The following is a 120,648-nucleotide window of genomic DNA, read 5'->3' as shown; positions in this document are numbered from 1 at the left end:
AGTCCATCAAGTCTTTCTATACAGGATGTAGATTTAAATTGGTTGTATGTGTGTAAAGGGCAGGACTCGCCGCAATCAGTGGGGTTTTTATAAACACAGAATGATTTGACACTCAGTTTAATCCAGTTTAATAGATGAGGACCGCTATTTGTGATTGCTATTCTAGTTTTGGACCTTAAAAGAATTAAAAAATTTAATACACTAAATAATAATAATAATAATAATAATACTCATACTCACAATACATGGGGGGGGGCAGGGCGTTTCAGAGGCAACACAGGCATAGCGACCTTGAAAAATAGATAAAGTAGATTTTTATGAAGATGAATATGTCATGAGCTCCTAAATGATAAAAGCTTTCTTACTCCTCATCTAAAATCTAATATATAACAATACTTTCCTTCTCTTCGTCTCTTTTGTACTCATGTCTCTTGTTCGCAAAGTGCTTGCACTTCTCCGGAGTGTAGCGTTATATAGTATTATTTAATAAATGCTCAAGTGCATCGTGGTTCCCAAATGCAGCAAAAGCAGAGCAAGTGAGAGTTCAAAGCTTTTAAAAGGCTATGTAGGAATTCGTAAGACAAAAAAAAACATTTGTTATAGACGACCTTGTGTGTCTAAATAAATAGGCGTTTATCCTGTTTTGCTGTAAAACTGTTCACATATAGGCTACATCTTCATTTAATTTATATTTAAAGTTTATTTTTCATCAAAATGTTAACAGCTATATATGAAAAATAAATGTATTCAGACTAGACCATCTAAACTTTTGAGATTAGCTGCGATACACGTTATAGTATCATTTAGCTAACAAATTCTCAGCTCAACAGGACTTCTGCATTAACAGCGAAAAAAAATTTTTAAATCTGAAATCTGATGCTGATTATCATTTTATTAAATTTCACCAAAATTAAAATTATAGTATGGAAACGGAAAAATATTAAGTAAACTATATATTTTTTTATCAAATAAAACTCATCTGCTTCCATTTAGCTTCATTTTATTTGTAGTAATTATTGCGCTGTAAAAGTGTATTGTAACATCATTTATCCTTATATTAACATTGTATGGCTGAGTGATGTTTGTATGTCGCTAGGGGGGAAAAACAATCAAATTTTAAGTAAAAAATTAATACTTACACTGAATTAATGGTTAAAATCAACTTTTACACTATAAAAAAATTAAGATACACACAGACACAGACTTATTTCATTTCTGTATTTTTATTTATTAATTTGTCTAAAAAATTCAATCATTTTATTAAAAAAAAAAAACTAATTCTTTTTTAAACTGGTGTGTGCAAACATTTGACAATTTTAATAGATAAAAGTAAAAACTCTGCAACCCTAAAAATGTGACCTAAATGTAATTTGACATTTGCACCTTTTTAAAATTTTAATTTAATAATTTCCAAACTGCACCATGGAAAGTGCCCTTGCTCAGCTTGACTCAGCTTTTGACCAGACAATGTTTATTTGTTTGTTCGTTTTTTTCTTTCTATCGTAATACTTTAGCAAGTCTAGCAACATTAGCATAATAGCTTCACTGCTAAACTAACTCAAATGTGTCTTGGCTAATCAGCCAAACCGAACTGTCCTTTAACAACTGACCCCTCCCCCTACTTCTCACCCATATAACCTGTTTTAGATTGTCTCAAACACCCAGAGATTTGCATAATAAACTCCTCCTACTTCCTGAAAAGTGTTTGCTGCAGTCAGGAAAAGCTAGCGTAGCAACAACGCTACAAAAATTCAACACTGTGTGTTGTGTCGTATCCACAGTCCACCTAATGGACGCTTGATGTTCTTCTGTGTGACAGCGGCTTATGTGTGTGTGTGTGTGTGTGTGTGTGTGTGTGTTTACAAGTGAGTGGTTTTCATAGTAGTGCTGATAAAGTATCACATTTTACATTCCAATGAAGAAACTAATGTGTGTGTGTGTGTTTGGGGGGGGTGAGGGTGGTCTCTATAGCTCCTCCTTGCGTTTGATGATGAGTTTGCGAACCATCTCTGAGATCTTTGGCCGGATTTCCTTCACAGAGACTTTAGGACCCCATGCCTCGACAACTTTACCATCAACATCTACCAGGTACTTCCAGAAATTCCAGTCAGGCTCCTTCCTGGTCACCTCTGAGAGAGAGAGCGAGCAAGAAAGAGAAAACAGCTTTCACTCTTCAGTTTAAACCCCCACCTATAACCTTAACTCACTGAATTTTTTTTTTTTATGTAGGTGTGTGTTACCTGCAAGGTATTTAAAGGCGTTGTTAGCGCCGGTCCCCACCACAGCGATTTTACTAAACAGCGGGAACGAGACTCCGTAAACGCGTCTCACGAAGCTGTCGATCTCTTTGTCGCTGCCGGGTTCCTGCTGTCCAAACTGGTTACACGGAAACGCCAGCACGTTGAAGTGGTACGGTCCAAAATCCCGCTGCAGCTGCTGCAGGTCCGTGTAGTGCTCCTCAGTGAAGCCACACTCACTCGCTACGTTCACTACCAAGGAGACCTGAAACACACACACACACAGTTGTAGATGAATAAAAACATCTAATAAAGCAGTACAGCATGAGGGAGAGAAAGAGAGAGAGAGAGAGAGAGAGAGAGAGAGAGAGAGAAGAATACAGTAAGGCAGACAGACAAGTTAGAGGTTTGTGCTGATATGCACACAGACAGGGACAGAAAAGATTTTTTGATTGATCTTCTCTATTAACAGGTTGTTATACAGGCAGACGGTGTGTGTGTGTGTGTGTTTGTGTGTGTGATTAATTAGCTGAGTAAATGATTAAAGAGCTCATTAAACACCACTGTGCTGGCTGTATGAAATCCTTTGCATTTACATTAAACAGCATTCACATACCCTTGATTACTTGCTGCAGGAATAACACATACCAGACATGTCCCAAAAACATCTTAGAGACATCCCAGACATGTCCCAAACACATACCAGACATATCCCATATACATTACAGATTTATCCCAAAAAAATCCTAGAGATATCTCTAACATATCCCGGACATATTCCACACACACCCCAGACATATCTTATCCATATCTCTCACACAATCCATAATCAACCTTCTCATATCACAAATATAAAGTTGTTGTTGCTCCCGTCGAGTGGTCGCCACAGTGGCACAGGTGTTGATGATCTTCCTGGTGCAACCCTCACATTTTATCCAGGCTTGGGACCAGCTTATACTTATTACATGTTATTATTTGAGATAGAAAATGTCTAAGGTAACCTGTTTTGCCTGAGGATTACCAGAGATTTGATAATTACCTTAGATTATTTTTTTTCTGCTTGTTTTTGCCTGATTACATTTGCTTATTAGAGATTACATGAAAATACCCTTTTCTTATCTTTTGCCTGTGATTACCAGATACCCTAATTACCCTAGAGTGCCTAGTTTACTGTGATAGTATCTAAGATTACATGGTTGCTGCCTGTGATAACCTGGCCCTAATGACTAGGTGTTGTTGTTGTTGGATTTTCAGCTGCTCCTTCATCGAGGGGTCGCTCCGGGGATCATCTGATCTGCACAACTTGACACAGGTTTTCACTGGGAATATCTGTGATTAATTGTTTTTGCCTGTGATTACATGTGATTACCTAAACATATCTGTGATTACAAGAGATTAAATGTTTTTTGCTGCAATTATCTGTGAATAATGATTACCAGATCCCTGAAATTACCAGAGAATACCAGTATTACCAGAATACCTGCTTTTACCTGTGATTACCAGATATGACATGTTATTTTGCCTGTGATTATTTGAGAATACCCATGATTACCAGATTATCCCTGAGATCACGGACCCCAAAGATTATCTCTGATTAAGTGTGATCACATGTGATTACCTAAGATATCTTTTATCACCTGTAGTTATCTATAATAACATGTGTTTAATTGTTTTTGTCCATGATTACCACAGATGTTACCTTAAATGATTGCCTTAGGTTATTGCCTGAGATTACATGCGTTTATCTAAGGCCTCATGCTGCTAATTAGTACAACAGCATTTCTATTCATGTAACATTGCATATTTACGCAGGTACCAAAGTATGTAAACATCACTGAGATTTATTTTTTAAATGTAGTTATTGATGTATGTTAACAATCGGGATTAGGAAGTAAAACAAGGCGGCACGGTGGTGTAGTGGTTAGTACTGTCGCCTTGCACCTCTAGGGTCCGGGTTCAATTCCCATCTCTGTGTGCATGGAGTTTGCATGTTCTCCCTGTGCTTGGTGGGTTTCCTCCCCACGCTAATTTTTTTTTTTTCTACAAATTGCTGCCTGTAGTGTGAAAATGAGTATGTGGATGGATTGGCACCCTGTCCAGGGTGTACTCCGCCTCGTTCCCTAAGTCTCATGGGATAGGTTCCGCCACCCGCAACCCTGAATACAGGATAAAGTGGTATAAATGATGACTGAGTGATTGTAAAATAAAACATTTTAGTTGAAACTTTATTTATATAAAGTTGGTTTAAGTAAGGTGTGGACTTCATCCATGAAAAGGAGAGAAGGGAATGCTGAGAGAGAGAGAGAGAGAGAGAGAGGGAGAGAGGGAGAGAGCTTTAAGTGTAAACTGTAGAGTGTTTTTATTTTTAAGGAATTAGAAGGATGTAGAAAGGTGGAAAGTGCACACATGGTGTAAATAAACAAACAGTCATGCTGGTTAAACTCTTCACCTCTGAACTCCGGTGGTGTGAGTTATTCAGACTTCAGGTCAAGGCTTCAGGACCTGAACACTGCAGCAGGTAAAAACATGCAAATAAAGAAAGAAACAAACTGAACTTAAGTAAGTAATTCAGTTTTAATCAGGGATAGGTTGCTTAAGAGCGCCACCTGGTGTTTCATCTGATTCGATATTTAAACATTCTTCTACAGTCAGTTTAAATCAGTTTTTAATAAAAAATATCAATATAATTCTTTATTTCTTTTTTTAACGTAATTAATTAATGTACAAATTATTTTACTCCATATCCTAATACATCATTAAAATTAATGTTTTTTAAACATTACTTTTGTTTAAAATATCTGAAATATCTAAAATATTAAATATTAAGCAAAATTACAGAAAATATATTTTTTTCTATTTAATATATACAATATATAATTAAAATTATAAAATAATTAGAATTATTAAATAATTATATATTATATCATGTATTATATACTACAGTTTCAAATTCCAAGTTTTATTGTCATGTGCACAATATGACATGCTCCCCCCCCCCCAATAATTAGTATTATTTGAATATAATTGTATACTTTAATTATATGAAATGTACAAAAATATACAGTTGCAATTATTGCATGATAATGCAATAATTCTAAATGTTAACAAATCTTCAATTAAAAAATGTCCTTTAAAGAACTAATACAAATATGACATAAATACAGAGTATATAATAAAATGTTATAAACATACATACAGATTGTATTTGTGATTTTGTGCTGATTTACATTTTGCATTCTCCTTAAAAATAAAATAATACTAAATAATAATACAAAATGACGATGTCCATGAGTGTCCAGGACAGGGTTAGATCCATCTCAGTCATTCTAATAAACATCTGAAAATGTTCAGGGAGAACTATAATGGGGTTAAACTACATGAGGGCGTTTCTTTTGGACAAATTAAATGCTGAATTAATTCATAAGGATGTGTTTTTTTTATCATTTAATTCATATTTTTAAATTAAAACTAATTCAATTTCCTAAATTAAAACTTAATTAAAGGTGCAAACAAACCTCTGAACTAGTATTAAAGCTTTAATAAGGCTGTACTGTTCTGATGGTGCAGAGTGATTAGAGCAGTTACAGATGGTTCATTTATTCATTCATTAATCACGTACACTGTATATACGTGTGCGTTGTGCGCGTGCAGCTCGTAGGAAGGCGTTTGCCACGTAGGCACGCGCGCGCGCTTCGGACCAGAGTACCGCACCAGGAGACAAGCATGAGTGTCCATGTTAGTTATTTTATTAATGCACAGGAAAATGTGAGGAGAAAAAGAAAGTGATGTTGAGTTAAATAAACGAACAGAATATGATATAATCTTGAAGTTTTTTTTTTATTTCCGTTAGTGAGTCCTGGTTCCTGCAGAGCGCGAGACTCACCGAGCCGCGGTACTTCTCCAGAGAAACTAATCTCCCCCTGCTGTTCACCACCTTAAACGTGTAAAAGTCTTTCTGCTTCGCCTCCATTCCGCAGGACAGCAGGAGGAAAGCCAGCGCTCGGAGGATCAGCTTCATCTTCGGTGTTAAACTTCCTCAGCTCCTTCTCACTGACTGCAGCACTGCCGGAGTGTCGCTACGCAACCGCGCGCTGTCTTACTGCGAATCAGCACTGCGCTAGATTTACGCAGAAAGCAAAACATCCCGCAACGCGCTCCTGAGTATGCGCAAATATTGCGTGGTATTGATTAAAATGAGTACAATAAGAGGTTTCGTACCAAAACAGGAAGTAAACTAGATAGACAGACAGATAGATCAGTCCAGTGTCATGCATATGTACAGTAAAGCATCCTGAGACCATTCATGTGTGTTGTTGCTTCGGATAGATAGATAGATAGATAGATAGATAGATAGATAGATAGATCAGTCCTGTGTCATGCATATATACAGTAAAGCTCACATTGATCACAAAACTCTGGAATTCTTGTAATTCCCAGAATTTCAAAATCTACAAAAGGGGGTAGGGCTTTTTATATTTAGCTCCAAAACTTTGGAATAGCCTTCCAGACAGTGTTCGGGGCTCAGACACAGTTTCCCAGTTTAAAAGTAGACTCAAGACGCATCTCTTTAATCTGGCATACGCGTAACTCATCCCATAACTTCATACTTCAGTACATCTATCCTGAATGGCAACTACGCTTATTCTCTCCATCTGTTCTGTACTTTTCTACCCATCCCGAGGCATCTGGAGATTGTACCAGCTTCAGTAGACAAAGGCCAACCCTGCGAGGATCCTGAGGCATCCAGAGAAGGACCAGCTCCAGCTAGATTCTGCCTTATTATGGTTGGAGCTACACATCCTGCTCCTGTGCTCCCAGTGATCCAGATCCCGTCTGCCCTCTGCATATCACCCAGATGAGGATGGGTTCCCTGTTGAGTCTGGTTCCTCTCAAGGGTTCTTCCTATTACCATCTCAGGGAGTTTTTCCTTGCCACTGTCGCCGTCACCCTTGGCTTGCTCATCAGAGACATTTCATTTATTCATCTCATTATTATCTAGACACATTTTTCCTACACATACACAATTTATTATTATTATTATTATTATTATTTTATTATTTATTTTTTTTATTTAATTATTTTTTTATGAATTTCTTTCATTTTTGTGAAGCTGCTTTGAGACAATGACCATTATTAAAAGCGCTATATAAATTAAATTGAATTGAATTAAAGCATCCTGAGACCATTCATGTGTGTTGTTGCTTCTTAGATAGATAACAAAGTAGATAGATAGATAGATCATTCCTGTGTTGAGCATATGTACAGCATCAGTTAACCATCCTAAGCCAATTTATGTTTGTTGTTGCTTCTCATCCAAGGCAGTGGGCTCACTCACAATTTTGCCTGAGAACACAACCATGAATAAAGAACAGTACAAAAACATCCTCCGAGAGGAACTTCTCCACACCATCCAGGAACAGTTTGGTGATGAACAATGCCCTTTTCCAGCATGATGGAGCTCCTCACCATAAGGCAAAAGTCATAACTGAGTGTCTCAGGGAACAAAATTTGGAAATTTTGGTTCCATGTCCAAGAAACTCCCCAGACCTTAATCTCATAGAGAACGTGTAGTCATCCCTCAAAAGGCGGGTGGAGAAACACTCACAAAGTCTCCAAGCATCGATTATGTAAGAATGGACTGCGCCATGAGTCAGGGTGTGGCCCAGAAATTTATTGACATCATGCCAGGGTGAACAGCATAGGTCTTGAAAAAGAATGATCAACACTGCAAATACTGACTCTTTAAACTTAATAAACTGGATGTGATTGTCAATAAAAAGCCTTTAACTCTCGCACAAGATTCGGGACTCGGTTACAAACCGAATTACTCACTTCACAGTGCGCGAGACGTGTGTGATTTGGGACACGGCCCGCTCGCTCGCGCATCAGCCTTGACAGCGTTACCCACAATGCACCTCGGGGAGAAGTTAATATGGCGTCCTGGGCCTTGAATGAGCAAAACAAAAACACGAGCGGAGAAATGGGTCGCGTTTAAACAGCGCGTGAAGGGACGTTTTTACTTAAAAAAAAGAAAAAAAAGGAAAAAAAGCGTAAAATATCCTCATCATGTTTGCATGGAGTGTGTGCTGCTAATTTATTTTGGATCGCTGAATTTAAGTGAGTGTGAAAGTTTAAAGGAAGCGTACAGTATTCATGAGCTAGCAGTGTTAGCAGAGGCGCTTAGCTCCGGGTTTGTGTTACAGAAATAAACACACCGCGGTCAGGCCTTGGAGTGTGTGTGTGTACTGACTAGTGTTCGGGTTTAGATCCGGTTTCAGGGCCACACGGTGTGTTTGTGTGTGATAATTGAGTAATATCTCTAAACCGCAGCGGCGTTAAACTTCACCTTGTGTTTTTAGCTAGTTAGCTTAGCGTTCCGCATTGACGTGATCAACTACTTAATGATTTAAATATAAACACAAGTGTGTGTGTGTGTGTGTGTGTGTAAGAGAGAGATAAAGTGTTAATCACGTGACCCGTATTAAGCAGCTCGGGTGTATTTAGACAAAGTGTGTGTGTGTGTGTGTGTTGTTTTGATGTGTTTGTTGTGATTCAGGCCCGGGGTGAAATGACCTTTTATGTAATTTATAATCACGACAAACTTTTTATAATCTTATTCCTGTTGTTATATTACACTCCGATTCATTTCCAGTACATGTTTAAAGGGATTGTTTGGTGAAAACAGAGTGAGTGAGTGTGTGTGTGTTTTGTGTGTATGCTGCCAGTATTTCCGTATGTAAATGAGACGCAAACGAACGGCGTGTTCTTATTGGCTGCCCGCGATGACGTGAACAAGTGTTATGCAAATGACGCCCGCATTAACGACGTTCACGCGCTTGACTGGATTCATTCATTACCGTATATTACGGTATATAATCACCTCCCGATACTATATAATCACGATACCTCGGTGCCAGTTTAATTAAAATTGCGATCGCGATATTTTTTTTTCTTTTGTTGTAAAAATCCCAATTTGATATTACATCAACACCCACCCCCGCATTTTGTTGTAATTTTACCAACATTTTAACGATGACTTCATTTACAGCGGTACAGCTGAATCTCACTAAATGCCAAATTTCGGTTCTTACGGCGCAAATTTGTAAGGTGAGGCGTTCCGTATGCAGAGGTAACGCTAGACAAGAGTTTAACATTTAACTTCGAATTAAACTGAACACAAAAGATAGATTGTTAGCGAGCAGCGCGTATCTCTGGTAGGTTATTCACAATGATTATTGTTTATAAACAAACTTCAAAGCAAATAAATCACTCCTACCACACGGGATGAAAATCTGTAAATAGTTCAGAGAGCGCCACCTGTAGGATTAATATAGAATAAAAGTGACGTTTTACCAAATGCTTCCAAAGTCTCAAAACGTGACTTTAATGGTGAGCGCGCGGTTTGAGTGGCTACTGCTTAGCCTAATTAGTGGCGGCGGTGTATTGAGACCGGTGTGTGTGTGTGTGTGTAATGAGTGGGTTTGAGACTAATCGGATCAGAGTATAGAGAAAAAGCGTTTTTAACATTTAACATAACACAATTTTTTTATAATGTAAAGCTATAAATACACTTCTGTAAAAATAGATACGTGAATCAGCATCATCAGAAATTTTAGAAACTAAATAAGTTTTACCCCATCGCTACACACACAGAATCAACAGAGCAGTTTGAAAGTGCACTCTGTAGTGTGCTTAATGACAAAGGGTTCAAGTCTAGATCACGTAACTTGCTTTTCAGTTCTGAGTAGCTGACCTGATTGACAGCAGCGCAATACATATTTATGTAAAATCAGTAAAGACTTATGATTTTATAATATAAAGTTCTTTCTTAATCCTGAAGCAAATTGAACACGAATAAAACCTCCCTCTTTCTCTGTCTCTCTCTGTCTCTCTCTCCAGGTTTGGACTCGATCGTCCTGCAGAGCCTCCGAGCTTTTTATTTTTCTTGACTTTTTAATTTTTTTAGTCTCACACACACTTACACACAAATAGACACACACTCACAGTAATGAGCACTATGGATGAAACGAAAAGCCCGCTGAAATCAGGCAAGCCGTCTCGCTCGGGCGGGTCCAAGTCCTCGTCCAGATCGCAGAAAGAACGCGAGAACGGCAAGACGCCGAATCGCGGCAAGAACACCGCAGCATCCAGGGTGAAGGAGGAGGGGCAGGGTGGGCACGCGGGGGGCAAAGGGCCAGCGGGAAGCCCTCTGGAGGCGGGGAGAGGTAAAGCTCGCAGGCTGACGGGAAGAACGGGCTCGGGGGACAGGGGCAAGGCGAGGGCCCAGACTCAGCAAGGGGGCAGGAACGGAAACATCGCTCTGCTCAGCACCAAGGAGGACAACGCCGCGCAGAGTAACAAAACCCAGAGACCTGCGCTCAAGGACAAACACACAGGTGAGAGGGACAGAGAGTGCGGACATCTTGTTCAGAGCTACGTGCGTCTAATGACGCTGTGAATAAGAAGTGTTGACTCAATCATGACGAGCAGAGAGATCTCTCATAACTTCATTATTCATAGGAAACGAGTTGTGACCGGCTGATTAGTAGAGCTGTACGATTGAATCGGTCTTCTGTTAGTCGATTCGATTCACTGATTCCACGAGTCAGTCTTTGATTCCGACTTTTAAAATGATTTAGCTAAACCTGTAAAAGTACTCGCAAAATATTCTCGTTGTCACGACTTCAGGTGGGTTTAAGAGCATTACCTGCAGTACTGCCACCTACTGGACTGGAGTGTGGAGAAGTCAAGACCATTGGCAGGAAATAAAGGTTATAAATTTTGTTGGTTTCATAGTTTTGATAACTTTGAATCCTGTGAAAAACACAGCCGCTAGAGACACTGAACCTCAGAGGTCGTGAATCAAATTGAATCGAAAAGGTAAAGATCGCTGTATTTCTCCAAATCTCGGTACTTCCCAGGACTATTGGTACTAGGACGAACTCATCACACTCGTAATTGTCCTTTTATTTATTCTCTCGACGACGTGGTTAAATCCGAATCGATCCGAACATCTCTGTGTGTCAGGAGACGCGCCGGCGAGACGGCCAGCAGAGGGCGCTCCAGACACAGCAGACGAGACGAACCTGACCTCGGATCAGCAGCTGGGACTGAGACAGGCCGAGGAGAGACTGCAGAGAGACTACATCCACAGACTGACCAAGGTTAGAGTTCCACGCTCTCAACACACACACACACACACACACACAAGGTTCAGCTGCACTGTGATTAGTCAGACTCACGGGAACAGCAGATCAGCTCAACTACACGTGGAAGGAAAAACACTTCATACATTTTATAATATTTTATATCATTAGCGCCCCTGATCTCACACACTGTTCACTGAGTAAAGCTCACGCTGTTTCCAGGCAGTGCATTATGGGTATTCTGTGTGCAGACGAGACAAAGTAGTGCTGAAGGAGCTGGGAATTAATGAGCAGATTAGCGTTTAACAGCCTTACATTTGCATGTCTGGACTGTCTGTTAAGTGTGTGTGTGTGTGTGTGTGTGTGTGTGTGATATCTACAGCAGTCCCCAGATTACCCAAATTACCAGTATCTATGCAAACTCTGCTCGGTTCATGTGGACAACATCCAGGGTGCTCACAAACACATCAAAGAGAAACGGCACAAGAAGAACATCATGGTAAAAACGCACACACACACACACACACACACACACACACACACGGTGAAGTGTTGTTTGTATAAAATAAATAAATAAATGAGTAATAAAATAAATAATAAATGAATCCGAATCTGTTTGCGGTTTCAAATAAACCTTTTTCATCAAATTATTATAAAAAAAAAAAAAAATGAATGTGAATAATTTTCCGTCAAATAAATATTTTGTTTTTCAAATGAATCTGAATATTTTGTGAGCTGACAGTAAATCAAATCTGAACTTTTATCATTTAAATCAATAGACAAATAGTCGCACAACCTTTTAAACATTTACAGGTTTTCATGTTGTTTTTTTTCTGTTAAGCCTAACAGTTTGTAGCCTGCCAATCAAAAAGGGGGCGGGGCTAGATAACAGGCAGAGCTTGATTACACTATATTTAGCATTATACTAGAACTTAATGTTTATTTTAACACCATTCTCATGTTAAATCTCTTGTGTGTGTGTGTAGGAGAAGCAGGAGGAGAATGAGCTGCGTTCGTTACCCCCTCCGTCTCCGGCTCACCTGCGAGCCCTGAACACGGCCGTGATGGATGCGGTGCAGGAGCACGGCATCTCGGAGGAGGAGTTCCAGCAGAGACACGCTGTGGTGCGGAGCATGGAGCTCATCATACAGAGACACCTACCCGGTGTGTATACACGCACGCGCACACTATCGCACACACACACACACACACACACACCCCTGGACTGTTCTTTAGTCATTGTGTTGTGTCTGTGTCTCAGCGTGCTCTCTGCGTCTCTACGGTTCCTGTCTCACTCGATTCGCCTTCAAGTGCAGTGACGTCAACATCGACGTGCTCTACCCCTCCGGTGTAAGTGCTCAGAGCGTCTCGTTTCCTCGCGTGCCCGGTGTTTTGCGGCTGGTTTTTATTTCTGTTCACGCTTCCTGTGTTTCAGATGACGCAGCCTGACGTTCTTATCCAAGTGCTGGACATCCTGAAGAAGAGCGGTTAGCATCTGCCATGAAATAGCCTGAGAAGCTGATATGGCAATAAATACTAATACAAGCAAATAAACCAATTTTTTTGTTGTTATTTCAGATGAATTTTTAGACGTGGAGTCGGACTTCCACGCTAAGGTCCCCGTCATCTTCTGCCGTGACGTGTCCAGGTCAGTGCTTACTCAGAGCTCTTCACATATTAATTCCATTGGGCTCTACTGAGGAGGGTTGTGTTGTGCCTCTGTCTCTGCAGGGGTTTACTGTGTAAAGTGAGCGCAGGAAATGATGTCGCATGTCTCACCACCAATCACCTGGCGGCGTTGGCCAAGCAGGAGCCTCGTCTGGTTCCTCTGGTCTTGGCGTTCCGCTACTGGGCCAAGGTTCACACACATACACACACACACACACACACACACACATTATACAAATAAATGTCGATAAATATTACTAACGTTCTGTGTATGTACGTGCAGCTGTGTCACGTGGACTGCCAGGCCGAGGGCGGGATTCCTTCCTACTCCTTCTCTCTGATGGTCATCTTTTTCCTGCAGCAGAGGAAGCCACCCATTTTACCTGTGTATCTCGGCTACTGGGTGTGTAACTAACACACACACACACACTCGTTAATGTTAGTTTACATTCTATTGTGAAGCTTAACAGCTAATGTACAGGATTTAAATTAAGGTTTACAGCTACCCTAAAAGGTTTACACGCAACTTTACAGCTACCCTAAAAGGTTTACGCACAATTTTACAGCTACCCTAAAAGGTTTACTCGCAACTTTACAGCTACCCTAAAAGGTGTATGCCTAACTTTACAGCTACCCTAAAACTTTTAAGCGCAACTTTACAGCTACCCTAAAAGGTTTCTCTGCAACTTTACAGCAACCCTAAAAGGTTTACGTGCAATTTTACAGCTACCCTAAAAGGTTTACGTGCAATTTTACAGCTACCCTAAAAGGTTTATGCGCAACTTTACAGCTACCCTAAAAGGTTTACGCGCAACTTTACAGCTACCCTAAAAGGTTTATGCGCAATTTTACAGCTATCCTAAAAGGTTTCAGTCCAACTTTACAGCTACACTTTATATAAGGTTTATACCCAACTTTACAGCTACCCTAAAAGGTTTATGCGCAATTTTAGAGCTACCCTAAAAGGTTTACATGCAACTTTACAGCCACCCTAAAAGGTTTACGCGCAACTTTACAGCTACCCTAAAAGGTTTACGCGCAACTTTACAACTACCCTAAAAGCTTTTTAGGACAACTAACTCACAGGTTTACAAACAGCTTCACTGATGGTTTTACAGCTAAGTTTTGTGGGTAGTCTTGTTAGCACCTGAAATCTCTCTCTCTCTCTCTTTTTCTCTCTCTCTCTCCCTCCTCGGGGGTGTGTACAGATCGAAGGGTTCGACGTGAAGCGAGTGGATGAGTATCACCTGACCGGCGTTCAGTCGGGTCACTTCGTGGGGTGGGAGCACCGACCAGGCAGCGCTAACGAGGGCCGTGGAGACAACAAAAACAGAAACGAACCCCAAAAATCGGCTGAGAAGAAGCACGAGAACCAGAAGGGCAAGGTAAGGGAACCTGGCGCCGGGTTCTGTCTTCAGCTGCTGGATATTTCAGAGCCGTGCGCTTACTTTATTGGCTAAAATTTAGTCCTCAAGGATGGAGAGCCTGTTGATATGTGTGTTTTTATATACAAAAGTGTGTGTGTGTGTGCATGTGTGTTGGCATTCATAGACTCGTCTGGTGCTGGAGAACACGGAGAACATCTCTCTCGGCCAGTTGTGGTTGGAGCTGATGCGGTTCTACACGCTGGAGTTCGCTCTGGAGGATTACATCATCAGCATCCGGCTGAAGGAGCTGCTGCCCCGGGACGTAAAGAACTGGCCACGCCGCCGCCTCGCCATCGAGGGTGAGATGCGCACACACAAACACGCGTAAACACATGTTGCCAAGCAACAGGCTTAGGACCCTATGTTCACTCTCGCAGGTGTTGGTGTCACTCGTAATGATTTATTTTCCCCAAAAGGAGCCACGATTTAAGTTATTAACTGCATTCATATGCAAAATATAGTCAATTATATTCAAATTAGCTGATACGCAGTGTGGAGGAAATAGCAATTAATAATAGGAGTGTCTTTGTCGAGGGTACATAACTAGCATTGCTAACTCGCTTTGCTAACCTGACAACGCAGCTAGTACAAAGCCTAGCAGGTGGCATGCAAATCAAACAACTACCTTTTTTCTTTTTTTTTTAATTCACTCAGATTAGCAGTGTATTTAGGTTGTTTATATCTAATTAGCGTTACATTTCAGCCATTAGTGTCACTCACATCCACAGCTCGTTTTCCCTGTCGTCTCGTCCCTCAGACCCATTCGCACTTAAGAGGAACGTTGCGCGAAGTCTGAACAGTCAGATGGTGTTCGAGTACATCCAGGAGCGCTTTCGCACCGCGTACCGGTACTTCGCCTGTCCTCAGAGCCGGAACGGACACGCCCCCCAACGGAACGCGCCCCGCCCGGCTGGAACCCGCAGCGTGCAAAGTAAGGGAGGCGAGGAGGACGATGGCGCGAACAGCACCGACGAGGATGAAGAAGAAGAGGAGGACGACGATGAGGACGAGGCCGGAGACGAAGATCGGCGCGTGACCCGAGGTTTAGCCAGACTGCTCGTGGAGGTCGAGGACGAAGACGGGGCGCATCAGTCCTCTTCGCCGACCCCGTCCCCTCACAACGGGCTGTTCCCCGACAGCGACGAAGAGGAGCGGGACGAAGGGCGGCGGAGAGGCGTGGAACAGCAGAACATCGCCCCGGAGGATCTGCACTACACCTTCGACAGGATGATCTTCACCGGAGGAAAGGTACCGCAGATACGCCTCGAAATCCACACTGTGTTATTAACGTGTGTTATTACGTTATAGCTACGCCATATTTTAAAGAGATTATGGGATGTTGTAACTAATATATACAGTGGGGCAAAAAAGTATTTAGTCAGCCACCAATTGTGCAAGTTCTCCCACTTAAAAAGATGAGAGAGGCCTGTAATTTTCATCATAGGTATACCTCCACATGAGAGACAAAATAAGAAAATAAATCCAGAAAATCACATTGTAGGATTTTTAAAGAATTGATTTGCAAATTATGTTGGAAAATAAGTATTTGGTCAATAACAAAATTTCATCTTAATACTTTGTTATATTCCCTTTGTTGGCAATGACAGAAGTCAAACGTTTTCTGTAAGTCTTCACAAGGTTTTCACACACTGTTGGTGGTATTTTGGCCCGTTCCTCCATGCAGATCTCCTCTAGAGCTGATATTTTGGGGCTGTCGCTGGGCAACACGGACTTTAAACTCCCTCCAAAGATTTTCTATAGGGTTGAGATCTGGAGAATGGCTCGGCCACTCCAGGACCTTAAAATGCTTCTTATGAAGCCACTCCTTCATTGGGCGGGCGGTGTGTTTGGGATCATTGTCATGCTGAAAGACCCAGCCAGAAGTTTGATTGTGAAGATGATTGTTTCATCTTGAATGTCCTTGCTGATGGACATTTCACTCAAAATCTCATGATACATGGCCCCATTCATCCTTTCCATTACACAGATCAGTCGTTCTGGTCCCAAAACATTGATGTTTCCACCCCCATGCTTCAAAGTAGGTTTAGTGTTCTTCGGATGCAACTCAACATTCTTTCTCCTCCTAACACGAAGTTCTATTTTGGTTTCATCTGACCATTTGACATTCTTCCAATCCTTTTTCTGGATCATCCAAATGCTCTCTAGCAAACTTTAGACGGGCCTGGACATGTACTGGCCTTAAGCAGGGGGACACGTCTGGCACTGCAGGATTTGAGTCCCTGGCGGCGCAGTGTGGTACTGATGGTAGCCTTTGTTACTTTGGTCCCAGCTCTCTGCAGGTCATTCACTAGGTCCCTCCGTGTGGTTCTGGGATTTTTGCTCACAGTTCTTGTGATCTTTTTGACCCCCCACGGGGTGAGATCCTGCGTGGAGCCCCAGATTGAGGGAGATTATCAGTGGTCTTGTATGTCTTCCATTTTCTAATAGTTGCTCCACCAGTTCTTCACACCAAGCTGCTTACCTATTGCAGATTCAGTCTCCCCAGGCTGGTGCAGGTCTACAGTTTTGTTTTTGGTGTCCTTTGACGGCTGTGAGGTTGTGGACAGGTGTCTTTTATACTGATAACGAGTTCAAACAGATGCCATTAATACAGGTAACGAGTGGAGGACAGAGGAGCCTCTTAAAGAAGTTGTTACAGGTCTGTGAGGGCCAGAAATCTTGCTTGTTTGTAGGTGACCAAATATTGATTTTACCGAGAAATTTACCAACTAATTCATTAAAAATCCTACAATGTGATTTTCTCCTACATTTTTTTTTCAGCAACAGCAGACTTCTTTCTTTTTTTATGCGTTAATCCTGTGTATATGAAGTCTGGAATTTAATAACGTAACGTGTGTGTCCAGCCCCCGACGGTGGTGTGCAGCATCTGTAAGCGAGACGGCCATCTGAAAGACGACTGTCCTGAAGACTTTAAGAAGATGGAGCTGACGCCGCTGCCTCCCATGACAGAGCACTTCAGAGAGATCCTCGACAACCTGTGCAGACGCTGCTACGGTGAGCGCGAGAACCAGCATGCTAATCATGATAGAGATCTGGAGCTGGACTTCAACCCTACACCCTACACCCTCATCCAGTCTAAAAACACAAAGAGCCAAAGGGCAAAAACTAGCGAGTCATGTGTTCTCTGTTCTGTGTGTGTGTATGTGTGTGTGTGTGTGTATGTGTGTGTGTGTAGATGAACTGTCGCCATCTATGGGAGAGCAGCAGAGGAGGGAACTTATTCTAGGCAGTCTGGAGCGCTTCATTAGAAAGGAGTATAACGGTACACACACACACACACACACACACACACACACACTTTCATGTGGAATTGTCTTCATCATTCTTCTCATTAATGTGTGATCAGTTAAAGGTGTAAAGTGTGTGTGTGTGTGTGTGTGTGTGTTTACAGATAAAGCCCAGCTGTGTTTGTTCGGTTCCTCCAAGAATGGTTTCGGGTTCCGTGACAGTGACTTGGACATCTGTATGACACTGGAGGGTCACGACACAGCCGAGGTACGGAGTCACAGCCTCCCTCGTCCTTCACGGACACGCCCTTTTTACACGCCGTCCCTCATGAACACGTCCCCGTCTCCCTGTCCTCACGGCAAAAAACACAATCACTAATTATCCAGTGTCTCATCAACTGAACTTTAAGTGCGCCCTCTTGTGGTGGATGAGTTAATACTCAATTTCTGAATTTCTGATTGGCGATTAATTAGTTAACGATTGCGTGTTAGAACCTCTAGATCCTGCACTGAGCCGCCGTGTGTCACGTCACGTCACGTCTCACGGGAAGCAGATCAAACCGTCTCTCTCTCTCTCTCTCCTCAGAAACTGAACTGTAAGGAGATCATCGAGGGTCTGGCCAAGGTGCTGAAGAAACATACGGGTAAGAGAAGAACCTGGAGGTTCCACCAGGTTATGGCTTTTATAGCACTCTGACCTTTTCACCTTCACAGCAGTGACTCAGAAATGAACATTTAATCAGTGCTTAAAATCCTTATTATTTATGTAATTTTTAGTATTATTTTTATTTTATTAAAACAGGGACGTTACTTATTAATACATTTTTCGTAGTGCGTTTTTTAAAAATTATTATTATTATTTTTATTACGTATTTTATTCCTTGGTTTATTGGAAATGTTTACGTAGATGTCGAGTATAAATGCCCAATAATGTGTGTATGTGTGTGTGTGTGTGTGTGTTCACTCAGGTCTGAGGAATATCCTGCCTATAACGACCGCCAAAGTGCCTATAGTCAAGTTTGAACACAAGCAGAGCAGCCTGGAGGGAGACATCAGCCTTTACAACACACTGGTGAGCTCTCACACACACACACACACACACACACTCTCTCCCACCCTCGGGCGCTGTACCCGACCCCTGGACTGGAAGGGCGGAGCATCCGGTACAGAATAGTGAGAGGGCTGTGACCCTGACCGGTCCACAGTGGGCGTGTCCCAAACCACACACCCTGCTCAGTACACAGATGTTTTAAACACCATCTGGTGTGTGTGTGTGATGATTTTTTCCCCAGGCTCAGCACAACACACGTATGCTGGCCACGTACGCAGCCCTGGACCCACGTGTGCAGTATTTGGGCTACACCATGAAAGTGTTTGCAAAGGTAACAGGATAAAACTGTGTGTGTGTGTGTATGTGTGGTGGTGTTTATCAAAGTGGACAGCTTTAATGTGTGTGTGTGTGTGTGTGTTTCAGAGGTGCGACATCGGCGACGCGTCGAGGGGAAGTCTCTCATCTTACGCCTACATCCTTATGGTGCTGTACTTCCTGCAGCAGAGACAGCCTCCGGTCATCCCCGTCCTGCAGGAGGTACACACACACACACACACACACACACACACACACACAGAGTTTAATACATTGAGATAGAGTGAAAGTGCTGTAAATGTGAGGTGTGTGTGTTTCAGATCTACGACGGGAGCGCGGTTCCTCAGAGGATGGTGGACGGCTGGAACGCTTTCTTCTTCGACGATTTGGACGAGCTGGTGAGTGTGTGTGTGTGTGTGTGTGTGTGTGTGGTTTTAAAAACAAACAAACAAACAAACAGTTAGTTTTTTCTGTCTCGTAAAAATAAGAAAATTGGAGTTTTTAGAAATGTTTGTGTACATATGGGTGTAAAAGACGCCGTACAGATAACATTGTGTGTGTGTGTGTGTGTTAGCGGCGGCGTTGGCCCGAGTTCCAGCAGAACCGCGAGACGGTGGGGGAGCTGTGGCTCGGCCTGCTGCGCTTCTACACCGAGGAGTTCGACTTTAAGGAGCACGTGATCTCCATCCGGCAGCGTAAACGCCTCACCACCTTCGAGAAGCAGTGGACCTCCAAGTGCATCGCCATCGAAGGTACCGCCCACCTCCTGCACCCGTACACCCCTCCCTCCGTCCATCCGCCCATCTTATATTCGAGCAGAGACACCCAGACCTCCCTCACACACACACACACAGTGATACACAGACAAACCCATGCCAGAAAAGACGAGACGGTGACGAGACGTCTGCGTCTGACAATGCCCTCATCAGTGAACAGTAACAGTGATGAACTCAGCATGTGATCGTGTTGACGGAAAAAATGCGAGACTAAAATGTGAGACTAAACCTTTTGGTCTTTATTTTTGTGTTTTTATATATTTGTCTTTATTTTTGCCAACATTTAATTTCCGTCACAATCCGCTGCGTTATGGACGTGCAGCAGTTGTTGTGATGTTAAAAATGAATATAATTAGCTGAAAACATCAAATGAAATATACATTTTAAATGTTAAAAACCTTAAAAAAATGGTTTTGGCTAGACTAGATTGACCGTAGGGTTAATTACTAATAATCTTATCGCTAAAATGTCCAGTTTTCACTGATTAAAAAATTTAAAGCGTCCTCTGAATAAAACTAGACGAAACATAAATGGGATAAGGCTGAGTAAATATGCAGTAGTGTACGCGAGTACGGAGAACAAAAACACTGAACGCTGGCCAGCAGAGAGAGTGAGGAAGGTGAGCAGTCTGTCCTGAACGTGAAACCGTCTGTAATCCGTCCATCTGGTCCCGGCGTCGTCCCTCCGTATTAGACGTGACTGGGATATATACATACATATATATACACACCTCCCTAGTTTGGCCTGCAGGAGGCGTCGCTATCAGCTGCATGAACAAGTTTTGACTCCCTAGAAAAGTAGAAAAGCTTTTTCTAGAACGTTCTCCAAGGACCCGAGAGCTGCCTGAGAATAAAAAACCTCATTTTAAACAGAAGTTCTGATCATGGTGAAGTCGTTTGAGTGACGGTGGAGTGAGAGGTTCACGCCCATGTGTTCATTTTTTTTTAAAACAGATCCCTTTGACTTGAATCACAATCTCGGTGCTGGAGTCTCACGGAAAAGTAAGAACACACACACACACACACACACACACACACAATCACACCACAAGTCTTACAATACAATCTTACAAAAAACATACAATATTTTTTTTTCTCTCGATCAGTGACGAATTTCATCATGAAGGCGTTTATTAACGGCAGGAAGTTGTTCGGAACGCCGTTTTATCCAAAGCTGGGGATGGAAGCGGTAAGACGCGGCACACACACACACACACACACACACACCTCTTTCTGTATTATCAGATTGAATTATAAGTTCATTTGTGTGTGTGTGTGTCAGGAGTACTTCTTCGACTCGAAGGTGCTGACAGACGGCGAGCTCGCTCCGAACGACCGCTGCTGTCGGATCTGCGGCAAAATCGGACACTACATGAAGGACTGCCCGAAGAGACGCAGGTCAGACACTCGCACTCTGTCTCTGTCTCTCTCTGTCTGTCTGTTTGTCTGCCTGCCTGTGTATACATGCAGCTAAGTGTGTGTGTGTGTGTGTGTGTGTGTGTGTGTGTGTGTGTGTGTGTAGGATGAAAAAGAAGGAGAGCGATAAGGACGAGGATGTGCGTGAGGAGGACAGAGAGCCAAGAGAGAGACGCTGTTTCCAGTGCGGATTCATCGGACACGTGCGGAGAGAATGTCCTGATTACAGACACCTCCGACAGAGAGGAGCTCCCACGCAGGGTACACACACACACACACACACACACACACACGTATCTCAGCAGTGTTTAGATGAGCTCACCGTCTCCTCCCCCGCTCCAGTTCCTCAGGTGGTCCGTGCCATGGTGAGCTCTCAGGCCATCCCCATTCCTCAGAGCGGGACGTCCCAGGATCGAGGCGGCCGGACCAGGCAGCCGTCCGAATGTGTAAGAACCGATGTCTCTGTCCGTCCGTCCTTGTGTCTCCTTCACTTCTCTCGCAGTGTGTGACGTTCGTTAACACTTCTATGTCTGTGTCTCCAGTCGGACACGCGCCAGACTCCTCCCTACTCGCCCCAGCCGTCTACGTTCATCCAGCCCTCCGTCTCGCCCCAGTCGTCTCAGAGCGGCAAGCCGTCACCGGGCTCCTCGTCCTCATCGGCTCCGTCCAAATCCCCCCATCATCCCTCCCTCCCTCCGTCCGCCACGCCTCCTCAGCAGCAGCAGCAGGTTCATCTGTCTCTCTTTGGTTTTAACCCGTCTCAGTACATGGGAGTGGTCACGCTGGGCGCCTGGCCCTCCCATCCGCCCTCCCCGGGGGTGAAGTACCCTATAAGGAAGGGGCAGGGCAACGGGCCGGCGGGGGACGCGCCTTACCCCGCCCCTGTTAACCTGAACGACCCCAGCATCATCTTCGCCCAGCCGGCCGGGCGGGACGGAGGGCCACACTGGCCCAATCACCGTCTGAACAACCCCGGGGGGATGGTGGCCAACGGCACGGTGGGGAAGTCAGGTACACTCTCACACACACTGGGGGGTGAGCACTGAGTGTGAGTGAGCGCGAGAGTGCGTGAGTGAGCGCGAGAGTGCGTGTGTGAGCGCGAGAGTGCGTGTGTGCGCGCGAGAGTTCGTGTGTGCGCGCGAGAGTTCGTGTGTGCGCGCGAGAGTTCGTGTGTGCGCGCGAGAGTGCGTGTGTGCGCGCGAGAGTGCGTGTGTGCGCGCGAGAGTGCGTGTGTGCGCGCGAGAGTGCGTGTGTGCGCGCGAGAGTGCGTGTGTGCGCGCGCGAGTGAGTGAGAGCGCGCGAGTGAGTGAGAGCGCGCGATTGAGAGCGCGCGTAAGTGTGCGAGCGTGTGAGAGTGCATAAGTAAGTGTGAGCTCAGGTAAGTCTCACAGATATGATGTGGTTACTCGGGTGAACACACCATCACGCTCAGGGTTTGTGTCGTGCTGTTAGAGGAAAATTATCAATGATGTCATGGTGTGATGGGGCGGAGTTACTGTTAGCACCCTGAGGATGATGATTTTCTCATAACAGCACATCACTGGGTGTTTTATTCCTCTAACACCACAGCTGTCTAACAAAAAGGACATGCTGTACGTTTTGTCCATTTGTAGTTACGTTTATAATTTGAGATCTGTCCAAACCTTCATCTGCTTTTTCATGTCTGTCTCTCTCTCTCTGTCTCTTTCTTTATCTCTCTCTCTGTCTTTCTGTCTCTCTCTCTATCTCTTGGTCTCTCTCTCTCTCTCTCTCTCCTTCTCTCTCCTTGTCTGTCTCTCTTTCTTTGTCTCTCTTAGTCTTTCTTTGCTTCTCTCTGTCTTTCTCTCTGTCTTTCTGTTTCTGTCTCTCTCTGTCTCTTATATTTTCAGCTGTTGTTCAGCAGTTTTTTCCCTCCCACACTGATGAGATCGACAGATCAGACGGTCTCAGTAAACACATGCGTTCTGTTCTCCTCTCATTCTGTGTCTCAGAAGCAGGTTTCCAGGCTCCGTTTGGTTCTGTAGGTCCGGTCTCTCGCTCGCTGGCCCACAGCGGCCCCGGTTCCATATCCGTCTCGTCCTCCTGGGGTTTCCGCATGCCGCAGACGTTCGTGCAGCCGACCAACAAGCCCTTCATCTCCCAGGGTACGTGAGCAACACTAGCATGGTCACACACAGCTCTACAAGGCAGGAGAAACGCGCGCGCGTGTGTGTGTGTTTGGGGGGGGGAGTGTCAGCGCCATCCCAAATATCCAATGAGGTGTAAGAACAGATCCACATGTTGTCTCTATATGATAGAGGTTAAAGTTCAATGAGGACAATGTGTGACTGCAGAATACTTGCACTTTTATTCCTGTTCCTGTTTTTATCTAAAAACAAGCATGTATGAAGCAAAGTGCAAATAATTATTTTTAAAACTGTGACCATTTCTAATAGTAAGTTCTGATATAATTTATACAGAATAATAAAAGTATTTGTCCTTCTAATAATAAATTAAAGTCATTTAAAAAGAAATCAGATGTTACAGGAAAACAGAAACACTTATTACTATTATTATCCATAAATCCATCTCTAACTCATTTAAAGTACACACCGATATCATCATTGTTCAAGAAATAATGGTTTACCACAAATTCAGGTATAAACTGCCTGATTTAAAAATAAATAAATAAAACGCACGCCATTTCAGAACAACAAATTATTGTCTTGCGTGAAGCAAAGATAATAACTAAGGAGATACAGCTGAAATAACTGGAACTGGGAAAAGAACCGCTGAACACATTATCAGAACCTGACAGGACTGTGAAGTGAAGTGTCTGAAAATAATTATACATCGAGATCACCTAAACACTTGTACCTGAATATACTGAATCATCAGGTCATCACATCTATGAATTTGTGTGTGTGTGTGTGTAATATAGGAAATGTGTGTGTGAAGTGCAGTTTTTTTTATCTTTAATTGTCTATAATTTTAGTCTTCTATCTCTCTGTACTGAACGGTCTGTAACTGTGTGATGTTCTGATGATGTTCTCAGGTCCGGTGGTGAATCAGCGCTTCCCCCTGCTGCAGTCTGGTCGCCCCGTCAACCTCCAGCAGAAGAAATAACGAGCGCGAACTGTCTTCAGTTCAAACCAACGCCCGGGGTCCTTATCCAACGACAGTGAAGAGGAAAAACAAACAATTAACAAAGTCTGACTTGGCATTTGGTCACTTTTGGACTTTTTAAAATGAATTTTATCATTTTTTTGTACAGTTTTTACTTTTTTTTTTTCTTTTTTTGTCTCATCACATTGATTTGTGATAAGAAATGTCAAATATTTTAATACCCCTATTTTTAAAGGGGTCCCAAAAAAAAAAGAAGAAAAAGAAGCGTTTTTATTTGTTGTGTAAAGTATGGATTTAAAGTTAATCCTGTTTATTTTTATTGGTGTAATTCATATTTTTGCTTGCGTAAGGACTAAGGCTTTGGATAGGAATTTGTTTTATGAAAAAAAAAAAAAATCAGCGTACCGCTCCATAAGATAACGATGTAGTGCCAAAAACAAACAAAAAAAGGATCTCTTTCCTCAGTCTCCATTTCAGTAAGTGAAGAAAATATAGAAAAGAAAAAAAGAGAAAAAAAAAAACAAGAAAAACAACAAGGATAAAAAAAAATAAAAGAAAAAATAAAGAAAAAGCAAACCAAAATTCTGGTGTTGTAGTTTTTTTATTGTTTTTTTTTTTTTTTTTTTAAAGGATTTTAAAATGAAATACAGCTTTCTAAGAAAGGTAAAAAAATCTTTGTGTTCAGATGCACAGACTTCAAGTTTAAAATTTCTACTTAGTGAATGAGTCCATGCACATGGTTTAGTGTTCAGTGTGCATGGTTTGTTGATTTTTATTTATTTATTTATTTTTACCACATGACCCCTAAAGGGGCTCCGTAATCATGAAATAATGCAGAAAATCTTCTTGTAGCTGCATCAGACAGACACACAAATGCAATTAATAGTTTTTTTTTTTTTTAACAAGTTTGATAATTTCCGAATGTCACAGAATTTTTACCACGGGGAAACCCACTGAGTATGTAGAGAACACACACACACACACAGACCCTGGAGATGCGAAATGTCAGTGCTAACCACTAAGCCTCCTAACTGCCAAGGCCATAATTATTCATTAATTATTGTCAAAAAAGGACAAGTGATGTTTTCAAGGAATGTATATTTAATCCAGTTTGTAAACAGGATCACATGGTGATTAGTCCATAACTTTTAATATCCACACACACAAATTTTTTTTCGATTATTCTGAGAAATCTGATTAACTCTCAGTTTTTGAAGACTGCAGTAATTCTTTGCCATATTAAACAGTATTTACAACTGATCACAACGCAGAAGGCGGAATTAGCCAGAAAAATGTGTCCAAAGTACCTAACAAACGTCATGTCAGCTACAATAATAGAAAAATCACCTTAAAAAAATCATTTCAAATGTTACGTAACCGTGTGTAAGACTGACTCTTATACTGAGATTTAATCATTAGTTTGTATTGAGTTTAACTGCACTGTTAAAAATACAAAGACATAAACAAAACGCTTCTTATACCGCCCTGGACATTCTTCAACACCTCACAAATAACAACAAAAAAAATCTTTTTCTTTCTCCGGTGGATTTTGTCATCCTGTCTTTTAAGCGGCTTAGTAACTTTTACACAGGACCAGTTAGTAATTTTAAATAAATAATTATTTAGAAGTGCGTTGTTTGTTAAACACACAACATTCAATGTCCATATTTCTCTTCTGCGGTGTCTTCATTAGGATTAACAATCGGCTGTTTCACATTTTCTTTTCACACTCACTGAAGTTACGAGCCTGTCCGGTTTTAGCCCAAGTGTAATTGTACACAGCGCCCCCTAGTGGATTTAAGTTAATTAATAGCGGTACGGACTGGAGATTTGAAGTGACATAATTTTTATTTTGAAAAAGGTGATGGATTTATATATAATAGTTCCTGCATTTGTTGTTGGGGAAGAGGGTCCGTCCACATGGCGCCGGCACATCGGCCGATGGATACTCGCCTTGCCTGGAGATCTCTGTACCTGTCATCTCTGTGGGAGTTACTTACAGGGTTGGCTTGCCAGCTCGACACCCGGGTGGATCTGAGCACTTGAGGCTGAAGGTCCCTGCTCTAGTGTCCAACCGGGGCAACCAGGGACCTTCTGATCAGGAGTCCAACACCTTAACCACTGAGCCATTACTGTCCCACGGGTCTAGCTTAGAGGCTTCATATAAAATCATATTGTAGCAGATTTAAAAGTAATGACAAATATTGGGTTAGGAATCATAATTATTGAAACTGTAAATTGCAGGAAGCCAGAGACTTTAACCTTCATTAGTGTTAATGCTGGTTTATAAATCATAGTGTGTGGTGCAGGAGCCTGAGCTTTACATCCCTATAAGATACGACGGTGACTATTTCAACTTGAAATACAGTAACTAATAAACAAAAATAATTATTTATGCTTTATATTTATTTGCCTAGACTTTTGTACAATGATGTTTTTCATGCTTTAACATAGTTTTGTGAGAGTGCATCATCATTCATAAATAGAATATCGTACTCGTTGGTAATCACACCTCCGGGTGTGTTCTATTGATCAGATCATCGAGACACCTTTATTTACACCTGCACACACACACACACACACACACACCGTCCGCTCACGCTCGGACGCATCCAGGCCACATGTTAACACCAGGCACGAACCGTTGTCTTACTTTCAAGATTCAAAATTCAAAGAACTTTATTAATCCCAGAGGGAAATTGCTTTGTCTTGGTGATACAGTTGCTTTGATTAATTTAGCAGGAAGAAAGAATTTTTTTTAAAGAAAAATAACAATTAATATACGTAAAAATAGAATTAAATAAAGCACACAATAAGTTAGATATTGCACTAAAAATAATTAATATACTGATATTGCACTTGAAATGGAGCGTAAATGAAAAGATTCTTCCTCCTCCCCCCTGCGTCTCTCTAACACATAGAGGAATGCAGGTGGCCACGCCCTGCCCATTTCAGCTGTGTTCTTTAGATTGTGTACAGAGGTTGAGCTTTGAAAAGTGTGAGCGTTTCGTTATATAATCCCTGTGCTGTTTTATCTCTCTCTCTCTCTCTCTCTCTCTCTCTCTGTCCCTCCCTTTCCTGTTTTTCCTGTATGAACAGACGTCTGTGCGGTCACTCCACACTCTCCCAGCATGCAGTCTGTACTGAGGTGTTTGGACCTGGGTTCTGCAGGGCTGGTCCTGTTGCTCAGCCTCGTCTCTCTGGTTCTGCTTGAGATCTTCAGGTTAAGGTTCTCCAGGAGCCGCGGTCCCCCTGGTCCCACTCCACTGCCCTTCATCGGGAACCTGCTCCAGATCATCAAGGACCCGCTGAACACTATTAGATCGGTCAGTTGGCATTTGCATTCTTTTGAAAGAACTACAGTAAATCATCTGTGTGTGTGTGTGTGTGTGTGTGTGTGTGTGTGTGTGTATTTGATATCCAGTTCATTGCAAGATTTTAGGAACTCTAATAAAATAATGGAATAAATATGTGCATATCTGAAACATGCATTAACACACAGTGTAACACAGGGACAACAGTGGACTACTGACCTACAAACATTTACACACTGAACGTGTGACTCTACTGCCCCCGGTGGACACCCCCGTATAATACATAAAACAACCTAAACAAGATCAAGAAATGTTTATGTTCACTTTTGAAATTTTACAAGATTTATGTCACAAAGTGAGCACTGAAGACTAATATCATCTCTATGCTTATCTGAAGTGTGTGTGAAACAGAGACAGTAGTTTACGTGTGGAATTCTTTATGTTTACATCGTGTTTACATCGGTGTGTACAGTGTGTTCTTTGGCTTTATGATGCTGTTTGTTCACTAATGTCCCCGAACAAACCTCTAAAGGCGTCACTGTATTTATACTAAAATAAAGTAAAGGGAGTGAATACAAATGCACGCCACACTTTTCAGATTCTTATTTGTAAACAATTATTTTGATGATTTGTCATTTTCCTTTTACTTAAAATCCCAATAAAATACATTTACATTTGTGGTTGTAACGTGACAAAATGTGCAAAAGTTCAAGAACTCATTCACGCTGATGATCATTACCAATCCTTCAGCCGAGGCGAACAGTCGAATGTTTTCATTCCCCCTCCCCCCTGCGTCTCTCTAACACACGGAGGAATGCAGGTGGCCACGCCCTGCTCATTTCAGCTGTGTTCTTTAAATTGTGTACAGAGGTTGAGCTTTGAAAAGTGTGAGCGTGTCGTTATATAATCCCTGTGCTGCGTTCTCTCTCTCTCTCTCTCTCTCTCTCTCTCTCTGTCCCTCCCTTTCCTGTTTTTCCTGTATGAACAGAAGTCTGTGCGGTCACTCCACACTCTCCCAGCATGCAGTCTGTACTGAGGTGTTTATGTTCACTTTTGAAATTTTACAAGATTTATGTCACAAAGTGAGCACTGAAGACTAATATCATCTCTATGCTTATCTGAAGTGTGTGTGAAACAGAGACAGTAGTTTACGTGTGGAATTCTTTATGTTTACATCGTGTTTACATCGGTGTGTACAGTGTGTTCCATAAGTGTTACTCTTTTTAACTTTTTTTCATATTGTATAGTGGGACTGAAATGGACATGTGTAGAATGTTGTTTTTTATGAATTAATACAAACAAACCCAAAGGGTGGTTTTATAAAGATTGGAAAATTATCTTATCTACTCTATATAAGATATATGTGGACCTGATCTACTGTATGTAAGAAATTAATGCATCTGATCCACTCTGTGTAAGAAATCAGTTGGTCTGATCTACTCTATGTAAGATAAATGTGGGCCTGATCTACTCTATACAGGAAATAAGTGGTCTCATCCACTGGTCTGATTCACTCTATATAAGATATATGTGGTCTGATCTGTATATAAGAAATCAGTGGGTCTGATCTACTCTATATAAGATATATGTGGGTCTGATCTCTATATTTACGTTTAGGCATTTGGCAGATGCTCTTATCCAGAGTGACTTACATTTTTTTTTTTTATCTCATTACACATCTGAGCAGTTGAGGGTTAAGGGCCGCGCTCAAGGGCCCAACAGTGGCAACTTGGTGGTTGTGGGGTTTTAACCTGGGATCTTCCGAACTGTAGTCCAATGCCTTAACCACTGAGCTACCCCTGGCCCCTATCTGATCTACAAGAAATCAGTGGGTCTGATCTACTCTATGTAAGATATATGTGGTCCAATCTCTATGTAAGAAATCAGTGGGTCTGATCTACTGTATACAAGCAATCTGTGGAGTTGATCTACTTTATACAAGAAAGCAGGGGGTCTGATCTACTCTATACAATAAATTCATGCAGATCCTACAGAACAACATTCACTCTGATGTGAGATCATCTTTACAGTTGAGTTGATGTGCTTGTTTGTCCACTCAGATGGTGCAGTACGGTGACTTGTGCACTGTGTACATGGGCAGGAAGCCAATGGTCGTGTTAAACAGCTACGAGCTGGTGAAGGAGGCGCTGGTTCAGAACGGTACCGTGTTCTCCGGGAGGCCATACATGCCTTTAATAGAATGGGTGACTAAAGGCTACGGTCAGTTGAACTTATTTGTTTATTTCCAGTTCTTTATGTAAGATTATAAAGTTATGGTAGCAATGCAAAGAATTGTATTTGGTGACCAGGTTTATCCCAAGTTTTAAATTACAATAAAGTAACATACTGTAAGGACTTTATATTCATAATGTGTGGTTTTTCCAAATGTGATTTTCTTTTATTCCAATAATTCTGAACTCAGACATACTGTATAATACATACCTGTGTAATAATAATGGACCCAATAATCTCCTCCGTCCGTTTGTCTCAGGTATCACATTTGTTACGTACAACCATATGTGGAAGCAGCAGCGGCGCTTTGCCCTCCACACACTACGCAACTTTGGTCTGGGGAAGAAAACGGTGGAGGAGCGAGTGGTCGAGGAAGCACACTGTCTGATATCAGAGATGCTCAAACATGAAGGTCAGCCATGAAGACAAGGTCTATTAAAACCTAATCAGCTCTAATTCTAATTGATTGTAAACATTGTACGGATTCAGTATTTGATGTATTTCTTCTACATCAAATCAACTCTCTTGCATTTTTTAACTTTTTTACTTCCAGGGAACTTACTAAACCCCACACACCTGATAATGAACGCTGTCTCCAACATCATCTGCTCTATTGTCTTCGGAGATCGCTTCGACTACGACGACAAGCGTTTCACTCGGCTCCTGGAAATCCTGAATGAAAACATTCGACTGTTTGCCTCAGCTGAAGGATTGGTAATGATCATCAGCGTGAATGAGTTCTTGAACTTTTGCACATTTTGTCACGTTACAACCACAAATGTAAATGTATTTTATTGGGATTTTAAGTAAAAGGAAAATGACAAATCATCAAAATAATTGTTTACAAATAAGAATCTGAAAAGTGTGGCGTGCATTTGTATTCACTCCCTTTACTTTATTTTAGTATAAATACAGTGACGCCTTTAGAGGTTTGTTCGGGGACATTAGTGAACAAACAGCATCATAAAGCCAAAGAACACACCAGGCAGGGATAACGTTGTGGAGATGTTTAAAGCAGGTTTAAGATATAGAAAAATATCCCAATCTTTAAACATCCCACAGAGAGCTGTTCAATCCATCATCTGAAAATGGAAAGAGTATGGCACAACTGCAAACATACCAAGACATGGACGTCCAACTAAACCGACAGACCGGGTGAAGAGAGCATTAATCGGAGAAGCAGCCAAGAGGTCCATGGGAGCTCTGGAGAAGCTAAAGAGATCCACATCTCAGGTCAAATCTGGCCTTTATGGAAGAGCGGCAAGAAGAAAGCCATTGTTAAAAGAAAGCCATGAGAAGTTCTAATTGGCGTTTGCGAGAAGCCATGTAGAAGAAGTTGCTCTGGTCAGATGGGACCAAAATTTAGATTTCTGGCCTGAATGCAAAATGCTATGTGTGGCAGAATACTAACTATGTGCATGGTGGTGGTGGCATCATGTTGTTGAGATGCTTTTCAGAGTTGATGGAAAGATGGATGGAGTCAAATACAGGCCAAAAAAGAAAACCTGTTAGAGTCTGCAAAAGATGTGAGACAATTAAGCACCACTTTGTGTTGGTCGTCATATAAAATCCCAATAAAATACAACTGTATTGTGATTGTAATGTGACAAAATGTGGAAAAGTTCAAGGGATATGAATAATTTTGCAAGGGACTATAAATTATGCTTGTGTACTGTAGAATTGATTACAGTATTTTTCCCCCTTTTTTCTGCAGACTGTCAATCTGCTACCTTTTATAAAACACCTCCCTGGTCCACAACAGAAGATCCATCAGAATGCCAATGCTTTATTAGAGTTTATCCGTGACATGGTGGAGGAGCACAGGACAACAGTGGACACGGAGAACCTACGTGACTTCATCGACGCCTACCTAGTGGAGATGAGCAAGGTAAGAAGAGCAGACTTCAGGCACTAACAAACAGCCAGTGCTATTTACACCAAAGTTAATCAACTTTAAGTTCTCTGTCTTAATATATAACAAATATTAAACCCATACATGTAACAATATTTATTTTTATAATCCATGAAACTCTGAGGAGACACATCATAATCAGAGACATTGATTATCATCAGACGAGATGGTGGCTTAGTGGTTATCTCTGCCGCCTTGAATCTCCGAGGTTGGGTTTGATTCCCGCCACGGCCCTGTGTGCACGGAGTTTGCAGGTTTTTTTGGTGCTTGTTGGGTGATGACAATCGATGTGGAACTGGTAACCTGACCCCTCAAGTAACTGCCACAGAAACAACAGATTTATATAATCTAAATGTATTCATTGATCGATGTACTGGATTTGCACATGAAGGGATCAAAACAAAGAATTAGATCAGTGATCAGTTTGAAGTTATCCTTCAAACAGTTACCATGTTTACTGTACAGCAGAGCAAATCAAACATCAACACGACTATTAATTCAACAGTCGGGAAATTGAAGTTTGATTAAAGGTCATCTACATCATGCACAAACATTACCAATCCATGACCTCCATTTAGTATCTCTTGGATTCATTAAGGTGCATGCATCATATGCTGCATGTTGAAGTTTACTTTTAAACATCACATTCTGTTTTGAGCAGCAAGAGTCACATGAAGATTCAACGTTTCATGAGGAGAACCTGCTGATGTGCACTGCTGATCTTTTCCTTGCGGGAACTTTGACCACAGCTACCACTCTCAGATGGGGTCTGATCTTCATGATGAACCATCCAGAAATACAAGGTAGTGTAAAGAACTCACGCCATGCTATCATGCTATCATTTCTGTAATCAACACGATGATATTACAACTCTGAATACGGATCTGTGCTTAAAAATTGCCGCAATCCAAAACAAGTCGAATGTTGTTGTTGACGTTTTTGCATTTTGTGCAAGATTTAGTAAAGACATACTGTTTTTGATTTTTAGAGGCCAAGAGGAATCCTACATTAACGTTACATTAGGGCAGGGGCAGCTCAGTGGTTAAGGCATTGGACTATGGTCCTGAAGGTCACAGGTTTAGACCCCACTGTTTTGGGCCCTTGAGCAAGGTCCTTAATGCTCAGTTGTATAATATTAAAAAAGTAAATCTCTCTGGATACATATTATGTGAGGTTTAACGTCTATTCATGACCAAATGGATTCATTAAACCATTAAGACTTCATTTACATGTCTTTTCTAAATGTTTTGATTGTTTTTATAAGCAAACAATATGATTATAGTGTTTAATATAGACATTAGTAATATTTTTGGGAGGCTGGAGCAGATTATCTACATTTACATTATTTCCTATGGTAAAATGCGCTTCACATTATGAAATTTCACCTTTAGAACTCGTCTTCTGAACGGATTCAATTCGTATGCCGAGGTTCCGCTATAAAGAGAGAATTTTGTAAATAAAATACAAAAATGTTGTGTATGATGTATTTAGATCGTTGTCATGAGGAGATTGTTCGCGTACTTGGTTACGATCGCACTCCCAGCATGGACGACCGAGCAAGGCTGCCGTACACACACGCCACGGTGCATGAGATCCTGCGCTTTGGGAACATCGCTCCGCTTGGCGTAGTTCACGAAGCTACAGAGACAACTCAGTTACAAGGATACACCATCCCCAAGGTATGAGCTGTACAGGATTGTCCTCATAGTACTTAAGCTTGAGCTGCACTTCTATCAAAGCTGATGTTTTATCTGTTTCTGTTGCAGGGAACGCAGATTTCACCCAACTTAATGGCCATAATGCAGGATAAGGAGCACTGGACATACCCGGACACGTTTAACCCAGAGAACTTCCTGGACGAGAAGGGACAGTTCTGCAAAAACGAGTCCTTTCTGCCTTTTTCTCTGGGTGAGACACGATCATCATCATAAATCAGATTCTTTTATTTCAAAATGCTGACATTTGGTTTAGTCGCAGCCAGAGGTGGAAAGAGTAATACAATTTAGTAGTTAAGTAAAAGTACTGTTACTTTAGCGAACTTTTACTGAAGTACAAGTAAAGTTATAAAAATCTACTCAAGTAAAAGTAAAAAGTAGCTCATTAAAAATTGACTCAGAGTAAAAGTTACTAAGGGTGTAACACCCTTGCATAATAAATCTGTTCCCTTTGTTGTGCTTGAAATCAAAGTGGTCCAGGGGTTTGCTTCATAAGAATTTGTTGCCATTTTACTTTCAGCTGTGTCTGCATCACTGGCATCTGTTTTGTCCGTCTCCATCATTCTTGTGAATTTAGCGCGTTTGTTCTCCATCAGTCTATCAGTGCAGTGGACTCCGGATTCAATTTTTTCCCTTCCCCGTTGTATTATTTGTATTATTTTTTATTTTCATTCATTTATTTTTTACTCAGTAGCGAATATGATTTAAAATGTAGTGAAGTACAATACTTTAAAGAAAAAACATACTTAAGTAAAAGTAAAATTACAGATTTTAAAAACTACTTTAGAAAGTAGAAGTACACAAAAGATCTACTCAATTACAGTAATGCGAGTAAATGTAATTCATTACTTTCCACCTCTGGTCACAACTGCTACACAAATGTATGACGAATGACTATACTTATGTTATACTTACTGTATGCTGCAGGTCCGAGGGCGTGTCTCGGTGAAACACTCGCCAGGACAGAGCTCTTCATCTTCTTCACGACTCTTCTGCAGAGGTTGCGGTTCTCCTGGCCACGTGATGCCGCGCCCTTTGATATGGATGGGATTATGGGCGTAGTCAGGATGCCCCACCCCTTTCATATCACTTTACATAGTAGGGAACATGGTCGCCACTAGAACCCTTTAACCTGAGCGTGTGCTACAGGATCGATCTGCTGTACTTCACTGTCATCCCACGTTTAACCCAAAATACAACCGGAGGTGCATTTTGCGGCTGGGAACCTAAACCATGGTGGATGTGTCCAGGAGATGTCAGAAGATTTTTTGGATGAGACAGAGACATGGACGCAGTACGCTGGGAGAGATGATAGTAACAGAAGCGACAAGAAGTTCACTTGTATTTTCTGCATGACATCTCAATAAGATATGAAACACTACAACAGATTCTGTATCTTATCTTATCTTTAATTTTTACAGACGTACATAATGGACAAATGTGTAATTAAAAAAAATTTCCCCTGGACACAGTTTTTTTGTACCCAGTCTGCTGCAGGTTTGTCTTTGCATCCTCCATGTTTCAAGGTTCTTCTCGAGGTTCGTGTTGTCCCAGGGAGGCTTTTCACACATCCGTCGTCTCTGGATTGTTCATTATGGATTAAAATCAACTTTGAATTTCTGTGAAGCTGTTCATGTGTTGTAGGTCACACACACAGACTGTTTTTGGAGATTTTTTTTTTTTTTACCCTTAAGTGCATTTCAGTACAACATTTAAGCCGAGAGAAAATGACAAGAAAATCAGTTTCAGTATAAAAGAAGCTACATTGATTTGCATTAGAAGTTTAATTTTGATTTCTAATAAATATACATTCCCAATACAACGTGTTGAATATTGATTGTGATGTGTGGAGGCGTGATTCACACGGCCAAAACATGGTATTGGTTCTAAAAAAGTGTCACCGTTTTTCACAATTCTTAATGTTTCTGCCGATTCATGCTTATAAATACACTGTACATATACATACAGTATACATTTATATTTTTATCAGACAAAAAAAAACATTTTGCTACAATTTTGCATTTTGTGTTTTAGTGTCTGTAAACTTTTTCAGTGATGTTAACTGTCATTCAGATTTCTGAAGCCAATTTAGATTTGACATGAAAAGACATAAACCTGAAAAAGTGTATTATTTTAAAATGCTAAATTGTTAAGATATTGCTACATGAATTCGACATGGTTACAGACACTACAGATCTTTCACCAAAACCAATTTAAAGAACTTTTACAGGTCATATGCTTCTAGGAACTTACATCAATTTAAGTATCAATATTCTTAAAGAAATATGAATAATTTGCATTTTAAATGATTATAAAGTAGTTTGAAGTGCGACGGTATAACACTAAATAATGGCCATTTTGGGGGCATATATAAAAGCATCTCTCCGAAAGGGCTGAAGTGTTTTAGACAAGCAAGATCAGTCATTTCCATGTTCCAACTCTTGTTTTATGGGGTGGCAGATTAGAGGGACTTTTCACTTATACAATTAAAAATGTCCTGTGCTGTAAAATCTTGACCCCCCTTTCTGAGCTTCTTGTCTCTCATGTTCACTCCAGTCCCTGTACCTGAGCAGTTACAGAGGAATGGTTTTGTTTGTTAAGCCACACAGTGATCTAGGAATCATTCAAGCATCTAACTTAAGACATGAACCAGTGCAGGTGCAGATGATCGGGCCGGTGATTAGTAACTGCTGATGCTGATTGCTGAGTGTTTGGAACAGACAGGAGGGGAAATAAGGTCGCTGCTGAGGCTGGTACATGAATATTAAATTGTATATTCAGCCACTTTACAGCCTGAAACTGAAAAATATTTGTTCCCATTTTATTTTTAATTTCAATAAATTTCACATTAAGAAATTAGTGCTTTTAAACAGGAATAGTAATAAAGTTGAATTTACTTTTTTGATTGAAATTGATTTGCTGTACATCAAAAAGATCAGAAGCAGCAGGTTTTTACATTTTCAAAAGTTCAGTAAAAAAAAAAATATATATATATCTTGGTACTTTTAAAAAGTTTAAGTCTTGCAACACAATTTTTTCACAGTCCTTCCTTAACATTAATGAACTGTAAATGGATTAAAAATGATATGTTGTTTGTTAATAAATAAATGATGGTCATTAGCTTTAATTTCTAGTATAAAAGGAATAAAACATTAGAAAATTCTAACTAACTAATGACTACACTTCATCACATCACATCCCACCACCCTGTCGTTGATTCTTTTCCTGTAACAGCACACCCGAAACTCTTTTATTCCTCACGCAGTAATACGAGTTCTGCATGACACATAGTGAGGATTTGACTTTTAAAAATCATCGCCGTGAAAGGATTTCATGTTTCCATCAGCGGTGTGTTGAGCAGGAAAGAGTCGTGTTTGAACACCGAACCCTTCCAGACGTACAACCGCGGGCATGGAGAGGAGCAGGTGGCGGACAGACGGGTGATCTTTCAGCAGGTTGAAGTCGGAGAGATGAGGACATGACCTGCGAGCTTCGTTCAGACTAATACCATCTGGCTGCCGAGCCAAAAGTTCTCTCAGGGACGCAGTTAGCCTCTGCAGTTCTGGATTTGGAGGTGGAGCTATGGGGTTAAAGGTCAGAGAGGTCAGATTTAGATTTATTAGGAGTGATTCCTTCATTCGATTAAAATGATTCTTCACTTATTCTGTGATTCGTTCATTCGTTTTAACTCATTAAGATTCGTTCTTTCACTCATTCTGATTCATTCAGTACTTTATTTTGTACTGATTCACTCATTCTGACTCATTAGGACTGAATCGTTCAGTATGACTGGATGGACTTTTTCAGTCTCAGTTGTTAGTTATTCTTACAGATATTTTGACTCTTTAATATTTTTATAGTTTCTGTAAAGCTGTGTTTCGACAATGTTTACTGTTAAAAGTGCTCTACAACTTTATGCTAAAAGCTGAACAATAAACTACCTGTTTAAAACCTGAACCTTAACCTTAACCTAAACCTTAACCTTGCTAAAAGTTTAATCTAAAACACTAATTCAAAAGTTAACGCTAGAGTAAAAATTAAATGCTAAGCTAAAAGTGAAACATTAAACTAAGATTTGAAAAGTAGAGTAAAAGTTAAAATCCAGCCAAAAACTTAAATACAGATTTAAAAACTGAACATAAAGTTAAGACCTAACTTAAGATTAAAACAGTAAAGTTAACTTTAGTAAATGTAAATCAAGAGTTTAAACATTTAACTCAACAAGAATGAAAAAAATTGAGACATGGGATGAAAACTAAACTTTACCCATGGACTAAAGGTTAAACCCTAAAGTAAACAAATATCTGTTTTATTTAATAAAAGTTATGAGAGCTTGTTTTTCTATCAAATTCCATCTTGACTTACTCGTAATAAAGTCTTTGGGTAAATTAGTGACGGCAGCATCTTTATAAGTCTTTTCCTGGAGATGTTTTCCAGTTTTCCTCTTTTCTACAGTCATAACTGCTCACACACACACACACACACGAACAACACGGAAGACATCAGATATTTTTGCTTATATAAAAATCTACCCCAGAGCACTGAGACACATTCACGTCCTCACCTGAAGGCGATGAATCGATGTCCTCTGTTTAAACCCCCCAGACTCGGTTTAAACCCCTTTAGACTTTACTTTCACTTCCGTTTCAGAGGAAAGTCTTTGTTTTTATTGTCTGGGCTCCGCCCCAGACGTCAGCAGACGTCAGCAGAGATCACGTGCTCGCAAGTAAACGTGGCTCTGTTCCACAATCACACACCTACATGCTGGTTATGCCTTGTATCATCCTATGTTGTTTTGAGTGTTGCTACGACTTTCAGCGCGCTCCAGATTCGCGGAGTTGAAGAGGTTCACATTACCTCACAAGTTTCAGGTTAATGAATCTGAGCCTAAAACAATTTTAAATCCAAAACTGACCACCAAAAAAGTGCTTTATGTCAGTCTAAATCATAAAGTGTGATAACATGGAACATGCATGTCTGGCGGTACATATGGTCTCTCTCTACTGTATCTCACTGCAGGATCATGGGAGGACTGCCGCGTATCCCAGGGCACTGGGTGGGGTACACCCTAGACAGGGTGCCAATGCACTGCCATGCACAAGCACACACACTTACACATGATACACCGATCACCCATAACATCAACAGCACAAAAAATGAATACAAAACCATAGTACGAGTTTTGTCACCGCCCCGTCGTACAACATTGGATTCTGATTTTTTCAGTAATAAGAAGAATAGATAGAGCATTTTAACTGTCGGTGTTAAACCATGTGTTCTGTGTTAGCTCAGCGACAGTATCCTAACATCAAGTTGAAGTCTGATGCCCCTCTCACCGTCAGACCGTCTCATGGGATGTGATTAATCTGCCCGTTCTGGTGTTCAGATCACACGTGCTAAAGATGGTCTTTCTGTCTCTAATGATTCCGACAGCCTTTCCTTCCTGCAGGTGTCATCCTGCTGTTCCAGTTCTGTAATCCCTGATCACTTCAACCGCTCAAATAGTGTTAGGACAAATTGACACAAACAGGTTTGTATCCAAGTCAGCCCACTAGATGGTGAACTGACCTTATTTACCCAGGACGGACTAGCGGTCTAGATCTTTTATGAAATGATTAAACTATTTATTTGATTCGTCTTGTAGAGCATCAAGTAAAAGTACACTCTAAAAAATGCTGTGTTGTTTCTGTAAACACATTGTGGGATTGTTTATTCTGGTCAAAATTCTGGGTTATTTCGGGCTTTAAACACGTTGTGTTGCTCAGGTTGGATCAAATGAGACGTAGTGAGTCATTAACAAATGAACACCTGGATGGGTTATTTTAATCCAACAACTGGTTTATTCTTTATTCTCTGGTTTCTCAAACAGCAGCCTGGATAATGTTTAAAATATTACTGGTATTATGTCACAAAGTGTAGTTTTAAGAGTTGTTTAAGTGAGAATGTATGTGTGTACAGCTCAAAACCTTCATCGGTTATTAAAGATCGTTCATGTTCTACTGGGAGCGCACATGCAAATCATCGCAACCCCTCTGTAGGAAACAGAATTAAGCGATTCGATTTATAGGAAACAGAATTAAGCAGTTCTTTCTTAATGACTCTTCTACTCTGAGTCATTCGTTCTTTCGTCACGTGACTCCCATAGACGCTATGCAGTGAAGATAGTGATAGATCTAAAATAACGAACAATACTCATTCTGTTTATTATAATATGTCCTTAACTTCTTCTTCTTCTTTGTTTTTTGGCTGTTTCCTTTCAGGGGTCGCCACAGCGAATCATCTGCCTCCATCTAACCCTATCCTCTGCATCCTCTTCTCTCACACCAACTAACTTCATGTCCTCTCTCACTGCATCCATAAATCTCCTCCTTTGGTCTTTCTCTAGACCTCCTGCCTGGCAGCTCCAACCTCAGCATTCTTCTACCAATATATTCACAATCTCTCCTCTGAACATGTCCAAACCAACTTAATCTGGCCTCTCTGACTTTATCTCCAAAACATCTAACATGGGTTGTCCCTCTGATGAACTCATTCTTGATCCCATCCATCCTTGTCACTCCCAAGGAGAACCTCAACATCTTCAGCTCTGCTACCTCCAACTCTGCCTTTTCTTCAGCGCCACTGTCTCTAAGCCATAGAGCATGACTGGTCTCACCACTGTCCTGTACACCTTTTCTTTCACTCTCGCTAATACTCTTTTATCACACAACACACCTGACACTTTACTCCACCCATTCCAACCTGCCTGTACCCGCCTCTTTACCTCCTTTTCACACTCTCCATTGGTCTGGACCGTTGACCCTAAGTACTTAAAGTCCTGCACCTTCTTTACCTCTGCTCCCTGTATCCTCACCGTTCCTCTTGGGTTCCTCTCATTTACACACATGTATTCTGTCTTGCTGCGGCTAACCTTCATTCCTCTGCTTTCCAGAGCATATCTCCACCTCTCCAAATTTTCCTCCACGTGTTCCCTGCTCTCGCTACAAAGTACAATGTCATCTGCAAACATCATAGTCCATGGAGACTCCTGTCTTACCTCATCTGTCATCCTTTCCATCACCAGAGCAAACAAAAAGGGGCTTAGAGCCGATCCTTGATGCAGACCCACCTCCACCTTGAACTCTTCTGTCACACCTACAGCACATCTCACCACCGTCTTACAGCTCTCATACATGTCCTGCACCACTCTAACATACTTCTCTGCCACTCCAGACTTCCTCATACTGTACAACACCACAGCTCCTCTCTTGGCACCCTGTCATACTCTTTCTCTAAATCTACAAAGACACAATGCAACTCTTTATTACCTTCTCTGTACTTCTCCGCCAGCATCCTCAAAGCAAATACTGCATCTGATGTACTCTTTTTAGGCATAAAACCATATTGCTGCTCACAAATGCTCACTTCTGCCCTTAACCTAGCTTCCACAACTCTTTTCCACAGCTTCTTTGTATTTTCTTAGCTGCGTTGTAATATTTTGATTACCTGAACTATAGCCAAAATTTGTGTATGTAGACGTATTGGGGTTTTTTTTATTCAAAATGCAACATTTTAGTTTATTTCTGACCAAAAGAACGAAATACATTTTACACGAACGAGATTCAAAGAACCGAGTCACTAAAATGTGCACAATTGCACAATTGGTGGCTGAATAAATACTTTTTTGCCCCACTGTATTTGCAATTCCTGCCCGCACGGCAACCTGGACCACAACTGCCTCCCACACTCAAATTCTCCCATGAGTCTTTTCAAGCTGTTTTTTTCAAAAAGCACTGTTTCGACTCTGTGCCGCAACACCAATGCTCAGGCTGCCAAATCAACTGCGAAAGGACGCAAATATAAATAGACAGATGTCAGCATCACTAAGATGTACCACTACATTGGGATCATATTTTACATGGCCATAGTGAAGTTGTCCTCCATCACAGACTACTGGAGACAGAACAGTATTTTGACAGTACCTTTTCCAGCTACTGCTATGTCAAGGGACCGATACCGGATGATATCTTGGAACGTGCACATGAGTCACCCAGATGCAGACAAGGAGAACGACAGGAAGTTGTTTGTTCTTGCTGATTCTTCAAATGGGTACACTATGGACTTTTCTGTGTACACAGGAAAGAACAACTTTTCCACAAGCCCATGGCTTATCATATGATTCGGTGATAAAGTTTGGTGCATGTGGGACCTACTGTACAGAGACAACAGTAAGGACTACCCTCGGAATGGCTGCTCATATATTATTGTAGCCCAGTTTGTGCTGAATACAATGTTATTAGGCTCCAAAACACCTTTAGACTCCTAAGGTTGAGATTTTTTGGTCAGATCAGACGATGCATATCAAGTGATTTTTATCTGACGCTACCCTGGACACGTCTGTCCTGTGAAACAGCAGCCCTGAAAAAATCAGACCTGTATTCGGCCTGGTAATGTGAACGGAGTCAATGTCGGCCTACGCTCACTGAGCTCAGACTGTGAATGAGTAAACACTTCTGGCCTGTTTTTGTCCAGCTGTTTCCCCAGTATAAAACGAGCGACTATGTCAAACACATTCTAAGATCAACAAACAGTGCTGCACAAAATGGTTTATTATCAAGAGATGCAAAGTGTACTCACTAGCAAATTATCTCCACGAATCAGACCTGCAGGCGTAAAAGGAATTAAAGAAATTAACTTTTTTTAACTAAAAGTTTTCAGTTAAGGCCTTGTTCACACGGGCGTTAAGTTTTTGGATAAACGAACGCGCTCTGAACGTCCTAAACGTTTATGTTGCGTTTTGTAGCTGCGCTCGATTGACTTCTACACCGGCGTTCGTTTGTCTCTGTCTAACGTCAGCCTGCAGCTCAAATTGTAGTTTGTGTGTTAACCTGTGGGGGCAGTGTGTCAGGAACTGGATATGAAAGCCCTTGTCGTTTTATTTAAGGTGCCTCCTTTTAAAATGGACCATTTTGCTATATTAGACATCAATCTTCTTCTTTTAAAAATTCTCGTAATAGGGCGACGTAGCGAGGGGAAAAAATTGCCGCCGTTACTGGGTTCACCCTCTTTATTTTGCTTCCACGAACGCCAGAAAAAGGATCGATTTTAACGCCCGTTTGAACAAGTCCTAAATGTAATGTGACCCCAGTCAAGAGGCAGCATGAATTTGTGGTTCATTAGAATTCCTTGTTTAAATTCAGCAAAAGTTGGTTTTCAAGAGACCACTCTGACTCTCTTTGTGAAAAACAAAAGGTCCTGCTGTAACCCAGACTGCTGAGGCAGTTTAGAATGTACATGAACACTGCAGGGACGGACATTTCTGGTATGAGCCGTGCTGTTCAAGTTACCTGGTGCTCTGTTGGTCCTAATACAAATGAGTTGTGATGTAGTCCAGGCCTAAGAACAAAAATCAACATTAATACTAAACATGATTCATCCACCTGCCTAAAACTTCTGTGGCTTCTCTCAGACAATGTACCTGGGGATGACCTCAGGCGTAGTACCGCTAATCCTCACCTCTCAGTTTCATGAGAAAGCTCACTGGTGATTATGAAAACAGAAGCTCAGCAGAAACAAACCAGTTACACAAACATTGATCAATCACTCATTACGAGCCAGACCTTCCCGTCCTACATCACACTGAACTCCAGTGTTCCCAAAGAAAAACTTCAACACCTGTTAGCTGTTTAAGCTGCAAAAAAGGGGAGCGAGTCCATATTTAGTTATATGTTTTTGGATGCAGTGTCACTGCAGGTTTGGATAAATACTTTTGTCCATATAGTGTATAAATGAACAGTTTTACAGCAAAATGAGATAAATAAAACAAGGAATATTGCAAACAGATAGAAAATATCATAAGAGTGTTTAAAATAAAATAAAAAAACAAGCGTTTTGGCTATATCAGTGTGAATCTGTTGCAAAACGCTATAAATCCACCTGAAACAGTTTTGTGTCAATAGATAAATCCGCCTGTACATATGCAGTCTAATATCAAATAATATATTGGTTGGGTTTTAATAATCAATATTGTATAATATACCTGTGCATTGACTGTGATCTTTAAGGGAGTGACTGGCTAATTAGATCAAGTTTTGGGTTTTGTTGAAGGTTGAACCTTTTTAATTACACATTTTTAGCAGTTTTAGTTTGACCTCGCTGTTTGACTGTCCCTTATCAGTGGTACAGGATGCACCAGATAATGTCTGTTCCTGCACTGTCGGAGTAGATATGCATCTCTGCTCCCCTGTGTGTGAGTTTATGCCTATCTGAACTTTGTGCTAAATAAAGACAGGGTTACATAACAATGGTATAATATATTTGAGCTTTAAAAGTAAAAAACGGTGTGTTTTTAGACCACTGAAATTCATCACTTTTAGTAGCAGACCCGAAAATACTTAAAACAACCCATAATATTCAAGTTAGGGAAAAATTATTATTTTATATATTATATACTTTGTATTTTTTGGTCAAGTATGTTTGCTCGCACAGATTACAATGTTTTTTGTTTTTTTTCCAGCTCTTGGCTCTTTTTTCTGCAGTTCCTAGCATTTCTTGCTGTCTGTTCTTATCACTAGACCATGACAGAGAACTGTTCGGATGACTGGATCATCTGCTCCTGTGGAAGACCTGTGTTTCTTCAGCTGATGCAAGAACTTCATCCTGTGCTTAGCTTGAAGTTCCATTTGGTGTTCTACTTCAGGTTTTGGTAAGTGGTACAGTAGTCTAAAACAGAAACTTGAAGGTCTCCAAGGAGGACGCAGGGCTGATGGATACTGTCAGAGCACTGGTGAAGGGTTTCTTTACTGTTACTCTACTGTTATCTCCAAAATTTGGACATCTTCTGACTGCACCAGCCACCGCTTCACCGCTTGCTGAACTGCAGACTCTTGGCCATGATTTGTAGACCATACATTACTTCCAAATGTATTTTTTAATGGATCCATCTACCTGTATTTCAGCTGTTACTTAAAGCCATGAGTGAAATCACAGCAGTGTTATGGTCTTCCAACATATGATGTTATCTATCTAGATGTTATAGCACCCCTAGAGGCTGAGACTGCAGCTTGTAATTGCACGGTGTTAGGATTTTTCTGGTGAGACACTCATGAGCATCTGTATACTTTGTGGACCATGTTTCAGGTCTAACATGTTCAATTAAATGTAAACAAATGCAGATAGGATTGGGGTGTTTATACAGCACATGGGTGTAAATAGCACCTGCAGTACGAAGGGGTGTTCCTGTCCAAATACTTATGAACCTGACTGTACAGACATAACCACGTTCTGAATGCAAAAAAAAAAATCTTAAGTAATTGTAGACATATACTTGTAAACAGAAGTTTTCGGTCTTGTTTTTGTGGTAGAAAAGACTCCTGCTTCACACCTGTCAACCTACAATTAGAGGGAAACATGAGAGCAATCATGACATTCCTGTACTGCTTAACCTCTCTCTCCTCCCCTTTTCTGTTTTCCGGTATAAACGGATTACTCTAAGGTTATTATGTACTCTCTCAGCATGGAGTCAGTTCTGCGATATTTGGACTTGGGTTCTGCAGGTTTGACCCTGTTGCTTAGTCTCATCTTTCTGGTTCTACTCGAGATCTTCAGGTTGAGTTTCTTGAGGAGCCGCACTCCTCCTGGACCTACTCCACTGCCCTTCTTGGGGAACCTGCACCAGTTCACTAAGGACCCGATGAATGTTATTCAATCGGTCAGTTTCTGCTTGCTTTTTTAAAATCCTAAACTGTGCTTCGTGATTGCATATACAATAAATTATCCATGCAACATAGAAGCACACCACTTTCACCTATCTTTAAAAAACTAAAAAAATTTAGCTTTTATATAATCACATTTCTACTACTTCTTTTAATATTTATTGTTGTAAATTTTCCTTTGAGATTTTATTCACATGTTTATTGTAAGTTTTATTCTAGTGCATTTCATTCCCAGTGTAAAAACATCTATGTACTGTGTATAGTTTGTGTGTATAGTGACAGTATAGGGACAGAGGTGCTGACCAGTTGCCCAGGAATTCCTTTTTAGAAATTCACGCTTGCTGTAAAGACTGTATGAACAATGGCCACTCGCTTAAACTTTTCTACCTTTGGATGGCTTTAAGCAGTGATCTGGTTTCTCTTTTGCAGTCAGGGAGGCAAACCAGGGCAACACCTAGGATTAGAGCAAAGACTTGTTAGCACAAAACCCACAGTCTGTATGTTTCTGCTAATATACTGTACCTGTGTTAGCACACCACTGCACATAGTACTGTATTTTGTTGTAGGTAGGACCAATAAAGGTTAAAGCGAATGAAACATGCGGCATAACACGAAATAATATGTACAACTAGAGACTTGTTGGGGAAGAATCAATATATTTTGCACAATTATTCAAATGCATAGAACTTTAGGTAACATGTAATTGCATACTGTAATTACATTATGCTTCACTGCTTTAGTGTCACGTCTCTAAATTCATTACCACCAGAAGTGGCATAATAGGCACTGTCCCCTTGCACCTCCAGGGTCTGGGTTCAGATTCTCGTCTCTGTGTGTACGGAGTGTGCATGTTCTCCCTGTGCTTGGTCGGTGTTATCCGGGTACTCCGGTTTCATCCCACAGTCCCAAGGCATGCATGAATACAGGATTTACCGGTAATGACAATAAGTAAGTAAAAGTTGGCCTGTGTGCAATTACAGTGTCACATGATCTCAGGGTAAATATGCCTGGTCCTGAAGGAAACACCAGGTTTTTATTTTTTTTAAAGCAATTCAAAGACCAACAAGCATGAAAGATGAACATTTCGGGCCAAAGTTCTGAAATAGAATGAGGTGTTGCTAAAATGTTTTGAGAATAGTTTTGTAACACGCACCATCAAAGGGAATACCGAGTCAAGTCGGAGGGATGTGCCAGTGCCAAAATACATCGTTACCACATCTGATATTTCATTATGGACAGCACGGTAGAACAAAGAGCAATCGTAAAATTCAGCATAAAACTGGGCAAATCTGCCACAGAGACGTTTGACATGATTCGCAAGTTCACGGCAATGCTGCAACGAGTCGTTCAAGGAGTTTTAAGTGAAAGCACATCACTAGTAGATGACAAGAGATTGGAAAGACCTTCAATGAGCACAACTGCCAAAAATGTTGAAACTATTCGACAAGATGTACATGATGATCATCAAAGAACAATCCAAAACATTGCTGTCATTGTCAGTGCTTCATACAGAACAGTCCAGACGATCCTCACATGTGATTTGAACATGGGGCATGTTGCCGTCAAAATCGTCCCCAGGCTGCTGGACCCAGAAGCAGAAGAAACATTGTATTTAAGGCTGCCAAGAGCCTATCATCTACATGACCGAAAAAAGTTAAGACAGTTACGCGCAGCTCATCCAAGTCCATACTCGTTGTCTTTTTTGCCATTTGCAGCATTGTGCATCAAGAATAAATCCTCAGGGGCCAGACCCTCATTAGCAAATTCTACTGCCAAGTTTTAGGACGTATGAGGAAGGATGTATGGTGAAAAAATAGTGGTTTTTATACCACCTCACATCAATCAGAGTTCAGTTAAAACTAAAACACTTAAGAACCTTTTAATCCCTACAGAAAGTGTGTCAGAAACCCATCACTGCTCATCACCCTGAGAACTATATCCATATATCCATATGCTGTAAAGCATGGTGGTGGTAGCATGACCTTTAGCCATATACAGAATCCAAGAAAATTAAATCTCCTGGTTTGAACCCCCTACAGTGTGACATTTAATCTGTTTTAATTAAATTCATTTACCATTCAATTACTTTAATGTTATCCTTTGCCAATGCAGATGGTGCAGTACGGTGACTTGTGCTCCTTGTACATCGGGAGGGAGCCAATAATCGTGCTGAATAATCTTAAAGTGGTAAAGGAGGCGCTGGTGGAAAATGGTACCGTGTTCTCCGGGAGGCCTTACTTACCTTCATTAAACTGGATGGCAGAGGGCTATGGTCAGTACACCTTTTCAGTTTCATCTGAACTTCTCACCAGGCATTGCTGTCCTCATGAGCTGCTGTAGATTTCATGCACAGTATGCTTTTCCAGCTAACTTTTAGGAGATGCTCGCCTGGGTTTAAGAACATGTGTGTGTACACTATGTGTGTAACTCATTGATGTATGATGGCCATGTGTGTTTAATAATCCTGGACCCATGCATATATTACACAAATAAAATAATAATGGACCCAATAATGCTTTGCATGTGTCTGTTTCAGGTATTGTAGCTGTCACATACAACCATGCATGGAAGCAGCAGCGGCGTTTTGCTCTCCACACATTACGCAACTTCGGTCTGGGGAAGAAAACGGTGGAGGAACGAGTGGTGGAGGAAGCACACTGTCTGATATCAGAGATGCTTAAATATGAAGGTCAGCCAAGTAGACAAAAGTCCTAATCAGATTTTAACAGATTCTTTAACAGAATTTGAAAGGACTGTTTAGTTGACAATACATGTTTCATGTTTTGTTTTGTTTTTTGCTTCCTTATCAAATCCATTCCTCTTCCCCTTTTTGTTTTTTACCTTTTGCCCTCAGGGAAAGCTTTTGACCCGGTGCATCCACTTTTAAATGCTGTCTCCAACATCATCTGCTCCATCGTCTTTGGAGATCGCTTTGACTACGACAATAAGCGCTTCGCTATGTTCCTGAAAATTATGAATGAACACATGTGGTTGTCTGGCTCAGCTGTAGCACAGGTGTGAGCATTAACAAGTTAATTAGCACTCGTTATACCACAGCAGGTGCTGTTTACTAATAAATATAAGGTTCTAAGCTTTGACAAATTGCCCTGGAAATAAAACTGTGTTAAAATGAAATCAGCAACCCATAAAGAATCATAAATCATAATTTTTTTTTTGTAGATCTTTAACTTAATCCCGTTTATAAAACACTTACCTGGTCCGCACCAGAAGATCCATCAGAACGGCAGTGCTTTAAAAGGGTTTATCCGTGAGATGATGGAGGAGCACAAGAAGACACTGGACACAGAGAACCTACGCGACTTCATTGACGCATACCTGGTGGAGATAAGCAAGGTAAGGAGCTCAGACTTTAAAAGATAACATACAGCCTTTATATAATTAAATCAGAGTAAAGTTCTTAGTGATGGGTTAATACACAAACTGGATTCAGTGGCTTGAGTTAACTTTGGGATTACAAAATAACATGACTTCCTATTTTGAGCAGCAGGGGTCAAATGAAGATTCCACGTTTCATGAGAAGAACCTGCTGATGTCAACCTCAGATCTTTTTCTGGCGGGGACTGAGACCACAGCCACCACTCTCGGATGGGGTCTGATCTTTATGATGAACCATCCAGAAATACAAGGTAGTGTAACAAACAGCACATAAACTCACCCAGCACTGTAATATTTGGTGTTACAACTTCAAATTTGCAATTCTCAGTGTAAACTTCACAACTCTGAAGATCTGTATAAAACCACCTGAAGGAAATGAAAAAGACAATAATGACATCACCAAAAGTCTAACTCTGGTGCAAACTTAAGTGAACAAACCACTTCCAAAATCCCATTCCACCCATACCCATTGCCCTGTGCACAATTCCAGTCCCTGGCACCTTTCTCTGTGGCTTTTGCAGACACGACTTACAGGGAAAATCTGACTCTCTTCCAGATTCCTCGGCAAAGGCCACAGGGCCTCAGGTTCCTGTTCTGGGACTATAGCGGGAAAGTAGCCAATCTGTCATGAACCACCCAGATTCGATGTTTTAACCATGAGGAGGGATTAGATGACAGCAAGTATTTAAGAATGTTTTCAAGGCCTTGGATAGCCTTTCAAAAAGGGCTTGGTAACTCCTTTGTCCACATGCTGTAGAATTACTGTAACTTTGCAGTCTTCTTGGCTGCAGACAGTTTGAGTGAGGTAATGAATCTGCAGGACTTGAAGAAGTGATCTACAATAACCAGAATTCCAGTATTGGCCTACAATGCTGGGTGCCCCATCATGAAGTCCAAGAATAGATGGGATTATGGCTGAGTATGGACAGAGAAAGTAGAAGGCCATGACACTGGATGTGAGCCTGTTTTTTTGGGGCACATACAGTAGTACCAAGCATGCTGACACATACAATAGATACAGACATCCATATTGGGCCACTAAAGTAATGAGAGTCTCTGGGATAGACTCCTAGGAGAATGGGTCTCACTGCCTTTAACTGTCTAAACAGGGTTCAAGGTTTTTGCAACCCTTTATCTAAGCCAGGTTTGTCCACCTCTACTGTATATTGGACCTTAGGGTTTGGTATTTGCAGCATTGGATCTGTTGTTAATCAGTTCTTTAGTTGTCATCCATCCAAAGAAATCATCCTGGCATCTTCCTAGCAAGGGCAGTAAGGGGTGCTGGCAAGGTGATAAGCCAGCACCGCCTAAAAGCCCAAGAATCACTGAAGAGACCAAAGCAATGCATGTTGTCACAACTCGAACCTGTCTTGGCTGAATCCATCCTTAGTTGTCCTTGTGCTGCAATAAACCCCAAAAATAAGGTTGTGGTTACATGGAACCTAGACTTCTTCGACTCGACATATACGTTGTTCCACAGAAATAGTCACGAAAGACCTAAATGTAGGTAGACAAAGAGGTAGACTGAACATACATAATGAGATGATACCAAATGATCCACAACACAGCAGAACATGTTGATAAGCCCAACTTTATAAAACTTTAAATATGAATCTCTCAGTTCTCTCTTGCCTTAATTTCAAAACAGGACCATAAAGTTCTTCGCTTTTATCCTCTCTTTTTATTTTGCCAAGAGATTTTAACTTTGTTAAATTTGTTAATTTCCTTCCTTTTTAAGACACTATTATCCTTTATCTCTACACTTTTTTTTGGCTTTATGTTACGACTGGCCTTATCTTTACTGCGACATAGATTTGTTTAAATGCCTGCTGTGGAACCAATGTCCGTATACCGAATTAGGCGTTTTAGAAGCTTATCTATACGCAGGTGATGATGAGTGTTTCACCTGATTGCATCTACGGTGGTATTGCCCAGCAACCAGAGGTGTAGGTACCCTTTGAATTTGCCTGATTGTTTGCGCATGGTGTTATAACCACAAGATGAAAATAAATAAAGCAAAGTTTTAAAAAGTTGAAACAACGTTTAAAGAGTTGACTTTTGTTAATACAATTAAATGAGTCTAACTGTAGTAACTGTAATCAATTTTGTCTATTGTATATTCAGATCGTTGTCATGAGGAGATTGTTCGTGTACTTGGTTACGATCGCGCTCCCAGCATGGCTGACCGCGCAAGCCTGCCGTACACACACGCCACTGTACATGAGATCCAGCGTGTTGGGAACATCGCTCCGATTGGTGTAGTTCATGCAACTACAGAGACGACTCAGTTACGCGGATACACCATCCCCAAGGTATAAGCTCTGAAAGCTGCCCTCGGAAAACGTTAATTATTCTAATTTCTTTTATAGTTATATCACGAAATGTAATGGTAGATATTTAATAATGTTACATTCAGAATACATGCTTGAGCTACAGTATGTATAATTACTATTTCTGATTTTTATATAATTAATATAAAATATTCCTTTTATTAATTTCGAGTTCAGGCTAGCTTTTCTTCTTATCTATGTCGTGAAAACAGTAGTTCTGCCTAAAAAATTAAAACACACCTTCGTCATATTACTGAGAAACGAGAAGGAGTAACCTGAACCGTCCTGAAGGTTACCTACTGTATAACGCTTATCACGTATGTAGGGTTGCAGGGGGCCTGGAAAAAACATGTTTATTACTAGTGAAGTGTTTTTTGTACACATTCAAATGAAGTAACTGAATTAACGATCCTGATTTAGAACAAGCAGATTAATAATAATGTTTTTTTTTGGAGCTGCACATCTTAAAGCTGCTGTTCTTAAAAATCATCCACCACTACTGACCAATCACAATCCACCATTGAACAGCATGATATTTTTATTGCAGGGAACTAAGATTTTACCCAATTTAATGGCCATAATGCAGGATAAGGAGCACTGGAAATACCCGGACACGTTTAACCCCGAGAACTTCCTGGACAAGGACGGAGAGTTCTGTAAAAACGACTCATTTGTGCCTTTTTCTCTGGGTGAGACACGATCATGAATCAGATTGCTGGGAGTGTGTGTGTGTGTGTGTGTGTGTATATTTTATTAATCGGGAATGATTTTTTTAACAATGGGAAAAAAACACATGATGACAAAATGATGACATTTATTTGACTTTTAATTTATTTCGATGGTTGTGTATACTCATATAATAATATATATATATATATGTGTGTGTGTGTATGTTTGTGTATGTGTGTATGTGTGTGTGTGTGTGTGCTGTAGGTCCACGGGTGTGTCCTGGTGAAACCCTCGCCAGGACAGAGCTCTTCATCTTCTTCACGTCTCTCCTGCAGAGGTTGAGGTTCTCCTGGCCACGAGATGCCCCGCCCATTGATATGGAAGGAATTTTTGGTGTGGTCAGGCAGCCCCGCCCATTCCACATGATTTGTCATAGTAGGGGGCACTCGGTGTTGATTTCAACCTGATTTGTCCGTTGCACCACAATTGAAAGTGAAGCGCTAAACAAGAAAAAATCTTTATCACCATTCGTATATATATATTAATGATTTTTCTGACATAAATGATAAGACATATAAAATATTTTGCCTGTATATTAGGAGTTTTTTGGACCTGAGCTACTGCAGCTTTGTCTTTACTACATGTTCCACTATCCATGCAGACCTTACACTCCACACTGCTGCCTGCTTGCCACTAAATAATCAGGCGATTGGACTTCGTAGGAAGGTTGATATAAATGCAGATGAAGGCTTTAATAATTAACACAAACAAAATGGTCAACTAGACAAAACAGAAACAATAAACCAGACAGAAATGAAAGTGATGTAACAGATGCGAGAAGAGACGCAGTGAAAACAAGGAGCTTCGATATGCAATAAGAACGCTGATTAGTAACCAACCCGAAACATCTGCGAACACGAGACTGTGATATCTGAGACAGTGGGCAAAAAAACTTTAATATCAAAGCCCAAAAAGGTTCAAAGTGACTGCAGCTATTAGCCACTAGGGGGCAACACCTGACATTCCTGGGGACATTTTTCTAAGAGAACATGATGAGTGAATGAATATATGTATTCTATACTGTACAAACCTACACATTTAATAAACAAAAGTTTCTGACCACATCTTTGTTTAAAAGTCTTGACTATTGATTGACGTCGACTCGGCCTCCACAGTCCTCTGATCTCAGTCTGATGCAGTGTCCCTGATACGTTCTCCACAAACAAATAGGCCTGATACACCGAGCCTCAACCTCATAACTTACAGGATCTGCTGCTGACATCTCAGTCAACAGCCACTAGATGGCGCAATGACCCCAGACACCTAGGATTGGCAGGCACGAGTAAATTTCATGTGACATTCAGAAATATCAACATTTACAGTAAAATATTTATACTCTTTATTTAAAAATCTTATTTGAATAATAATAATAATAATAATAATAATACACCTGTGATGAGTCATGGGACAAGAGAAGTAAATACACTCTCACTTTCACACATCCTCTATAACTATCTCAGGCCTCGTCATCACTGTTGAGTCCTTGGGTGAGACCCTTAACCCTTGACCTTCAACCCCACACAACCCTTCCACTGCATGCAGTGTCGGTCCCAGGCCTGATTAGAAAAGAGGAGCGTTGTGACAGGAAGGGCACCTGGTGTAACACCTGTCTCAGACCTCACAGAGCAAATCATCTCATTTAGCAACCTTAAAATAATAGAGACGAGCCCCAAGGGGACAAAAACCTGAAGGAAATTCCTGGTTTATTAAATATTTTAATGAAAAGTTTTGTGTTTTAAACTGCAGTCGGCCGTCCATCTGAATAAACCAGCGAATGAGCGATGGCCCGCGCGGCGCCAACGCTGGAGATCCTAATAGTCAGGTTAATGAAAATTAGCATTTCAGATGAAGGTCACTGCTCCGTAAGTAAGATTGACGATAAGCTGATGGAGGAGAGATACGGAGCGTGGACGAGGACGTCGCCTCATCACCGTGTCCTGCTGATTTACAGGAAATCTTTGCAGTAGACATTTCTGCAGCACACGTTTCTATAAACCACATCACAGCTGGAGGGAAGGAAGACTGAAGCTTCACAACATCGTTACTTTTATATTTGATGTTATGTTTCGACATGTTATTGATCATATGTGTTTTGTAAACTCTGACGTTTAACGCTAATCAGTAATGTTAGGGAAATTGCATGTTGTATAAGAGAAGGACGAAGTCCGTGTCATTGACTGTTAAAGAGTCTGTAGAAACAGTTAAAATGCGAAAGCTAATAATAATCTGCTGAAATGCAACCACGGGGGGACAATCCAATTCAATTCAATTTTCTGTACAATCCAGTGTCTTCTGGTGCCAGTTTCAAGTCTGGATAAATGCAGAGGGTTGTGTCAGGAAGGGCATCCGACGTAAAAACATTTGCCAAATCAATGATACGAATCAGAAATATCATTTCCATACCGGATTGGTCGTGGCCCTGGTTAACAACGACCACCACTGGTGCTGTTGACCTACAGGGTGCTGGTGGAAATTGGGCTACTGTTGGTCGAAAAAGGAGAGGAGACGAGACGTGTTCGAAAGAAGAGAGAGAAGAGGAAAGGCAAGAGTTTAGGAGTGATAGTAGGGACTTTGAATGACAGGAAAGGGAAGAGAGTTAGTTGATATGATGCAGAGAAGGAAGGTGGATATACTGTGTGTACAGGAGACCAGGTGGAACGGTAGCAAGGCTAGAAGCTTAGGATCAGGGTTCAAATTGTTTTACCATGGTGTGGATAGGAAAAGAAATGGAGTAGGGGTGAGTTAGATGAAGTGATGCAGAGCATCCTCAGAGGTGAAAGAGTGGTGATTGGTGCAGACTTCAATGGACATGTTGGGGAAGGGAACAGGGGTGATGAAAATGTGATGGGCAGGTTTGGTTTTCAGGACAGGAATGTAGAAGGACAGATGGTGGTGGACTTTGCAAAGAGGATGGAAATGGCAGTAGTAAATACTTTCTTCCAGAAGAGGCAGGAACATAGGGTGACATATAAGAGTGGAGGCAGAAGCACTCAGGTCGACTACATCTTGTGTCGACGTTGTAACCTGAAAGAGATCAGTGACTGCAAAGTGTTGGTAGGGGAGAGTGTAGCCAGACAACACAGAATGGTCGTGTGTAAAATAACCCTGGTGGTGAGGAAGGCGAAGAGGACAAAGGCAGAGCAGAGGACAAAGTGGTGGAAGCTGAGAAAGGAAGAATGTTGTGTAGTCTTCAGGGAGGAGTTGAGACAGGCTATGGGTGGTCAGGAGATGCTTTCAGTTGACTGGACAACTACAGCCAATGTGATCAGGGAGACAGGTAGGAGGGTACTTGGTGTATCATCAGGTAAGGGGAAAGTGGACAAGGAGACTTGGTGGTGGAATGAGGAAGTCCAGGAGTGTATACAGGGAAAGAGGCTAGCTAAGAAGAAGTGGGACATTGAGAGGACTGAAGAGAGTAGACAGGAGTACAGGGAGATGCAGAGTAAGGTGAAGGTAGAGGTGGCAAAGGCCAAACAAAGAGCATATGAGGACTTGTATGCTAGGCTAGACAGTAAGGAGGGAGAGGTGGATCTGTACAGGTTGGCAAGGCAGAGAGATAGAGATGGGAAGGATGTGCAGCAGGTTAGAGTGATTAAAGATAGAGATGGAAATGTACTGACAGATGCCAGGAGGGTGATGGGAAGATGGAAGGAGTACTTTAAGGAGTTGATGAATGAGGAAAACGAAAGAGAACAAAGGGTAGAAGAGGTGACTCTTGTGGAGCAGGAAGTAGCAAATATTGGTAGAAGTGAGGTGAGAAGGGCGTTGAAGAGGATGAAGAGTGGAAAGGCTGTTGGTCCTGATGACATACCTGTGGAGGTATGGAAGTGCTTAGGAGAGGTGGCAGTAGAGTTTCTGATTAGTTTGTTTAACAAGATCTTGGAGAGTGAGAGGATTCCAGAGGAATGAAGGAGAAGTGTATTGGTGCCAATTTTTAAAAACAAGGGAGATGTGCAAAGCTGTGGCAATTATAGAGGTATAAAGCGAATGAGCCAGACAATGAAGCTGTGGGAAAGAGTAGTGGAAGCTAGGTTAAGGGCAGAGGTGAGCATTTGTGAGCAGCAATATGGTTTTATGCCTAGAAAGAGTACATCAGATGCAGTATTCGTTTTGAGGATGCTGGCGGAGAAGTACAGAGAAGGTAACAGGGAGTTGCATTGTGTCTTTGTAGATTTAGAGAGTGGTTAGACCAGCGATGCTCTACGGCTTAGAGACAGTGGCGCTGAAGAAAAGACAGGAGGCAGAGTTGGAGGTAGCAGAGCTGAAGATGTTTGAGGTTCTCCTTGGGAGTGACAAGGATGGATAGGATCAAGAATGAGTTCATCAGAGGGACAACCCATGTTAGATGTTTTGGAGATAAAGTCAGAGAGGCCAGATTGAGGTGGTTTGGACATGTTCAGAGGAGAGATGGTAAATATATCGGTAGAAGGATGCTGAGGTTGGAACTGCCAGGCAGGAGGTCTAGAGGAAGACCAAAGAGGAGATTTATGGATGCAGTGAGAGAGGACATAAAATATATATAAACAGTGAAAATATGAACTAATCCCAGTAAAAATATTCACTTTATCTTTTCTAATTAATATCTATTGGTGCAGGTGTTTGTTTACATTGAGACAGTAGCGCATTAGTAGATTATTTTACAGTAGATTATTAAATCCCACACATAACTGTTCATAACATCACTTTTACTCCACATTTAGATTCACTGATGGTGCAGATTAAACTTCAGGCAGAGATCTAAGGACTGCTAAAGTTCTATTAAATTATGTTCTATTTAATTCCAGACAGTTTGACTTGATGCTGGACAGACATACAGACAGACATTTTTCTGGTTGTCCAAAGTATGAGTACAGATAACTTAAAAATAGTTAAGAGTTCTGACCCAATGTACAGACAAAACCTTTATTTTATTTATAGAGATAAAGCATTATTCTAATGAGCTGATTATGTACGCTACATGCTAATTAGCTATTAACCAGCCACCCTGTGATGATCGAGTAAAAAATATAAATCTACTGTGATAAAAAAATCTATTTGGAAAAAAAGTAATTATTAACACATATAAAGATAAATATAAAGGAAAATGTATTTTCTTTTTCTAATAAAAATATCTATATAAAAAATCCGATGTTTGTAAGAGAGAGAGAGAGAGAGAGAAATAAAGAGAGAGAGAAGGTGTGAGGACACAGGAGGGCGATGGAAAAAATGAAAAATGTTCAAGTATAAAAGAAGAGTGACAGCTAAAAGTGTGAAAGGAAAAGGTTTTGTGTGTGTGTGTGTGTGTGTGTGTGTGTGTGTGTGCCTGTAGAGCTGCCAAAGAGCACAAGAGCCAGATAAATGTCATGGAGACTGACAAGGTGATGAATCACCACTTTAATTCTTTTTTTCTTTTTTTGATTAAATGACTGATCATCTCTTTCTTTCTCTTTAGCACACACACACACACACACACACACACACCTATATATGCCTTTCTTTATTTAACCGTCCATTGTGTTTCTGCATTCATAAACCCTACGGATTTAACGTTAGCCTTCAGCTTTGTGTGTGTGTGTGTGTGTGTGTGTAGTCTTTTTAAACATAAATGCCTCATTACTCATGCACACCGCTCACTGGTCGTTTTCTATGCATGTGAGCGATGCTGAGCCGCGATTTTTGTGACGTCTGGACTGAGATTTTTAGTTTAAAGGCAAATTAAGATTATCTGAAATGATCGTCTCGTTCGGTTCCACGCCGCATGTGTACTTTATTTTTATTGTTTGATGTGAACATGAATGAAAAGCTGAGTTTAATACATTTCTTTAAAAAAAAACAGGCTCGTAAGGAAGTACTGTGGGTACGAGTGCACATGGTTAGCACCGTTAGCTCACTTTGTTAATTGCCGCTAGTCTGAGGCCGTCTGAGACCAATCAACAGCTGAGACACGCACTAGCTAAGAGAATTGAAACTTACATTCCAAACCTAATCATGAATGACCAAAATGGGTTTGTGCTTGGAAGGCAAGCCTTTCATAATATACGAAGAGTCTTAAATATAGTATATAAAAAACAAAATGCCAAGGACCATGCAATTCTGTCGTTGGACGCGGAAAAAGCCTTCGACAGAATTGAATGGAGGTATCTTTTCGAGGTGCTTAAGAGATTTGGGTTGGGTGAGGGGTATATTATATGGATCAAATTACTTTACAATGGTCCAGAAGCAGAAATAATAACAAATAATCAAATCTCAAAGCCCTTTAATTTAAGTAGAGGCACCCGTCAAGGGTGCCCACTGTCCCCTTTGTTGTTTTATATTCGCAGTAGAACCTCTTGCAATGGCAATTCGGAGCAGTCCTGAAATTAAAGGCATAATAATAGGTGAGAGAGAACACCGTTTATCTTTGTTTGCAGACGATATTGTTGTTTTTCTTAGTAATCTAGAACTTTTAATTCAATCACTTAACACTTTATTAACAGTATTTGGAGAGTTCTCTGGGTATAAAGTTAACAATAATAAAAGTGCCTTGTTATTATTAAATGTGGATGAAAGGAGAAACAATAAAACCAATAGGCAACATTTTTTCAGTTCTCGAGAAGGGTTTACATACTTATGAATTAAGATAGTAACAAATATAAAAGAGATTATTTCAATTAATTATGACCCATTAATTAAAAAAGTCATGGACTCGCTCGAGAGATGGAATGCAATGCCAATCTCAATGCTTGGACGTATAAATATTATAAAGATGTCAATTCTACCTAAATTCTTGTATCTCTTTCAGTCAATTCCTCTTCCTCTTCCAGCTACATTCTTTGTAACACTGAAGAAAATGTTCATAAGGTTTATATGGAATAACAAGCGTCCTCGGTTACGTCTGTCCCTACTTTATTTACCATATGACCGCGGAGGGCTTAAAGTACCAAATATAAAACTTTATTATTGGGCAGCTCAGTTATGTTCTGCTATGTATTACTTCATAGAAACAGACCCTCCTGCATGGATAGATATAGAAAAAAATGGAATAACAATTCCATTAGAGATGTATCTTTATTCTTCCTCAGTTAAAATGCTAAAAAAATCTACACATAATCCTTTTCTTAGAAATTCTATTGGTGTATGGTATGAAGCTCATAATTTTTTAGATGAAACAATTAAACTTTCGAGTCTGTCACCAATCTGGGGTAATACAATGTTTGTGCCTGGGAGAAACGATGGGGGATTCAAAAACTGGATGTACAAGGGAGCAAAACAAGTAAAGGATTTATATAAGGATGGTATAATGATGTCATTCCAACAACTGATGAGAGAATACGATATTCCTCAGAAACACTACTTCAAATATGTACAGATAAGAAGTTTTATACACTCTGAAATGGAAACTTATTCAGTACCTTCTTTGTCAACTATAGAAGAACATACTTTGAAACATTTAAGGGATAAAGGCAATCTATCTTTTTTTTTAATGCACTTTTAGAGGGTTCAAAAGAAAGTTCTATGTCCTATTTAACTGCATGGAAAAATGACCTTCAGGAAGATATTTCTAAAGATAAATGGATGGATTCTTGTTTGCTTGCACAAACATGTAGTGTCAATACTAGATGCAGATTACTGCAATATAAATGGCTCATGCGGACATATATCACCCCGGTCAAATTACATAAATTTAATCCAAATATTCCTGACAGTTGTTTAAAATGTAAACAAGAGATTGGAACCCTTTACCATTGTATGTGGGAGTGTATTAAGATTCAAACATTTTGGAAGAATATTCTGGTTATGATTGGTAAATTAACTGAAGAAAACATTCCTCGTGATCCCAAACTCTGTTTATTTCATATATATCCAGCTAATTTTGTGGTGAACACTAATAAACATAAACTAATTGACTTTAGTTTGCTGCAGGCTAAACGGGCTATTGCTTTAAAATGGAAGGAGATACAAGGTCCTTCCCCTATCCTCTGGTTTAAAGAAATGACTAACAACCTCGCCATGGAAAAGCTGACTTATGCAGTTAAAGGGAAACTTAAAGACTTTTACAATATTACTGTTATCAAGAGGACTTGACAGCAGGAGACGACTGATATTCAACATTCATCTCTTTGTACTTGGTATCTCCATTACATAATGTGATTTCTTTTAAAAATAACAAAATACTCCGAAAAGGTAAAAGTTGAATTGTTAAATGGATATTTGAATGTATGCTTTTGTATTTAAAACAAATGCAAATAAATATATTGTGGAAAAAAAAAACAGCTGAGACACGTCTCTCGTCAGTGTGAATCAGGATCAAAAGGAGAAACTTTTGACCTTTTGATTGTTGTGACTCAAACACCACTTTTAGTAAAGTTTTAGTTTAGTTTATACCCCGTCTGTCTGTCCGTCGGTCTGACTCGAGCGGGGTCGCAATCTCGGTGTCACAGTAACCAACTACTTACACGTCTCCGATCCTATATCTGTCTCTGTCAGAAAGAATGAAAGAGACAGAGACATAAAGGGAGAAAGTGAGACGAGGAGACTGACAAGGACAGACAGAGAGACACAGCTGAGAAATATTGGGGGACAGAAAGAAAGACAGATAGGGTATAGACATAAAAAGACAGACAGAGAGACAGATAAGAAGAAAGACAGTTGAAAGAATGTTGACAGGGAGACAGACAAATAGTTAGACAGACAGAAAGGCAGACAGAAAAACAGATAGGGAGGGAGGGAGATGAGGAGTGGGACAAGAGGATGGACAGAAAAGGCAGCTGAGAGATACAGACAGAAAGCTTAGGAGACAGACAGGAAGACAGACAGCAGATAGACATACAAGGAGACAGATTGACAGAAAGAGACAGGCAGGGATAACAGCAGTGAGACATACAAGGAGATAGAGAGAGAGACAGACAAAAGACAGACAGGGAGAGAGACAGAGAAACAAGGCATAAAGAGACAGACAAAAATATATAGATGGACAGACAGACAGAAAGAGATATATAGAGAGAAACAGACTGGGAACAGCAGAATGAGAGAGACAGATGGGGAGACAGTCAGACAAAGAAACAGGAAGAAACAGAAAAGGACAGAGAGACAGACTGATAGGAAGTCCAAGAGAGAGAAAAACAGGAGACAGACAGTTAGAGAGAGACAGACAGGGATACCAGATAGAGGGACAGACAGAGAAATACAGACAGAGACAAAAGGAAATCAGAGAGAGACAGACAGGGAGGCAGACAGACAGAGACGGGGAGACAGGAAGGTCTAAATCAGCCTTGAACCTGACAGATAAAGGATTTAGTGACTCTTGAAAAACACGCTTGTCCCAAAACGAGACCAGTCCCCCTGAGCTGATAACACAGAGGACTTACACCGTTAACAAAACCACACAGAAGTGTGTGTGTGTGTGTGAGAGAGAGATGATTATAGGAAGTGACTTTATTGTAGCAGTTAATGAAGCTAAGCTAACTCTTACGTGAAAGCTAATGTTAGCATGTTAGCATGTCAGTAATCCATAGCAGGCCATAGTCAGGTCACATGACTCACATGTAAACGTTTATTAACACATTTTTATGTCACACGTTGCGTTTATTTTCACCTGCTTTTAACGTTTTATTGTTATTTATTTATTTATTTATTTATTTATCTTATGAAAGGATTCATTAACTCCTGATTATTTCCACACACTCGGCGTAATAACACACGTGTTCTGGTATTATTCACGTCCGGTGTTTATTCATCTCATAAATGTACACTGTCGTGTTTCTCGGGTTCACACGTGGAATGTGAGAGAAGTAGAGGAGCGCGCAGGCTGCAGGACACACCACGGCTACACCATGACATCACGTCTGTCCTGCAGACGCTCAAGCACAAACAAGCGTCTCGCCTTCTTCTGGATCATTTTACTCTTGTTTTATTTTGAATATCAGCACGCAGGACGAGATTATTCCACCATACACACACGAGTGAGTTGATGTTGGACAAGATTCCCCCGAGCAACTCGCTCTCTCGTGATCCGTGTCCTTTTTTTTTATTTTCCACCAGGAGTAATCTCAACCGTCTGGAGATGTGTCTGACCTTCAAGAAGAAAGAGCACATGAAAAAAAAAAAGGATTTTTGTTGTGTCTCTGAGAATCTGAGATTAAGAAATAGAGAGAGAGAATGTGTGTGTGTGTGTGTGTGTGTGTGTGTGTCTCAGCGCTCAGTCACACTCTTGACCACTGACTGTCTTGTTTCATCTCTGCACTTTCATTTTTTATCCTGTGATTGAAGAGCTCTCGGGGTGATTTTACACTTTGGAGAAGAAAATAAAAGACATGAAGATGTGACAGACGTCACACGTCCTCACGTTTGGTCACGTTTACAGGAACAGAGAGGACGGTCTCTAGAGATTAGCTCTCAATGTCGGTTCTTTATTTTAATATGGATTATTTTCTCAATAAAAAAATAAGTTTGTTTCGTTGGGTTACATTAATACACTATTTTATTTACAATCATTTATTAAAAAAGATTCCCTGTTTATAATTAGATTTGATATTTGTGAAAAAAATAAATTCTCGCTTACGGTATAGCATCTACGTATTAGCGTGCGCTCGCTCCCTGGCCTCTCTTTATTCTCTGTCCTAAAGTCATCAGAAAGCTTAAAGTTCCAGCTTTCCCTCTGACACTGGAGACTCCTTCCACACTCCTTCCATTAGAGAAATACTTAAATAAAGAACACACCATGATTTCACCGATTTCATCTGCGCTAATGACTGAGCTGCCGTTCAAGAGAATTAATCAATCAATCATCAATCAATCATGCAGACTCTGGTGTTTTTCATGAATCAATAAATAACGCTACATGAACACTGACGGCTTCAGACTCAGTCATTAAGTGCAGGGGAGATGTTTATTCATGAGGAGGAAGTGTGGAGAGCCGATCTGGTCAAAAGCTTTCGAAATCCACACGCTAGGGACGAAAACAAGTGCACAAAGAACATCTGATTGTCTGAGGCTGAGACTGATGGAGACATTTAAAAGAAACTCGAAACAAAAGTTGGAGAACCCAAACTGCACTCTAAGTGAAAGCCCCAGAGATGAGTTGGAGTGAAAGTCAGGAGGTTGGAGACGGTCGTGGATTCGGTTCGTTCCTGACTGCAGGTTCGACTCGTACGGTCTGGGTTCCAACCTGACACACGTCACACACGGCTTAGACTGATACATGGGTGTGTGTAACGATGCTGGGGCTGAGGTGGTGCTGCAGGTACAGAGGGACAGAAGGACAGAGGGACAGAGGGACAGGGGGACAGAAGGCCAGAGGGACAGGGGGAGGAAGCAGTGAAAGGGGAGTGAAAGACATGGCACAGCACAGAGTGTTTAATCATTTACATATACCGTTATTTATTTAGTTTTGAACTGTGAACAGGGTGTGTGTGTGTGTGTGTGTGTGTGTGTGTGTGTGTGGTAGTGATAAGGGTGTTTAGTCAAGAGAAGTTTGATTGACTGTCACCCTGTAACAAAAGATGAGGAAAATCTTTGTATATATGTGTGTGTGTGTGTGTGTGTGTGTGTGAGAGAGAGACAGAGAGAGACAGAGAGAGACAGAGAGAGAGAGGTCACCACATTTACCCACAATCCTTCTGCAGGCCTTTAAATGTTAACTGATGCAAATCATCTTGTCTCTGCTGTCCCACTGAAATCTCTCATTTATTCCAGCTCCATTTACACGCCTTATTATTATTAACCTATCGCTCTCTGTCCTTCTCTCTCTCTCTGTCCCCCTCTTGCTCTCTCTGTCCCTCTCTCTCTCTCTCTCTCTCTCTGTCTCTCTCTCTCTCTCTCTGTCCCCCTCTCTCTCTCTGTCCCTCTCTCTGTCTGTCTCTTTGTCTCTCTCTCTGTCCCTCTCTCTGTCTCTGTCTGTCTTTCTCTCTCTCTCTCTCTGTCCCTCTCTCTCTCTCTCTGTCTCTCTTTCTCTCTCTCTTTCTGTCTCTCTTCCTCTGTGTCTCTCTCTCGCTCTCTTTCTCTCTCTCTCTCTGTCTCTCTCTCTGTCTCTCTCTCTCAGTTTTCAGTTCAGATGAGCTTTATTGGCATAAATGTTAACAAAAGTATTACATTGTTGCCAAAGCCGTTAGAAAACATTAACTACATTAATCTGAATGTATAAACCTATACGGTATAAATATTATAAACATATTAGATATGAAAGAATTTTATATTAGGTAAACATAAACAAAGACATAAACAAAACAACCACTCCCCCCCCCCCCCAATTTTAATATATAAATAGATAAATATTAATAATAAAAAAATACAACAATAATAATAAATTAATAAAATAACATATATCCATATATACAGTGGTGTGAAAAACTATTTGCCCCCTTCCTGATTTCTTATTCTTTTGCATGTTTGTCACACAAAATGTTTCTGATCATCAAACACATTTAACTATTAGTCAAAGATAACACAATTGAACACAAAATGCAGTTTTTAAATGATGGTTTTTATTATTTAGGGAGAAAAAGAATGCAAACCTACATGGCCCTGTGTAAAAAAGTAATTGCCCCCTGAACCTAATAACTGGTTGGGCCACCCTTAGCAGCAATAACTGCAATCAAGCGTTTGCGATAACTTGCAACGAGTCTTTTACAGCGCTTTGGAGGAATTTTGGCCCACTCATCTTTGCAGAATTGTTGTAATTCAGCTTTATTTGAGGGTTTTCTAGCATGAACCGCCTTTTTAAGGTCATGCCACAACATCTCAATAGGATTCAGGTCAGGACTTTGACTAGGCCACTCCAAAGTCTTCATTTTGTTTCTCTTCAGCCATTCAGAGGTGGATTTGCTGGTGTGTTTTGGGTCATTGTCCTGCTGCAGCACCCAAGATCGCTTCAGCTTGAGTTGACGAACAGATGGCCGGACATTCTCCTTCAGGATTTTTTGGTAGACAGTAGAATTCATGGTTCCATCTATCACAGCAAGCCTTCCAGGTCCTGAAGTAGCAAAACAACCCCAGACCATCACACTACCACCACCATATTTTACTGTTGGTATGATGATCTTTTTCTGAAATGCTGTGTTACTTTTACGCCAGATGTAATGGGACACGCACCTTCCAAAAAGTTTAACTTTTGTCTCGTTGGTCCACAAGGTATTTTCCCAAAAGTCTTGGCAATCATTGAGATGTTTTTTAGCAAAATTGAGACGAGCCTTAATGTTCTTTTTGCTTAAAAGTGGTTTGCGCCTTGGAAATCTGCCATGCAGGCCGTTTTTGCCCAGTCTCTTTCTTATGGTGGAGTCGTGAACACTGACCTTAATTGAGGCAAGTGAGGCCTGCAGTTCTTTAGATGTTGTCCTGGGGTCTTTTGTGGCCTCTCGGATGAGTTGTCTCTACGCTCTTGGGGTAATTTTGGTCAGCCGGCCACTCCTGGAAAGGTTCACCACTCTTCCATGTTTTTGCAATTTGTGGATAATGGCTCTCACTGTGGTTCGCTGGAGTCCCAAAACTTTAGAAATGGCTTTATAACCTTTACCAGACTGATAGATCTCAATTACTTTTGTTCTCATTTGTTTCTGAATTTCTTTGGATCTTGGCATGATGTCTAGCTTTTGAGGTGCTTTTGGTCTACTTCTCTGTGTCAGGTAGCTCCTATTTAAGTGATTTCTTGACTGAAACAGGTGTGGCAGTAATCAGGCCTGGGGGTGACTACAGAAATTGAACTCAGGTGTGATAAACCACAGTTAAGTTATTTTTTAACAAGGGGGGCAATTACTTTTTCACACAGGGCCATGTAGATTTGAAGTTTTTTTCTCCCTTAATAACGTAAACCTTCATTTAAAAACTGCATTTTGTGTTCAATTATGTTATCTTTGACTAATAGTTAACGGTTTTTGATGAGCAGAAACATTTAAGTGTGACAAACATGCAAAAGAATAAGAAATCAGGAAGGGGGCAAATAGTTTTTCACACCACTGTATATATAATGATAAATAAAAAATATATATAACATCAATATTAACAACAATAATCTCTCTCTCTCTCTCTCTCTCTTGTCCCAGAAGATCACAGTGGATAATGGATGTTCAGAAGGTCTACCCTCAGGGATGCTGTACACCTGCTCTCTCCCCCGCAAACACACACACACACACACACACACACACGCACACACACACACACACACACTAACACAGTGAGAATCAGAGAAATAGTTTAAAAAAGAAGTTTAGGAAAGTAAAAAAGTTACTGTCCTGCATCAGACAAAGACAACAACTAGGGAGAATGATGCGAGGTGACAGGAATTGTGTTAAGAACTCTCCAATAGATTATTTAACCCAGGAAGAACAGTGAGGAACTCTTAACTTTACAGATGGAATGAGGGACAGAAAAACATCCTGAATGAGTGTGATGGGAGATCATTTAAACACTTAAAGAAGAAAAAGACTTCAGTTTGTTAGAGAGCATTAAGACTGGACTTAGTGTTACGGAAAAAGGGTCATGTGACCTGATGAGTCCAGACTGAGCCTATCCCAGAGTAATGGGCGTGTCAGGGTGAGAAGGGAAGGACATGAAGCGATGCTCCCATCATGCATAGTGTCCACTGTACAAGCCTCTGGAGACAGTGTTATGATCTGGGGTTGATCAGTTACTCAGGTCTAGACTCAGTAACGTTATGGGGCAATAAAATGAAGTCAGCTGACCACCTGAATGTACTGAATCACCAGAGAATCACATCTATGGAGGGTTTCATTCCCTGAGGCACGGACACAGATGTTGGTATGGGTGTCTATATGTTTAGGCAGATGTGCAGGTAGAACAGAACACCTGGAGCAAACCCAGTTAATTAACCAACCAAGAAGTGTGTGTATATAGGGTGTGTGTGTTTGTGTGTGAGAGAGGTTAAAAAGGGTGTCTGTTCTTAACAGAAACACACACACACACAAGCGCACACACATATACATACACACACACACACACACTGCGTGATGGGATGTTTTATGAATATTAATGCCTCTCTTAGTATGCACATGTCACACACACACACACACACACACACACACACACACACACACACACACACACACACACACACACACAGCTTTTATTATCAGGCCAATAAGGTGTACCTGTCTCTTCCCTCCTGGTGTGGGTGGAGCTAAGATATAGGACAAGCCCCGCCCCTTTTCTCTACATGATTATTGACAATTATAAACAATTTATTTCATTACTTCACCATAGCAAAGCAGCTCTGACAGAAGTGGAGCTGTGTGTGTGTGTGTGTGTGTGTGTGTGTGTGTGTGTGTGTGTGTGTGTTTTCTCAGACAGAAGAGGTCAATCCTTTTGACCTCATGGAATTCATTCTCCAAGTTATACACACACACACACACACACACACACACACACTCTCTCTCTCTCTCTTAATGTTATCAGTAACAGAAAGTGCAGGATGAAATGATCTCCTAAAGGCATAAAGTTACAGATTCCTCTTCTTCCTTTAAACAAAATAATGTCTTTTCTTTTCCTTTTTTTTTACATTATCAAAATAACAAAAAAGGAAAAGGACCGGCAGTAAAAGTTAGTACCCACAGTAGTAGCGCCACCTTTAGCAAGCATCACTGCTTATAACCGCTTTCTGTAGCCTGGAGTCGTTCTGTTCTTGTTTTCCTCCGTTCTTCCTTACGGCCGTCTCGCATGCGCTGCTCTTTTAAGGTCTTTTCACAGATTTCTTTATGATGTTTAGGTCAGGAGACTGTGAGGGCCATGGCAAGACCTTCAGCCTTCTTCAACCTTCACCTCTTGATATAGTCCAGATTCTGAGGTGTGTTTATGATCGTTATCTGTTTGTAGAAGCCATCCTGTTTTAACTTCAGCTTTTTTACAGATGGTGAATTTGTTGGAATTTAATTAAATCCGTTCTTGAAATTCTAAACCCTTTGTTCTCCGAACATACCTTTGCTCTTTGCTTATTGCACCCAAAGAGTCTTGTTTTAACCTCATCGGCCCACAGGACCTTTTCAGACTCGTGTAAATGTTCTTTTCCAAAATTATGATGCTGAAATTTGTGGTGAGGACGCAGGAGAGGTTTTCTTCTGATGACTCTTTCATGAGGACCATATTTGTGCACCACAACTCCAGTGTCTGCCAAATCTTTCTGAAGGATCCTTTTTGCAGTCAAATGCGGGTTCTGACTTGCTTTTCTAGCAATCCTGCAAGCAGTTCTTGCAATCTTGACCTCCACTGTTCCTGTTACCTGCCGTTTCTTAATTACATTAAATCAGTACCTAAAACACTGCCATCTTTTTATAACCTTCTCCTGCTTTGTGGTCGGCAATGATTTTCATTTTCAGAGCGCTCGGCAGCTGCTTAGAGGAAGCTGCTGATTGATGCGACACAGTTAGAGGAGTCTGGGTATTTAGAAAGCTTTGAAATTTGCATCACCTGGCCTTTTTCTAAGGATGACTGTGGACATGACTCTTACAGGCTAATTAAGGTCTGATACCTCGGCCAAAGTTATCTGAGAGCTCAAGTCTCCTGGGGTTCTCATTCTTGTGCAGGGTGCTGCTCTCCCTTTTTTAAACTAAAATTGTACAAAACAAAAAGAATACTTAAAACATTGCAAAGAGCGTTTCGTGTTTAACTTTATGCGTTTTGGAGATCATTTACTCTTCCACTTGATTATCTGTTAAGTACCAGGGTGCTTAAACTTTCGCATACCACTGTATAACTAAATATTCTTGGTCCATGGTCTTCATAAGAGGGTACTGAGCAGTAATCTGGAGTTCGCACCTCAGACTTACAGACTTTCAGAGATTGATTCTAAATAAACCCCTAAGGAACCCGAGTGCAGCACAGCTCCAGATGATCACTTCAGTTTCATTGGTCAGTTTGGTTCTTATTGTTCCTTTAAAGAAAAAACAGAGATCTGAAACAAAAAGTGCTAAAACTGCCATCCATCCCAGTGGAAAACGAGTGGCCCAGTTTTCATCTTGCGGAGGTGCAAGTCAAGACATTCCTCTCGACACACCGTTCCTTCACTGTTTCCCCCAAAATAAGTTAAGATCATCCACAGGGACGTGAACCAGTGGACGGTTTATGAATTTTAAAAAAAGAGGATTTAGTCTGTAATTGCTGATTAACACGAAAGAGAGAGAGAGAGAGAGAGAGAGAGAGAGATGTAGCTCTGCACATTCATAAACCATTAACAGAAGGAGTCTCCAGTTCCAGCGTCAACATTCAGAGCTAAAACTGTAACGTCCAGCATTTTCACCCTAAAGGAGTCGCTTTGTGGTCGCTACAGTAATGCGTGTGAATGTGTCACACCTGGCCACGCCTCTTTATTAACCTGCTGAAGGTCTCATTCTGTATGTGGACACACCGGCAGCAACAGGACAACAAGGGGGGAGAAAGACAAGCAGCTTAGGACAAGAGAGAAACTAGGTGAAGTGGAAGAAAAGATAAACTAGACTACATAAAAAAAAAGAAACTTAAATAAAAGAAAGAATGGCAGAAAACAGAACGAATGAATAAAAGAAAGGAACATAAAAGGAGAGATAAAATAGATTTTATAATAAAGTTTTAAAAAGTAATAAAAGAAAAAGGACAGAAGGAAGAAAGGAAGGAAAATTTAGAATGGCAGACAGAAGTAAAGATAAAAATATATATATAATAAAAAAGATAAAAAAAGTAGAAAATAGAATAAATAAAAGAATGAAAGAGATTAAAGAAAGAAAAAAAGGAACAGAAAAAGAGTTACAATAGAGAAGAAAAAGTGAAAACAAGTGTAAAATATATTAAATATAAGAAAGAAAGAAAGAAAGAAAGAAAGAAAGAAAGAAAGAAAAAGAAAGAAAGAAAGAAGCTTAACCCTGTGATTATTTATCACCGCACTGCTATACACTATACGATGGACTAGATATCCTGAAGCTCCCATTATTGTTAATTATTTATCTGTAACTGCATGTCTTACGGTGCCTTATTCCTCATATATCACATGTACAGAAGTTCTAGTGGGTGTGTTCCTTCAGCTCTACATGATGATTTCAGGTTAATGATACCAGAGATCCCGTCATACATTATATACAGTATACAGTTCAATATCTATACATTATATTATACTATATTAGCATCCTAACATTGGGAATAACAATTAGCAGACCAAAGTGAAGCTCGTCCTGTGTTCTAAACAAATCCCAGCAACGCCTCCTCTCCCTCTCCCTCTGCATGGATGGAATAAACCTCACCGCGGTTATTAATTAATTGTCATGCGAGGTAATGAGCTCTGGAATGAGAAAATTCCAGGCTACGCTTGTGACAGAGCACAAAATATGTCTTCTGGTTACTAATGAGAGAGCGAGAGAGAGAGAGAGAAAAGGAGAGAGAGGGAGGAGAGCGGCAACGGTCTGGAAGGGTGAACTGGGATGGTGGCGAGTATTCTCTTGAACCTGGAGCCAATTTGCTTGTAGAGTGGGCGTGATATATCACTGTCTGGGGCTTCTTTCAGGAAACATGTGGGGAATGAAAGAAAACAGAGTGGGAGAAAGAAGAGGACAAAGAGGAAAAACAGAGAGAGAGAGAGAGAGAAGGTCAGTGTAAGGTCAGCTTTTTGTCTTCATGAATAAAACACACAGAGATACACTCTGTCCTTTATTACCCATCTTTATAAATACATAGAGAGAGAGAGGGATCCCTTGTTCATTAAACTAATAAAACACTCTGTCACGCTGTTCTGGAACAGGTTGAAGTGGAATTATTATTATTATACATATGGTTTTATTTTGTTTACACTGCTGCAATTAGACAATTATTCGATTTTTTTTGTTGTTGTTATGCCTATTCAGCGGAACCTCTGCATACAAATTTATTTTGTTCCAGAGGCGAGTTCTTAAAGCAAATTGTCGTATTGTGAAACACATTATCCTATAGGAAATAATGTAAATGCAGATAATCTGTTCCAGTCACCCAAACATATTACCAATATCACCTGTCACCTATCTCCAAAACTATAATCATATTTCTGCATATAAAAACAATCACAACATTTAGAAAAGACATGTAACTGAATTAAAATATGAAATAAATAGACATTAAACCTCACTTAACCTTAATTTTTGATTCCTCTTGGCACCAGCTGCTTTAAAAACCAGACTGAAAGTGGCTCCCTTTTCTTCTTGCTACCGTCCATTATTACATTCTCTGGACCCCTGGTGCTGTGTCTTTTCTAAATCTTGCACAAAAAAGAAAAACACATAAAATATGTAAACCCACTTCGCTTGAATGGCTTCCGGACCTACACGCAACATAATGCAACGGCCGCCGCCGCTCGGTTCGACTCGGGTCGAATGCTCAAATGTCAAAGATGCTTTGTATGCCAAGGCAAATTTCTTGAAAATTATTTTTATGGATAAAATTTGCAAGGCAGGCGCTGGTATGCTGAGGTACCACTGTATACTTTTATAAAATAAAGTGTTTCTGATATTACAAAAAAATAATCAACACCTTTTGACCAATCAGATTAAGGCCTTGTTCACACGGGCGTTAAAATCGAGTGTTTTTTTTTTCGCGTTAGTAGCGTCCGGTGAGCGCGGATCAAGCGGCGAGTGTTTTTTCTACACATGGGAGTCAATGAGAGTGTTCACACGGGCTTTGGTGACGTGTGTTTGTCAGGCTGCACGTTTATACGGCATTAAAAAAACGTTGCATGCAGCTTTTTCTTGGCGTTCAAAACCCAACGAACGCAAGGAAAACGCTTCTAGTTCGTTTTCTGCGCGTTAATTTTACGCTTCGGAGGACCGGATATATCCCATGATCCTACATGCTATACATAGGAAAATGCGAAAAAAAGGAAAAAAAAAAAAAAATTATTGTTGAAAAACTTATGCTGAAATTTTTGCATTTCTTCATGTACCACAAAAAAACTTCCTTTAATTCGACGTTGTTCAGTCAGAGAGTGAACCCGATAGCGGCGGGCTTTTATATCCAGTTCCCGACACACTGCCCCTACAGGTTAACACACAAACTACAATTTGGGCTGCAGGCTGACGTTAGACAGAGACAAACGAACGCCGGTGTAGAAGATAATCGAGCGCCGCTACAAAACACAACATAAACGTCTAGGACATTCAGAGCGCGTTCGTTTATCCAAAAACTTGTTCGCCTGTTCGAACAAGGCCTAAAGACGGCAGCAGGAGGTGTAGTACGTAGAACCAGCCGACTTTGGGACAATACAAACAGAAACGGCGGCTCAAAGTCTAGTCATAAGAAGAAAAAAAAAAAGTTTAAGGAAAGCCCTTGTCTGTACAAGCCTGGGGATTCTTTCACCTCCTGCTGCAATAATTACATTTCTGAGAAGACAATCTGTTGAGTGCCACAGAGGACTAGCTGAGGAAAAACCCTGTGCTGAGAGAGAGAGAGAGAGAGAGAGAGAGAGAGAGAATATTTAATAATCAGAGCTAAATAAATAATAAGGAGAACACCGATCTCAGGTCTCTCATTGTATTAAATACATGTTTATGTTTCAGCTGCAATAATTCATTCAATTCAGTGCGGAGTGGTTTGTGGAAACAGTGAAACTAATGAACTAATGATTGTCCTGTGTCAAGCAAAGACAACAACTAAGGAGATTCCGGAGATTGTCTTAAGAACTGTTCAATACATTATTAAACCCTGGATGGACAGTGCCGAGCCCCGACTTCACAGAAAGGATGTGGTCAGAAAAACATCCTGAATAAGTTAAACTGGAGATCACTTAAACACTTGGTGAAGTCGCATCATTAGAACAATGTTCAGTAGAAGGTAAGAGTATTTCTACAAACACACACAGTGTGATGAGAACTCACAGGATTGGGACCAAACAGCTGTGTGTCCATAAGAAAACCATGTGTTACTGAGACTCATCAGCAAAAACCTTCAGTTTGTTAGGGATCATAAAGACTGAAGTTTGGAGTGATGGAGAAAGGTCATGTGACCTGATGAGTCCAGACTGAGCCTATTCCAGAGTGATGGGCGTGTCAGGGTGAGAAGGGAAGGACATGAAGCGATGCTCCCATCATACATAGTGTCCACTGTACAAGCCTCTGGAGACAGTGTTATGATCTGGGGTTGATCAGTTACTCAGGTCTAGACTCAGTAACGTATTTGGAGCCGGTGGTGGCTCAGGCGGTTAAGGCTGTGGGTTACTGATCAGAAGGTTTGGGGTTCAAACACCAACACCACCAGGCTTCCACTGTTAAGCCCTTGAACAACGCCCATATCTCTATCTGCTCCAGGGGGCGCTGTATCCTTACTGACCATGCGCTTAAACCCCTGCTTCACAATTGATATATGCGAAAAAAAATTATTCCACTGTGCTGTGAGGTTGTCACAGTGTGCTCCTCAATCTGTTATCGCTCCTCGTTCACTCGGTAGGCTCACTAAATAGGTGGCCTTTCCTTCTGCAGGTGTGCCAGGTCAGCAGGAGATGCAGGAGCCAATACCCACACGTGCCCACTCTGCCTGCCTGCCAGCAGTCTCCAGCCTCCTGCCCCTATGCCAGCTGGGCACTGCCACCAGACCCGCACGTGCACACCTTCACTATTTTTCTTCCCTTTCTTTCCATTCTTCCTATTTAAACCCTCTCCCTCCTCATTTTTCTAAATAAAAATTTCCTTTTTCCCCCAAGACCTCGCCTCATGTCTGGGGTGCACCCAGGCGTAAAACCCGTTACAGAGATATTTGTGACACATAATTGAATCTTGATGTGGCAATAAAACGAAGTCACTTGACAACCTGAATGTACTGAATGACCAGGTTATCACAGCTGGAGTTACCTGTGGAGATCTCAACTGTCTATCTGTTATCTATGGAGTTTTTCTAGCAGGACGCGGAGTGTGAAGGAGCGTCTCACTCGGTCAGCTGATGCTTCTGTAAACGGTGATTCACTACAGGTGTTGGTTTACCTTTAAACCACTTTCTCAGATACCCCCGCTCAGACAGTGATGTCCCTAAAGAAGAGTTTCATACTGCTGTTTTATTGCTTCAATTTAAAGACGATAAACTAGCGAGCCTCTGGATGTCGAAGCAGCTGTGCCTTGACACGAGAGACCCACGGGGGGTTCGTACATCATTTGGTTATTTATGCTTCCTTTTCTTTTGGCTATTCCTTTAAATTAAAATTTGCATGTGTGTATTCGTTCCTGATGGATAAATGATGTTCACACGAGGCTGACACGTGACACACTGTGTTATTCATTCACATCACATGTGATCAAATGGATCACATCCTGGCATTGTGGGTAAGCGAACAATCGAGATGACTTTGCTGAGAGAAAGAGATAGACTGTGTGTGTGTGTGTGTGTGTGTGTGTGTGAGGGGAATGCATTAGTGAAGTATTGATTCCGGTGACAAGGCTATCAGCTGTGGCCACCACTGAAAAGGTCAAACTTTCTCAATCCAAACACAGAGAGAGATGTGTGTGTGTGTGTGTGTGTGTGTGTGTGTGTGTGTGTGTGTCAGAGTGTGAAAACTGTCCTAACAGCGATGACCTGGATGATTAAGAATTAGGTTTGTTGTCCTGTCCTGCAGATCAAAGCACACACACACACACACACACACACCTAATAATTATAAAAATAACCCATCCAGGGTGTCCTGCTTATATGACAAAGAAGTGGACACACACACACACACACACACACACAGCTGCAACCTCATCTATCCGCCCGTCCACTTAGGAAGTGTGTTGAAGAGACACGCGGGACACAAAGGGCTAATTAACGTCCAATTAAAGCCCAGAGTGCCGGCTCGAGTCAGACTCATTAGCTATAAAAATAATCCAGACTGCCGCGGCCGAGCGATCACAAGCCTGATTAAAATATTACTCACATCTGCAGGTCTGGGATCAGTTCATTACTTTATACATTAACCAGGATGATAATTGCATCCAAAAGCATCCAAGCATGAGCTAGCTCGCCTCTTACAGACTCAAGTCCGTCCCACGAAACGTGCAGCAGGGCAGGAGGTCACACTGACGGGAGCAGAGGTACTGTTACCTTCTGAGAGTTGATGGTTTTCCCTCGACAGCATGATCCAAAGTGTATTATTCCTCTTAAACCACAGCGAATCATCAATAAATAGATTATTAGCTTTTTTTTTATTAATCAATAACACATTGCGCATTTTAACTGTGTATATAGCTACAGTAATTTGCAAAATATTTACACCCCTTGAACTTTTCCACATTTTGTCACATTATAACCACAAACATTAATGTATTTTTATTGTCACTAAACACAAACTTTTTGCAAATTATGCACAAATCCACTGACTTTGCACAATAATATGCACAGGAGCTTTTACCACTTTAGTTTTGTTTTCGTTTATAGGATTTTTTTTTTACTTCTTTTTCTTATTTTCTAAAATGTAACTATACGAGGACTGCTGGATCTTGTGAATTTCCCCCCTGGGGATGAATAAAGTATCTATCTACAGTGGGGCAAAAAAGTATTCAGTCAGCCACCAGTTGTGCAAGTTCTCCCATTAAGAAAGATAAAAGAGGCCTTAATGTTCATCATAGGTATACCTCAACTATGAGAGACAAAATAAGACAGAAAATCACATTTTAGGATTTTTAAAGAATTTATTTGCGCCAGAATTTATTCAGGCCCGTCTGAAATTTACTAGAGAGCATTTGGATGATCCAGAAGAGGATTGGGAGAACGTCAAATGGTCAGATGAAACCTAAATAGAACTTCGTGTTTGGAGGAGAAAGAATGTTGAGCTGCATCCCAAGAACACCATACCTACTGTGAAGCATGGGGGTGGAAACATCACGCTTTGGGACTGTTTTTCTGCAAATGGACCAGATCGATGATCAATGTAAAGGAAAAACCGAATGGGGCCATGTATCGTTAGTGAAAACCTTCTTCGAACAGCAAGGACATTGAAGATGAAACGTGGCTGGATCTTTCAGCGTGACAATGATCCCAAACACACCGCCCGGGCAATGAAGGAGTGGCTTCATGAGACACATTTTACGGTCCTGGAGTGGCCTAACCAGTCTCCAGATCTCAACCCTATAGAAAATCTTTGGAGGGAGTTGAAAGTCCGTGTCGCCCAGCGACAGCCCCAAAACATCAGCTCTAGAGGAGATCTGCATGGAGGAACGAGCCAAAATACCAGCGACAGTGTGTGAACACCTTGTGAAGACGTTTGACCTCCGTCATTGCCAACAAAGGGTATATAACAAAGTATTGAGATGAAACTTTGTTATTGAGAAAATACTTATTTTCCACCATAATTTACAAATAAATCCTACAATGTGAAAATGTTGAGTATAAAGGGGTATGAATACTTTTGCAAAGCACTCTATATAGTCTATACATTTACATGTAATGACTGTTTCCAACCACTGCTTGAGGATTGACCACAATCACAACCATCAAGTTCTTAATGGGATTAATGTCTGGGAAGTTTCCTGGCCATAGACTCAAAATCTCTATGCTTTGGTTTGGTCCATGTTCCTCTCTTCCTCTCTCTCTATTTCTCTTTCTCTCTCTCTCTCTCTCTCTCTCTCTCTCTCTCTCTCACTATACATGTCGCTTCTGAACTACCAGTGATCCAGACCCCCTCTGCCCCCTGGACCTGTCTGGCTCGTCCTGGTGTCCTGCTTCTGGTAAGAGATCCCATCACATGGACACCCCGTGTAATCTGTCTGGGATGCGTGTGGTGACTGGGGACAGTTCCACTTTTCCTTGAGGGCATTGTTCATCACCAAACTGTTCCTGGATGGTGGGGAGAAGTTCCTCTCGGAGGATGTTTTTGTACTGTTCTTTATTCTAGGCTGTGTTCTTAGGCTACACTATGCCTGAGCCCAGTCCCTTGGCTGAGAAACAACAACACACATGAATGGTCTCAGGATGGTTCATTGATGACGTGACACAGGACTGATGGTGGGATGGTGGGCAGGGCTGAAGTTTGTGTCATTCTCAAACCTTTTGACAACTTTTCCGGATCAGTTCACAGATTGATCAACCATGTGGCGTAGAATCCTGGATGATGATGATGATGATGATGATGATGATTGGTTGGTAGAGGAATGAACAAACACCCCTCTGGATCCGGTCTGTCATGAGAGCAGATGTGTTATGCTTAATCACATTAAGCACAATCACCTTACAGAGGACATCTCGAGAACACACACACTTACAGTACACACATGCATACGCATACACACACACACCTGGTGGACAGGTGGCCTGACGTGACCTTCAGACTCCTCATCAATTCCAGTCGAGTCCTCTCTGCTCGCGTTCTCCTCAAACCGCTGAGTCACTGTGCAGACTGCAGCACGAGAGAGCGAGAGTGTGTGTGTGTGTGTGTGTGTGTGTGTGTGTGTAAGAGAGAGAGAGAGAGATCAGTAAGTTACTCTATGAACAGTTTTTGCATGTTATTATGAATAATAATAAAGACACACTCCAGATCATTACATCATCTAAAAGGACGGATTTCGGGCTGATACCTGTTTAAGGACATTTACATTTATTATAATGTAAAACATCTCATTTTTTATATTGATTATTATTTCTAAGACACATGATAATCTGGTTAAATATTTAAATATACTGTAGATCATTTTAAAAAGTCATTAATTCTAAAGGTAGAAAGTTTTCTCAGCATGATCTGAAACGCCGGCCTCCCAGGAACTCCTTTAATGACCCAAACATGCACCACAAAATGCGAGTGGTGTTGGATTAATGTGTACAGTTCACACACACACAGATGGGTCTCTCCCACAAGTGGCCAACAAGGTCCATTTGCTGAATGTTCACAGGAAGCCCAGCGAGTCGCCCCCGCCGCGATCTAATTTTATAAGTTTAAGGGGAATTTTTATTTTTTATTTTAGTTTATTATTATTATTATTTTTTTGAATCTGTATTATTTTTGCTTTTATTTTATTTTAATTAATACAGAAAAACATTTCATTTGGCACAGAGGTGAGCGTCACAGTCTCACAGCTGAATGTCAGGGTGTTTTCTGGGTTCTCCAGTTTCCTCCATGCTTCATGCGCAGTATTCCTGTGACAGACTAACCAGGTTAAAGTGCATACTACATCTTAATAAATAAATACATATTCACACAGACTTACACACTGCATTACAGAGGAGTGAACACACCCAGTCACACTGATCATAAGGCTTTCTGAAATGTCAGGGTCACTGTATGAACCTCTGTCTCTTCAGTCCTGACATAAACAATAAGAAAAAAAAAAACAATAAAGAAGGAGATTCAAAATTATGAGATACATTTGTTAAATATCCATCAGTGATCAGGTCTGAGTTTTTGACGTGATACTGTATATCTCTTAGTTAAACTTTAACTACAGTGATCTCGTTTAGATACTGGAACAAAACACAGAACAAAATGCCACCAAGGAAAATAAAACGAGGCCATTAATCACCTGTCGCTCTGTGTCTTTGTGTTTTTAAAAGATGATTTTTCATGATTTGTGCTGCATTATGATGTGGTGTAAGCCCTGCTCACGGCCCCATTTTCAGATTAATCTCCATAAAACTGCGCTGTGTGATTGGACACACTTTAAGATGAAGCACTGCTACCTGAGGATAAAGGCGGCGGCTTTTTGCCTTTATAAAATCTGCTCATGATGGAATATTCCTGGTAGAAACACGTCCTCTTTAATTACAACTGTCTTGTGTGTGTATATATGTCACCCTTTAAGGTTCTGCTCAACCGTTTGGTAGAGCACATACTGTATCGAACCTTCCCTGATTGTGCCATCTCCACAAGAGCTGCTCGATTATGGCAGAAATCATAATCATCATTATTTTTTTGGTTCATATTGAGATCGTGATTTTTGACATTGATGTTGTTGATGTTGTTGAGATGTTAGAGAATAAACTCTACATACAGTGGGTATATAAGCCTTATAAATGGGGCATTGGGGCCTTGGGGACTGATGATCACTGTAACATCACACCTCCAGAGTCAGGGCTTTGAACCTCTCCCCAGGCCTAAGTGTGAGGAGGTTGCATGTTCTCCTCATGCTTGGTGGGTTTCCTCCTAATACGGCAGCATTCTCCCCAAGACCTGCAGAGTCCAAAGACATGCACTGTAGACTGATTGGCAGTTAAACTTACTCTATATACACACTATACACGACATATTTCTGTCTGTCACGCCGTCCAAGGGGATTAAAGTCTGGCCCATCGTCATGGTCCACAAGGGACATTATTAGTTTTCCCTTGTGAGACACCTTGAAACTGGAGGCGCAACTGATCACAAAACTTACAGTTCGGATCGGATCAGTGGGCTGAGTCATGGATCGGATCTTTTCCAGATCAGCACCAAGAAGGAAGACGGAAATTTGTTTTATTGTTTTTTGAAGGAAATTTCTTTTAAAACTTAAAGGACACTTTGAGAAGGGGGGGGGGGGGGGGGGTTGGGATGGTTGAGGGAGGGGGTCTGGTCTTTGTTACAAATATGCCAATAATCCGGTTCTGATTACTTAATGCTGAATTACACGCACACGCACACACACACACACACACAGGGCTTTTGTCTTTCACACATGAACACACAACTGGAGCGCTCTGACAGCCATAAAGTCACAGTGTGTTAGAAGTAAAACATCAGTTGGTTTATATTATATAACACTTAGTTCCGACTGAGCAATGTGATTTTATGAGAGGCGTTCCACGAGTGACGATAATAGAGTGTAACAGCACTGGGCTGTTATGTCTCTAACTGTATGTGTCACTTGGTGTTCCAGGTGTTCCACAGTGGTTAATGACACTAACTGTCTGTCGCAGCGTGGGTGGGAGTAGGTCTGTCCGGTCCGCTGTGCTGTATGAGTGGAAATATAAAGTAAATCTGGTAAGTTTCCACCTCCATGGGTTATTTTCCTCACCTTTTGGCTACAGAGTACCGCCAAGAGTTTAAAACTCCATTCACCTCCTGTAAGTAACAGTAACTGTCGCTTGCTAACTCTCAGTCCCCAGCTCCACCAGGCCCGGTTAGTTAGTTCTGCCAAGCATGGAAGGATAAGTGTGGGAGGATCAAAATAACTGGTTAAAAAAAGAAATAAATCTCTTGATAATAAATGATGTTTGTGGAACGGTTGAATAAAAGTGATATCACACTCGCAGCCGTGCTGTTGTACTGAATATCAGCACTGATTAATTATACCGTTAGCCTTTCATTTAGTGTACTGTACATGTTTTTGGGGTAATAAATATTAAAATGATGAAAATGGTGTTACTTCTCATACATTATTGGTAATATCAAAGGGAACTTTTACTTTATTCTAATTCAGAGCAAATAGGAAAAGCACTCATGTAAATAACAATATCCCTAACTTATTGTGAGTAGTGTAATTTTGCAGTAGGCAGGACCTGTCAAAATTCCTTCAGTAGCAGGTGGGATTGATCAGAATTCTTTTAGAATTCTAAAAGAATCCAAGGTCCAGTGGAACCTTGGATTATGAGCAAAATTCATTTCAGAAGCGGGCTCTGTTGGCAAAACACTTGTAAACTAGATTGAATTTTTTTCCATAAGAAATAATGGAAACTTTAATTATAAATCGTTCCACATAAAAATAATTAACACAAAATATAAAGAAACAAATTAACTTGCACTTTACCCTAAAAAAAGGGAAATCCCTCTAATGAAAGAGTGTGTGTGTGTGTGTGTGTGTATGTGTGTGTGTGTGGCACAGTGTCCAATGATGCGCGCGCACACAGACACAAAGTGCAGGCTGATACAATGAGAGAAAATGGATCTTTAACCTCTCTAATGAGACTTGCTTTTGCTTTACTGTATGCATGCTGTACACACATGCATACAGTCACAAAATAAAATATGTTTTACACATTTAGTTGTGATCACAAAACAAGAAGCGCATACGTGATACATGATACTCGGTACTCGTAAACCAAGACTTGTTCGTTTTCCAAGTCAAAATTTGTTTTAAAATATTTACTCGTCTTGCAGAACACTCGCAAACTGTGTTCCTCGCAAAATTACCAATATCTCCAACACTATATCCATATTTTTGCATATAGAAACAATTAAAACATGTTTAAAACATGAAATTGGATTGGAGTGTGCAGGGTTGGTCAGAGCTCCTTTGGAAGCAGCTGAGATTAGTCAGGAGTTTATAGATTGAATGTTAGGATTCTTGCGATACTTTGAAACCCGCGCACACCTTCATCCAGTCTAACATGTCCCAGTGTGATGCGTGTTAACCCTCAGTGAGCTCTTCCCGACTCCGTGTCCCGACCTTGCAGACTTCACCGAGCTGTACGATCTGTATCACTAACACATGATTAATAAGCGCCTTACACTCCGAGTGTAAACTCCAGCGCAGTGACAGGACTGCTCACTCAGCACCGCGCGATCCTGCGCGATTTATGGCTTTTCATTTCCATACTAAGCGATCCGGGTCTCCCTCTGCCTCGTGCTGCTCACCACATTACCGCCGTTACCATTCCTCTTCTTAACGACGTGTTTAACCTTCTCCTGCCTGTTCGGGGTCGGGCGTGGTTCTGCACACATTCCTCACTGCCACATGGAGAAAAAACATCCGGCAGATTCCACACGACACACTCGGTCATACACAGTCGACTGTCTCTCACATGCAGCGCTGACGCCGCCGCCATAAAATAAATCCAATACGCTGAACGTTTAATGTTACCATGTACTGTACAGACGACTTCACACCCCAGCCTGTGATAACTACAATAATCAAATGGCACTTTTTTCAGAATTAGGTTTAGAATTTCACACAATATTGACTGGAGCTGATTCGGATTGGTCAGAAGGTGGTGATTAGTTTTCTATAGCAGCAGATAAGGCAGTAGTGCAGCTGAGCATCAAAGTATACACACACACACACACACACACACACACATATATATATATATATATATATATATATATATAAATTTTTTTTTTTTTTTTTAATAATATATAGTTTCTATAGAAGCGCTCCTGTACAATTTATTTTTAATGTAACTGATATGGAAGGAGTCTCCAGTGTCAGTGTTTTAGGACTTTGGGTTTATTAGTTTAAGTGAGAACATGAGCTAACTTGTTTTACAGCCATTAATGTGAACTAAAAAGATAAAAATAGTACAACTTTCTATTTTTTGCTGAGATTTTTAGTTATTATAGGAGGAAAAAATAGACAGGAGAAAATAAAGAGCATATGAAGGTAAATGTAACAAGAATCATTGCTGGAAGAGTACTCTTTGGTTTTGTTGATTTATTTGTAAAGTACATAATAATAATAATAATAATAATAATAATAATAACATTACAAAACTGTAAGCAAGCCCCTGTGTGCTGTTAGAAAATTGCTATTATGATCGCTACAATAAGAGGAAACCTGGAGGATGAAGGCGGGACTTCAATCATGTTTTTTAAAAGTGTGATTTAAAACGCTTAGAGGTGAATATGTTACTTTTGCAAGACCTTGCAATAAAATGACTTTTCCCCCTTTTTCTCCTAAATATTTTAAAAACTTTTTTTTTTTTTTACATCTATGTAATTTTTTTCTTTCATGTTCCTTAATGGACTTTGGTGTAAAAGGAATAAAACACTTGATGGTGTTATGTAACAGTAGCTCTGCCTCATCACTGCCTCCTGCTGTTATTTATTTATTTATTTGTTTGTTTATTTGTTTGTTTATTTATTTTAAGCAAGCCTTGTTATTTGATTTTAGGTTTAAAATATGTTATAGTTTGTATGTCCTAGTTCTGGACTGTAATACACACACACACACACACACACACACACAGTTTATCACACAGCGCCTAATGAGAATTCTTCTCAGCTGTTTGTCAGCTTTACGTCGCGTGCTGTTTGTTTGTGGCGTCTCGCGCACTGCATGTGTTTAGAGAAGTGGCTACGCGGCGGTCCTGAGTCACCTTGCCAGCTGTCCCCACACTCCCGTGTAGCCCTGACGAGCGTCTCACACTGCCGAGGGCTCGCTGCAGGACGTCACACACCACCGCTTCTGTTCTTCTCACGCTTCTTCATGAACATGATGTGTTTTTCTCTTCTGATTTGTGTACGATGACGTGATGACGAACATCTCAAGGACAAAATCGTTCACAGAGCTCTGTATTTCTATCACTGTGATGTGCAAATCTCCGTTCTGATTGGCCCGTCAGTGTTGATTGTTTTTCTGTAGCGGCAGCGAAGCACTGTCGCGTGTCATCGTTTCCATAGCGACGGATCATTTACAGGGACTGAAAAGATTTAAAATGTCATTGATGTGGTGAAGTTAGCTGTCATTCATGGAAGGAATCTCCAGTGTCAGCGCTTTGTAACAGTCAGAGAGAGAGAGAGAGAGACAGAGAACGGCAATGAGAAAAAGACATACTGAGAATGAGAAGGACAAAGAGCTACACAAATGGACAGGTAGAAGGACGGATAGAAAGATACAGACAGGGAGAGAGAGAGCGACAACGAGAAGGAGAGAAAGACAGAGAAAAAAAAAAGACCCAGTGAAGGAGACAGAAAGACAGTGAGATGGTGAGGACGAAAGTGGGAAAAGGAAAAAGACAAAGAGAATGAGAGAGAGAGAGATAAAGGTGAAGAGGAAGAGAGACTGACAGAGAGAAAGGCAGAGAGCTAGAGACAGAGACGATTAGAAGAGAGAGAGAGACATAGAGAGAGAAATGCTCTGATGGATGTGAGATTTACATTTCTCACCACGATGAGGAGAAGAAAAGCAAGATGATGGAGTGACACCACAACAATGAAACCACAGCGTTTAGAACCTGGAGAGACGGAGACATGAAGAGCTCATTAAATCACCCTGCTGGGATTTAACCCAGCGTCCTGCAGTGTTTCTGACTGATTTATGGAGGTAATGATGAGCTCAGGAGGACGAGTGCTGATCTGTCGTTCTCTCCTGCGATGGAGAAACACGTGTTATTGTGTTTATTGTGTCTGAGTCCATCACTCTGTGAGGGGATGATGGAGTTTTTAAATAAAACACACTAAGGTGATGAAGGTTTCAAATTTATGTGCCTACACACACACACACACACACACACACACACTTTTAAAACATTAAATAAATGTAAGGATAAATCATGGATACAGGAGGGCTCAGGTTTGAAGCTTTTGGCCGACTGTTTAGTGATCATGCTGATCATGATTTCACTGGCGGGAGACAGAGGACCCGAGACACGAGTCGACTTCAGCACCTCTTATAAAACTCTCTTATATCAGATGTTAGAACAGCGAAACGAGTCCGTTCCTGATCTCGCTTACGTTATAGCAGCGATAAACGCCCGACCTCTCAGCAGATTCTCTTGAAAAGAATGAGAAATCACAAACACCACCACAATCCTAAACCGCTGACACTGGAGACTCCTTCCCTAAAGGGGGTTTTCACATGAGATGGTTTCTGAGAACACTGGGCCCTGTAGTACAGTTTGTGTTAATCAGTGAGAACGCAATCGCTCCGATCTCTAGTCTCACCCCCTGACACCCAGACCGCCACAGCTGAACGCTAGAGCGTCATCTTTAAATTATATTCCAACATATGAATAATATTAGGCAAAGCAGCAAGTTTATCTTCCTGTTCTCTTCTTCTCTTGTGTTTAACGGCAACTCACAAACCAAGTAGGTGCACACTGCCATCTGCTGTACCGGGGAGGGTAAATACCCAAGTGTACCCGAGTACAGAGAACAAAAACGATGCGAACAGGGCAGGGGGGAATAATTGTTCCTGGACATGGTACAAACCAATCGTGCCTACTGTGAAGGTGTCCCAGTGTGCCACAGACACATTTCACTGTAAATAAGTTGTTACTATGGAAACGGGAACATTTACAGAGAACTAATCAGCACCTCGTGGACGTCCTCATGGGTGACCGGACGACTCCGTCCTACATACTCGATTGTGTGTAAGATTAGTGTCTGGACGCTTCTTTCAGCCGTATCTGGGACAGGATTAATCTGTCATGTTTTATATTTTCCATCGTGTCCCACATTATCGATGCAGAGGTCTGACCAGGTCCGCTCGCCTGCCGGATTTGACGTGGACACGGAGGCTTTAGAGCCGGCACGAAAGCCGAGCAGACAGACGGAAATATCTGACCTACATCTCACTGCGTTTCCTCAAAACCGTGCTGCAGCACACACACACACACACACACACACACACACACACACACCTGTCGCCCCCGACACCTTCGCCGCTCGCCTGTGTGCCGGTCAGGTCCAAATGCTCCTGTCGTCCTAAATCCCACATCCATTAGTGAGATGATTCGATTTCACTCAGCCACAGAGGGAAACAAACGAAAGGAAAAGAGTGGAGAGAGAGAGAGAGAGAGAGAGAGAGAGAGATGAGAATAATATGAAATGCAGATTAATAATATATGTAAAACAATAAGATGTGTGGATATAGATACATAGATAGATAGATAGATAGATAGATAGATAGATAGATAGATAGATCATACTGTGGCATGACACACTCGTGCTTTATTTCTTGTGCTTTATCACACAGTATAATATTTACAGAGAGAGAGTGAGGTGGAAGTGTACACACACACACACACAATAATAATAATAATAATAATAATAATACATTCTCTTGTGGTGTTCAGAGTGGATCACTTTTCCATAAATGTCTGCAGAAAGAGTGAGTGCTGTAAAGTGATTGCAGAGATTAGACGAGTAGAACCCTTAAATCTGACCATCTGATGTGAGTGTAAAACACAGAGAGAGAGAGAGAGAGATGAAGGTAACAACTGATTTCTCTGTAAAACACTAAGACCCTTCTGTTTCACCACTGTGTTCCTCTCTGTTAATTCACATTCAATTCAACTGTTCTGTAAAAGTCTGCTTAGTGATTTAAGCTTCAATCACTGAGCACCATTCTTCCTAAGAACCAATCACTGAGCACCATTCTTCCTAAGAACCAATCACTGAGCACCATTCCTCCCAACAACCAATCACTGAGCACCATTCTTCCCAACAACCAATCACTGAGCACCATTCTTCCTAAGAACCAATCACTGAGCACCATTCTTCCCAACAACCAATCACTGAGCACCATTCTTCCTAAGAACCAATCACTGAGCACCATTCTTCCTAAGAACCAATCACTGAGCACCATTCTTTCTAAGAACCAATCACTGAGCACCATTCTTCCTAAGAACCAATCACTGAGCACCATTCTTTCTAAGAACCAATCACTGAGCACCATTCTTCCTAAGAACCAATCACTGAGCACCATTCTTCCTAAGAACCAATCACTGAGCACCATTCTTCCCAACAACCAATCACTGAGCACCATTCTTCCTAAGAACCAATCACTGAGCACCATTCTTTCTAAGAACCAATCACTGAGCACCATTCTTTCTAAGAACCAATCACTGAGCACCATTCTTCCTAAGAACCAATCACTGAGCACCATTCTTCCTAAGAACCAATCACTGAGCACTATTCTTCCCAACAATCAATCATTAACATCCATTGTTCAGAAAATTTGCACTTATTTGTGTATAAAAAAAAAAAGCTAAATATTTATAACTTGTTTTTTCATATTTATTTACCATCTGCTTCCTTTTTTTCTGTGTTCTTAACAGATATTATAATTATAATATATTTAAAGGAATAATAACTGTATACAAAATTGAACATTGGTTTCTATAAAAAATGTAGTAGTTTATATTTACTATTTTTCTGAGTGCTTTCCAGAAATCTCCCTTCTTCCTTGTTTTTGGTGTGAAAATGATCATAATGATCAAAACAAATATGTAAATGAGGTATAACTATGACATCATGGAGCAAGTTTTAACCTTTTTTTTTTTGTATGCATAATCTGAACTCCACTGAAAGAGAAGGAAATGCCGTCCACAGCTGCCCTGACTGAGAAAAGATTTATTATTATTATTATTATTATTATTGTTGTTGTTGTTGTTATTGACTACACACTATGTGCCTGATGTTGGGAGACTACAGTAATTGAGCTTGTGATGTGTCACTTCTTGGCTTGCATGCCGTTATGGAGAGCGCACGTGCACCACACACACTCACACACACACACACACACAGCACGACAGACGCGCTCAGATCTGCACCACACAGGCTGAGAGGAGCCAAACACACTCCCGCGCGCTTCACTGTTCAGACATCCGTGTCGTTTGTGGATTTGTAAAGTAGTTGTGGAACGGGTCGGGTCGCGTCGCGTCGGGTCGGGTCGGGTCGGGGTCGGGTCGCGTCGTTCTGTCTGATCAGATCAGAGTGAAGATTACAGATCTGTTTTTTTTTCCCCACTAAGGATCGGGATGACAGGAAGCGGAGACATGTCCATTAAGCACTAACTGGAGTTGTGTTGTGTGACACACACACACACACACACCCCACACACACACACGCGCGGCGATGCCGTGCCGGAGGAGAGTGCGCGGATGCAGGTCGTCATGACTCCGTGTAACAGCAGCACGCTTAAAGACTGGAGCCTCCTCCTCTCACACATCCTCCCGCTCGTTAACCGCTCGGCCGGGCTCGTGCACCGCGGCGTGGAGGAGACGGAGGCAGCCAGCCGCGCGCCCCCGGACTCCAACCACACGGAGCACGTGCACCACTACTCATACTCGGAGGGGGATGTGCTCGTGCACGGGGGTCGCGAGTCGCCCGACCGGGAGGCCACCCCGTTGCCCCGAGCCGTGCTGTACCTCCTGATGGCGGCGCTGGTGGTGGTGCTGGTGGCCTACGCCATAGTGGGACATCTGGTCAAAGACCTGCTGCACGAGCTCGTGGGTGAGTCTGTCTCTCTCTGTCTGTCTGTGTCTGTCTGTGTGTCTGTCTCTCTCTCTCTCTCTGTCTCTTTTTCATGTCTATGTCTGTCTGTGTCTGTCTCTCTGTCTGTCTGTGTCTGTCTCTCTGTCTCTGTCTGTCTCTCTCTGTCTGTCTGTGTCTGTCCATCTGTCTGTTAGTCCAGCTGTCTATCTCTGTTGGCCGTGTCTCTATGCGTGTGTCACCTTCTGTTTGTGTCCCTGTCTGTCTGTCATCATGTCTGTCTCTCAGTCTGTCTCTCTCTATCTTTGTTTCTGTCTGTCTGTCTGTCTCTATCTGTCTGTCTCTATTTCTGTGTGTCTGTCTGTCTGTCTCTGTCCATCTGTCTGTTGGTCCATCTGTCTGTCTGTCTGTCTGTGTTGGCTGTGTCTCTGTGTGTGTGTCTCTTTCTGCCTGTCTGTCATCCTGTCTGTCTCTTAGTCTGTCTCTCTCTCTCTATCTTAGTTTCTGTCTGTCTCTCTGTCTGTCTCTCTCTGTCCATCTGCCTGTTGGTCCATCTGTCTGTCTGTCTCTGTTGGCCGTGTCTTTGTGTGTGTGTCTCTTTCTGTCTGTCTGTCATCCTGTCTATCTCTTAGTCTGTCTCTCTCTCTCTATCTTAGTTTCTGTCTGTCTCTCTCTGTCCATCTGTCTGTTGGTCCATCTGTCTGTCTGTCTCTGTTAGCTGTGTCTCTGTGTATGTGTGTGTGTCTTTCTGTCTATATGTATGTTTCTCTGTCTGTCTGTCTTCCTGTCTGTCTGTCTCTTTCTTTCGCACACATACACATTCATATACATGAGTGTTTCCCTGTCTCTCCATCCCTCTCTTTTTTCTGTCTGTCCCTCTCCCTGACTATCTATCTATCTCAGGCTGGGCAACATGACAGTATGGTGTTTATTATTAGTATTAGTCATTTTGTACCAATTAATATATATTCCATTTTTTTAAACACTTGTTTTTATATTTGTTTGGTATTTATTCTATAGCTCCACTGATTTGTTTGTAAGAAATAAATAGTGATATGGTAAATATGCTGTTTCCAGAGTCAGCGTGTAAAAAATACTCACAGTACAGTATCAGTCTCAACTCTGAACAATCTCAGAATCTCAGCCTTTAACACGCTTTTAATGAGTTTTATGATGAACTGTCACAACAACATGGCATAAGCATCATACCTAAAATATGCTCTTCTTTTTGGCTTTGCAGGACACACACACACACACACAGTCCAACTTTAGTGCTGTGAGAGTTTACTGCAGGCTGCAGCACTTTGTTTTATGGCTTGTAAAAAAAAGAGAGAAAGAAAAGAGAGAGAGAGAGAGATCTGGACCTCCTGCATCGTCTGCAGATGATGTATTTCCCTGGAGGAGTTCAGCACGTGTGTGTGTGTGTGTGTGTGTGTGTGACTGCCACAGTGTGTATCGGTAGTGTATGATCAGCCCACCTGCGTCATGACATTACAGCTCATCATGTTACAGAGAAACCATGAAGCAGAAGTTGGAAAGTTACAGCTGTGTTACAAAGCTCCGACACTGGAGACTCCTTCCACACACCTTACATAAACACATTCCCCCTCAGAGAACTAAAAGTTCACCACGTCCAGGATTACACACTGCACATACTGTTTTATTTTAATCAGTTTATTACGAGTCCCTGTGAAACAATACAGACAATAAAAAAGAAACTCATTCATTATGAATAAACCTGTGATTTGTGGCTGCGCTTTTGTCACAGCTGCTGCTACGGAAAATTAATCAACACCTCCTGACCAATCAGAGTGCAGAACCCGCCACGGCTGCGCATCGACAGAGTTATGGTCATTTCCTTAGTCATGACGTCTAAATATTTAATGGAGTTATGAGGAGGGCTGGGCGTTGGGATGAACTCCGAGCCGTGCCACGTGCCAGTGCTGCCTGGAGCCTCCGAAATGATTCACGTTTGGCCACGTTCCCGGGAAGGTGTCGAGGGTCAGTCAAAATGACGAACATCGACGATGAAAAATGTCCCATCACGCCATGACGCTCAGACTCAATCAGGACGCTATAAATTCTACGGTGTTATGAATTCTGGGGAACGCCAGCGTCAGAGAACACGACATCATTTGAAAAATGAAGATTAACAGATGGAGATGAATCATGCAACTGTATGTCTTAGTTTAATATTCAACACCAGCCTGACGGTTCCTGCTCGAGTGCTAAATGAGTTCACTTACACCATTAACTTTTTTTTTTTTTTTTTTTAGCAAAATTTACAAACTTATTAGTCTTCCAAATACATAACTGTCAGGGAATGTTCCACATTTTATAAGAGTTACCTTCCTACGGAAAAAACCTTCTTCAATTAAAGGAGTTCATGTTTGTAATTAATAACTTCTCTTTGGAAGCACATTCGTCTTCAAACAACAGGTCCTCGTAAATCTTCATAAATCTTCTCGAGTCTTCATCCTCAGTCGAGTCTGCATAAGTTTTTGATCACCAAGTCTCCATAATCCTTCGAGGTAAATCCATAAGTCTGTCCTCATAAGTCTTTAGCCAAGTCTTTGTAAATCTCCATAAGTCTTTAAGTTAAATACATGAGTCTTCTTAAGTCCTTGTCTTAAACCTTTAAACCAAAACTCATCCTAGTATTAAGCACCTTCAGTGTGTGTCTTCAGGTCTCCACGTAAACCTTCTGGAGTCTTCGTCTTCAATCAAGTCTTCCTTAATCTTCATTTTAATCACCAAGGCTCCAAGTTAAATCTGTAAATCTTCTCAAGTCTTAATTTTTAATTACTGTAAGTCTCCACCTTCAATAAAAATGTCTTGAATTGATCTTAAAGACATCCTAAATCAAGTCACCAAGTCAAAGCCTTCATTAAATTCAAACTTCTTCATAAGTCTTCATCTTAAACTCAAAGGTAAAACAAGTCTTAATATGAAGCCCCTTAGGTGTGCATCTTCAATCAATAAGTCTTCACAAGCCTTTGTTGAGTCTACGTCCTCAATCGCCAAGTCTCAATAAGCCTACGAGTTAAATCCATAAGTCTTCAGAAGTCTTTGTCTTAAATTTTAAAGTAAAACTAGTCTTATAATTAAGCACCTTAGCTGTGTGTCTTTATCTTCATCTTCTGCTTCGTGAACCTTTTATAAACTTTGAAGCCATGATAGAAGACAGTCTCAGTTACCCATCTGCACACAGCACTATAACAACATATTCCATCATCAAGCTTCATAAAATCTTATTACTTGTATATCCAATAAACAGCACCAACCAAAAGTTTGCACGCTCTTTATATTCTACATCATAGAACAATGCTGAAGGCATCTAAAATACATAATAATCTTTAAACAGTTGATGTTGACATCCGCTTAAGTTTTGTGAACCGTTGCTGGGAACTCTAAGCAAACTTCTGATGTCTCGGTCTTCCTTTCTTCATGATAGTCAGTTACAGTACATCAGAGCGTTTGATACATCATTCTTTATGCATTAGTTCATAGTTCAGTATACTGTAAGTCTGTGAAGACTCTGTCATCCAGGTGAGATTACAGTATCTGGACGTTGAGTCATGTCAACTGGACATAAAAGCTAAACTAAGAAGTCCAATTGACATGACTCAACTTCCAGATATTTCAGTCTAGTTCTACGATGGAGAAAAAAAAGCAACTCTCAACATCACTTTTACACATTTTACACCAAACCCGGCAGGTGTGTTTTTGTAACATGACCTACTGTAATGTTAACATCAAAGTTTGAGCTAATTTGCTAGCTAGGAATGCTACTAAAAACAGCAATTGACATCATATCTAAGCAACAGCTTGACATATTGCGATCACATTCAGTATATCTCCGTGGAGATGAAGGTGTGGATGGTCACACTGGCTTCTGGTGTTAGTCTATAGTATGCACTTGAGTATTAGTGTTGGTTTCTCTCAGACACGACTCTTTGGCCGGTCATGGGATTTAAATTTACATCTTTCCAGCCACCAGTACAGAACCCACAACCGCCTAGCCACTGCTGAGCTCAGACGGTGTTTTGCATTGACCAAGAATGCAAAGAATCTTCCATTTGATGGTGGAGAACTTTACCACAGAACCACCAAAGGAAAAGCTGATTGGTTAATGCAGGTGTCCTTTATTCAACTAACAAACAACAATACACCATCAGAAGTGGGAAACGTACACAAATCCTGTACTAGAGTAAAAGTTGGGATTTCCAAATATAATAGATATAATATTCCAAGTAAAAGTGCAACACCTCCATTTACTTGTGGACCAACAGAAAAACAACAGAAGTATTTACACTTAAATTTATATAAGTGTAAAATGATCAGTGTTTTTATTAAGTCACAGAAGTCAATATCTCTCTCTCTCTCTCTCTCTCTCTTTCTCTCCATCCTCTGGTCGCTGTCTGCCACCAGCTCAGTTTCTGATTTCAAACACCCAGTGCGTTACTTGGCACGTCTCGAAGAAAAGGCTGATCAAACAGCTACTCAATAGTTGTAGCAGGTGGAGAAATTTCCTCTTCGAATGCTGTACACCACTGGATATTTAATGTAACAGGGCATCCGGCATCATAAAACCTGTGCCATGGTGTTGTGAGGATCAGATGGGCTGCTGTGGCGACCCCTTGACGAGTGAAGTTAAAGTACAGATGTTCCCTGTACCTTTGAGCCGAGTAAAAGTAAAGAGTATCCTCTAATAACACTACTCAAGTTAAGTACAGATAAGTGAAATATGCACTTATGTACAGTCTCAGATACCATTAACCCCAACTGGCTGACTTTAATGGCTATAAAAGACAAGATCTTTACCCAGTTTGTGTAATTTCATTCTCAGTTTAAAGAAGAGGTTTTGTTTTTGTCTCTGACTTTAACAACATTAAACATAAACTATAGAGATGAATATCAGCTCGTCATCTTGTGCACGGTGACGTAGTGGATATCACTGTGACCTCGCACCTCTAGGGTCTGGGTTCGATTCCCACCTCGGGTCTGTGTGCATGAAGTTTGCATGTTCTCCCCATGGTTTGGTGGGTTTCTTCCCACAGTCCAAAGACAAATGACGATTAGACTAATTGGTGTTTATAAATTGCTTGCAGTGTGTGAGAGAGTGTGTGTTTGTGTGCCCTGTGATGGATTGGCACCCCGTCCAGGGTGTACTACATCTCGTACCTCGAGCCCCCGGGGATAGGCTTCCTGTGAGCCTGTACACGACTCTAGAGTATGAGTGAGTGAGCTTGTGATTCTTTAATTAGGAAACTTGGCACTGGGTGATCGTTGGCAGATGCTTTGGCATGAGAGGAAATAAACACTACAGGACGCGCTGTTACGGGAAAATAATCGATAATGAAATGTGTATTTTATATAACAGTGCATCTTTATTTCTGTCACACTCCAGCAATCTAATGTTTATTAAACAACAACAACAACATAGTGTATTATTATCTATATAAAAAAGAAAGCTTATCATTGCTTGCCTGGTGGAGTAATGGACAGCACTGTGACCTCTCACCTTTAGGGTTGAGGGTTAGAATCTGACCAATCAGAACCCAGAACTCACTGTGTGATACGATACAGGACCTGATACTGCCACAGTCTACATTATAACCCTGATTGTGTTTATCTTTCCTCAGACTGGGTGTTTGGACCTCGTACGGCGAACCGACGAAACAAAAGCGACGTGAGCTGCATCACGGCCGGCGGCAGCGAGATGAACGAACTCCCACGACTCCTGGACACAAACTACGTTATTACCCATAATCACTCCGTCTGCTCGAGCAGCGTGAAGCCCGAAGAGCTGGTCGTGGACATCGATGAACCCTCGCACCCCCCTCTCGCGTCCCCTCCGCGCCCCGGGACCTAGCGTTTCCGCCGGGTTGTTTTGATCCCCCGTGATGAAGACGTGAGGGGGGAGGGTGTGAGGAAACGACGTCTGCTGGGAGGAAACGGAGTGTGACGCTACGGGAATCAGTGCGATACACTCTTGCTACACACCTCAGCTGTGGAACTGGAGTACACAGAGGGGGGCAGTAAACCCTGATTCAGCCTGGATGTAGGTTTTAACGGACGTGTGTGTGCGCATGTGTGTGTGTGTGTGTGTGTATTCCAGACCGTTGGTACAGCCATGAATTTAAAGACAGTTTTTTTCCATTGTGTCTCTGTCTTTTATAACAAGTTTGTTCATTTATAGCTTGTTATCACTTACACACACTCACACACACTCACACACACTCTCTATTGTTGACTATTGCTTTACCTTGATCCTTTCCCTTGTGATCTTTCCCACTATGGTCTTCTTCTTACACAATGCTTTAGATGCCAGGAGTCAGTGCGCTCATCAGATCTCAGTAAAAGTACATCGACAAATATATTTATAACGATATTAAAGATAGAAAAATGAAATGCACAGCAACAGTAACACACTGGTGCATGATGTCAGACCAGAGGACTCACTGGGAGGGTCACACCTGACTCATACATCGTTATGGGTTTTATATATGTAAATATACAATGCATACTTTTCATGTTTATAATTAATTTTCGTGCTATAGGATACGATACAGGAGGAAGTGTAGAATCATGGAGTTCGAATCCGATCTAGGATGTGTGATGAACAAACTGAAAAACACAGACAGAAAGGAAGTTACTGAAAACCAAAAGACGTTCAGGATGATCAGTGACATTTACCAAGCAAAAAAACATTCGGTGTTTAAATATATATAATGTAAAAAGTTACATGTTTTAATTCATGTTTGGCTACACTCCATTTAATAAGGGCTATGTTTCTCAACTGTGTGCGTGTGTGTGTAATGAGTTTAGTAATGAAAGTTCCAGTTTTAAGATTTTAAAGTTGAAAAGTGTCTAAATAAACGTTAATAATCGAACTAAAAGTCTCTTTTTTAATTCATCTCTCCGTGGCAGCTCAGCACAGAAGTCTGACTGTTGGGAGATTAGATTAGATTACATTACATAAGATTACGTTACAATAGATTAGATGAGAATAGATTAGGTCTTCATCAAAACTGAGAAAAAAATATTCAGGGTAAGTAACAAGTTGCAAAGATGCTTAAGAAAAAAAATGTGTGGGTGTATAAGTACAGTGAAACCTCAGATTGTGAGTAACGGGGTTTTGCGAGTGTTCCGCAGGACAAGCAAATATTTGTAATAAATTTTGACTTGGAAAATGAGCAAGTCTTGGTTTACAAGTACCGAGTATCATGTATCACGCATGCGCTTCTTGTTTTGACGCCAAGCGTCACATGATCATGAGTTTGGGGCCCGAGGTAGCTCAGTAGTTGCTTTAGTAGGCATTGGACTACGGTTCAGAAGATCCCAGGTTCAAACCCCACAACCACCAAGTTGCGACTGTTGGGCCCTTGAGCAAGGCCCTTAACCCTCAACTGCTTAGATGTGTAATGAGATTTTTTTAAAAAGTAAGTTGCTCTGGATAAGAGCGTCTGCTTAAATGTAAATAATCACAACTGAGCCAAACGTTTTCCTCTCTCTTGCGCTGCGAAATTGTGTCGTCTCCCCTGCTGGGTTTTAGTGCTCATCTCCCACCGGCATGCGTGTACTGTTTACTATAACACTGTGACCACGTGTGTGTGCGTAAAACATATTTAATTTTGTGTCTGTATGCGTGTGTGTCCTGTCCCAGGAGACGTGAAGTGAAATACACTCAATATGATCTCCAAACTGATTTCCAAACTAAACATTTGTTCTGTATAGAAGTTAAACTAGTACTAGTAAAAATAGAGAGATAAAGAGCATCTCAGAGCATTTTAGATGATAGACGACATATTCTCAGATTTAAGTGGACAGAAAAGAAGACAAATGAGTCAAACAAATAAGTCAAGGGACAGTGTGGTTAGACAACATGAACAACTGGGACATCTGTGCAAGAGCGGATATTTAGGGTAAGAGATAAACGGAAGGGTTGTGCAGGGGTTGGTAAAGAAAGAATGAAAAAAAACCTTAAGAAAGAATAGTGTAGCTTCATCAGCTAATCAGGAAAAACTACGCGGCACGCACTGGAAATGAGAAACACACACGGACCACAGTTAGCGTCTTTTCACCAAGATTTAAAGGTGTTCACTGACTTGATGTTTTGGTTTTTTATCGATTTGGGATGTGAGGGAACTGTTCCTCTAACCTGGAGATCTCAGGTGAGTTCCTGCATCCCTTCACAGATCAGTCGTTCTTACATTTTGCTGTGAACATCACATCTCTTTTCCCTTCTCCATCTGTTCAGCAGTAAAGCTTAGCTAGCTTGACGAACATCTTTAATTTCCCCCAGCATGGATTTTTTACTAAAGCTTTTTAAAGATGCGTTTTATTGATCAGGTTGTAAAGGATGTACGATTAGAAGTTGTAAATAAGGTGGTTATGGTTATAGGACACACTGAACGTTCCGACTCCAGTGCGATGTTGCGATTACATTTCTACGCCGTATGCCGTCTTGCTATAGGTGGGTTTTAAGCGACTGATGTAGCAGCGAGAACTAACAGCGCTGTTCTCAACCTACAGATTTGGAAAGTGTGAGTTTTTCATGTCAAAGCAAAGTCGGACTGAGACCCATACAGGGTGTAAACCCGGCTTCAGGCTACTTACTGGCAAGATTTCAACAATGCAAGCTGTTTGACTATGAGCGCCCCCTAGTGGCAGCTGTATCATCATAAAAAGGAAGTCACGATGACTTCTAATCATCTTCAAAAATTACAATCGCAAATCGTCTAAATTAACTTCATAAGAAGGAGAGAAAGAAAACATGAAGTTACAGTTTAGCCTCTGACACTGGAGACTCCTTCCTTTCATGCTTCCATAAACCTGTAAGTCCTTACAGAGAAAATAAAACACTTTCTGAACACTTACAAGAAAAATATAGCTACAACATTGAGTATAGAAATCATGATGCTCGTGCTTGCCCACACACACACACACACACACACACAAACCATGATAACACCCTGCTGTCTTTTCATCATTTCAGTTAAATCTGACTTAAAGCGGCTCACGCTAATCCTGTATTAACATCTGAGACCTTTTACGCATTTTGGTAAATTTACACTTAAAGACGCGTCAGGGTGAAGGGGGCGGAGTCCTCAATGTCGTCATAGAAACAATCTAAAATTTCAGACACACTCCCGTATTTTATATTGTAAAACAACAGCAACAACAACAAAATTCAAAATCTAGGACATGCTTCCTGTGTGTGTGTGTGTGTGTGTGTGTGTGTCTGGCCGAGGGAAAAATGTGTCACAAGAGATTTTCTCAGTCCACAGGATTGCTTTTACTAGGTTAAGAGTGAACCATCATTCACACACACACACACACACACACACACACACACAGAAAGTAGGCCAGGAAAGTTAGGCGAGTTGGGACGTGTTTGTACCCGTGTGTATTTGGTTATAGAGAATGTTTAGAGCAGCCAAGCTAAAGTCCTGGGCAGGAATTTGCTTTGGGAAACCACACACACACACACACACGGGTGTACAGCTTCAGTTTAAGGAAAAAATCTAGGTGGGAAAAAAAAAGATAAATATGTCCATGGTGTATACATATAAGACATATTTTGTCTAAAAAAAGAGGTCGAGTGTGTGAGTGTGTGTGAGTGTCTTTTGTGTAAAAGAGAGAGATTCAGAATTAAGCCCTGGGCATCGCAGTGCTGTAAACATTTATCATCTACATTATATTCAAAACGACAGGAGAAACAGTTAAGGTCATTTGGTGAGACAGAATGCAACACTGCCCCCTGTGGACCAAACTGTGTAAGTCCCTCTGACCTTGAACGAAAAAAAAAAAACTTCTGGCTGACCGGAGTGTAACAGCTTTAGGGCTGAAGGTTTATCAACCTTGGAAAAGCCAGAATAAACCATGTTGGAGGTTTTATCTTCTTATAATGACTTTAAACCAAACAAGTTCCTCGCTCATGTAATAGCGACGATAAACTGCTATTCGCTCGCCAGTGTCTCTTCATCATCTCTCACCATCACCAGGCATCGTCTTTACCGCTTTATCCCGTGTACAGTCCCTGGAGACTTAGGGCACAAGGTGGGGTACAGGGGTGCCAATCAATCATAGGACAGACAGACACACACACACACACACACACACTTCAGGAGCACCAATCAGTCTTCGGACATGCAAACTCCATGAATCCAGACGCAGGAATCGAACCCTTGACCCTGGAGGTGTGAGGCGACAGTGCTAACCGCTACGCCAGTGTGCTGCTTCTTTATCATCTCTATTCAAGTTAACTGAACCAAATAAACTGCAAACACACAAACACACACATAGAATATATATATATATATATATATTCTATCTCATATATATATATATATTTCTACTTGCAAATTAAAATTATTATTAAAAAGACTTTTTTAAATGCAAGTGATACTTCTTGAGAAACATTTTATTCCAGATTGGTTTTTGTGTAAATCTATACAGGACTGTGAAAAAGTTTTACATTGTAATGAATTGATGCTTTAAAAATTCAAAATTAAAATGTATATTAATTTACAAAATGAAAAATGAAAAAATTAATTTTTATCGTGACTGCCCTTTGGCTTTGAACCAGCATCAGTTCCTACACCTGAGTCGGGTGGATGATTAACCAGTTACACTGGACCAGACGGATGCTGATGATCGTCAGTTTAATATGTACTTTGAAATACAATCATTACATGAAGCAGAAACAGCTGTGTATTAGTCTTAAACCTGGATAAGGAACAGACAGACTCTGCTACTAAGGGGAGGTTGTGGAAGACAGTTTTATGTCACAGGTGATCCAAGGCAAGGTATTAAAACTGCAACAGACAGGGGCTTTTCAAGACAACAATCACTGAGCAGGTCTTTGAAGAAGTGCATTTCCAGCTATTTGGTCGACGCGTAAAGACGCCAAACCTCAGACTTGGAAACCAGGCTAAAGAGGCTCAACTAGGCACAAAAACAGGAACTGGGCGCAGAAACATGGCAGAAGGTCCTCTGGACTGATGAGTCAAAATGTCCCATGTGAAACGTCTGTCTGTAGCAGGAGACAGGGTGTCGTTGGCTTGAAGGGCTGGAGAGCGGTGCGACAGTGAAGCACAGTGGAGGTTCTTTGCAGGTTTCGGGCTGCATTTCTGTAAACGGAGTTGGAGATTTGTTCAGGATTAATGGAGTCCTCAGTGCTGAGAAATACAGACAGATAGTGATCCATCACACAAGGAGGCATCTGATTGGCTCCAATGGTATTCAGGGGTCGGCGTCCTGCTGCAAACATACAGACATTAAGTCATTAAGAATGATCTTCAGCTTGGAAAAGAACAAGGAGTCCTGGAAGTGATGGATTGGCCTCCTCAGATCGCTGATCTCATTAATAAAGTCTCTCTGGGATTACACAAAGAAAAAAAAAAAGAAAAAACACATCTGCGTGCACACACACACACACACGTTTTTTTTTCTTAAATGTGTCCATTTATTTAGTTTATTTTTTTATAAATAAAGATTCACGTAATAACATTAATTCTAATAAACTTTATGTTACTAGCAGCACTCTGGACATGTGCTGTGGTTCTGATTAGTCCATACCCTTGTGAACCAGGAGGGGTGCAGTCGAGCACCATCTGTAGATGGAGTGGCGCAGGTGGAGCCAACACGCCAGGCCTGATGGATTCCCACGAGACTCGTTCTGTGGTTTATTTGTGTTTCTTTCTTCGTGTTTGCAGAAGAGACAGACCTGTACCGGAGAGCGCATGTTGATTCACAACGTAAACTAACGTTAAAATGCATCAGAGCCGGCTGAGAGTCGTCATTTCCCAAACATGGGTCGCACCTTATCCTGGAACTTTTACTAAAGTCTGAACCCTGAGAGTGTCTCTTCGAGGACCGGTCACGTCATTAAAGTAGTTTAAGCTTCATTAAAGACATCGAGAGAGATTTCTGAAAGCACCAGTGTTTAATCATTTACTTCTTCATGTAGAGGTGGAAATGAATAAATAAATAATACATATTAAGTGCTTAAAACAGACTGTTAGTCAGCTGGACAAGAAGCAGGTGTTATTTATGATGTAACAAACGTTTATTGAGTTTATTCAGATGGGAGAGCTGCAAGTGCTGTTTAACGCGTCTCGACCTGGTGGTGTGAAGCACTACACAGGCTCCTCGATTGTCTGTTTGTTTTATTTTAATGTAATGGTGAATGTAAACAGATCGAACTTTAAGGATGAACTCTTCAGGAGCGTGACGTCTCCGCCCCATGTTTAACACTCCAGTCTCTCGTGCAGGTCACTGAGCCTGAAACGGCAAACAGGAAACGATTCAGTTACAGCCTCATGGAAACGTCTCGCTGTTGGAACAAATTTATGGAAAAAATAAAAAAACTAGTTTTTTTATAAAGTTAACTTTATACTACTCTTTTCTAACCTTAACTTCTTCTATGTTTATAAAATGATACATCGAGATCCGTGTGGATGTAAACATCGAACACAAAGAGACGTCTACAACATCTGGAGAACTACAGCATAGAAAATGTGATGTTTTTCTTTTTAATTCCGACCCAAGGTGGTGAAAAAACTAACAGCTGATATGAAACAGAGCCTTTTTTTTTTTGTTGCGGGGGATCGATCTGGTCAGATGTCAGTAGTCCATCAGAAACATCTCTGCACTTACTAATGAAATCATCTCTGCATCCAACATCTGCAGCATATTACCACCTCAAATTCCAAACATGTATTAATCATAAATCGCGACTTTTCTACTATATAATGTTCTTTATTTAGGACATCTCTAACCCCAGTGTCACCATCCGACCTCACTGCCATGTGGTGTTCATCTCTAAATCAGAATCAGAAGTACTTTTGAACGCTCTCCGCTCCTCTCGTGCTCAGCGCTCACCTCCGAGTGCAGCAGAAGAGGCAGGGAGAGGATCGCTCGTCCACGCGGTAACATCCCGAGTTCGGGTGATCCTTACACTCGGAGATAAAAGCCTGGAGCTCAGAGACTGGGTTTCCGTCCAGCTGCTGCTGCTGGAAACAAAACAAAAGAAATACCGCAGGTCATTATAAGAGCGGAATCCCAGAAGGTTTGGGTAAAAGTCTGATCTAGGCGTGGCCTGTTACCTTGATGGTCTCGTAGGTGTCCGTGATTAGTGTGATGAAGAGACTGAGCACCATGTAGATGAAGAGCGAGACGAAGGTGTACAGGTAACCCCGACTGAACAGCCACACCAGGTAACTCTTCTGCTGCATGTTCTTAAAGGTGGCGAACATGTCGTCCCCGTTAATCAACGAGAACAGGCATTCGGACACCGTGTTCAGGGTGCGGAACTGTGGGACGAGACAAGCAGACGAGGACTAGCGTCACAGATTCCATAGGTTTATTTCTTAACCTATGTTTGTATACATTTTATTTAAAGTTATTAATAGAGAAAAAAAAATTATATTATTCAATTTAAGTTGAATTTAAGTTGAACAATTTTCAAAACATAGTAACATATGGCAGTAAATTTGCAGAGTAGTTTAAATAAATGGTTTAAAAGGTTGTGATGTAAAAGTTAGCAGATCCATCAGTAGAGAAATATTATGCAAAACAAACATCACAGATTTTTTAAAATCAACAATTAAATCATTAATATATCCATTTTGAACCATGATGAAACATAAAACACTGAACATGAACTGAACATTAAGACCCTTAGGTCACTGCAAACACTGGACACCACCACTCTTAGAAAGATGAATCCATATTTGAAAATGGCTCAGGTCTAATTTTAAAAGGAAACTCTTGGTCCTAAAAACAACGTCAAATTAAAGTATAAGACCTGGTGATAAGTCAGTCGCTCACTGACGCTCAACCACCTTAAACAGCACGCACCTTCTCGTGGTAGGGTCCGAGTACGATCCAGCCGCAGAAGCAGTAGCCCAGGTAGATCATGGCGGCGCAGCAGCTGAACCGGATCACGTTAGGGAACGCCGCTCTCAGGGTGATGATCAGGATCTGTGGGAAGGGAAGAAGGAGGAGAAATCTCGGCTGAGTTCCCATTAAAAAGAAATAAATAAATAAAAGCAAAATCGGTCACCGTGTATGAGTTTAAGATTAATTTTGAGAGTTTAATGGTGATGAACTCCTCTCGAGAGGAGGCTCACGTTGTATTTCTTGAAGTAGCCCATGTAGCGCAGGACGCCGATCCACACCAGCATGGTGCCGGTGCCCAGGAGGATGCTGCAGATGTCGTAACTCGTCAAAGCCTGCCAAAGCGACACGACGTAATCAGGACATCTCAGTCGACAAACCCAATTCCGCTCACGTGTGTGTGTGTGTGTGTGTGTAAGAGAATACGACACTGTACTTTGAGCTGGATGGCGATTTTGAGCACCGAGCCGGTGATGGTGAGGATGTCGCTTATGATGATGAGGATGTACCAGCCGTTAATAAACTCCATCCGGTCGGACCAACACACCCGCTTCCCATAATGCTTCAGGAAGAAGGTGGTGTACTCCTTTAAGCAGGAACACACACACACACACACACACACACACACACACACACACACACACACACACACACACACACACACACAGTGAAACCCTTAACCAATTTCTTTGAATTATTAACCATCAATTAACCAGATAAAGCAGTAAAGTGTAAAGTCTGTGTAAAATATTTAACTTCTCTAGTGTGTGTGTGAGTGTGTGTGTGGGTGTGTGTACATCTCATCTCATGATGAAGAAATTCTGTAGAACCAAGCTTCAATATATGAGCTTAGTGTTTTTAGAGAACTCCTTGTTTCTTAGCAGCAATAAAAAAAATTAATTAAATAAAACAGAAATAAGGGAAATAAATAATCAGACAGTGTGTTAAGCGTCACCGCTGACATGTTTGTCATGTTTTTTCATTCTGACACAGCAAATTTTTTGGACCACAGTTCGAAAGGTCCCAGGTTCAAATCCCACCAAGTTACCACTGTTGGGCCCCTGAGCGAGGCCCTTAACTGCTCCGACGTATAAGGAGATAAACATGGGAGTCGCTCCGGACGAGGGCGTCGACCAAATGTCGTAATGAAAACAGAAAAAAGGAGAAGAAAACACAAGAGGGAACAGCGTATTTAGTTAAACAAATAATTACTTCTCTGATTCTATTAGTCTTCTGTTTCTGTTAGAAAATTATTCCTGTAAAAATAATCTTAATTCTAATAGGACCAAGTTGTTTTTGTTTTTTAATAGCAAATGCATAAATAATCTTTTGGCAGATGTTTTGTTTCCATAAACAGTCAAAAAATACAAAAACAACTTTTTTTTTTTAATTATTCATATTATAAGTGTACATCCACACACACACACACACACACACACACACACACACGCACACACGCACACTGCATCCGGAAAGTATTTACAACGGTTCACCTTTTCCACATTTTGTTATGTTACAGCCTTATTCTAAAATCGATTAAATTCATTATTTTCACATGTTCATAAGTATTCACACCCTTTCCCATAAAGCTCAAAATTTAGCTCAGGTGCTTCCTGTTTCCACTGATCATCCTTGCGATGTTTCTACAACTCCACCTGCGGTAAATTCAGTTGATTGGACATTATTTGGATTGTATCGAAGCACAAGTCTGGGGAAGGGAACAGAAAATGTTTTGTAGCATTAAAGGTCCAGATGAGCACAGTGGCCTCCATCATCCATAAATAGAAGAAGTTTGGAACCACCAGGACTAGAGCGGGCCACCTGGCTAAAGTGAGCAATTAGGGAGGTGACCAAGAACCCAATGGTTAGTCTGAAAGAGCTTCAGTGTGTCTCTGTGGAGAGAGGAGAACCTTCCAGAAGAACAACCATCTCTGCAGCACCTCACCACTCCTCAGTAAAAGGCACATGATGGACACCTGGGCCGGGGCCGACTCTACGTCACCATCGGTCTCATCTGAACTTTAAATGTCTGGTCCTGGTGGACGCGTTGATTTATTTTTTTATTTATGCATAAAATCAATAGAACCGAAACTATTTCGACTAAGAAGTAAAGATTGCTATTACGAACACCTGCTCGAAGGTACAAAATAAATAAAAAATCTTTCCTTCAGAGACACTCACAAACTGCAGCTGAACCCCGGTGCTCACTGAGCGCGTGCAGAGGATCAGAGACGCCAGGCAGGTGAGGATGATCACCACGTCGAACAGCACCGTGTAGTAGATGTTCTTAGGGGCTGGTGGAGAAACGAACAAAGAGTAAAGAGATTAATTACTAAAACATCCTCTCTAATCCAGTCTGACAGGCGTGAGGCGTCACTGCCACCCGGAGAGTGATTATTCTCCCAGAACATCATGTCCCGGAGTGATTTATTCCCCTTATATCACAGTAAGTCAGACGCTAACGCTATTTATTCATCGGTGATCGTGCTTTAAAAAGCGAGAAACAGCAAATGAGTGTGAACTGGTCTGTCCTGAAAACGTACGGAAACTGTACAGCGCCGACACTGGAGACTCCTTCCATACACCACACAAACACATTTCACTTCACAGGAGAACGTTCTCATCAGCGCCCGCTGTACCGGTTCCTCTGAGTGAGCTGTTACAATGCAATCGCAGGTTTATTAAATAAATAAAAATATATCCTACTGAAAAAATTTTTTATATCATAATAGTAATAAAAAAAAAACACATTTAAAGTCACTTCTTCAGCACAAATGTACTATGTGGCTGAAAAAAAACAAAACAATCCAGATTGCTCCTTGTTGAATAGATGTCTAATCTACTATAGACACGCCCCCAAATGACATGTGGCTCCGCCCCAAAGTCAGTCCATAATCAGATATTTTTCAAAAGTTTCATTTTGCTTTGTGGTGAGAAATGAATTTTTAAAGGTTAAAGAGGAGAGGTCGTGACATTTCTTGATGATTTCCCCAGGTTAGCATGCTAACTCTAATTGAGCGGCTGTTGTGTCTGGGGGCGGAGCTTTATTTACACGCAGGAGAATCTTATATCTCATAACGCGAGCGTTAGTGAGCTAATCTTTCCAAACACTGACAAGTCTTTCCTAACGCATCTAAACTTGTGACCTTCAGCTGCATTACAGTCACATTTTAGGGATGTGTAACACAGTGTGTGTGTGTGTGTGTGTGTGTGTGTGTGTGTGCACGTGCATGGGTGATGTTTAGGAAAAAGTTATGATCCATGAACAGTGGAATCTCAGACTCACAGGCTCCTGTGACTTTCCAGTCCCGGCACTCGTTGATGTCCACGTCGTTGTCCAGGTCCACCCTGACCCGGCCGCTGTGGGCGCGGTTATCGAAGGTGATCTGCGTCCAAGAGACGTGAAACAGGAGAGAAACAGAAAGTTAATGACATGAAGAAGAAAAAAGGAGAAAAAGAGAAGCTTTTCTGTTGAGATTATTAATCAGGAATGTGTCATGATGGACATCGAATGAGGAAGTGCTCGGGGTTATTCATAGCGACGGAACGTTCACACTCATTGTCTTTCCTACAAACAGACCGACAGAAAGAGGAAGGACAGAGAAAAGAAGAGAGGTTTTACAGTGGCGGCGTGCGGGTCGAGTAGGAATAAAGAGAGAATCTCAGGAGCGAAGGGACGCACCACGATGCTGAAGTCGTAGCAGTCAGGGAGCTCGTGGTGCTGCACCGTCTGCAGGTTAATGGCCTTCAGGGTGAAGTACACGTTCACCTCCAGCAACCTGGACAGCAACAAGGGAAAACAGACGGGGAGAAAAAGTATGTAAATAAACAACAAAGCACTGAAATCCCACCCCAGTACCTTTAGGAAATGTGTAGATGTTATTTATACAAGATACAGGGAATAAGAGCCGTCCCCTAACCACGCCCACTTTTGGTGCTGTACTTATACAGTACAATTGAACATTACAAATTAGAAGATGTAATAAGAGAAGAGGATATAAAGCTTATCTTCCACTGAAGTTGTCAATATCCAGCGTAAACCAGAAGATTAGCGTAGCAGAACTAGCTGGAGTGACGGCGAAATAGGGCATTGAGTGTAAAAAACTTAATATTTAAAAATATATAAATTAAAATCTTTGATCAATATATCTACGTTACCTTTCGAATCGGGGATGTTTCATCATGCCCTAATTTACATTAAACCTGTATTTTTTTTATTATAATTTCTATTTTCTGATGTTGTGTAAGCTGTATTTTTAATTATATTTTTTTCACATGCAGCAAAAAAATTTAATAAAGCAAAAAAACTAAAAAAAAAAGGAAGTCTTCCTGAAAAAAAAAGGTTTCTATTTAAAGTGATGTTTGTAATGTAAATAAATAAAACAAAAAAAAAATTGTCAATTACATTAATATCCATGTGTACAGTGTGTACTGTATGTGTGTGTCTTTATAAACCCTGTTACCGTTTGAACTGCAGTGTGAAGTTGGACAGGAGTGTGTCTCCTACAGGGGGTAACGGCTGGGCCGGATAAATCTCCAGGCATTCTGGGAATAAAACCAGCAACATTCCAAAACATTTAGGTAACGGTCGACTTAAATAATAACAACAGCGTCTAAAACACACCTGCTCTGACACGAGTTATTAATATTATAGTTATTATATTTCACATGAAGTCGTGTTCTTGATCCATATGAGGAACTACACACTCCGCGTCACGCTGGTACTACAGACTTACTGTTACATACCCGAGGTAGAATATTCTCTGTAACACTCATTTATTCCTCGTACACAGCAATTAGTCTTTATTAATTAAAAAAGGGGGGGAAAGAACTAAGTTTACAAACTAAGGACTGAACACACATTGGATAGATTTCAATTAGTGCATTCGGCATTAACGTTAACGGCTCCAGTTAATTAAAAAATATTTTTAATGATTTAATGCAAGTATTTTTTTTTTTAAATGCTTACACTTCCTTAATGTGATGCAGGACGCATTAGATTGGACAGATTCTAGAACCTGCGGTCGTAAGGGCGCAAACACACAAAGTTCTAAGAACAGTTTTCGAATTGTTCTCTACTGGATTGTGCCAGTTCTGTGATTCCAGATTGTGCTGGTTTTGAAAACTGTCCCCGTTACTGCGTCCCGACTTCCAGTTATAAAATTTGTCTTATCAGATTTGTCCTGCGTCACAGTTAGGAGGTTTAGAGACACCAACATCCTGTACGCTCCACCGTCCAGAGACAGACACACACCTCATTGATAAAGACTGGTGAACACACTGCTTTTTATTAACCAATAAATACAAAATGTGTGTGTTAATGCAGTAACATCACAATAACATGTAGATTAACATGTTTAAACATTAATCTAACAACCAGGTTTCCATACTGGCTGATACTCAATGATTCTGATTTGATAGTGAAACAGACATGGTGCCATATTTATCTACTGAATACTCTACGAACACCTAGCTATCAGATGTGCACGATGCGTCTTACACACTGTGATAGGGATAGCTCACTAGTTTAGGTATCAGACTACGGTTTGGAACGTCCCAGGTTCATATCCCGCGACCACCAAGTTGCCCCCGTTGGGGCCTTGAGCAAGGCTCTTAACCCTCCTTAACTGCTCAGATGTATAATGAGATTAAAAAACATTTTGTAAGTTGCCAAATGCAACTACTACTAATGTAATGTGTCTGCCAAATGCCTAAATGTAACACACTGTACGTGGGCGTTACCTTCCTCCACCTTGGCGTCGATCTCGAAGGTCTCGTTGCCGGGCGAGATGCTGCCGTTGCGGTAGAACTGCTGGCAGATGAGCAGAGGAGTGTAGAGATGCGCGTCCTTTTCGTACGCATGGTTCCCCACTGTTATGTTCTGCAAACGCAGGAACTAGCACGAGAACACCAATGAAGCATTAGATACTCAAGACACTGTAGGTTAAAAGGATATGCAAGACTTTACAGTTTTTTTTTACAAACACAAAATCAATAAATGACATCATATCATGATTCTCAAAGGGATTTCTACGACACGCATTATGATACATTAGGTTTACTCAAAGACAAGCTCACTTTACATTTAAATAAAAAAAATTAAAGCTTAAAATGCCTTTTACAGAAAGGTGGCATGTAAAGTTAACATTTCTCAATTTTAAAGTTCAATCACAAAAGTTACAACACAAAGCGTTAACTCTTATGAGAAAGAGCTTTGATGTGAGCGTCATCAACCCGTCCTCTGTTTAACTCTCAGACACTCGAGCGACAGTTTAGCCAAAGAGACAACTAATAAATCAAACTGATACGATCTCAGCCACGGCCCAGCCGGCTCAGGGTGTGAAACGGATCAGACGTCTAGCCGAGGTCACATACGCTACACGCCGTCAGATGTAGCAAACACTCGAGTACACACAGTTGCCTTTAAGTACACTCAGTGTCACTTCTGTCCTACACTCCCTCAAAAACCCACAGACACGGACAACCAGCACAACATTTCAGATTTAAAGAGGATTATACACACTGTATATATGACATTTCATCATTTCACACAATATTAACTGCAAAATTTAAACAAAGATGCTGAATTGAGTCAGTTGGAAAAATAAATGTATTTAAAAAGACGTCAGAAAACCTGGTGACCATTTATCACAATGTGGATATTTCATCATCATCTTCTTCATCATCATCCACATACTGTAGAGGTTTAATTCCCAAAATAAAAAAACATCTTATTAAATAACTTATTTGGTTATTAAAAAAAAAAAAAGAAAACATCCAGACAAATTAAACAGATTTGACGTCACCATGATCTGTTGCTGATTTGGAAATAAGTTTGATTGTGCATTTAGAAACATCCTGCTGCATTAGAACATCGTAACACTGTGCTTTAGGTGTGTGTGTGTGTGTGTGTGTGTGTGTGTGTGTGTGTGTGTGTGTGTGTGTGTGTGTGTCCACCTGCTGGACGATGTAGGACAGGTGTGTGTAGACCTCGTTTTGCGTGTACAAGGCGTAAGCTTTAGCGCTGCGATCGTACTCCTTAGTGTTCTGGTCGCTGTAATCCTTCAGGAACAGGTGCTTGAAGGTCATCAGGTTCTCCTCCTTAAACGTCACCACCATCTGATTACTCAGGCCGAAAGACACCAGCTGAGGAGACAGCGAAGTTTAGCTCTATAACGATGTTAATTTAAACAAACTGACGGAGCATTACCGAAGACTGATGTCTGGCGTAAGTGCGTGAAGTATTTGTAAAGCAATGCTGTGACACAACTGTTGTAGAAATAAAACTGAACTGATTCGGAGGAATAACGGGAGTTCGAAAATAATTATGGCGCCTCCTTGTCATGTGAGTCATGCAAGATACACAAAAATGTTGATTATAAAAACTACCCAAATTACATTTAAACTACAGCACGCACTTACACTCAATTATCCTTAAACTACAACGTGTCCTTCAGCTAAAGCATTATTAAACTACAAAGCGTGCTTACATCTTATACTTAAACTACTAACTGTATTCACGTTAAATTATCCCTAAACTAAAGCCTATGTAACTAAACCACCTTGAAAAGCATCCCCTACACAGCATACTTACACCCAATTACACTTAAACTACAGCGCACACTTACACTAAATTATCCTTAAATAACAAAGCGTACCTACACATTACACTTTGTAATAAACTAAGAATAATTTAACATAAAGTTTGTAAACTATGAAGTGTGCTTGCATAGAATTAAATCTAAACTACAAAGAATGCATACGCTAAATTATTGTTAAACTACAAAGAGTGCGTACGCTTAATTATACTTAAACTACAATGTGCATGTACACTTAAAATTACACTTAAACTTGCTTAATTGTGCAAAATTACTCCATTACAACGTGAACTTATACTTCTAATCTAAATCAACGAAGTGTACTTGCAAACTAAATAAAACTTATACATCAAAGCATATTTCAACTTGGAGGTATACTACAAAATAGACAGAACTTAAGAACTGAATGTGGGTTTAAGCTACCTTAAGGGGAAAATAATTTGCGTTTGTGTAACTAAATTACATTTAGGGTTTCCAAAGTACATCCATACTATACTTCAAACCATATCTTTACTAAAAAGAATACTTTTTCATTTATTTCTACTTTTTAAAAAAAGTACTTTACCACTTTTTAAACAAACATAATTTGGTTAAACAAACATAATAATGATTAAAACTGTAAATGTCCAACATGCGTCTAAAAGTAAACACGCTCAGCAGACCTGGATGGTGATGACGGCGATCTTGATGATCTGCAGCATCAGCTTCCAGGGCTTCCTGCCGCGAGCTCGGTACTTCTCGCAGGGGTTCATGAAGAAGTATTTCAGTTTCCTCCTGAAGCTCTCCACCTTCTGACGCTCCTGATGGGCCAGTGACTCCGCCCACAGCGAGCTGCTATTGCGGTTAAAATCGTTAAAGGCCAGGTAGGAAGCTCCAGAGTCGTCCATGTCTGAAATCACCCCCCCCCCCACACACACACACACACACACACACAGACACATCAATCACAAACACTGATTAATGGGTGTGTAGGTGTGATGTCATGTGATCCATACAGGATATCCTTTACAAGTTAATTTAGGTCTCAGAGCTCCACCAAAGTGTGTGTTGATGCCCAGCTGAAATACTCCCCCTGTTCCAAATGTACCGTTTCAACATCTATTCAAATGGGCTACTGCTAAGCCACACCTCCTCCAGAGAACAGCAGAGAGCTAAGCAACAAATCAGGGAGCGGTATCTTCTGATGTGATGTCACAACAGGGGGAAATCTAATTGACTTTAAGTCTTTTATTGACTCTAAAAAGGGAAAAAAAGAACAAAAAAAAAAAGAGAGGAATTTTTCTGTCCTCACTTTTTTGTTTGCACACACACACACACACTAGAGACACATTTAAACATGACTTAAAAGAGAATTTTGCATAATAGTTGCCCTTTAAAGTTTGTAACAATGCTTTAAACTGAGGCAACAAAAGTACAAAAACATTTATCACAAACTCTACGCACTGTTTACTGTTTCTTACATTAGTTTGTTCGACTTTGTTTAACAGTGATATCTCTTGCAATTCTATTAATTGAAGATGGAGATCCATAAAGCGGTCCATTTTGTCCCTTACAGCAGTTATTTAGTTTGTCAGGACACTGAACGTTTAGTGTAATTACTTTGGTTTCTGTGAGTTTACAGTAGAAAGTTCTATCAGCTCCTGCACTTTAGTTCCATCTCAACAACTGCTGTAAAAACTGACTGCTGGCAAACCCAAGCTATTACTATTTAGATATTTTGTGATTAATTTACTTAATCACAAAAATAATAATCTAATAATCCTCTAAAATAGTACTTTTTTGCATTAAATTGTTGCTTGCTATGTCAATTTGATGCAAAAAAAACTATTTTGGAGGATTATTAGATTTTAGTTTAAGTTTTATTTTGACAACAAAAGTGAGAAAATGGTGTTGTGTCGCTAAAAGATGTGTATACACCTAGAGATATGTTAATAATTTGGGATAAACATTCTCCAAATAATCTGTTGTTGGTTTGCATGCACATACATTGACCTATTTTATGACTTTGTAAATTTTATAAAAATGCAATTAAATGATAAAATTTTGAATGAAAGAAATTAATTAAAAAAAGAGAAATAAGAGTAGTAACCTGTACTTTTCCTCTACAGTTATTATTATAAGATGGTTTTAATCGATGCTCGTTCAGTTGAATGACTTTTTTTTCCATGCAAAATCTGGATTTTATGTTCATTACTGCATCATGGATTAAGCATGGTGAGCTCATTCCCTTCTCTGAACTGGTCCCAGTTAACTGTACATTTTTTAACTCCCCCCGTCAGAAGGGACGTGGGGGTGGGCTAGTGACTGTTATGAAAAACTCTTATCGTGCGCAGTGTTCCTCTCTCTCCCCGGATATTTATACCAGCTTTGAAGCCCAACTGAGGAGTTTGAGATCCTGTGACCAGAACCTCCTCTAAATCCCAAACTCCAGACTCAAGCGTAGAGGTGGCCGCGCTTTCTCGGTTATTGGGCCTCGTCTTTGGAATGACTTGCCCATTGATACCCGAATGGCTCCTACATTGTTTTCCCTGGCCTACTAGGCTCTACTGTGCCTATTAAGTTTTTGTGTTTCTGTTTGCTTCTTTTATCTTAGGCGGTAATCGTGTACTTTTAGCCTTTTTATGATGTTATGATGTGGATGTACAGCACTTTGGTCAGTCTCGCGGCTGTTGTAAACGTGCTATATAAATAACCTAAACCTAAACCTGCAGCACATTAAGAACACTATGTAGAACTTGGTAAACTTAATTGTACTGTTTAACACATAAAATGTTATAAAGTTTAAGAGGACCACTCCTGCCACAAGGGTAGGTACGGGTCAGCACCCTTCTTAATCCTCACAGTGTGTACGAGGCAGCGAGTAAAGTCTGACCTCTAAAATCACTTCCTTATCAGGTGACACCAAAGTCTCCAATCTGCTCTCTAATAATTAAAACCTTGTGGCTCATGTGTGTGTGTGTGTGTGTGTGTGTGTGTGTGTGGTGTAAAGTACATTGATGAAGACTGATCCATGATACGAGTAAAAAGTCAATCCAATCTAATCTATCGTAATAGTATTGATCATAATAATATATACTAATAGTCATCTATAGTGTGTGTGTGTGTGTGTGTGTGTGTGTGCGAGCGAGTAAATGATGATGCCTTGAAAGATTTTTTTTTTCTTCAGTCATATGATCTACACCTTGAAAAAGGTTCGGTCATCTGATCTGCAGGTTTCATGCGCTGACTGACACACACACACACACACACACACACACACACACACACACACACATCACTTGATTACAGGTGACAGCTCATGCATACCATTATCTGCAGACAAAAAAAAAAGAAAAGATTTTTAAAACAGTGGCTCTGTGGTCCTGAGGTTCTGGGATGTTTGTTTGTTTGTTTGTAAGTACAGTAGTTAAAACGATTATTATATTTATCGAGAGCCAGTGTGTTCATGAAATTACCAGGTTTAATCCAAACCTCAACAAAGTGAATCGGGTGTGTAATTAATAAACAAATTAATCAATTAATATGTCACACTTTGGGCCTAATACTTCCTGTTAGTGGAAATTATTTAAAGTTAATATTTAATTAACTGTCACATGGACCTTACAGCAGAGTAAAGTGTTGTTGTTGTTGTTGTTTTCTCATATCCCAGTTGGGGTCAGAGCACAGAGTCATTATACATATTATACTGTCTGTATACTGTATGTTCACCCACCCGAATCTGTCTATCATCCATCCACCTGTTTATACAACTATACATCTGTCCATGCACCCACCCATATATCTGTCTATATGTTCATTAATCTAACCATCCATCAACCCATCAGTCCATCACAGCCAACTATACACACTACCGTTCAAAAGTTTTAGAACACTTGCAAATTCCTTTTTTTGTTTTTGTTTACTGATTTATTTTCTACATTCTACAACAATACTGGGGATTTCAAAACTATAAAATAACACACATGTGATTAGGTAATTATGTAACAACAACAAAAACAACAGTTGTTATTTTAAGACACAGAGGTCGGCCTTTCTGTAATAGTTCTCGCAGGAATAGTATTGTCAAGTGCATTTGCAAAATCCGTCAAGCACCATAATGAAACTGGCTCTCATGAAGGCCGTCCCAGGAGGGCGAGACCAAAACCTACCTCTGCCACGGACGAGAAGTTCATTTAGAGTTATCAGCCTGAAAAATGACCAATTAACAGCACCTCAGATTAGAGGCGTTATGAAGTCTTTACAGAGCAGAAGTAGCAGAAACATCTCACCATTAACTGTTCAAAGGAGAATAATGCATTTTTTGGACGCCTTCAGCCTTTACAATGTAGAAAGAAATAAAAATCAGGAACCATCATGGAGTTAGAAAGTGTTCTAAAACTTTTGAATGGTAGAGTATGTCCACCTATCCATACTATGTACATCTATCTATCTATCCATCCATCCTTCAATCCATCTAACTATATATGTCCACCTATCCATCCATCAATCCATCTATCCAACTATACATGTCGACCTATCTATCTATCTGTTGATCTATATATCTGTAAACCCACCAATACATCTATGTATCCATCCAACTGTATATCCATCCATCCATCCATCTACCCCACCTATATACATTCCCATTCCATTAAACCCAAGAGTTGACCGAGAAGCATGAAGAAACATGATCCAGATCAGGAAAAACACCAGACCAGAACCTGAGCTCCCACCTGACCAGGGTTGAATACCAAACTGCATCTCCAAGCCAGTGACCCAGTTCTGCTCCTCCTGCTGCTGCTCTGCCCCTGGAGCACAAGCCTGGCTCTCAACACTTTCAGTTCCACCAAGCTGCGTCCGGGTTTGAGGCTACCGCGCATGCGTGTTGAGATGGAGCGCTGATGAGGTGGAGCTGAGACTCACCTGTAGATCCTTCACACCTGAGAGAGAGAGAGAGAGAGAGGGAGAGTCTACACCCTCTGACTCAGTCACACACACACACACACACACACACACCTTTACCTCTCTCACACACACACACACACACACACACAGCTGACCGACAGAAACACTACGCCTCCTGTGACGCGCGCGACCAACTGAAACGTCCTGGAGGCGGAGTCCAGCGCCTGTCCATCACACGAACACCCCCGCCCCCTTCGCGCGCGTGTGCTGGCGTAACCATAGCAACCGTGTTGTTGTTGTCGTCGGAGGCGCGAGTCTCGATAGAGGGACGTTTAACGGGTAAATATGGCTTTAATTTAGTACTTCAGAGTCACAGTGTGTGTGTTTGTGTGTGTGTGTGTGTGTGTGTGTGAACAATATGATTAATAGTTTCATTTTTATTTACAAACATAAACAAAAATACTGTAATACATAGTGTAATATATATGTATATAAATTATGACCTCATGGTTTAAACTCTTCACTGAGTGTATAAATGACCCCAACAAACTCTGAGTTACCCATATAACTGTATGTATTGTTATTACACATAAAACTGGTGCAATATCTTTCCCTTTTTCCCCTCACATGTGCAATAACTGTATATAGAAACTAAGGATTATTTCTAAATGTATTTATTACTCTTTTCCCTTTCCTCCTGTAAATGACTGTAATCACCTGTAACCAGGTATAAACAATTCCCCTCTGGGGTTAATAAAGTTCATTTAATCTTAAAAATCTTCTCCAACAACTGTAGAAAAGTTACACAGATGTTTAATAGTTTCATACGTAATTACAAACATTTACAATGTAAAAAAAAAAACAGACAATTATTATTAGGAATTTATTAAGAATCAAGATTCAAAGAAATTTATTAATCTTAGAGGGAAATTGCTTTGTCTTGGTTATACTGTTGCTCTGATTAATTTACCGGGAAGAAAGGAAAAAAATTAGATTAGGAAAAAATATATTGGACAGGAAAAAATAAATTAAAGAAAGGTAAATTAAAAGAAAAATAACAATAAATAGAATTAAAATAGAATAGAATTAACTTTGGCACACAATTAAGTTACATATTGCACTAGTACTGTAGTGTAATTGAAAAGAAGTATTGCACAAGTGTATTATAATCGGATATTGCAATTGGAACTTGAGTTGTGTGAACAGTAGTGTCATAAAATATTATTGAACAGGAACTCCTGACAGTCCCTGTCCTGTAGTGAAAACGCTAGAGAGAAGAGTTATATAATTTTATGGCCAGAGGGAGAAAAGATCTCCTGTGGCGCGATTAATACAGTATTACTTTTATTATTTTTACTATTAATATTATTACAACCTCATGCTTAATATTACATCAAATTAAATTTCTGCATCAATTGTAAAAAAAAAATTGTTAGACTAAATGACACAATTACACAAAACTGCTGGTACCTGTATGTTAATTGAATTGATTAAAAATGAACACAAAGTAATTAATTGATCAAAGTCGACAAATGCAGCAATAATTATAAACCGCAATAACGGTCTGCTTTACATCAAGTCCTTGGATGTTATAATAAAATTATATTAATTATAAAATAACCTCGTGAAATTATTCAACTTTCTCTGCAACAGTTGTAGAAATGTTACTCAATTTACAAAAAATCTCTAGAGTGAAGTGCAGAAAAACATTGCAGTTACAGGAAAATTGATCACATGTGTTTATTAGTCACATCAGGTGAATATGAATCTCACAACATGAAAGTGTCCTACAGTACGTGCAGGAGGGAAAACGTGTAACGATCAGATCAGACGTGAAGTTCAAGTGACATTTTTGTAAGAGTATGGATGGCACAGTCCAGTCATGTTAATCAATTAATCAGTCAAGTAAAAAGGACACATTAATTACTTGACTGATTGAAGACAACGAAAGCAACAACAAATTGTATTGTATTAAAATGTGGAGTAAAAACATTACATATCATATGTAACTACCCTCAGGCCTTATGTGACACATTTGCTTTTATTTATTGGTATCTATGTAAGTACATTATTTTATTATTTTTATTATTATTATTATTATTCATTTATCATTTATATATTGTTTATTTGCTTGTTTGTGCAATATTAATTAATTAATATGGCAAACAAACAACACAACAACCACAACAACAACCCGGTTTAATTATATATTATTACTCATAATTAAATAATAACTATAAACAGCAAGAGCGGTCTGCTTTACATCAAGTGCTTGGACCTCTAGTGCATTACAATAAAAACAAATATATAAAATTCATTACAAATTCAACACTCTTTCAGGTAAAATGGGCACTAAAAAAAGTTAATTAGATTTTTTTTTTAAGTCTAACCTTCTAATGAGCAGTAAGTATTGTAAAGTGAAGCGATGCAGAAGAAGATAATATAATAATAATATAATAATAAAAATCACTTTAATTGGAATTTTTCAATTGCAAAGCATCAAACTGATGAGGTTACTGTAACTGTTACCTGATATTTAAAGAGTGTCAGGGTGATTCGTAAAGTAAAGACAGCAAAAGTGTGAAGTATATATAAAATATAATTTAAGAAACTAGCATGAAATATATAAGTACTGGAGATTGCTTTGATCTGATACTCAGGAAAAGAAAAGAAAAAAGTCAATCAGATCCTGTAAGTAAGGGAACAGATGGGACTTGGTTTTGGGGATTTTCTTTTAGAAGTTTTGTAAATTCTGTAGTGCTACACAGTTAATCGCTTAAAATTAAAATCACAATACGGACCTCTGCAATTTTCTGCATTTCTGTAGAATTTGTCTGAAAGTATTTGTTTATTTTATTTCTGAATGGATACATAAATATGTTTAAATACACAATGTAATAGTTAAAGCATTAAGGCAGCTCTAATCTCTTATTCAAATTTTGTAAGAATTGATTTTATTCAATGATTTATACTGTATCACATTTATTAGCTCATTTACCCCAAGTGACCTTTGTGTGAAAATGTTTAAGTGAATTTTAAACAGCTTTGATGTTTGTCTCCTGATTTATTTCTGTATTTATTTTTTGTATTTTTTGAGTCTAAAGTCCTCTCCTTTTGTTCTTAAGTTATTTTTAGCTCTTGTTTCTGAAACTGGTGTCAGAATGTAGGAGTAGAAATGTGTGTAATGAGATCTTTGTCCACTAGATGTCGCCATGTGCTTTTTCCCCCCTGCAGCACTACTTAAGGAGTTTCAGTACTCAGTACTGGGTGGTTTAATTTAAAAATAAAATGTATAGATTTTCTGTTTCAGCAGAAATGAGTGCAAAGAAACCCAAAAGCCCTGTGAGCAAAGTGAAAGGGAAAGGTAAGAGTGTGTCGAGTGTGTGTGTGTGTGACCCCTTCTGTTATTCCTATACCCTTGTTATATCCTTCATACACACACACACACACACACACACACACACACACACATAGCTTCACATATTCTGTCTTTACTGTTGTTTTTGTTTATTTGCTTGTCTTTAGATAAGAAGAGTAGTGCATCTCCATCACCAGAGCCAAGCGGCAGAAGTTCTTCACGAGGCAAAGAGACAGAACCAGGTAAAGGGCTGAGAAGGCTTTAACTTCCTCAACATTCTCCTCTTTTTCCTGCTGCACATTAATAAATAAAACCTGAAGCGGAACCAGCAGAACCCGAGGCTCTGGTTTACTCTCAGCTTTGTATCTGGAGCTCGCACCGTTTCTCTGTGCTCTAACCTTCTGTAATCAACCCCGGAGTGGTGTGATGAAGCGGCGTTACTGTTCGCACCTGAAGCACCACAACAATATGGGTTTATTCCTTTTACAACACAGCAGTTTATTATTAATTAAGAGTGATGTAATTTGGTTGTTTGTTTGTTTTTGCTTTACCCATGAATTTTACAAAGTGCTGACACTGAAGACTCCTTCATGTGTGATATAGCAACAACTTTATCAGTTCAACATTGTTTACGATTACTATAGAAACATTACATATTAAATCAGAGTGTTTATGTAAACCTGCGCTGCTGGAAAATACCGTCACTCTGACGTGCAAAACACCAAATCGCACATCAAATAAAAACACAACCACAAAAGCAAAAAACAAACAAACAAACAAAAACACATCTTAATATTAAATCAGAGGATTTTTTTTTTTTTGATTTCAAGTTTGCTTCAAGTTGTGTTTTTTGTTCGTTGTTTTTTTTTTTGTTTTGTTTTTTCACATTTGATGTTGTGTTTTCTTCTTGGTTGTGGTGTGTGTGTTTTTTCTGCTTTTGTTATGTTTTTACTTTTTATTGTGAATGAATTTTAAATGTGTTTTGTTTTAAACGTGTTCAAGTGTTTTGCATCATCAGATCTCATGTATAAAGCACAAAAGCTGTAAGGTCATGTGCTACGTATAGGAAAGTACACACACACACACACACACACACACACACCTCGAGGTCATGCTATTAAACACACACCTTTTAATATACAGTACATCCTCAATAACTATTTTCTCATATCATAATATAATACACCTGGTTTCAAAAAGATATTATTTCTCAGAATATATCGACTTTACCAGTCACAGGTTTAAACTTCTCTCAATCATTAACGGTGTGAGTTTTTCCCCCCAGAATTTTTTTAACCATTTTACCAGGGGTGCCAATAATTTTGGAGCTGGCTGTCAAACTATTTCAGGAGGTTTTAGTGAACAGTAACTGTAAGGATCTTTCATCAAATCACAGCTGAAGATTAACCGATACTCCCAGTTCTGTCTCTCTGATGACTCAGTCACGCCCCCCAGTGGAGGGGGTTTGTAGGTGTATGTCTGTTATTTATTCCAGTGGTGTAACGAATGAACTGCACTCTGTCATTATGCTAAACCACATCGAGGTTTTGTGCGAGTGCGAGTGTGAGTGTGCGCTAACACCTGTTTTACGTCACTGTTGTTTCTATGGTAACATCTCATCCACAGGAACATGTTATCATTGATAGAATGAAGTTTCTCTTTAAGTCTAACATTAGTGGAAGGAGTCTGCAGTGTCGGTGCTTTATTACAGTCAGAAGTAAAGCTTCCTGTTGAAGTCATTAATAAACGTGGTCTGTGTTGTTAAATTCGTTAAGTTCTTGTAGTCATTCTTTCGTTCGTGTTCCCGTTCCGTCCCCAGCACACCCGGACCACATCCGGCCGCTGGTCCTGACCTCGGCCACGCAGGAGCTGTTCGGTTGCCGCGCCGACGAGGATGTAACGCGTGAGAACCCCTACAAGCTTCTGAGGAAAGCAGACATCGTCCTGGACATGAGAACCCGAGCGGCCGTGTCGGACTTCAGCCCCATCAAACAGACCGTGCTGGTGAGGACGTCCGCTTAAACAAAGCCTGCTTTAAACACCTGACTGTACCTGCAATATCCTACACACCTCTACAGTCAATGGCCTTACAGTGGATTTTATTTATTTTTAATAAAACGACATAAAGGACCTTTTAAACACTTTACATATCCCTTTTAAGTGTATTTAAAACACCGTCTTGTGTATTCAGTGTTTTGGGTTTTTTTTTTTTTTTTTAAATCATATGGTACCGTATTTCAAAACAATAATCTTATTTCAAAACAACATATTTCCATTTTAATGTCTTCGTAAACACCTTATAGTATATATTCCTTCTTTTTAACAAAAAACATGTCTTTAAAATTACATGGTACTTAAGCCCTTCCTTGTTCCTTTTCAACAAAAAAGTACCCATTCTACCATTGAGTCATGTTACAGTAGCTTTAATATCCTTAAAACACCTTAATGTACATTAAACGCTTTTAAAAATAATAATAATAATAATAATAGTCTTATGTTCTTATGGTCTTTTTATTATACATTCAATTGTCTTTTTTAAAAATACCTCAGTGTCCTCTACGTGTCTTTTAAAACACTGTCGAGTTCACTGTTGAAGTTCTTTCAAATAAATCAGGATTGTTTTAAATGCTGATATTTCGCATGAGGACGGAAAAAAACCTTATAAATGTGAACTTGATGGCAACCAAGTAAGGAATAACGTACGATGTTGAGATTTTATAGGAACATGGTAGAGGGCGTGTTGTTTAATTGTCCTGTAACAGCGGTCCTGCAGTGTTTTATTCCTCTTATAACCAAAAAGTCACATTTTTGTATGAAATTGTGTAATTTTTGGCCGAACATTTTTACAGGTAATGTTGTAGAACCACCACAATTTGAAAGAGTTTATGAAATAAAACCACATAAAAACACAGCTATAATAAAATATGGTCATATAAGTGTATGATGCAATGTGTGTGTGTGTGTGTAGGACTACCCTGAAGACGAGATGCTGCTGGTGTTTGATCAGGACTTCACCTATGGTCAGGTCTTCTACCTGGTGGTCACGCCGGAGGCCAAACAGAGCGCATTGTTTGTAAGGAGACGTCTCATGAAGAAAAACAAAACATGAACAAAATATGTATATATTGGAAATTGGAATTTGTGCGTGTGTGTGTGTGTGTGTGTGTTTTTTAGCCCCCAACTGTGATAGAGGAAGAGAAGGATGAAGATGCAGAAGATGTGGAGGTGGAAAAGAAGAGTCCTGAGCCCCGGCGCTGGGTTTCACTGGGCAGCGAGGGAGAGATCGAGGAGATGGCTACAGACACCAGGGACCCGAGTGTATGCACATCACACACACACACACACACACACACGCACACACTGCAACCCAAATACACACCACCTACAAGACTAACACAAAACTCATCTCACACACCCTATCCTGTCTTCAGCTCCGCCACAAGGTCTCGCGGGTGAGACGAGCGTTTGGGGCTCCGGTGGTCTTCACTGACCTCAACGCCTTGGAGACGAAGAGCGCCTA

The 120,648-nt window shown here is 40.6% G+C and overlaps 6 protein-coding genes across 11 annotated transcripts in view; 4 read left to right on the top strand and 2 right to left on the bottom strand.

Moving 5' to 3' along the window:
* Nucleotides 1-1,193: 1,193 nt before the first annotated feature.
* On the bottom strand, nt 1,194-6,334 carry gpx7 (glutathione peroxidase 7). Its single transcript, XM_053482887.1, has 3 exons — nt 6,121-6,334; nt 2,241-2,502; nt 1,194-2,129 (listed from the first exon to the last, which is right to left on the bottom strand). Exons 1-3 carry the CDS (start codon nt 6,253-6,255, stop codon nt 1,966-1,968), a joined length of 561 nt encoding a protein of 186 aa, XP_053338862.1. The 5' UTR covers nt 6,256-6,334; the 3' UTR covers nt 1,194-1,965.
* A 1,815-nt stretch (nt 6,335-8,149) lies between these two features.
* On the top strand, nt 8,150-24,945 carry tut4 (terminal uridylyl transferase 4). Of its 4 annotated transcripts, none has more exons than XR_008356112.1 (30): nt 8,150-8,354; nt 10,137-10,633; nt 11,265-11,401; nt 11,766-11,882; nt 12,370-12,547; nt 12,645-12,733; nt 12,819-12,870; nt 12,962-13,031; nt 13,115-13,241; nt 13,335-13,454; nt 14,260-14,436; nt 14,603-14,777; nt 15,236-15,726; nt 17,343-17,493; nt 17,675-17,761; nt 17,891-17,994; nt 18,313-18,370; nt 18,695-18,798; nt 19,019-19,108; nt 19,201-19,314; nt 19,413-19,490; nt 19,667-19,844; nt 20,822-20,869; nt 20,974-21,056; nt 21,150-21,265; nt 21,390-21,544; nt 21,626-21,729; nt 21,826-22,011; nt 23,257-23,406; nt 24,297-24,945. XR_008356112.1 is itself a non-coding variant. In XM_053482658.1 (30 exons), the coding sequence occupies exons 2-30, from the start codon at nt 10,246-10,248 to the stop codon at nt 24,365-24,367; spliced, it is 4,281 nt and encodes a 1,426-aa protein (XP_053338633.1). In that variant the 5' UTR covers nt 8,151-8,354; nt 10,137-10,245; the 3' UTR covers nt 24,368-24,945. The 4 variants fall into 4 exon arrangements, 2 of the variants coding, with proteins under 2 accessions (XP_053338633.1, XP_053338632.1); XR_008356111.1 differs by having other exon boundaries at nt 23,254-23,406; XM_053482658.1 differs by having other exon boundaries at nt 8,151-8,354; nt 21,826-22,294.
* Nucleotides 24,946-27,457: 2,512 nt separating this feature from the next.
* On the top strand, nt 27,458-35,358 carry LOC128510401 (cytochrome P450 2B4-like). The gene is made up of 9 exons (XM_053482661.1): nt 27,458-27,693; nt 29,742-29,901; nt 30,173-30,325; nt 30,467-30,627; nt 31,628-31,801; nt 32,487-32,628; nt 33,317-33,504; nt 33,592-33,733; nt 34,468-35,358. The coding sequence occupies exons 1-9, from the start codon at nt 27,499-27,501 to the stop codon at nt 34,659-34,661; spliced, it is 1,509 nt and encodes a 502-aa protein (XP_053338636.1). The 5' UTR covers nt 27,458-27,498; the 3' UTR covers nt 34,662-35,358.
* Nucleotides 35,359-45,032: 9,674 nt separating this feature from the next.
* On the top strand, nt 45,033-52,744 carry LOC128510400 (cytochrome P450 2J2-like). 2 transcript variants are annotated; one of them, XM_053482659.1, is made up of 9 exons: nt 45,033-45,229; nt 47,346-47,505; nt 47,770-47,922; nt 48,088-48,248; nt 48,414-48,587; nt 48,739-48,880; nt 50,754-50,941; nt 51,507-51,648; nt 51,893-52,744. In XM_053482659.1, the coding sequence occupies exons 1-9, from the start codon at nt 45,035-45,037 to the stop codon at nt 52,093-52,095; spliced, it is 1,518 nt and encodes a 505-aa protein (XP_053338634.1). In that variant the 5' UTR covers nt 45,033-45,034; the 3' UTR covers nt 52,096-52,744. The 2 variants fall into 2 exon arrangements, with proteins under 2 accessions (XP_053338634.1, XP_053338635.1); XM_053482660.1 differs by lacking the exon at nt 45,033-45,229 and adding an exon at nt 45,968-46,181.
* Nucleotides 52,745-99,434: 46,690 nt separating this feature from the next.
* mcoln3b (mucolipin TRP cation channel 3b) lies at nt 99,435-113,887 on the bottom strand. Of its 2 annotated transcripts, none has more exons than XM_053482684.1 (14): nt 113,599-113,887; nt 109,549-109,775; nt 108,246-108,434; nt 107,031-107,184; nt 105,752-105,833; nt 104,971-105,067; nt 104,575-104,674; nt 103,470-103,582; nt 101,725-101,874; nt 101,522-101,623; nt 101,250-101,372; nt 100,496-100,702; nt 100,272-100,399; nt 99,435-99,671 (listed from the first exon to the last, which is right to left on the bottom strand). In XM_053482684.1, exons 1-14 carry the CDS (start codon nt 113,624-113,626, stop codon nt 99,638-99,640), a joined length of 1,734 nt encoding a protein of 577 aa, XP_053338659.1. In that variant the 5' UTR covers nt 113,627-113,887; the 3' UTR covers nt 99,435-99,637. The 2 variants fall into 2 exon arrangements, with proteins under 2 accessions (XP_053338659.1, XP_053338657.1); XM_053482682.1 differs by having other exon boundaries at nt 100,272-100,402; nt 113,599-113,884.
* Nucleotides 113,888-114,077: 190 nt separating this feature from the next.
* The window catches only part of dnai3 (dynein axonemal intermediate chain 3), an 18,994-nt gene continuing 12,423 nt past the window's right edge, over nt 114,078-120,648 (top strand). The window contains exons 1-7 of the mRNA XM_053483127.1: nt 114,078-114,109; nt 117,081-117,134; nt 117,296-117,370; nt 118,948-119,132; nt 120,097-120,201; nt 120,303-120,446; nt 120,560-120,648. The exon at nt 120,560-120,648 is cut by the window's right edge and continues 111 nt beyond it. Coding sequence (XP_053339102.1) covers nt 117,086-117,134; nt 117,296-117,370; nt 118,948-119,132; nt 120,097-120,201; nt 120,303-120,446; nt 120,560-120,648 — 647 coding nt within the window. The 5' untranslated portion in view covers nt 114,078-114,109; nt 117,081-117,085. The remainder of the gene's footprint in view (nt 114,110-117,080; nt 117,135-117,295; nt 117,371-118,947; nt 119,133-120,096; nt 120,202-120,302; nt 120,447-120,559) is intronic.

This window comes from Clarias gariepinus, chromosome 22 (assembly GCF_024256425.1).
Source record: "Clarias gariepinus isolate MV-2021 ecotype Netherlands chromosome 22, CGAR_prim_01v2, whole genome shotgun sequence".
Taxonomy (NCBI): Eukaryota; Metazoa; Chordata; class Actinopteri; order Siluriformes; family Clariidae; genus Clarias; species Clarias gariepinus.
The sequence above is the reverse complement of the archived record's forward strand: the minus strand, read 5'-3'. Positions and strand labels throughout refer to the sequence as shown.

Excerpts from the sequence above, each read along its gene's own strand:
- gpx7 (XM_053482887.1), bottom strand. The coding sequence starts at position 6,255 with ATGAAGCTGATCCTCCGAGCGCTGGCTTTCCTCCTGCTGTCCTGCGGA. Across the intron at positions 2,503-6,120 it reads TGGAGAAGTACCGCGGCTCG|GTCTCCTTGGTAGTGAACGT; the intron begins GTGAGTCTCGCG and ends TGTGTGTTTCAG. Across the intron at positions 2,130-2,240 it reads CGCCTTTAAATACCTTGCAG|AGGTGACCAGGAAGGAGCCT; the intron begins GTAACACACACC and ends TCTCTCTCTCAG.
- tut4 (XM_053482657.1), top strand. The coding sequence starts at position 10,246 with ATGAGCACTATGGATGAAACGAAAAGCCCGCTGAAATCAGGCAAGCCG. Across the intron at positions 12,871-12,961 it reads GGACATCCTGAAGAAGAGCG|ATGAATTTTTAGACGTGGAG; the intron begins GTTAGCATCTGC and ends TTGTTATTTCAG. Across the intron at positions 21,266-21,389 it reads GACTGCCCGAAGAGACGCAG|GATGAAAAAGAAGGAGAGCG; the intron begins GTCAGACACTCG and ends GTGTGTGTGTAG.
- LOC128510401 (XM_053482661.1), top strand. The coding sequence starts at position 27,499 with ATGCAGTCTGTACTGAGGTGTTTGGACCTGGGTTCTGCAGGGCTGGTC. Across the intron at positions 31,802-32,486 it reads ACCTAGTGGAGATGAGCAAG|CAAGAGTCACATGAAGATTC; the intron begins GTAAGAAGAGCA and ends TGTTTTGAGCAG. Across the intron at positions 32,629-33,316 it reads GAACCATCCAGAAATACAAG|ATCGTTGTCATGAGGAGATT; the intron begins GTAGTGTAAAGA and ends TGATGTATTTAG.
- LOC128510400 (XM_053482659.1), top strand. The coding sequence starts at position 45,035 with ATGGAGTCAGTTCTGCGATATTTGGACTTGGGTTCTGCAGGTTTGACC. Across the intron at positions 47,506-47,769 it reads CTGGATGGCAGAGGGCTATG|GTATTGTAGCTGTCACATAC; the intron begins GTCAGTACACCT and ends TGTCTGTTTCAG. Across the intron at positions 48,249-48,413 it reads CTGGCTCAGCTGTAGCACAG|ATCTTTAACTTAATCCCGTT; the intron begins GTGTGAGCATTA and ends TTTTTTTTGTAG.
- mcoln3b (XM_053482682.1), bottom strand. The coding sequence starts at position 113,626 with ATGCAGTTTGGTATTCAACCCTGGTCAG. Across the intron at positions 108,435-109,548 it reads TCGCCGTCATCACCATCCAG|CTGGTGTCTTTCGGCCTGAG; the intron begins GTCTGCTGAGCG and ends CTGTCTCCTCAG. Across the intron at positions 103,583-104,574 it reads CTGGAAAGTCACAGGAGCCT|CCCCTAAGAACATCTACTAC; the intron begins GTGAGTCTGAGA and ends TTTCTCCACCAG.